This window comes from Momordica charantia, assembly GCF_013281855.1.
Source record: "Momordica charantia cultivar OHB3-1 chromosome 9 unlocalized genomic scaffold, Mcharantia_2.0 BLBB01000009.1, whole genome shotgun sequence".
Taxonomy (NCBI): Eukaryota; Viridiplantae; Streptophyta; class Magnoliopsida; order Cucurbitales; family Cucurbitaceae; genus Momordica; species Momordica charantia.
In genome coordinates this window covers 11,614,397-11,758,575 of record NW_028275167.1, presented here as the reverse complement: position 1 = coordinate 11,758,575, position 144,179 = coordinate 11,614,397, and the positions used below count along the sequence as shown (strand labels likewise).

Here is a 144,179-nt window from a genome sequence, read left to right as displayed (position 1 = left end):
TCTGCCGAGATTTCCGAAATAATACACCGATGCTGGGTTTTCAAGGCAAGAGTCATAAGTATGATCACCTTCACAGTAGGAACATGAGACTGCCATTACTTTGCTTGATCTTGAGTTAGTGGACGATGCTGCAGCAGCACTCATGTTCTTTACCATGTTGGTTAGGTTTGCTATTTGATCTTTCAGAGAAGCCATCTCTGTGTTTCTGGCAGCCACATAGTTTCCTCTGTCATTTATAGCTCTAGAATCTGACCAATGGTAGTTATTGGAAGATATTATCTCCAATATGTCCACTGCTTCAGTATATGATTTAGATAGCAATGCTCCATTCGCAGATGCATCAACCACCATTCTGGTCTTTTCATTCAACCCATTATATAATGTTTCTATTTGAATGCATTTCGGTAAGCCATGGTGCGGACATCTTCTAAGTAGCTCCTTAAACCTCTCCATGACTCACTCATAGATTCTCCTCCTCTTTGCTGGAAGTTGTTGATATCTCCCCTATACTTAGCATTCTTACTAGGAGGGAAGTACTTTATCAGGAATTTTTCAGCAAGGTCATTCCATGAGGTAATGGATTCTACTGGCATAGAATTCAACCAGTCTCTTGCCTTGTCCCTCAATGAATACGAAAACAATTTCAGCCTTAACGCTTCCTTTGATACTCCTTGTATCTTAAAGGAATCACTCACTTCAAGGAAGTATTTGAGATGGAGATGTGGGTCTTCAGATGGATTCCCATAGAAATGTCCCACTGTTTGCAGCATTTGAAACATCACAGGTTTCAATTCAAATCGCTCAGCTTCTATCTCTGGCCTTGCTATGACTAGATCAAAAGCGTGAAGTTCTGGTGCAGCATAAGCCCTAATAACTCTATCTCCATTGTCTGCCAACAGAATGGCATTTAAAGAGGGCACGACTGCTCGTTTAGCCATTTCTCTTTCATGTATTTCTTCCACAACTGGATTGGGGAGTCTTGGTGGTTGATCCATGGGGTTAGTTTCCACTTGCTGACGACGTTGTTCTCTTCTTCGTTGGTGGAATGTGCACTCAATTTCGTTGTCAAGCAAGTACTCTAACCCTTGCAAATCTTGCATTCACCTTCAAAGCCCACCAATACAGTAGTCAAAGATCTAGAATAAAATTCCTTTAAGCAAAATACATAGGCAATTTAGTCCCCGACAACGGCGCCAAAAACTGTTTTCCACTAATTGTGCTACCAATTCTTCTATGTGCAAGTATACACAATCGTCGCAGCAAGTAATAAAAGTTCGAATCCACAGAGACTAAATGTTTAAACACTCAATATTCGCTCAAGAAAGTACTACAACAAGCAACGAGATTCTCTTCCAAATAATAACTAAACAGTGCTGATAATAGAACCTTGAAAGAAATATCTTAATGCAAACACAAGGGGTAAGTTCGTTAGAAGTATCAAACATCCAAAATCACTCAGTAAGATCTTGTAAAAATAAAGGCGCAAGGGGGAGAGTAAGTCGACTCTTCTGGGCCACCATAACTATGTTGTAGCATTAATGGAGTACGTGCAGTGGTCAAATAGACATGATGCTCTTCCAAACAGCCCAGATTTTCTACTACTAACATTCATAGACAAACATCAATAGCATATACACACAGTTTTTATGACCAAGCTGGGTGATGTTTATCCCTAAGTCACCACACGTTAAACTTAAGTAAACTCTAGCTCAAGATGAAGGGGTTCGCTCCTTAACACATTTTTCCAAACATTGTCAAAGAGATATTTCAAAATGGTGATCAAGCACAATGAAACTAGAGTGATAAACAACTTTAACTCAAAGCACACTTCCATTAAAACAAACAGCACGGTTACAGCCCAGAAAATAAGTCTAGAACATCTCCCCCTTACACAAGTGGTTAGCTATGCAAAGCCATAAGGAGAGTCAAACAAAACGTAGGAATGAAAATAATACAAAGATGAGAAAATGAAGAAAATGAACTGAAGATCAGCTCCCAACTACCACTGAAGAGTCTGCTTTTTCTCTTTGCTTTCTCCAACGGTTTTTAGAGAGAGTTTCTTGGAGTGAGGGTGGATTCCTTCCAAGAATGAATAAAGAGAATGTTTCTTAATGTGTGTGTCCTTGGAGGCTTTTCCTCTTGTTTGTATTTATACCCCCCTTCAGATATTAGGGCAACATCACGGACCTTGGGGAACCCAGCTCACTTTTGGTTAAAACCTCCAATTACTGCGGTAAATCTCGTTGGGTAGTCCTTTCACTGCTAGCTTGTCGTTTTCTGCTGCTTTCTGAATTTGGATCTGATGCTGTAGCATCGTTAAAGCTGTAGCAAAATGCACCAAAATTAGCTCAATTGCAATTGACAATACTACAGTGTAGAAAACTAGTGTTTATGATATTTTTAGCACAAAAACAGTGACTAAGGGTGCAAGGGGTGCTATCTTCAACTAATTTATACCAACATCATACCCAAATAACTCTCTATTTGGAGAGTTATCACCCACTTAAGAAAATGTCTATTTGTTTATAATTTTGCAAAAATGGCTGAAATATATCTTTGGAATTTTACATTTTTTAGTTTTCTCTCCACAATGTCCTTCCTATGTTTTTTGGAATTTACAAGTATTTAACCACCCCAACAAACTTTCTTTTCAATTAAAATTTTGTTTCCTACCTTCAAGGATTTTAACTTAATTATTTTAATTATTTTATTATGAATTCAGTTAATTTAAACGTATAACCAGTGTTCCACGGTCCCCATCTCATCCTTCTGTCATTCTACTGTATCTTCTTCTTTTAAGCTCATTCTTCATTCTTTGCAACAATGATGAATGTAGTAATTACAATTCTATATGGTGGTACATGGAATGAAAAAAATGGGTACAACAATTTCAACATCTCTCAGATATTAGAAAAATTATCAAAATTATATGATCAGTAAATGTATATACCAGTTGATGAAAAACCAACATTAGAATACAATACATGTATAAATCACAATGCAACTCACTCATCAAAATTAAAACGTCTATATATGTATGTATTAATAATTCAACAATTGACAAAACATGAAAGTCAATAGATGTATGTATCAAGTCAAGAAACAATCAAATATGAAAGTGAATACATCTATGTGTTGCTGTTCAACTAAAATATGATGAATATAAAGCTAGTACATGTATATCCTAATAATTATAACGTCTATATATGTATGTACCAATAATTCAACAATTAAATTTCACGTGGTTTGACTTTCGCTCTTGGTTGTCTTTTTCGCTCTGAGAAATTGTGGAAATAAGGTGGCCGGAAGCGGTGCATTCTGGGTAGGAGATCTTTTTCTTTCTACTAGGTGGAGTCCTTGGTGGCTGCACTGATCTACTTTGTTCAAAGATGACGAATGACTTCCTCACCCGTCAAGTGGAAAAGATGAAGCTCACAGAGGAGGAGAGAGGGCAACTTGTGGAAATTGGGCATCAAGAAATTTCGAAATGTGAAGAGCAATTTAAACATGCTCTAGTTTGCAAATGTGGAAATCTTCAAATCAATGATCCCAATAATTTGGAGTATTGAAGAGGTTAAGATTAGAGGGGCAGGAAGGAATATTTATGTATGCCAATTCAAAAATCACATAGTTATAAGAAGAGTGTTGAATGACGGTCCGTGGTTTTTTTTATAAAGGAGTTCTTGCTTTTGAATAAATAAGGGTGAATATGAGTATTCGTGATATGGAATTCCGATACGTTTCGTTTTGGGTTCATTTTCATGATTTTCTTGTTGCGGGGTTCTCAAAGGATTCTGTTGGGATTTTTCTCTACCTTTAAAAAGATTAGAGACTCGTGCAAGCGCACACGGTCACAAGCAATACTCGGAAGTAATCCAAGGTCGAATCCTCAGGGACTTGTTGCTTTTCAAAATCAAGTAATACAGTGAAATAGTTCAAATATGCAATTGTGATTTAGGAAGAAAATAATGGTGAAATGTTGTTGTTTGGGGTTTTAACTAACAAGCAATTTAACAAAACTCAATCTCCTTGTCTCCTACCTTAGTTTTGATGCAAAACATGGAAAACACACTATGTTGGGAAAATGCACCAGGCGCAATTCCTGACTTTTCTTGGGATTTGAGTTCTACTCTTTCACTACCGCTTTTGGTTGCTGCAGAGGCTAGGGTAACCTACAATCATATTCCTATGTGTGATTACAATCCTAGAAAATATCTAACAACTCATTTGCATTATGGGTTAGAGTGCCTATTCCTAGGACCATATTTTATGCACTTATTCCTAAGTCACATCCCATATTGGTTTCCTATTATTTTACCTAACTCACCTTTCCCAAGGTTGGGCTTTAGTGTATAAATTAAGTTCCCACTGGCCAAATGGAAAAAAGACGTAAAGAGAAGTTTTTAGAAACCAACCCAAAAAAGTGCCAGGCCAAAATCCCGAGCGTGTTGAAAATCAAATCATTTGACTAAGGCATTCCACAAGAAGGCTGATAACTAATTTAGAACATAATTAAATGAAAGTAAATGCACGAAAACAATAAGAAAGTATTTTTCATTGAATTTAAATGAATAAATAAGCCGTACAAGAAGTTCTAGCTTGACCCTCTTCTCTCTCGAGCGCGAGGGGAGTTGAAACTCGCTAAAGAACTTTAAAATAACAGAATGAACAAAGAATGGAAGTAAGAAACTGAATTAAAAGCACTACGAAAGGTAAAAGCGTGAAAAACAAAGAAATGAACAACTAGAACATGAACATAAACCCTAAAAACGTGTTCTACAACTAGAGAGCATCTAAAAGAAGAGGAAATGAAGCTTGGAAGGGATGATTTGCTGAGGGATGGATGACTTCCTTTTATAGCACCATAGGTTAGTTGAAACTCCCCTCTATTTTAGGTGGAAATGGGTTGAGATTCACCTTACCACCTCACTTGGACTTGGATTCACGGTTTTAAACATGTGGGAAATGTCCTCCGTTCCCTTCATTAATCAAAACGTACGTTTTGGCAAATTGCCATCCAAAAATGCGCCAGGCGCAATTCTGCAAAAAAACATAATTCTGTTATTTTGTTCCAACTTTAACCGCATTTATCTCATATTTTTCCTAAAGTACCATAATTTGACTTTTATGTATAAATAATCTATGTATGTTCTACTTTAGGAATATGTGGTCCTTTTTAGCAAATAATAATGGGAAATGGGTAAAAAACGTGGTCAAACAGGGCTACCGACACATGTTTCTGTAGTAAAAAGTCAACCTTAACACACCCCCAAACTTAGCCATTTGCTTGTCCTCAAGCTAAAACAACAAGTCTAAAACAATCAACATGCTAGAAATATGAATGATCAACAATCCAAATGTTCTAAGTAAATGAATCATATAAGTCTCAGGAAAGGCTCCACAAGCTAAACGTCCTAACTTTACTCTCAAGCCAACAACCATAAACCATCCTTTGTTTTGAAAATAAAAACGATTCTAAATCTTCTTTTTTCTAAAACACAAAACTCTTTTACAAAACCATGGAATATGCACACTTCCGTTTTGATTCAAAAATTTTAACATCAAGTGGACCGGCTACTAGCCCCTTAGGTTTGCAACACACTAACATCGGTTTCAAACCACAGCCACTCATAGAAACTTGTTAGGTAGCAACCCGGCATAAAATGATGTCGACAATGATTTTCACGAAGTCACCTTAATATGTAGGCTACCACCCTCCAAGAAACTAACGCCACCCATTTAAAGAAAATGAATGTCTATAGTGGGACTCGTGAAAAAGTAATTGCGTTTTCTTTCCTCTCATGTTTCTTACCACTCTTTTCTTACTCTCACTTTTATTTTTCTTTCCCCCACTCTTATTTTCACTCACGACACTTTTTTGACTTGCTTTTCTTCTTTTGGACTCTTTTTCATACTGTTTCTTCCGAAAAAATTTTCTTGCATATGACTCTTTTATTGCTTGCATTTTCTTTCTTGACTCTTTTTTCAAAACATAAAATGCATTTTCTTTCTTAAAACAAAAAGACACACACCGTCCCCCCCCAAACTTAAGGGAAACAGTGTCCTCACTGGGGAAAGAAATTTTGAGAGATGCAAAATTTTGGCACAAAAAGGACAACGACTTCCAAATTAATGAAAAAGTTAAGGTTTCAAAACAAAAAGAAGCAGAACACAGTTTTATAACCAAAACAAAAAGAATGGAAAATGACTTATGGCTTGATCATAAAACTAGAAAATCTAACCTATTCATGCCCTTATAAATCCTCATCGACATGATACAAAAACAAAAAACAAAGGAAAGCATTTCATTAAAAAGATGAACATGTTGAGAGTTTAGAAAAGATGCATTGAAGAAGCTAAAGACAAGCTAGTAGCTAGAATAAGGAAACATGCAAGTTTGAACTTTAAACATATGCAAAAACACAACATATATACCTTCCTAATAGCACAACATCCCAACAACTAACCTAAAACTTAAACTAAGCTTAAACAACCTATCATGCAAACTAAAACAACAACAAAACAACAACCTACACCACCTAACATGCATACTAAACTAAACAATCTAACATACAAAATCAAGATCCATATATCAAAACAAAAAGAGGGAGATACTCCCCTATTCATCATCGGAAGACTCATCGTCGTTGGAATCGGTAGGAAGACGGGAAGAAGATGGTAAATCGGTCGCCAGCTCATCGGGGAAAGAAAGTGCTTCATCACCGTATATCTTCTTGAGGAAAGCACATGTGGCACGTTGAGTAACTAACAGAAGCTCATACTTGTGCCTAAGCTCATCATACTGCTCCCTAGTCACCACCCCTCGGGTCTCGGGATCCGCGGCGGTAATGGGAGAATCTTCCTCTTGAACAATGGAATACCCCCGAACTCTTCTTAGAGATGTGAACGGCTTCTTGGGCATCACAACATTGACATCATCGGCCGCCACTCCCGCCTGCAAGCATAACTCAGTTATTAGTCCAGGAAAAACAAGAGGACCTACCATTTTCTCGGAGCAACTCCGTATCTCGTTTCTTATAAGTTCCCCAAAGTTGAACTCAACGCCCTTCATGAGAATGTACACCATCATCGTTCTATTGCGCTTAATGGAGGAATCGTGAGAAGTGGGTATCAATCGGTTCTTCACCACATACATCCAAATCGTCGCTTGCTCATTGATGCAAGGGGCTTTAAAGAAAGCTTCCCCGTGGTTGAGACGGTCTATGTCTTGTGTGGTCTACAAATAAGTCTACGCGCCTCCTCCACTTGCTCGTCCGATGGATGCACCAAAATCTCATTACCTATGGCATTAAAACCATCCAACAAACGATAGTGAGTATCAATAATGGAAGGCGAGAATTTTACCACTTTACCCCGTACTCTCACTACATCCCCTCGGTTTGGGTTAATGGCAGTGTAAAACTCTTTCACCAAGGCCTCTGATACATATGTAGTTGGGGCAAACAACGCCTCCCAACCACAAGCCTTCTCCTAACATATTCCAACACCGGTTCTTGGGTCTCATCAAAACCTCTCTCAAGGAAGATATCACGTGTTGTGAAGGTGGGCCTTCTCACCTCCAATCTCACCCTTTTTACTCTTGATGGTGTTTGCTCGGTAGAATCGGGCTCCTCTTTATTGGCCTCCTCAAGTGGCTCTTCTGCCCCTCTTTGCACCCTAGCCCTCTTGGCTTTTTTAGATGGACCAACATCGGCTTCTTTTTGGGCAACCAAACGTGCTACAGCGGCTCGGGTCCTAAGCCTAGAAATTGCACCAGGCGCAATTTCTGCCACTTTTTTCTTCTTTTGTGTTTTCTTTACCACTTTGGTCAAACTCACCTCCTCATCTGAAGTCTCTGCATTAGCAACAAAGTTTGAGTCAGAAACATTCAAACTCGACAAAAAAGGGGTCTTACCTCGTGAAGAAGAGGAAGATGATTCCTTCATGGCCTCACTAAGGACATCCACAGGACCGGATGTTCCTTCTTGCTGTTTTGTAGGGGGCTCATCATCATCTTACTAAGATTCATGCACCGGAGTTCGTACTCTCACTTCATATTGAGAGATATCGTCATTTTCTTCTTCCTCTTCAAACTCATCTCCATGCACTTTTTGGGGTAATTCTCCAAGATCTTCATCCTCTCCATCAACATTCAATTGTCTTTGTGCTGCCCCACTGTTTCCATCATCCTCTAATGGATCTTCTCCCCTTGCTTCATTTAACGCCACCAAAATTTCGGCAATTCTCGGTGTTGTCCTTTTCTGTTCTGAATCATCAAGAGCTAGGGGCTTTTTAGTCAAGATAGGATCTGGAATAGATGGAGACAAAATACCTTGTAGAGTGGCCGGTGGAGTCTCATCCAAAATTGCGCTAGGTGCAATTTGGCTTTGAATTTCGACTGTGGCCGAATCTGAATGCTCCAAGGGCTCCGTGTCGTGTTCTGAGTCTCCACTAACATGTTCTTGACCTTCAACATGCACAGCAACAGTAGTGGAAAGAGGGGGAGAGATAGACAGTTCTAAAGACTCGGAAACGGGGTTATCTTGAGAAAGATTCATCCTACAACGTATACTCATGCTATTTAACTCAAGTTGAATCTCCTCACTCACTTTCTTTGAGTTTTCCATGAACTCTTGCCATTTTATGTTTAATTCCTCAATTTTTGCATAAACCCTCTAATTCTCTTTGTCCCTAATTTCGTTATTTTTACTGAACATCTCCGCTCTCTCTTGAAGTCTAGTTATTTCCTCATCTAAAGCAGCACCTTTTTCTTCTAACGATTGATTTTTTCGAAGATAAACTTTATTAACACCTCCTAATTTCTTTTCACTAGAACCTTCTTTATTAACCCTAGCATCATGAGATTCCATATTGATTTTTTCAGAATTTGTACCACCTATGGATAGATTTCTCCTAGGGTTCATTCTTATAGCTTCCTCATATTTTCTTCTTTGTTCCCTAGTATCAAAAACTAATTTTTCATGAAAAATCCTATGAGGTTCAAGAGGAATCATACCTGGTTTGGTTGGTGGAGGCAACAACACTATCTTCTTTTCCTTCTCTTTGTCATGTGGCTTGGAGGAAGATGAACCTTCCATGGTTCTTGAGTTTGCTTCATGATCGACAACGAAAATCCCTCCAATAAACCCTAAAAGTGCCGAAAAAAAAAGAGAGATGAAAGAGACTTTGAGCTTCTTTGAGATTTCTGGAGAGAAGATTTGAAAACAAGTGAGAAAATTGTGGGAAAAACGTGAATGGGGTGTTTTCAAATTCTAGCGCTTTTTGTTTTATGTTTTAAAACCTATTAAAGACATAATTGAGTTTAAAATCTGGCCTCTTTTTGACTTAAAAACAACCCAAAGCCCATTTAAACATAACCCACATAAAGCCCACGAAAGCCCTAATCCATAACTCAAAAATCGAATTTGTCTTTTAAATTGCGCCTGGCGCAATTTTGACGACGGTCGGATCTTGATCCTGCAAAATTCAAATACAAAAACAAAAATTAGATTTGGAATCTACACAAAAAAGTCTTAAAGAAAATGTAAAAATTTCGCAAAAAGAAGACAAAAAAATATTTTACACAAAAACGCCCTCAACACGACCAATGGACTGTTTTCACTTTTTTTTTTTTAATTTTTATGATTAGGCATGCTTAACAAATAGACAGTAGTTTTAGCAGCAGGACACAAGGCATGAAGTATGATAAGGTGCCTGGGGTGCATAGAATTTTAATGCTTATATGACCCTAACTTGTAAGACTAAACATGATATTTGTTATCCACAAAACATCTCAGCATGATATCCAGCTGATGCAAATACTTATACCTAGAAAATATCATGATTAAGCACACATGAACAAAACAAAATTCTGTCAACAACAAAACAAGGGTTAGAAAACTCCCTCAATTCAGCTAATGAGAAAATAACAGCCACTAAGTGGCGTTTTTTCTAGGCATTCCATATTTAAGTCTTGTTTTGTTCCTTCTTATGGAATAATGTTCACTGCTCTTTGCCTTATGCCTTGATTATTTTCTTGGGAACTCCAATCCTGTACTAAGAAAATGAAATTATTAAAACGTTAAGGACATAATAAAAAAACTGGAAAGTAAACAAACATGACACTAATGTACAAAACTTCCCTCATGTTGATTTTACTTTCAAGAATGTTGGAGGCTTTCAACTTTCACTAATTTCCTCAAGCTCATTTGATCTCTCTTCTGCTACTACCATGTCACAGTTTCGCTCCTTCAGAGCACAATATGCTTTAAGGTCTAGCTCGAGGGGTAGTTGACTTACTTGTATGCATTGATTTTTGAAAATTGGAATTTGGGATGAAACTTTAACGTAGAACCCTTCATCTGAACCTATCACATATTCTCCTAGTTCTTCATTTACTTGATCCTCGACAGGTTTGGTCAACTCTTCCTTCTTTATGTCTTGGGTTATCTCTAAAGAGCATCGAGGGAAAGGGAAAAGCGGTCCAATATTTAGAGGTGATGGTTTTTGGTCCATTGTAAGCTCATGCTCCATTACCTCTATCGGTTTCTCGGGTTCAACTTCCTTATTCTTCCATACCTCATTTATCACTTCAGGGATTGGTGGATCATCATTGTATATTGGGAGCTCAGGTTCGCCATATTCAAGCTTGCTCGATACATTGATTGCCTCACCTTGCTCTTCCATATTGGTAGGCAATGCTTCTGGTGGACTATTCCTCAACTCATCGGCCACTTGCTTAATTTGGCTCTGCAGCCTACGTAACGCTTCATAAGTTCTTGCCATAAAATTTATCATAGTTTGTTCAAGGCTAGAAATTTCCAATAATTGCATTTGTTCTGGCATCCATGGTTGATTGTATTCCTATTGAGGTTGTGATGGGAATTCTAGTGGGAGTGCATGCTCATACGAATGGAATATACTTTCAGGTTGAAGCTCTCCCCACGGGAAATTCGAATGATCCCTCCAATCTTGGTTGTATGGATTTGAATAATGGTTGAATTCTTGTTGGTTCCCTTGTTGACCTGGATAATAAAAAGATGAAGGATTAGATGGACAATATTCCAATGAATGACGAATATCACCACAATATAAACAACATAATTGATTCACAGGAGCTATGGGCATGTTACTTCCCATTGGAAAATTATACATAAATTGAGACTCCATTTCCAACACTCCTGTTTGTTGTTGGCTCAATACAAGTAAGATCTTCTTTTTTTCATTTCTCTCTTCCTTTTTTTTTTAGTTTTTCTTTTGTTTCTTTAACCTCTATTCTCGCTTTAACCTCCTTAGGGACTCCTGCAAAAAAAAAAACCTTTAAACAAAATAATTCCCTTTTAAGGTTAGATATAATAACTAATCTCAAGGAACAGAGGCATGCAACAATCACAATATGAAACAATTCACATAAAAAGAACATGATTTTGAAAAATAAGTCCCTGGCAATGCCGCCAAAAACTTGTTGGGATTTTTCTCTACCTTAAAAAAGATTAGAGACTCGTGCAAGCGCACACGGTCACAAGTAATACTCGGAAGTAATCCAAGGTCGAATCCTCAAGGACTTGTTGCTTTTCAAAATCAAGTAATACAGTGAAATAGTTCAAATATGCAATTGTGATTTAGGAATAAAATAATGGTGAAATATTGTTGTTCGGGGTTTTAACTAACAAGCAATTTAACGAAACTCAACCTCCTTGTCTCCTACCTTAGTTTTGATGCAAAACATGGAAAACACACTATGTTGGGAAAATGCACCAGGCTCAATTCCTGACTTTTCTTGGAATTTGAGTTCTACACTTTCACTATCGCTTTTGGTTGCTGTAGAGGCTAGGGTAACCTACAATCATATTCCTATGTGTAATTACAATCCTAGAGAATATCTACCAACTCATTTGCATTATGGGTCAAAGGGCCTATTCCTAGGACCATATTTTATGCGCTTATTCCTAAGTCACATCCCATATTGGTTTCCTATTATTTTACCTAACTCACCTTTCCCAAGGTTGGGCTTTAGTGTATAAATCAAGTTCCCACTGGCCAAATGGAAAAAAGACGTAAAGATAAGTTTTTAGAAACCAACCCAAAAAAGTGCCAGGCGTAGTCTGGCCAAAATCCCGAGCGTGTTGAAAATCAAATCATTGTACTAAGGCATTCCACAAGGAGGTTGATAACTAATTTAGAACATAATTAAATGAAAGTAAATGCACGAAAACAATAAGAAAGTATTTTTCATTGAATTTAAATGAATAAATAAAACATACAAGGAGTTCTAGCTTGACCCTCTTCTCTCTCGAGCGTGAGGGGAGTTGAAACTCGCTAAGGAACTTTAAAATAACAGAATGGACAAAGAACGGAAGTAAGAAACTGAATTAAAAGCACTACGAAAGGTAAAAGCGTGAAAAACAAAGAAATGAACAACTAGAACATGAACATAAACCCTAAAAATGTGTTCTACAACTAGAGAGCATCTAAAAGAAGATGAAATGAAGCTTGGAAGGGATGATTTGTTGAGGGATGGATTACATCCTTTTATAGCACCATAGGTTGGTTGAAACTCCCCTCTATTTTAGGTGGAAAAGGGTTGAGATTCACCTTACCACCTCACTTGGACTTGGACTCACGGTTTTAAAGATGTGGGAAATGTCCTCCTTGCCCTTCATTAATCAAAACGTGCGTTTTGGCAAATTGCCATCCAAAATGTGCCAGGCGCAATTCTGCAAAAAAACATAATTCTGTTATTTTCTTCCAACTTTGACCGCATTTATCTCATATTTTTCCTAAAGTACCAAAATTTGACTTTTATGTAGAAATAATCTATGTATGTTCTACTTTATGAATATGTGGTCCTTTTTAGCAAATAATAATGGGAAATGGGTCAAAAATGTGGTCAAACAGGACTATCGACACATGTTTCTGCAGTAAAAAGTCAACCCTAACAGATTCTGCAAAAGCTCTTGATAATTTAATTGGAAAATTCGAAAAGCTATATTGTGACGAAGACGGCTTTTGCTTGGGCCATACTCTTTGAGTTCGAGTTTATCTCGATGTGACCAAACCTCTCCGATGAGGTGCAATTGTCAAGGTTGGCTCCATGTCGGTGAGAGATGGATTCCCATCACATATGAAAAGTTTCCGGATTTCTGTTATGGCTATGGGAAGATAGACCATGTTATTAATGATTGTAAGGACTATTCGGAAAAGGAAGGGATAAATTTGCAATTTGGCCTTTGGCTCCGAGAACCTACATTTCTGAAGAAATCATGACAAGGACCAAGTTTTTCTGACGTCCATCGACGGGGCAAAGGTAAAGGCAGGGGGGATCAAGATTATTGGAGTGGGACAATAGACGGTGACGAGAATGATTCAGAGAAGTTGGAAGATGAGTGCTCAACTAGCGTCAGTGGGCAAATCGGAGGGACGCAACCGGAATTACCGAGAAACGTTTTCGGTGAATGCAATTATGGAATGACAGAATTTAAGGGAGCAGTAAATGAGGAGAGTGGAGACAAGATAAGGGGACAACGGTCTATTCATAATTATCATAATCAATCATAAATGGATGTCACGACTGTATCTAAGGAATTATGTTCGAGCAGTAAAGGTATGGTAGGTGGGGGAGATTATTCTCCTAAGTTGCCATCTAAGAAATCAGGACACGTGGAGATCTGTATGGAGGAGGAGGTGGACCGAAGCCCTTTCTGAACCAACATCTAAATTTAATGGTGTGTCCTCAAAACAAAACGAACCGGCTGGGAGCAATTTTTCGGATATAACGAAAGTACAAACAGAATCAGATGGGATTAAGATTTCGAGGCTAGTGGACAAGGACTCTCACAATCAGAATGTCAAAGAAGTGGTTGTGTTAAGTGGAAGAAAGCATGCTTTACAGACAAAAGATTCGAAGGTAAACAAAATAATGTTTGTAGTGTCGCAGGACCAAGTAATTTTTCAAACGGTGGAAGCTGCTGGACAGCCTTGCCGATAGTAATGAAAATCTAAAGCTGGAATGTTCAAGGTCTGGGAAATCCTCGAACATTGAGAGCGCTACGACACCTTATTCGTAGCCATAAACCTCATATGGTTTTCCTCGTGGAGACCAAGTGTAGAAATAACATCGGCCAGAAGATCATATTGGAGTTGAACTTTAATTGTTTCTTATGTGTACCAAGTAATGGGTTTAGCAGAGGGTTGATGTTACTTTGGAACAATGAGTGGGATGTCCAAATGAAGTCTTATTCTCAAGGGCATATAGATGCTGTTATTACTATGAATGGGTTGAAATGGCAGTTTTCTGGTATTTACGGTCAGTCAGTGCAGGACAAGAGACACGAAACTTGGGATCTTATTCGGAGACTTCATATCATTTCAGACCTTTATTGGGATTTTTTCTATCTTTAAAAGGATTAGAGACTCGTGCAAGGACACACAGTCACAAGTAATACTCGGAAGTAATCCAAGGTCGAATCCTTAGGGACTTGTTGCTTTTCAAAATCAAGTAATGCAATGAAATGGTTCAAATATGCAATTGTGATTTATGAAGGAAAATGTGATGAAATGTTGTCGTTTGGGGTTTTAACTAACAAGCAATTTAATGAAACTCAACCTCCTTGTCTCCTACCTTAGTTTTAATGCAAAACATAGAAAACACACTATGTTGGGAAAATGCACCAGGCGCAATTCTTGACTTTTCTTGGGATTTGAGTTCTACTCTTTCACTACCGCTTTTGGTTGCTACAGAGACTTGGGTAACCTACAATCATATTCCTATGTGTGATTACAATCCTAGAGAATATCTACCAACTCATTTGCATTATGGGTCAGAGGGCCTATGCCTAGGACCATGTTTTATGCACTTATTCCTAAGTCACATCCCATATTGGTTTCCTATTATTTTACCTAACTCACCTTTCCCAAGGTTGGGCTTTAGTGTATAAATCAAGTTCCCACTGGCCAAATGGAAAAAAGACGTAAAGAGAAGTTTTTAGAAACCAACCCAAAAAAGTACCAGACGCAATTTGGCCAAAATCCCGAGCGTGTTGAAAATCAAATCATTTGACTAAGGCATTCCACAATGATGTTGATAACTAATTTAGAACATAATTAAATGAAAGTAAATGCACGAAAACAATAAGAAAGTATTTTTCATTGAATTTAAATGAATAAATAAGTCGTACAAGGAGTTCTAGCTTGACCCTCTTCTCTCTCGAGCGTGAGAGGAGTTGAAACTCGCTAAAAAACTTTAAAATAACAGAATGAACAAAGAACGGAAGTAAGAACTCGAAGTAAAAGCAATACGAAATGTAAAAGCGTGAAAAACGAAGAAATGAACAACTAGAACATGAACATAAACCCTAAAAACGTGTTCTACAACTAGAGAACATCTAAAAGAAGATGAAATGAAGCTTGGAAGGGATGATTTGCTGAGGGATGGATGACTTCCTTTTATAGCACCATAGGTTGGTTGAAACTCCCCTCTATTTTAGGTGGAAAATGGTTGAGATTCACCTTACCACCTCACTTGGACTTGGACTCACAGTTTTAAACATGTGGGAAATGTCCTCCTTGCCCTTCATTAATCAAAACGTGCGTTTTGGCAAATTGCCATCCAAAATACGCCAGGCGCAATTCTGCAAAAAAACAGAATTCTGTTATTTTCTTCCAACTTTGACCGCATTTATCTCATATTTTTCCTAAAGTACCAAAATTTGACTTTTATGTAGAAATAATCTATGTATGTTCTACTTTATGAATATGTGGTCCTTTTTAGCAAATAATAATGGGAAATGGGTCAAAAATGTGGTCAAACAGGCTACCGACACATGTTTCTGTAGTAAAAAGTCAACCCTAACAACCTTTCTTAGATTCTGGGTGGAGACTTTAATGAGATTCTATCAGATTTTGAGAAGGTTTGGGGAGTTCTGAGACGTCAGAAATTGATCCAGGACTTTCAGGAGATTGTTGATTATTGTGTTCTGATTGATCCAGGTTATTCAGGGGACGACTTTACATGGTGTGATGGGCATTTCTCGAGCCAACCAGAGAGATTGGACAGGTTTCTTATCAATGTGGATATGTTCCAATATGAGGATTTGATGGAAGTTCACCATTTGGAGTTTTTGGCCTCGGATCATAGGCCTATCTTAGCAAGTTGGTTTCTGTGGGTGAGATAGGAAATCCTAATAAAAATACTGGGAGTTGACCGAGACAGTTTAAAGATTCGTGGCTATACATGGATGATGGTAAGGAGATTATTAAAAGAGTTTTGTCCGACCAAAATTATAACGTGGTGACCTCGGTTCAGAGGAAGCTTAATACCTACCTCATTGAGCTCGATAAGTGGAACAAGGCCAGGTTAGGTGGCTCACTACGTGGAACAATTAGGAGGAAAGAAGATGAGATCAGAGAGTTGTCCCTGTTGAAATCAGGAAATTGGAAAGATTGTAGCTGGAGGGTCGAAAGAGAGCTGGAAAAGCTTTTGGAAGAATAGGAGATATATTGGAAGCAAAGATCCAAGGAGGAGTAGCTAAACTGGGGTGACAAGAACACAAAATGGTTCCACATGCGGGCTAGCTAGAGAAAGAAAACCAACAGAATCAAAGGCTAGTTTGATGAGACAGAGTCTTGGTTCACATCGGATGATGATATTCATAAAATTGATGCCTCCTATTTTGTTTAGCTTTTTTCGTCAACTAACCCGAGTGAATAGGACATGAGGCCTGTGTTGGACTCTATCGTGCCATCAGTATCAGATGATCAAAACCGGAGTTTAGCAAAGGAGTTTACATTAGAAGAAATCAAGCAAGCTTTAAAAGATATGCCACCGTCTAAAGCTCTAGGACCAGACGGTTTCCAAGCATCTTTCTTTCAGAAATATTGGGATATTGTTGGTGACGACATAATAAACATCTACCTTAGGTGTCTTAACAGGAATTTGGATGTGGGGAAGCTTAATAAAACATTTATTGTCCTCATCCCTAAATTGAGGGAATCTGTGCGAATGAAAGACTTCAGACCAATTAGCCTGCGCAATGTGATTTATAAGATCATCATCAAAACATCGGCAAATCGACTTAAGTAGGTCTTGAAAGATATTATTTCCCCATCCCAATCGGCTTTTATTCTAGGGCGCCTCATAACGGACAATGCAATTCTAGGGTTCGAGTGCATCCATTCGCTTCAACACAAAATTGCTGGGAAGGTTGGGATAGTGGTCCTGAAGCTCGACATGTCAAAGGCGTACGATAGAGTGGAATGGAGTTATCTGAGGATGGTTATGATTGGAATGGGCTTCTATGCCCGTTGGGTTGAGATGACTATGAGATGTGTGGAGTCTGTAGGCTTATTGGTGCTCATTAATGGTGTGCATGGTCCTTATTTCAAGCCTTATCGAGGACTTCGACAGGGAGACCCTCTATCCCCTTATTTGTTTTTGTTGTGTTCCGAAGATTTTTTTATTCTTCTCTCTAGAGAAGAGAAGGAAAATAATTTTACTGGTTTTAGAATTAATAAGTACTTCCTTCAATATCACATTTATGTTTTGCAGATGACAGTTTAATTTTCTACCATGCTACTCGAAGGGACTGTCAAAATATCAAGAGGGTGCTTAGTTCTTATGAGAAGACGTTGGGCCAAACGGTTAATCTAGAGAAGTCCTAGTTTATGCCTAGTAGGAACACGAGCCAAGTCATGATTGATCATATCCGAGGGGAGCTAAATATTCCTTATTCCGAGCAGTTGGGTCAGTACCTTGGGCTTGCATCGCAGGTCACCAGGAACTGTTGCCATGTGTTCAGTTCTCTAAAAGATAGACTGTGGAAGACCCTTCAAGGGTGGAAGGGATAGTTTTTCTCGGGGGGGGAGGTCCTCATTAAGGCAGTTGCTCAAGATATTCCAAACTATACATTTAGCTGTTTTAAGCATCCAATCTCTTTGTACAATGAACTACAGGATATGTATGCTCGGTTTTGGCAGGGTTCAACCATCGAGAGTCAAAAAATTCATTGGCAAAGTTGGAAGCGGTTAAGTGTTAGGAAGGATCAGGGGGGTATGGACTTTCCAGACATTACCATTTTCAACCAGGTAATGCTAGCTAAACAATGCTGGAGAATCTTGAGATATCCCAACAGTCTTTTGGCAAAAGTGTTGCGGGGGAAATATTTTAAAACAGGGTCCTTTCTGAAAGCCAAGCTAGGCTCCAAGCCTTCTTATGCATGGAGAAGTATTCTGTGGGGTCGAGAACTCTTTGAGAAAGGTTATAGGTGGCGAGTTGGGATTGATCATAGTATCTCTATAGATTCGGTTCCTTGGATCTTAAGAGACGGATACCCTAAACCTGTTTTCACACCACCTCCTTTGCAGGGTTGCTCAGTTGCCTGGTTAATGGCAGGTGGGATGAGGAGAAGGTCCAAAACAATTTCACCGCTTCAGAGGCGGATCAAATTTTACATATTCCTTTGGCAAGGGATGGTTCAGATGATGAGATTATATGTGGAGCGGGTAAAAAAGGGATCCTTTCGGTAAAAAACGCGTACCATCTGGGAACAGAAACTCTAGACACTAAGGCGGCCTCTAATTTGAGTTTGAATTGCCAATCTAATTGGTGGAAGCGATTCTGTAACACGTCTGTGGCACAAAGGATGAAGATTGCTTGCTGGAAGATAGTGAAAAACATAATCCCTATAAAATATAACCTTAATCGGAAAGGAATCGTGACTAATAATTTGTGCTCTTTTTGCAGAAACCATGAGGAATCTGCGGTCCATCTATTTTGGGAATGTAAGGTAATAGTAGGATTGTGGGACTATTTTCCCAATCTTTACTTGGAGTTCTTTCCGTGTGACAGGAGATCATAGGGGATTAGCGACTATCAGGATTGGATTATTGACAACGCGAGTTCGGAGGATTTGATGATATTTATGATTTGCTCATGGGTGATTTGGATATCAAGGAACAATGTGGTTTTCAAGAAGTAGCAACCTAATTCTTGATGGATGCTTCCCCAAGTGAAGAAATTCATTGCAGAATATTCTGTTCAACAAGCAGAAAAGTCCCAAGACAACAGTTTACATAATCTCAGAAGATCAAGATGCCAATTAAAAGAAAATGCCAATTAAAAGAAATTTCAAGATGGGTTCCTCCTCTAATTCATACCTGGTCCTTAAACTCTGACGCCTCTTGGTCGGACACTCAGCAGACTGACAGATTAGGATGGGTTTCAAGAGATTGGAGGGGGGAAATCATCCTTGCCGGCAACAAATTGGTGGCTAACTTCGGTAGCATTAAGAAGATGGAGACGGAAGCAGTCCTCAACGACCTTCAATGCTTGCTTTCGTGCGAGCTGACTTACCCAATTCGAGTGGAAGTGGATGCAGTAGAGGTGGTGAATCTATTGAACGGGGAAGATGAAGACCTCACTAAAATTTAGTGGGATGTAGAAATTTTGAACTTGAAAGCCCGGTGTAGGGTCCATTCTTTTGTAAAAGTCAACAGGGCAGCCAACAAATGTGCTCATTCATTAGAAAGCCTGATTTGGTCGATTTGTATCCCGACTTAGACATATATGTACTACTTTTGTATCCCGAGTCAATACTGGTCTCCTTCAATCTTCCCGAGTCCTTCATGATTCAATTTGTATACATAAAGATAAATCAACTATGTGAGGATTTTTTAAAAAAACAAACAAGTCATATTACAAACTGTTGCATCCATACCTTTTCTTTACTGTCTAAGGTGATTGTGCACGTTTCTCTTCGAAGCCCTGTTATTCCAGCAGTCTTTAATCGTTCACTCGATCATCAAGATATTCCTCTTCTAAGTTCTACCATAAGTTTCTTGGAATTAAACAGATATAGTCCTCAAATTTGGTTATTAACAACACGCTCATGTGGTAGGTCCCACATTTATATATTTTTTAAAATACACCCAAAATACAGGAAAACAAAAATATCTTCTTAAACTAAGTTTTCTATGCAAAATCAAAACAATGATTTTACCTTCCTCGAACAATCGGAGTGGTGGGCAATGGTGACCAGTTCTGGTCTATGGCAGGAAGACAGAATTTGGTTCGGACGGTGCAGCACGGCGGCGGGACGCCTGAATCTTGGCCAGTACATATGGTGCAGCGGCGGGGAGGGTTGGATCTATGTCGGAAGGCAAGACGCGGCGACGAAATGGCCAGATCTAGGTTGGGATGGTATGGTGCGGCGGTAGGAGGACTGGATAGTGTGGCGGTAGGAGGACTGGACAGTGCGATGGTGGTCTAGACGGCGTGGCGACGGGTTGGGGCGTGTAAAAGAAAGGAATGATTGAGGCCAAACCCTAATTTGTTAAAAATCCAATAAAGGTAAGTTGATTCCTTAATTATATTTACTCCCCTATTTGGAAATCAATTTCAAAATCTACTTCAACCCAGTCTTATCAATTTTTTTTAAAATCTACTTTCAAATTCTAATTACTGATTTTAAATTAGATTTAAGATAATTATTTTAATTTTATTTATTTATTTATTAGATAAAGTTGATTTCCATAATTTTAAGGTCGATTGCTATTTGTAAAAATCTTAAATCCCTAAAATTATGTATATATACCTAATTAGTTACAAGGGTGTATTTGTCAAAATATTTTCTCAGTATTTTTTTTTAAGAAAAAGTCATTTAGTCATTATTGGAATATCTCATACATTTGATCATTTTTTAAAACGTGATATTAAATTTGGTCATTCCTGCAGTTGTTCCAAAATAATATTTGGCTCATGATCCAAATAGAACCCAAGTCCATGGGTTGGGTTTAAAATCACCCAAGCTCAAAGTCCGCAAACGCCCATAGATCTCATAAACAACTAAGAACCTCAGACTTATATGTCAACTACCGCTGAATTATGCTCGCTTTGGTGATTTTAATTTATTTTATTATTATATTGATAATAGTAAATATTTTTTATTATAACAATTTATTTAATATTAATAAATAATAAGTAATTAAAATAAAATTACATCAACTAAAATACTTTTTTATTAGAACCATCATCATTTAGTATAAAATATTATTAACTTTTATTATTATAATTTTTAATAATATTTAACTCTATTTTAATAATCTATTGATATTAATTAATAATAGCAAAGTAAAAATAAATTTATAATATTTTATAATAAAATCACATCAACTAATAAAAGTGATATAAAATAATTAATTAAAAAAGTTATGTGTCTTTCGTTAATAAATGAGACGAAAAGAGTAAAAGTAGAAAAGTAGTTGTAATGTGTGGGGTCATAGAATAAGGAATGAGTATGGAGTTCATGAGCGTGCTGGAGAGGAATGAGATTGTCCCTTCCAACGAATGAGAATGAAAAAATTGTGTGGGTCCCATCATTTGATTTCATTCCTACATCGTGGTTAAAATCATCAGGTGTTGGAGGTAAAATCAAACGTAGACACGTGGACACATCCACTCCGTTCGAGATTATCAAAGAAGGAAAACTAAGTCAATCACACTTATCGACCTGATAAACTTTTGAGCTAATTCAAGAAACATTTGTTGGATGTTTAATACGTGAAAGAAAGTGAAAAACCGTTGAGTATACAAATTTAATATCCGGAAATTAAATTTGTGTATTAAGAATCTGAAACTTATTTTGCATTTGTAACAAATTCATAATTTATTTCATAAGTTGTTTTTTGTTTCAATTTTGTGTTATGTAACTTTATTTTGTTAAAGTTACATATTGTTAAAGTTGAACTTATACTCCAAATGAGAAGTTTTTCTTCATGTTGTTAAAGTTGAACTTAATTCGTATGTGAGGAGTTTCATGTTTACATAACTATATATAGTTGTGATTTTCTTCATTTTGAGATATCCAAGCAACCTCAATTGAGTATTCTCCTCCTCTCACAAGAATTCTCTCTTCTTTTTGAGTTCTTGTTCTTGTTGGTGTTGAGAGCAAGTATCTAAAAGTTCTACCAGATCCGAGTAGTTCGAGGTTGCAGTTCTACCGGAGTTAGTCATTGTTTCCTGCTGAGATGATCGCTGTAGTCTGCTAGTAACTTGTGCAGAGCGAATAATTGTCTTTAGGTTAGTGCTATTGAAGTGTGCCTCGATTACTTTTATCAAGTTTTGATGTTCATCAAATTGTCAGAACTATATATTGTTTGTAGCCAGTTACATTGTAATCTGTTTACCAGCATTATTCAATTTACATATACATCATATATTTACCCAACAACATCACCCCACCGACTTGAGGAATCTGATCTCAGGCCCAGCAATTGTAACCGCCGGTTGGAGTAGCTCAAACGACCTTATGCCCTCGCCTGCCTATAAAAGGGACACTACACCCCACTTTCAGATACCTAATTCTGCTTTGAGAACAACTTAACTACAACTAGTGTTCATTCTAACTTGGGCGTAAGAGTGCTTGTTCCTTTTGCAGGTCCCTCTGACTTAGAAGTGACATCGCAACAACTATTCTCAATTAGCCCGTGACCGACTTGTGAAAACTTGGCAGAATTCTGCATCAACAAAAGGGAATGAAAAAAATCGATTCACATTTCTTCATTCTCATTCCCCTAAAATAAACATAGCCTTGAGGAAATGAGCATCAAAGAATGAGAATCAATTTTTTGTTCTTTTTAGGGTCTATTTGGTTGAAGGGTTTAAGACGTGGGAATGAGTTTTGGGCATATAAAATCCATGTTTGGTTAGAGGTTTGAAATAATTTGCGTGAGAAAACTCTTTTCTCAAGCCTCATTAACACGACAAATAGGAGGGTTCTTTATCGTGCCAAAAATGGTGGATTTTTTTTGTACCATTCTCTCTCTTCAAAAACCCTCTCTCCCTCCTCTAAAATTTATCTTCCTCTCTCTTTTTCTTTTATTTATTTTTTTATGCTCTTTTTTCCCTGGTCTGTGCATTCCTTTTTCTTTTATTTATTTATTTATGCTGTTTGTTTTTTATGGGTGCTTTGTAATTATTTTTTTCGTTAGTTTTTTTTTCTCCATTTGTTATTTGTTCTTTTAATTTTGGTTACTATCGAAAACTCAAATTTCTTTTCTATTCATAAATTAAGGTTGAACAACAAATTGACTCCACCTGTTCAAAAACTCAAAAGAAAATTGAATTGGAAATTTGAAGAGTTGAAGCAACTTTTCTTTAAAAAAAAATGTGTAGAATTATTTTTGAATAATTTAACTTAATAAAAATAAATTATTTTTTTTGCAAAGGTAAATATATTAAACAAAAAAACAGAGGATCTCACCGTCCGAGGTCAAAGCACAAACACCCTAAGGGTAAACAGAAGACAAGAGGACATATAGTAAATCAAGAAAACAAATCTCTGAGATGAACATAGGATCAGAACTCAAATAGCAACTTCCCGATCATGTAGTACAACGATAATAAACCTCAGCTTTCAAAGCACGCAAGAGGATAGAAGGCGACCGACCTATCCCATTCGCATGAACTCTAGCATTACGCTCCCTCTAAATAAAAGAAACAGTCAAAGTCTATGCCACACGACGACGAGCAGACATCCCAGCACTAATGTGATAAATCCAAGCAAGCTTGGTAGACCAATATGAGACCCGGTGAGAAGAACCAGCCCAAGCAATCATGCCAGATCAGACCTTTGAACTAAAGGGGCACTCAAAGAATAAATGATCCCGAGACTCCAAGCCAGCACAAAATACACAGGAAGCAGGAATAAAAGAATCCCAACGACATAATTGATCCCTTGTACCATGACGATCACGCACCGCCAACCAAGCAATGAAAGAATGCTTCAGAATGTTCCCACTTAACCAAAACAAAGAAAACCAAGGAACAGGAGGCCAGGTCGGCTGTAACACCCCCCACACACTCGACACCGAGAAAAGACCTGATGGCGCGGGAATCCAAATGGGCATATCAACACCCCCAACTAAAACCGGCACAGATGAACCTCAGAGACCAGTTGGAGAAGATCAGCCAACCCCTGAGGCCAGCGACACGAACCATCAGGAAATAGAAAATAGGCAACCTTCGCTCGGGATGAGCTTATAACATCATAGATAATCCGATCACCAAACATCGGATAAATCGGACCCTCAGGGAGCCAAGCATCATGCCACACAAAACACCGCTACCTATCTCCAATAGCAAACCGAACCAGAGGTCGAAAAACATCGCGAATAGAAAAAATATCCCACCAACACTAAGAGAAGTCATATTTTTAACTCTAAAGTGAGCATAGCTTAGCTATAATTAACATATACAATTTTTTGAAATATAGCCATAAATTTGTATTAGAGAGTTTATCAATTTATGTTAAAAATTTTAAAAATAAGAACCGAATTAGCCACTTTATAAAAGTACAAAATTTATAAAAATCAATAAAGATATTTTAAAAGTAAAACCACCGAAAGGGAGAGTAAATTTGTAATTTGGGTAAAAATTTAAAATAAGATTTGATAGAGTAGGCGTCGGAAGAAAAGAGATAGTGGAGGCTGAACTGAAACGTCCCCGCTCCATCACCAATCACCATGGGTGAACGTGACGTGAGTGCGCGTGGCTATCCCATTCCTATTTTAAACCCTTATTTATTTAAATATTTATTTTATTTTATTTATTTGTTCTCTCTCACCTGAGCAATAACTATTACTCTTTATAAAATTTAAAGTAGCCGTTACACTACTTCTTTCTTTCTTTCTTGATTTCTGCTTCAAAATCCCGAAGCCAAGCCAAACGAAGCGCCACTGATTCAATTCATAAATGCTTTGCTGATTGCTGATTCCTGATTCCTGATTCCTGATCGCTCATTCTCTCTTCCGCTCCGCCTTCTTCACCCTTTCAATTCAATTCCTCCGATTCTCTCTTCTCACTGTAACTTCCTTCTCCTTCTCTCTTTCTTTTTCTTTACGCTTTTCTCACCCATTACGTTACACACTCTGAATCATTCATTCATTCTAAATTCATCAATATCATTTCTCTTCATACTTGTGGTGTTTTCTTTTTTCTGCCCCATTTTGATTTTGATTTTGATTAGAGCTCAAGAATTTCCAAGATTCCGCTTTCCTGATGAGTGATGATGTTTACCCACTTCCTCGAATCCCAATCAATGCGGTGTGGTGTACTCATATCTCTAATAATCTGCAGGTGCAGGCTGCAATTACAACATTTTGAATGTTAGAACGTGTGTGAAGGGTCCAGGATTCTACTGCAGAACTACTACGACCAGGATATTAATCTCTGGTACACTGTTTTTCTGTTAAACATGATTGTTGACTACATTGCTTAATTTCTTCCTTTATTACTGCATATGCCCTTCCATGGTGTCCCGAATTAGTGTTTAGTCTTAAATGTACAATTATCAAATCGTGTTGTTAGCCATAGGGTTTGCGAGCAGCGAAGGAGAGTCTGTTTATTAAACATGATTGTGGACTACATTGCTTGACACTATAATCATCAGTTGCTTAGTTTCTTCCTTTGTTACTGCATATGCCCTTCCTTGGTGTCCCTAATTAGTGTTTAGTCTTAAATGTACAATTATCAAAACGTGTTGTAGCCAATAGGGTTTGAGAGCAGCGAAGGAGATGGTTAGGACGCCAGCCACTCCATTATCCAAAATTCAGAGGACCCCTGCAACGACGCCGGGTGGTCCGAGAATTCGTGAGGAGAAGATACTTGTCACTGTGCGTATGAGACCACTGAACCGGAAAGAACAAGCCATGTACGATCTCATTGCATGGGACTGCTTGGATGAGCACACCATTGTGTTCAAGAATCCCAATCATGAAAGGCCTGTTAATCCATACTGCTTTGGTATGCTCGTAAGAGTGTCTTTTTATATGCTATTCTTCCCTTATTGTTGATCAATGTTGACTTCAGCTTCTAAGTAATGAAATCAAAAGAGATTTTAAAGTATAATTGCCATGCATGCAATAAAATTTCTAGAAATTTTGATTTTTTCTCTCTCATTACGCAACAGATAAAGTTTTTGATCCTACATGCTCAACCCAGCGGGTGTACGAAGAAGGTGCAAGGGATGTTGCTTTATCTGCTCTTACAGGAATGAACGGTAACAAACCATTTACATCACGTTGTGGTTCCATCATTGAGAATTACCTTTTTTTCTGGATTTACCCACTATCTTCTGTTATTAAATTCATAGTTTCCTGCAGCCACAATTTTTGCATATGGACAGACCAGCAGTGGTAAGACATTTACCATGAGAGGAATCACGGAAAATGCTGTCAATGACATATTTGAACACATAAAAAATGTAATCTGTTTCTGAGGTTTATGTATTTTTTCGTCTTTATCCCACATTATTTATCAAATCGAATTGCATCTTGTTTCATTTCAACCATTTCATATTGCAGACACCAAAGAGAAATTTTCTCTTGAAATTTTCCGCTCTGGAAATATATAACGAGACTGTTGTGGACCTTTTGAATTGCAAATCTGGTTCTCTTCGTCTCTTGGATGACCCTGAGGTATTGATATCGATCATTACTGACGAGATGCCTTTATCCAGCCAAATTTAGTATGACTATAACATTTTCCTTTTTCATAAATATAGAAAGGAACCACTGTGGAAAAACTGGTTGAAGAAATTGTCAAGGACAGCGAACACCTTAGGCAACTAATTGGAATTTGTGAAGGTAATCTGCATCTTCATTATTATTTTCTTCGTACTGTATATCTATTGTCTTCAACATCATCACATTTAAATCGGTTACATGCATTTGAGGATTCTTTCTGGATCCCTCTTCCCATTTTGAAAAAGCTACCAGTTTTTTTGCTTAATGGCAGAGAATGGAGGGGAACAAATTAGTGCACCTTATAAGATTTACTGAGTTTATATTGTATTTAGTTACACGCTTCAAATAATTTAATTTGGACAATTTTGTCTCTGACTCTCTACAGCCCAAAGGCAAGTTGGAGAAACTGCTCTTAATGATAAAAGCTCAAGATCGCATCAGATTATCAGGCTGGTAAGCTCCAAGAGATGTTAATAGTGAGAAAAATGTGATCTATCAACTTAATGTGTAATCGTATTTCTCCTTAACAGGGCTTTGATTTTTTTTTTTTTAATTTCTATTTAAATACTGAGAAATCAACTTTCATCAAGAAGAATGAAAGAATAGAAGAAAACAAAAGAGTTCAAGACTATCTACCTATAAAAATGTTCTCTGATTCCTTTCAAACCAAATAAATGCTATAACGATGAAGAGAACCCCTTGCCAGAGATCATGACCTTTTTGTTCAGAGGTGGATCCTAAACAACTTCTTCCAACCTTTTGTGCAAGCTCAATTCATGCACAGTAGGTGACGCAAAACTTTGCCACAAACAACTCCACACTCTAGAAGTACAAGAGCTCAACAAAAATTATGATTTAGATCCTCTGCCTTGGTCCTACACAAAACACGCCAACTCGGGCGTAAAAGGTGACTTTCTGTTAGAATCCATATAAATGAATTAAATTTACCCAAACCATCAGCTTAAGCTTTTGGGTTGAGTGGTGGTTTATTCATCCTTAAGATGGTATCAGAGTGGGAGGTCCTATGTTCGAATCCCTGCATAGTCGTTTCCTCCCCATTTATTATGATTTCCACTTGTTGTTCTAGGATTTCAGCAATTAGCAACCAAATAAATAAACGCAGTAGAAGAGATAAAAATGAGAAGGCTTTCTTGAGAGCATCTATGGTATGAATCCTTTTTCTCTAAGGCAACAACTTAAGCAAACAATCAATCTTCTCCAAAAATTTTAATCTCCACAGAGTAACAAACAAAGAACAAGATGGGTAAGGGGTCGAATAAAAAGCTGGGAGAAGAATCAAGGACTAACAAGGAAAGGATACGGTTTGAGAGGCAATAAATATCAATCTCTATATCCAAGAGAAAAAGCATTAAATTGAGGTGGAGACAAGAGAGAAGTTAATTCAATCTCTCGATCATGGATAGCCCTAAGAATCTCAAAGTCAAAAGAGGTGATTTCTCCATATGAACAGAATACAAAGGAGATTGGGAGGTTTGTGGAAAGAGCAATCGTATAAATGAGTGGACAGGAAGGAAAAGAGGTAGGAGACAAGAGAGAAGTTAACGTCTTCAATTGCTCGATCATGGATAACCCTACAAAACTAAAGCCAAAAGAGGTGGCTTCTCTAAATGAATAGAAACAAAGGAGATTGGGAATATTTTCATGGGGAGCTCATTGAGGGCTAATTTTGAGTAGTCACTGTCAAGTGCTTGGACTCTTGAGGCTAGCTCAGGCTGCTCAAATTGTTTTTCCCTATAACTGCTAGGATCATTTTATCTAATGGTGAATTAAGACTCTGTTGTATTTGCAGTCTTGTAACAAAATATATCTCTACCCTTTGTTCTAATTTCCTAGGTGGTAGCAATTTGTGAGGTAACAACATTGCTTTCTTATTATTCACGGGAACTCATACGTGTTCTTAGAATTGTTATGGACATTTTAAAGGTCGAATTGCCATTGGGTGTTTGATAAGTATGTGACAAGCACATCAATCTTCATAAACACATATAACAGGGAAACATAAAACTTATCAGTTGAAAAGTTATGAAACATACCTTCTGCACACCATGATTTAAGATCCCTTCTTGGTCCAGGAGACCGTGTAGGGAAAAGGGTGTGGCACACAGGTTAGTTTAAGTTGCTTTACCAGTTTGCAGGAAACATTATCCTCATTATTGCCACTATCTATAGGTCACTTCAGAAACTTTTTGATTGACCGTACATTTTGTCCTAATAATAGCATACTTTTTGATTGGAGATAGTTCTTCTTTAGGAGTAAAACTTTCTTTACAATACAGTACAAATGTTCATTGTTCCCTTCATCTCCCTTTAGATAAACTGCTTCTTCACTGTTTCCCTCTCATTGGGGGAGCATTCTTCGTTTGAGTTTTTAATCTTACAGACTGTCTCGGTAGGGTTGACAAGCTTCCTTTATAAGCACTCATTTGACCTGGGTTCTAAATGATTACACATGTATCCCTTAATATTTGTGTGGTGTGGTTTTGATTGAGAATAACATCCTGTTTAGCCCCCTTGTCTTGTCTTCTCCTATGTGTTTTCTGTTGGATTTGTCTTTATTTTCGAGAAAAATCTCTTTAAGTTCTTGAATCCTGACTTTTCTTGACAACCAAATGTAGTAAAGTCAAGTAATTGTACTGTGAGATTAATCAAGGTATGTGAAAGCTGGCTTACTATTTGTGATTATTCACCATTGCATCTTTAGGAGTTATTCTTTACGACACTTCAATTAAATAGTGTATAGGATAGACTTATTTCTTTTATTTGATTGGGGCAAATCAAATTGTTTTTCGCATTTAGGTGGTAGAATTCATTTGTGTACTCTACCCTCTGATTGGTTACTTTGTCTTCAATGGTATTGATCATATAAAATATGCTCAATATACATAGTTAATAATCTTTCTTTTTGTAATTTAGATTTACACATTTTAGGCTAAGTTTTCACTAGAGATTTTCCCACTCTTCGCCAATTTATCCCGTGGTTGGTGACCCAATGCAGCAACTAGAGCAAACTTTAAGGCCATGAGTTTAACTTCTTTTATCTTTGGTAGACTCCACGTGACTCAAAATAATTTCAACAGCCTTTATCTAATCTAAACAATTTTCAGTATTAATCCTTTGGTCAAAGGTTGAGAAATCCTGTCATATATGTTTAGCAGCCCTTGGATCCATTATTCAAGGATTTGAGTTGACACCGAGGGGTAAAAGATATCTACTTATTTGGGTTATATTTGAAAATGGTGGAGAGTCAACCGAAAAACTAATAGAACTGGTCTTATGTTGATGAAAATGATTATCCTCCATTACTCACCACCCTTGTGTTTGATCTTGTGTTTTCCAGCAGCTAGTATTCACTGACACCTTGGTTTATGAAAATGGTCACACCATATTTTTATCTTTCTCATCATTATTCTTCCCAAGGTAAGGTACTATGTGTTGCTTACAGAACCGGCAGGTTTAGATTATTAACGCACAAGGCTGAAACTTCAACAATATCAAAGGCATCTGGTAGAGATTGGCTAAGTTGCAAGAATTCTCCCTCTTGATTCCTCTAACTCTTCAGTTAGACCTAGTAAAAATTATGTCCTTGATCTTTTTCCATGAGGCTTTTCTACACTATAAAGAGTCTTTTACAATTTCTGCTCCACATCTCAATATAAGACAATTTCTTGATATGGAGTATACAAAGAGCTGTTAAATTACCATTGAGTGTCCACACCGGCTTTCATGCATTTGACTAATCTCACGGGACAATTGCTGAACTCTACAGCAGGAAGCTCTAGGATTATTATTATTATTATTATTTTATAAGAAACCTAGCTTTCAACAAACAAGAGATAATATCATAAAAAATACCAACCACCAAAAGAAGCAGAAGCCTACAGCTATAATCCAAAAGAATAACACCTAATTTATGATTACAAAAGACCTGAGAAACTGATGTTGATAGAGGTAGTAAATCTAATAATGTCCCAAACCTCTCAGCCTCCTAAAAATTATTAACTCTCTCTACCAAAATACCTCACAAAATAGTGAAAAAACAAGACTGCCAAAGAACATTTCCCTCATCCCAGATGGGTGGAAGCTTGTAGGATTTTTTAAATTCTAGTCCTAGAGTTGGCCAACATGATTTGAATCCATCATTCCCTCTGTTTCTCAGCCCTATTAACCATTAGGCCAACCCATGGTGATTGGGTATTTAACGTTCTATAATAAGTGATACGTATGCCTCCTTGTTTTCTGATAAATCTTTAAACTCATCTTCTCTGAGATTGGAGTAAGTGAGAATCTCGTCATATAATCATATTATAAACCGTATAACTTTGCTAATTGCTACTAGTTCACCAGCAAGGAGAAACAAAGAAAAGATAAAACTCTCTATTTCAAGTGCTTGACAAGTGTGAGAGTACATGTATAGAAAAATTTATATATATATGTCTATCTTTCTTGATATATTCACTCACTATGGTCTTGTATCATAAGCATGTATATAAAAATTCATAAATATAATACTACCTATCTTTTATTTAGCTTCATATGATGATGCTCTCTTTGGTAACTCCCACTTTTTTTCCTTCCAGACTATTGAAAGTAGCCTCCGAGAAGTTACAAATTGTGTGAAATCTTTTGTAGCAAGCTTGGTAAGTTGGCCGATAATTCCCCCATTTTCTTAAGACATAGTGAACAATTCATGTTAGTTGGAAATAAAATTTTCAGAACCTAGTGGACCTTGCTGGAAGTGAACGCGTTTCTCAAACTAGTGCAGATGGTACAAGATTGAAGGAAGGAAGTCACATTAACCGTAGTTTGTTGACACTTACAACTGTCATTAGAAAGCTGAGGTAAGTCAATTTAACTAATTTAATTTCATCCTTGAAATAGCTGAAGCCTAAGGAAAAGTTTCAGCAATTTATTTCAATCTGATTCCACGTGAGAATTGAAAACAGTTTTCTTCAGTTTCTATCCTCAAATTTGTCGTCAATCTAGAAAGCATGAACACTCTTTTTTGTATTGTGTCAGTGTCAGACATGGACACACTCCAATACGTGCTCGACATGTGAAAAAAGAGTCTGATTATATAATTATTTTGAATTTTCCGATACATTGACATGTTAAGAACACAATTAGCACACACTGGGGACATGTTTTTGTGAGGAAAAAAGGACTCTTCTCTAGATCAAAAAAGCTCACTTCTTACTGCAAAACGAAGGAAATGATTATGGTACTTGAAAAAAGAAACCTGCACCAAATGCATTAAAAAGAAAAGAGAAAATACGGATATTCTCTGAGTCTATTTTCAGGATTCTTTTTTTTTTTTTTTTTTTGTAATCTTATTAGATTATGGATATTGTTGCCACCCACATTTTTAATGAGTTATATTATCTTTTAATATTTAAATTTAGATATTAAATCTGTTATTATAGAATTCAATATTTAAAATAAGTCAAAGTGGGGATTCAATATTTAAAATAGATCAAAGTAGACATGTATATATATTAAACAAAAAATGAACATATTCCTCACGTGTCGTCTCCTATTCTTTTTTAGAAATTGTTGTGTCTGTCCGTGTGTGTTGTGTTTGTGTTTCATGTCTATGTCCGTGATTCTTAGGTCGACATCCATCAGGGAAACGAAAAGTGTCTTTCTTTTTGGAGGGAGGGTAAACAAAAAGTTGTGAATGTTTTTTTTTTTTCTTTTGATATTTTGCGAGTGTCCAGGTGCTATATGTATCTTGACTAATCTCATGGGACAATTATTTGACTCTGCTACATTTGATACTAAAGAATTTCGTAGAATATTAAATTTTAAGTAGGGTGACCACCATGGTTCGAACCCATTCTCTTACGTGACTAATCTCATGGGACAATTGTTTGACTCTGCTACATTTGATAATAAATAATTTCGTAGAATATTAAATTTTAAGTAGGGTGACCACCATGGTTCAAACCCATTCTCTTTCAGCCGTTTAATTTTTTTTCACTAGTCCAAGTGACCACTAGACCAATCCATTATGGTTAAGTTCTTTGCTCTTATTAATAATCAGGAAAAAGTACTTCTATGGTTGGTTTGATCTTCTCCTTTTTGTAGCGGTGGGAAAAGAGGTGGCCACATACCATACAGGGACTCGAAACTTACACGAATATTGCAGTCTTCACTTGGGGGAAATGCTCGAACAGCAATTATCTGTACCATGAGCCCAGCTTTAAGTCATGTTGATCAAACAAGGAATACACTTTCATTTGCGACCAGTGCAAAGGAAGTTACCAATAATGCCCAAGTAAACATGGTACGTACAAATATTAAATTGTACTACAGCTACTGAAAGATCTTGTAGTTGCTTCTGATAACAATGTTATGGGCATTAATCAGTAGTATATTGTTTTTCTTATTAACTTGTTTGGGGAATTTTAAGGTCTTTCCTAGAAGTTTGGTAGCAACTTTTAGCCTCAATTTAAGATTGTAGAGACTAAGGTTGGAGAGAATCCAATGTGATGTATTCTCATTATTAAAGTCTATATAGTTGACCTAATCCTATAAGGAGAAGGTAAAGGACAAATTAATATTAATACAAGAATATAAAATATACTAATATCTATACTCTAACACTCCCCCTCAAGTTGGTACATATATATTAATCATGCCCAACTTGTTAGAGAAATAATCTATTCGTGCTCCATTCAACTTGTGTTTTGTGATTTTTGATATCATTGGGATCACCTCAGAAGTTACAATTGATTTCTTTTTAGCCATAACAAACAAACGAACTTATTTGAACAAAACGATAGAACCAAACAAAACAGATGAATCAAACTGCTGGAACCAAACCGGATCAGGTATTTTCTGAAACCAGAAACCCTAAGTGCTACCCCAAGACAACCAGAGGGGCGAAGGCGACAGGTGGCGACGGGCGGTGACGAAAGCACACAGCGACGGCGACGGCGATTGGCGGCGAGACGAAACCCACAAACAGCAATCGGAAAACAGCAGCGCTGGCAAATCAGCAAACGGCGGTGGTCGGCGGCGGCAGCGACAGTAGTAGTGAGTTGAGTTGGATAGCAATGAACAAAACCCTAAGGGACAAAACCCTAATGGGCACAAACCCCTAATGGGCACAAAACCCTAATGGGCATCAAAACCCTAATGAGCACAAAACCCTAATGGGTACAAAACCTAGAGCTTTGATACCATGTAGAGATTAAGGTTGGAGAGAATCCAATGTGATGTATTCTCATTATTAAAGTCTATATATATAGACAAATATACAAGGTTGACCTGATCCTACAAGGAGAAGGTAAAGGACAAATTAATATTAATACAAGAATATAAAATATACTAATATCTATACTCTAACAAAGATAAAGGTATAGAACTAGCATTCCCATGTCCCCGCAATAACATAGATTTTGTAATTGAATCAAGGGCTACTTCCACCCGACCTTCAACCCTTCTTTCTAAATGGGGTTCCCGGAGTGCCTCATCTTGTCATTTTGTTGTTGCTCATTCCCATTAGGCCTGAATGTTTGGCCTTTCCAACTAACACTTTCTTTAAAAAATTCTGCAGAAGCTTTGGCTCCCTAAAAACCAAAGAAATAGATCGAAAAAGGGGGGACTTCTGCAACAGGTAGGAAAGTAAGATGCCTCTCCTGTAGGTCGAAACATTTCCCGAAATCGCGGCAATGAACTCGAAACACAACGGGTCGAGGATTCCTTCTCCTTCCCCTTCTTCAAACTCCGATTTGTATTGTTCATAGAGAAACCTTTGACCAACTCTCAAACAAGATCCATTTTGCATCATATTGTGGTTACTGCATTGAAATAGTTTGCCATATGGACCACTTAAAATTCTCAACCTTAAAAGTTAGTTTTTTAACCTTTAGCTATTACATATATTTATAACTAACTAGAAGAAACTAGATTTCCATTAAGAAGAATAATATAACAAAAGCCAGGTTCATAAAATTTTAGTTACAATTGACGAAGAGATAATGGGTGTTTTTGCTTGTATCTTTTTTAGTTTCTTGCTCTTTAGTTTTATTCAATCCCTTTGGAGTTTGTATCTTTGAACCTTTACTGTTCGTTTTCATTTATCAATGACAAGTTTGTTTCTTGTTCAAAATTGGCGAAGAGATAATTCAACTATCTTTGAAAATGTTTCAAGATGCATTGAACACAGAAACTTTGAGTATAAATAATTAAGTGTATATGCTAAAAGAAGCAAAACTAATTCACCCACATTTGTATTTTGTTTTAGAACACATCTGAGCTTGTATTGCTTTTGTTATGTTATTTCTTTGTTATTTTTCTATTCTCTCTTCTTTTTCCACCCCTTTGAGGGTTTGTATCTTGAACATTTTTCTTTTTTATATATCAACGAAAAGTTGTTTCTTGTTCAAAAAAGTGTATATGCTAAAAGATCTAGAAATCTAGGACGTACTAATACTAATTTAAGACGAATCTATCTAATTCAATTATGCAACCTTATCTTTATATAAAATAAAAACTATGTTTGAAATTGTGCACGGTTCACACTTATTTGTCTTCCTAATTTTAAACAGTACTGTCGAAGGATACTACATCGAGTAATGTTGTTTTCCTTACCTTGATCTTTCCTCCATTTCCTTGTATGGAAGATACACATGGAAGATAATGTATCGATATGTGATATAGGTATATCCTTGAGTGGTTTGTTTTGTAGTAGGATTCACGTAATAAAGAATTAAAAAATGGATTGGCTTGTTAAATTTACTAATTGTTTCAATTTTCTTTTCTAGGTTGTTTCAGATAACAGGTTATTGAAACATTTACAAAGTGAAGTCGCCAGACTTGAGGCTGAACTCAAAAGTCCAGAGTTGTCCTCTTCGTGTTTACAGTCTTTACTGCTGGAAAAGGATAAGAAGATTCAGCAGGTACACCAGCATTCAATATGTGGTCACGTGCATCAAATGTTTTAGTTAGTGCATGCATTCTGGTGATCATTTCCAATGTGATCAGTGCAAACTGCACAGTACACCTCAAAAAGCTTATATTATGCTGTCAGACTGTCAGTGTGCTTGGATAGCTGTAATCATACAGCCGCAGAACAATTATAAGATTGAGTTTTTGATGCAATGTTTTTTGTCCCGTTGATAGAGAGCTTAGTTTTTTAGCATTTCCATTTAAAATCCTAATCTTGTCTGTTCTTTTTGTTGGGTCGAAAGACTTTACTCTTCCTTCATATGTCTGTATACTTACTATGTAAGAGAATCTTTTCTATAGATGGAGAGAGAAATAAAAGAGCTAAGGTGTCAACTTGAACAAGGAAGAAAAGTAAACGAGGAACAGAAGGTACTTTCATTATTTTGAAGTTTAAAATATGCACTTTGAGTATTTAAATATGAGAAAAATTCAATTTTAACCCAGATCATATTACACCTTGAACTTGGATAAGTATGACAATTTCTACCTTTACATAGGTGTCTCTTAGGAGAATCGTTAACAAAAGTATTATCAAATGCATTCAATGCATTATAAAACTTATGTATGATATGGAATTGATAGGATTGAGAGAAACGATATTAGAGCTAGTTTATTTATTGAAATTTGTAGGTTTTTACGGAGTGGTAGATTTTATGTATTGGTCAACTTATGCTTGATTGTCATTGAAATGAGTGAGTTTTGAGATTTTTGGGTAAATTAGGGAACATTGAATGTACGTAAAAATTGCAATACTTAATTAAGTTTAGGTCCAACTTGTGAAAATTGATACACCTTGCGATTGATGTTTTTCCTTCAAAATTTTTTATCTTTGACTTATTGACTTTTGCAGGGGTTAGATGAATGTGGACCTTCTCATGTAGTCAGGTGTCTTTCTTTTGGAGAAGATGAAGATCGAACTCCCACTATACTTACTCCAGCCAAACTAAGAAGCGTTCGTGAAAGGCAAGGAGCTTTGAGGCGATCGGTTACTTCTATAGATCCATCCATTATTGTGCACGAAATCAGAAAGTTAGAACACTGTCAGAGGCAGCTTGGCGAGGAAGCAAACCGAGCCCTTGAAGTGTTGCATAAGGAGGTTGCTTCCCATAAACTGGGGAGTCAAGAAGCTTCTGAAACCATTGCGAAGATGCTATCTGAAATAAAGGACATGCACGTTGTGGTAAGCTCTATTCCTCAAGAAATCATTGCTGGAGAGAAGACAAACCTGATGGAAGAGATCATTCGTTTTAAATCTGAAGGAGCTGCTATTGAATCTCTTGAAAAGAAACTTGAGAATGTTCAGAAATCTATCGACAGGTTGGTCTCATCCTATCCAAATCCAAATGATGATGATATGCCAGAGTTCAAGAACCAATGTAAAAGAAAGAAATTGCTTCCTTTTACACTGAGTAACACTCCAAACATGAATCAAATTATTCGATCCCCATGCTCACCTATGTCCTCTTCCGGTAGTGTGATGAAGTATGAAACAGAGAACAGGGTTCCTAATAGAGTAATGTTGGCGGTGGATGAACGTCCTAGGACGCATAAAGTTACTGCAAAGTTCGATGAAAACTCCAAAAACGTATCATCAAGGGAAGGCACTCCTTTGTCGCAGCAATCTAACTCAGTTAATGTGAAAAAAATGCAGAGAATGTTCAAGACTGCTGCTGAAGAGAATATACGGAGTATAAGAGCATATGTTACGGAGTTAAAAGAACGGGTGGCAAAGCTACAGTATCAGAAGCATCTGCTGGTTTGCCAGGTATATAAATCACTTAGAAATTTTGAATCATATGTTCGTGCCTTCCTTAAGAATACATTTAGCAGTTTAAGTCAGGAAACAGATCGGCCAGTAAGGCGGCTTTAAGTCCATGCTAGGATATTCACACTAAGGAAACAATACAGTGTATATAAGAAAAAATATAAGCATTCTATAACCCAAGGAGATAGTCACTAGTCTGTGCTACCGCTAATATAAACTACAGCAGGGGATATTCACACACTAGATACAGTGATAATAAGGAAAATATAATCAGTCAGTAATCAAGGGGATAGAGAAAATATCCACCATTTCCCTGCAAGCATTTTGATGTTTGCATTATCTACAACTACATTCCAAACATTTTGATGTTCTCATGCCGAAGGTGGTAATTTTATTCTCTCCTTTTTATAATAAATTTATTTATTTATTGATTATACGTTTAGGTATTGGATCTGGAGAAAAATGAGAATGAAACTGGTGCAATGGATGCAGTCGAACACACCCCAGTTTCATGGCATACTATGTTTGAAGATCAGAGAAAGCAAATCATCATGTTATGGCATTTGTGCCATGTTTCCCTTATACACCGGACACAGTTTTACTTGCTATTTAAAGGGGATCCATCTGACCAAATTTATATGGAAGTTGAATGGAGAAGATTGACATGGTTGGAGCAACACTTGGCGGAGCTGGGAAATGCAAGTCCAGCACTTTTAGGTGACGAACCTGCAAGCTCTGTTTATGCAAGGTATAAACTTTTAACCATCCTGTAACTTTGGACAAGATATATTTCAGAAGCATCTGTTTTTCATTTTAATAATAGGAGAATCGTGGTGGGTAACAATTTTTTTATGTATTTCAAAATATGTCACTTGTTTTTTAAAATTTCAAATATAGCATAAATTTTGACTTATATGAGTAGTATATCAAATGATACTCATATCAGTAGTATATCATACACTCATATCAGTAATATATCAGCTGTATATCACATACATATTACTCCAATACTAATATATGTAGTATATCACATACAAATTGCAAGTATATCAGACACTCAGTAGTATATATATATCAATAGTCAGGTATATTACAGATATATATCATTTGGGTAAAGTTGTCATTTTAAAATTGGACCTCCATTTTTTTTTTTAAAAAGTGTTATATTTGAAAAAACTAAATGTGGTTGTTATTTTGCTAATTTTACTAAATGTTTTTTCTATATTTGCAATTGTCCCTTAATAATATAATAACAACGGTGTTGGATGGTGCACAGTGTGAAGGCTCTAAAGCAAGAAAGGGAGTATCTTGCTAAGAGGGTGAGCTGTAAGCTAACAGCAGAGGAAAGAGAAATGTTGTATGTGAAATGGGAAGTTCCACAAGTGGGAAAACAGAGAAGGCTGCAACTAGTGAACAAGTTATGGACAGATCCTCATAACATGAGACACATACAGGAGAGTGCTGAAATTGTTGCAAAGCTGGTTGGCTTCTGTGAATCAGGGGAACATGTTAGCAAGGAGATGTTTGCATTGAACTTTGTTTGCCCTTCTGATAGGAAGACTTGGATGGGCTGGAATCTAATCTCAAATCTGTTAAACCTATAATGGATCGTCTTTGTTACACTTCACACTTGTATATGATAACACAAGATAGATGCTTTGATGAGCTGAGCTCTCTGCTATTAGATTATGTAAAAATGTTCTCCCAAGTTTTGCTATGGCAGGTTGAGGTTTTTGCTGAAGCTGATGTAGTTAATGAATGCAGTTGCGGTAGCTGGGGATGCAAAGTCTTATTTTAATCTCTCATTTTTATGATAAAGTAAAATTTTTACTTGGATGTTGTCTCAAAAAAGAAAAGAAAGATAAAAAGGACATTTCAGGAAGCAAAGTAAATAATCCTTTTCTTTTTTGGTTGGAAAAAATATTAAAATGTGTTGTTGGTTTCTCTATCTTCTAGTTAAAACTCAATAACTACGGTTAAAATTGGGTTTTTGGGCTAATTAATCATTTTCTTAAGCCCACTTTGATATATATCCCCATCTTCAAAACCTATGTTTTCTAACAATTTGCTAACATCATAAAAAAAAAATCAAATGACCATTGTCCCTCCACTAATTTAGACTTAAATTTTTACTTTTTTTTTTCATTTGAATCTTCTTAGGTAATTCACTTTCTTTCTCGTCTCCTCTTTTCTTTCCATTTTCATCTTCTTCTATGAAGGGTGAAAAACCCTAGAGGAGGAGAAGATGAAAAGACAACTAAAAAGTGGTTTTTGATATATTATTGTGGAATACAGCGGTTGAAAACCAACTTAAAATTGGGTAAATTGGTAATTTTACTTATAAAAGGAACACAGTCCAATACAATAGTGGATAGTGGATGTGTCGAACCACTCTAAAAAGGCTCTAGTGTGTACTCCACTGTCTATATACTCTTGTCTTCTTGTTGTTAAAAATAAACTAGAGACTGCAATCCCTAACAAAAGTGGTATCAAAGCTTGCAAGAAGATCTTTACTCTGTAAAAGAAACAACTATTTCTGTCGCAAGATTTGAAATGGAGAAGTTCGATGGAAATGGTGATTATGGTTTGTGGAAGGCCAAGATCAAAGCGGTTCTTGCTCAACAAAAGGTATCAAAGGCGATTCTTGACCCAACAACCTTGCCTCAGTCGATGACAGCTGAAGAAAATGAAACAATGGAGGAAACTGCATGCAACACGTTAATTCTGAATCTAAGTGATAACGTATTGAGACAGGTAATCGATCAGAAAAAGGCATATGATATTCGGCAGAAATTAGATTCTCTGTTTCTTACAAAAGATTTTATCAAAGAAAGTGTATTTGAGAGAGAGGTTCTTTACTTTTAAGATGGATAATTCCAAGACCTTTAAGTGAGAATCTTGATGATTTCAAGAAACTCGGTTGATTTTAATTGTCTTGGAGAAAAAATTGGGGCTGAAAATGAAGTAGTTATTTTACTCAATTCACTTCCAGATGTCTACAAAGAGGTAAAAATAGCTCTAAAATATGGAAGGGAATCAATCTCGACAGATGCAATCACTTCCACTGTAAGAACAAAGGAGCTTGAGTTGATCATTGAAAAGAAAGAAACAACCAACTCAGAAGGTTTGTTTGCACGCGGAAAACAGAAACACAAATGGAAAGGATAGAAAAATCAAGCCGAAGAAAAAGAAAAGACTGCTCTAAGATGTTTCCAATGTCACAAAATTGGACGTCTTCAGAAAGATTGTTACTTCAATAAAAGAAGAAACAAGAAGGAAAAACAATAAGGAAACTAAGCAAGTTGAAGCTTCAGTGAGTGAAAGTGGATTCACATATGCAGATGTTCTAGCAGCCACAGATCACAGTGGACAAGAAAATAATGTTCAAGGGAATCAAGACTGGGTTCTTGATTCGGGGGTGCTCGTATCATATGACTCCATCAAAGGCATGGTTCCGAACATACAAGGAATGGGATGGCGGCCTAGTGTATATGGGAAACAACAACGTGTAAAGTTGTTGGGATAGGCAAAGTCTCCTTGAAGTTAATGGATGGTTCAAATAAAATTCTACATAATGTGAGGCATGTTCCAAGTTTGAAAAGAAACTTAATTTCACATGGAATGTTAGATGCAATAGGGTGTGAATATAGTAGACATGGAGGCACCCTAGAAGTGAGAAAAGATTCAAAGGTAGTGTTGACCGCTGAAAGATCAAATGGTCTATTTGTAAGAAGGGGAACTGAAGCCACTGGATCAATCAATATTGTTGAAGATGGAAAGCTAACTAAAGCAGACTTGTGGCACAAAAGACTTGCACATATCAGTAGAAAGGGACCCAAGAACTAGCAAAACAGGGGATTCTACCAAATAATCTTTGTGAGGATTTGAATTTCTGTGAGTTTTGTGTGTATGGAAAGGCAAAAAGACAAAGTTTCCAAAGACCTGAGCATGTAACCAAAGGGATAGTAGACTATATACACTCAGATCTTTGGGGCCCAACCAAATTCCCTCATTCAGTGGCTCAAGGTATTTACATTTGTAGATGACTTCTCTAGAAAGACTTGGATTTATTTTTTAAAAACAAAAGATCAAGCCTTAGAGAATTTTAAAGAATGGAAGAGAATGGTTGAAAAGCAAACTTCAAGATCAGTGAGATTGAGAAGAGATAATGGGCTTGAGTTTTGTGGAGATGAATTTAATTCATTTTATAAACAAAATGGGATCACAAGGCACAAAACAGTGAGAAATACTCCACAGCAAAATGGAGGGACTGAAAGGCTAATCATGACTATTATGGGGAGAGTTAGGTGTCTACTCCTTGATGCAAGCCTAAAAGAAAATTACTGGGCTGAAGCGGCATCTTCTGCTGCGTTTACAATAAACAGGTGTCCCCACACAATAATAAATTTTATGACTCCAGAGGAAATGTGGACAAAACAACCGCCTAAACTTGGTGAGTTAAAGGTATTCAGATGCATTGGTTATGTACATATAAATCAAGGAAAGTTAAAACTTAGAGCAGTCAAATGCATGTTTTTGGGTTACACAGAAGGTGTCAAAGGATTTAAGCTTTGGAATCCTATAGAAATGAGGTGTATAAACAGCAGGGATGTAACATTTAGGGAGCATGAAATGTATATGAAAAAGGAAGTTCAAACTACTAACACTACTCAAGAAGATAGAACTAAACTTGAGGTAGACCTTCTTAAACCATATTTAAGTCAAAGAAAAAGTGAGGCAATTTTACCTATAGAAACAAACCTTGAAGAGGTAGTAGAAGAAACAGTTGAAGAAGTTGCTCAAGATCCTCCAAATTTATTAGATTACTCTTTAACCAAAGATAGGTAGAGAAGGAAACTTCGTCCCCTTTCACGATATGGTGATGCTGATTGTGTTGCAGTTGCTTTGAATGTTGCATATTAATTGAATGATTCGGAACCTGAAAATGTTGAAGAAGCGATAAATTGACTGAATGCAGGAAAATGGATTGATGCCTGTTAGGGTTGACTTTTTATTGTAGAAACATGTGTTGGTAGCTCTATTTGACCATGTTTTTTACCCCTTTCCTATCATTATTTGTCAAAAAAGACCACATATTCTTAAAGTAGAACATGTATAGATTATTTTTGCATAAAATTCAAACTATGGTACTTTAGGAAAAATATGAGAAACATGCGGTCAAAGTTGGAAGTAAATAACAGAAATTTGTGTTTTGCAGAATTGCGTCCGGCGCATTTTTGGAGGACAAAATGGCAAAACGCACGTTTTGATTAATGAAGGGCAAGGAGGACATTTTCCACATGTTCAAAACCGTGAGTCCAAGTCCAAGCGAGTGGTCAGGTCAACTTTGTATATTTGTCTTAACCCATTTCCTCCTAAAATGGTGGGGAGTTTCAACCAACCTATGGTGCTATAAAAGTGTTAGAGTATATATTAGTATATTTTACATTCTTGTAAATAATATGTATTCATTTGTCTTTTACCTTCCCCTTCTAGGATTATGTCAACTTTGTATATTTGTCTATATATATAGACTTCAGTAATGAGTATAAGATCTATCTGGTTCTCTCAAACCTTAGTTTCTACATGGTTACAGAGCTCTAGGTTTCTTACCCATTAGGGTTTTTTGCCCATTAGGGTTTTGTCCATTAGGGTTTTGTTCATTGCTATCCAACTCAACTCACTACCACCACCGCCGCCCACCGCCGTCGTTTGCTGATTCGCTAAGGCTGATGTTTTCCAATTGTTGTTTGTGGGTTTTGTCTTGCCATCCTTCGCACTTCCGTCACCGCCAATCGCCTTCGCCCCTCTAGTTGTCGTGGGGTAGCACTTAGGGTTTCTGGTTTCAGAAAACACCTGGTCTGGTTCAAGCAGTCCGGTTCAAGCGGTCCAGTTCAAGCGGTTTGGTTCATCCGGTACAGGTTCGGTTCGATCTGGTTCATCACATTCCGGTTCGGTTTGGTCTGATTTCTACCGGTTCTGGTCCGATTCGTTTGTTTCAATTCAATTGGTTTGGTTCACATGACTCTGTTCAATTGGTTTGGTTTGATTCCCTTTCCTCCTTCAGATTTGGTTTGGTCTATTTCAGTTTTTTTTTTGTGTCCATGTTGTTGAAGTTATGATCGAGAAGAAATTAATGGCAATGATTTCTGCGGAAGAGTTTGCTGAATTCCAACAGTATCAAGAGTCATTGATGGCATCATCCTCTAATCCCAATTACTGTCATTGCTGATTCAGGTAATACCAATAAATGTCTTATTTCCTCCGTGTCAAAATGGGTCATTGACTCTGGTGCTACGAATCATATGTCAGGTAACCCCAATTTATTTGCTACGTTTTCACCATCTACAATCTTTACCTGATGTTACAATAGCGGATGGCACCATTTCTCATGTTCTTGGCTCTGGCATAATTCATCTATCTAAAACTCTTTCATTGACCTCTGTTTTAAATTTGCCACAATTTTCTTTTAATTTGATCTCTGTCAGCAAACTTACTCATGATCTCAATCGTTATGTCTTATTCTTTCCTGGTTATTGCTTCTTTCAGGATCTTACAACGAAGAAGACTATTGGTAAAGGACATGAATCTGATGGCCTCTACACGTTTGATACACAAATACCTACAGCCACCATTTGCACTCGAGTGCCAACTCCTTTCGAAGAACATTGTCGTTTGGGTCATCCATCTCTCTTCGTGTTGAAGAGTCTCTGTCCTCAATTTCATAGTTTGCATTCTTTAGATTGTGAGTCATGTCAATTTTTTAAGTTTCATCGTCTCAATTCCTATCCTAGAGTCAATACACGAGCTAATTCTCTTTTTGAATTAGTCCATTCTGATATTTGGGGTCCTTGTCCTATTGAGTCCAAAAATGGATTTCGGTATTTTGTTACTTTTGTTGATGATTTCTCTCGTGTAACTTGGTTATATTTGATGATGTTGGGTGTATTGCCCTGAACTCGTAGTTTGTATTTTTTGTAAAAACAAATGTATATTCAATAAAGTTTTATTCAATAAATTTGTTGTTGAATTCATAGAATTGCATTGTCCAAAATCCAATAAACTAAACATCCAAGATTATTTTAATGTAATCGAGACAATATATATACTGGGTATATATTTGATATATTGGGTATATATTTGATATACCCCTGATATACAAGTGAATAATGTCCCGTGAATAACCTAAAGTGTCTACAGTATATGGATAAGTCTGGGTACCTTATCCTGGCAACATTATGGATACGGCCCACTTTGTAAATGTTACAGACGACTCGATTCAGGTCGTTCGTGTGGAGACATGCGAGTGGGGTATCCTATAAAATGAGTTTGTATAAGATCGGACTGCGAAATAGACAATCTTTAGATGTAACGTCGTTGACTAACAGATTGTTATTTCATAGGATGACCAAACAACTCATTCTCAATACTGAGTGAGTTATGGACTCCTGCCTGTGAGGGCTCGTCCTTTGATCTGTATGGGTGAGAGTGGCCTAAGTTGCCGACTCAATATTCCTACCATTTTGGGGACGAGACCGAGTGGGGAGCTGGAAACATAACTTCACAAGATGGAATTCACTCCTCCCCGACTTTAAGGGAGTAGATGAGTGTTCTCTTAAGTGCTGATTCCGGGACTTGAACAAGGGGCCCCACCCTCTCATTGGCCTGAGAGGGACTTCCGGTTATTGGTCGGACCATAACCAGGTGGTTCATTAGAGGAGCAGTGATATTTAAGGAGTAAGATGTAACTCAAGGGTAAAACGGTAATTTGACCCAAGTTGAGTTACGAGTACTCGTGAAGGATTGACTTGTCATTAATGGTCGTATATCCGTGGACACGAAAACATTCTGCAGTGAGAAGAGTGCAACTGCGGGTCTTTAGTGGAGTGACCCGTAGTTAACGAATGTTGATTAACTCGGTCAATGAGTTTGATCGATTAATCTCGTATCGTTGGAGCTTATGATCTGTAGGTCCCTTAGATCCCCTTGCTAGCTCATAACGGGTAAAACGAGGATCAAGTTTTGGAAGAATTTGAACTGTTCAAATTACTTAAGGGATTATATGTATATTGATACATTATAATATATAGTTAATTCTAAATTAAAACTATATATTATGAGAGAAATTATTTGAATGAGATTTAAATAAAATTAATATGAATAAGATTCATATTAAAACTATAAGTTAAAAATAATGTGCATAAGATGTACATTAGAACTATAGGTTATACGAGAGAAATGCTATAGAATATGATTCTATTTATGTGATAAATAATTAAGTGTTAATTATTTGATATATTTATATATATGTATATATATATATAAATTAATTATTAATTAGATTAATAATTAATTATTAATTATTATGATTAATTATTTATATATATATATTAATTATTAATCTTAATATTAATATTAATATTAATATTAGACTCCCCTGCAAAATTATAAGGGAGTGGGAAGTTAATATGACGTTAGGAGTTACCCCACGTCATATTCTTTTTTCTGTTTTGTGGCAGTAGGGTGCTATAACAAAAAAAAAAAACAAAGAATTTCGAGCATCTCTCTCATCTCATGCTTTCTCTCAACTCCCTCTTTTTTTCCAAACAAATTGCTCCCACAAGCCCGATCCCGGTACCCAGAGGATAGCACGGAAGACCGTTTGGTGTTGTTCGGGAGATTGAATCATTGAAGAAGATTTCTTCAAAGGTAAGGAAAAACTAGTTTTCCCCTGTATTTTCATTGATGAACGTTTTGATTTTGTTTCCCAAAAACCATGAACGATGGTCTGCTTCCGCTTCGGGATTCACATCCCTTTAGATGAAACATCGTTATGAGTTACTTTCTCATTTTCGTAACTTTCATGTTGAAATTCGAACTCAATTTGGTGGCTCTCTTAAAGTTATACGGAGTGATAATGCTAAGGAATATTTTTCTGGTGCTCTTGGCTCCTATTTAAGTGAACATGGTATTATTCATCAATCCTAGCAATACATCTCCCTCTGCGCCTGATCCTTCTCTCCCCACTATTACTCAAGTTTATTCTCGTCAGCAACCTCCTATGGACTCATGCCCTATACCAACAACTTCTTTGCCTATGGATCCAGGAACGAGTGATGACCTTCCTATTGCCCTTTGAAAAGGTAAGCATAAGTGTACTTATCCTGTTTCTTCTTTTGTTTCATATAACCATTTATCATCATCTACTTGTTCGTTTATTGCATTCCTTGAATCTGTATATATTCCTAAAACTGTTCATGAAGCTTTGTCTCATCCTGGTTGGCGGGCTGCTATGTTGAAGGAGATGACTGCCTTAGATGACAATGGTACTTGGGATTTAGTGTCTCTTCTTGCAGGGAAGAAACCTATCGGTTGTAAATGGATATTTGATGTTAAAGTTCATCCGGATGGATCAATTGCCCGTTTGAAAGCTCGTCTTGTTGCTAAAGGATATGCGCAGACTTACGGAATTGATTATTCTGATACTTTTTCTCCGGTTGCTAAATTGGCTTCTGTCAGGTTATTCATTTCCTTGACATCTCTTCACCGTTGGCCCTTACATCAGCTTGATATTAAAAATGCATGCCTCCATGGTAATCTTCAAGAAGAAGTGTATGTAGAGCAACCACCAGGTTTTGTTGCTCAAGGGGAGAATAGAAAGGTATGTTGCCTTTGTAAATCCTTATATGGGTTGAAACAAAGTCCGTGAGCATGGTTTGGAAAATTCAGTCAGGTGATTGAGAATTTTGGAATGAAGAAGAGTAAGTCAGATCATTCTGTTTTTTATAAAAGATCTGAGTCTGTTATCTTACTAGTTGTATATCTTGATGATATTGTGATTACTGGCAATGATTCATCAGACATCCTATCACTCAAGTCTTTTATTCATAGTCAATTTCATACTAAAGATTTAAGAATGTTGAAATACTTCTTAGGAATTGAGGTAATAAGGAGCAAGAAGGGGATCCTTTTGTCACAAAGAAAGTATGTACTTGACTTGTTAACTTAAACAGGAAAATTAGCTGCTAAGCCACGTAGTACTCCAATGATGCCTAATTTACAACTTACAAAAGAAGGGTAGTTGTTGAAAGATCCTGAGAAGTTTAGGAGGTTAGTAGGGAAGCTGAATTACCTTACAGTTACTAGGCCTGACATAGCTTATCCAGTCAGTATTATGAGTCAGATTGGGCCGCGTTGGAACATATTCTATGTTATTTGAAAGGTGCTCCTGAATGTGGTTTGTTATATAAAGATCATGGTCATCTTAATATTGAATGTTTTTCAGATGCTGATTGGGCTGGTTCTAAGGAAGATAGGAGATCAACTTCAGGATATTGTGTATTTGTTGGAGGTAATTTAGTTTCTTGGCAAAGTAAGAAACAAATGTGGTGTCACGTTCAAGTGCTGAATCAGAATATCGAGCCATGGCACAGTCGGTGTGTGAATTAGTATGGATATATCAGCTTCTGATTGAATTGGGATTTGGCATCACCACTCCAATGAAACTTTGGTGTGATAATCAAGCAGTTCTCCATATGTAACGCCCCACGTTCTCTGACTCGTTTATTTTAAGAGATAAATAGTGTCCTTGGATTTTTTCCCTAAGTTGATAACTTTAATTCTTGGATCTTCTAACTTTGAAATTCTAATTTTTGGCTAAATTGGAATTAAGTTTAATTTCATTGGATTAAGATAATTTAAGTTCTCGACCTGTGTAGGAGATTTTTAGTTAAATCTTAAATTCAAGGGTTTTAGGATTTTCCTTCATAAATTCTACTTTTCTTTGAATTATTATTCTTGGGTTTTAGAGTTTAAGTTAACTATTTTATTTCGGGTTGTTGTGGGTCTATTCGTTTTCCTAAAGTGTAGTTTTGGGGCTTCTTGTTTCGGGTCATTGTTTTTAGTTAGTTGGGCCCCTTTTAAATTTGAGAAATAAAACTTTTGGTTTTAAATCAAGGTTAGTAAATAAAGTAAAGAAAAGGGAAAAGGAAAACAACACCCTAACCTATCTCCTCCATCATCTTGTCCCCTTCCTCTTACCCTAGTCGCCCCTCCTTTCTGAATCTTCTCCTCCGGCCACATTCCGGCGACGGCGTTCGATTCTCCACGGCAGCGCGACTAATTCTGCACCGGCACGTCTCCTACGGTGAAGCAGCAACCATACGACGGCGCTGCTCTACCATCGTCGGCAGCACCCACGCGACCCCGACAGCCGCGACCCTGCTGCAGTGCATCTCCCTCGTCGTTTCACGACCTTCGCCGGCGAACACGCGAAGGTCAGATCTGCAGAAGCTCGACGACCAGCGGCAGCCCACGACCCAGCGGCGCAGCAACGGTGCGGTTGCAGTTCGAGATTCGGCTTCCTCCGACGAGTTTCCGTGGTATTCCGACGTCGCCCCTCCCTCCCGCACCGATCTGTGGCATCGTGGAGTAGCTCCAGCGTGGCCACGGACTTCCATTCGACAGCGGCTGCCGACAAGATCCGGAACGTCTCCAACACACCAGCAGCGTTTTCGTTAGATTTTGACGTCCTTCTAGCAAACGACGTGCAACTGTAGTCTTCTCTCCTACCCACGACCCCTCAACGACCCACGAACCCGCGACCAGCACGTGAATCAACGCTTCGGTGACCCGTTCTGTGATTCCAACGCGAGCAGCAGCATTCCGACGCATTTGGCTTTGACCCATACCAAATCGGAGCTCGATTCATGATACCCATCCTTGTTTGAAGCTAAAATTAAGTTACCCACCCCTTTCCGGCATTGATTCAACGTTACCCACTCCTATTTGAACCCAAATTGTAGTTATCCATCACTTCTCGGCATCGGACCAGCCAGCATAAGGCCTTTTGAACTCGGATTTTGGAGCTCGAACTTCCTCGACGTTAACCCACTCCTAACCCAAGTTGTTGTAGTGTGAGTTAGAAATCCTTCGGCAAGCTTAATAACGTGTGAGGGCACTTGTGTAAGTAGTTCTTACTTGGGGGATGTTTGTTGATTGAATATGTATGAATTGTGTGGTGCTTTCGGTGTGTTTATTATTTATTAATATGTAAGTTAATTGTGCCTTATGAATATTGGCTAATGGTTGTAAGTAGTTTCTTACTGGAGGGATTGGTTGTTGTGTGCTGATATGATATGGTTGTTTGCTCGTGTGCCCATGTGTGATATTTGCATGTTGCTTGTCGTTGTTATCATTTAGTAAACGTCATTGTTGATAAAACTGTTGATATATCTTGGGAAAATTATGTGGTTGTGTGAATAAATTGTAGCCAGGTAATCTTGGATGACTATGATTGAATTGTTATTATGTTCTAATTGGTTTTCATGATGAAATTTGTATACTGGTACTATAATCTGTTGTTTCGAAAGCATATTAAATATTTATGAGAAATCGGTTGTGTTTGATGTATGCTGGGTATTTATCAATTATATTTTGGTTAAGTGGTTGATTTTGCTTTTTCTGTGAACGATGCCTGTTGGAGCTGTTGGATCATGTTGGACTATTTTAGATTGATTGACTTTTATGATCATTTTGGTGTATCGCATATTGGACTGTTATGAGATTTTTAATGCATGAGGCATGACGTAGTAGCAAGTAGGACTCTTGTGAGAATTTTGGGACATAACAAAGTAAGTAGTACCAGGGGTGGGCGTGTACATTGTGATGTGTTATTGGAATGGTTTATTGCTGCATTCTAATATGAATCGTGTGTCATTTGTATTTATAGTTGTGGGTCATGATTGGAGAAATTCTGTTAGATACTGTTGGCTTTGCATCTTGCTGTGCTCCTATATATTATGTAAATATGTTGAGTCATGATTGTTGGATGTAGTTGGTAGTTTTTATTAAAAATGGTTGGAAGTGGTTATGTTGGGAGATTGAATACATGTTCTGGATCTGGATGTATGGGCTAGCTTTATGATTATTGGGACATGACAATTGTTGAGTTAGGAGACATGTACTTACTAGTTTGAGAACTGCGAATTTTATTTCTCTCTTTGTATGAATGAAAAACATATTGAAATTGGTGTTGCGATTAGAAGCATGCTGGATTGTATTTGTGAGTTGAAAGATGCAGGGGTAGTGGCTTAAGAAAGTATATAGTAAGACTTTGGTGAGAGTTGGATTCTTGGAGAAAGTGAATGGGTGAGTGTCAGGGCCTCGGGTATAAATGGTCGGGGGCTGATACGTCACTAATTGGGTATCGAGGCCTCGGGTAAAAACGGTCGAGGGTCGAAACACCAATATTGGATAAGGATGAGTGTTGAGGCCTCAGGTATAAATGGTCGAGGGTCAATGCGAGGAATCTTTTGAAAGGAACACTATTGGGGCCTTGGGTATAAATGGTCAAGGGCCAATAGATGATGAAGTCATCGGGACCTCGGGTATAAATGATCGAGGGCTGATGCAGTAGTGTCGGGGCTCTGGGTAAAATGGTCAGGGGTCGACTCTACTCGAAGGAGTTAACTGTGGAAAGCTAGGATAGCTGAGATAAGCGTAGAGGTACTTGAGATGTTAGGGAGACTAGAGGTTGGTAGTTAATGTGTTACTGGTTGTGGTTGTCACCGAAGTTTATAGAATGTGTCTATGTTTGAATGCATAATGTGATGAAAAGCAGGACTGTGAATGTTTCATGATTTGGTTGAGCATGATGTGTGTGTGTTGATTCTTTAATAAGCATGACACGTTCCTTGATAAGTATGCTGTTTGTGCGTGACCCTTCAAATAAGGGCTGCTTACTGAGTACTGTGGTTGTACTCATCCCTCCTTTTCCCCTCCAGTTTGCAGGTATCGAGCTAGCTCTTGGGATGGTGATGGCGAGGAGGAGGCTTGATCGGAAAGACCATTAGCTATGCTGCGTGCAATTAATTTCCTTTAGTTAGGATAGTGGTGGCTATTTAATCTTGTAGTTGAGTTGTTAGCGGTTGGTTTTGTTTAGTTTTATTGTCTAAAAAATGTTGTAAGGTTGCCGATTCACTATTTTTTTTAGAGCATTAATTTTGTTAGTTCTTGAACTACGGGATTGTAACCTACTTAGGATATTTATGGATACATTTGTTTAAGTTGATCGTACTTGAATTAGTTTGTGCTTCATTGTCATTCGAGATGTTAATATTCTTTTAGTGGATGGTTTATAGTTAGTAGAGGTTTCCTTGAAGGGTTTGGTTGCTGTGAAGTCGGTATTTAATGGTTTATCTGTATAGGATGTGAGTTTCTCCTAAATCTTTAGTGGTGTTGTTCTAATTGTTCAAGCCCTCGTGAGCGTTGAAAATCAGAGTAGCGCAGGAGAAGCGTGGTGGCTTTATTGCTTAGTATTGTTGTGGAGACAATTCTCTTGTTTATGTGAAAAATTTTAGGTAGTCTTAGTAATGGCCCCTGTTTGGAAATGGTGAAATGCATGCGGCGTTATACCATATTGCATCTAATCCAGTATTTCATGAACGAACAAAACACATTGAAGTTGATTGTTATTATGTACAGCAAGGATTGATGGCTACAGGATATGTGAAGACTGGAGAGTAGTTAGGAGATATCTTCACTTCAGCCTCATCATCAGGCTCAAAGCCCAAAGGTCGGCCCAAGCCCAGCCCAGGCCTGATCCAAGCCCGGCCCAAGGTCAACGTTTGACCAGGCGGCCCAGCCCAGCCCATTCATAAATTGGATTGGATATGGATCTTTGTTTTTCAAATTGGGCCGACCCGTTTGAGCCATATTTGGATCGGCCCATTGGGCCGGCCCAAAGATCTTATCCAATATTTATTGATATTTATATTATATAACATTAATTATTGTTTTATTATTGATTTATTTATTTATTATAAAAAATAAATAACACATAGGTATGGTAGGCTGACATGTAACAACTTTGTTTTCCACCCTATTAAATAGGAACATCTTAGGAAGAAACTCTCAAACTCTCCCGCTTCCCAATATCTTATTTAAATCGAGAAGTACAAAAGATTTGAAAGGTTCCAACTCCATCATATTTTAAAATTCAAAATTCAAAATTTAAAATTATTTTAAATATATCTAATATTTAGGTTGTAATTTTTTAAATTTTTTAATACAAAATTTTCTTATAAATATCGACCTTCTTTCCTGTTTTTACACTCAAATTCTAATTATAATTCTCAATCTCAATTTCTTTCTAACTCTTTCAAGTTCCAATTTAAAGTGTTTAAGTTTTCAAATTTTCTTGTATTTAAATTCTATTCATCTCAAATGTTTTCTGATAAAGTTAAAAAAAATAACAAAAAAATGTAAAAAAAAATTATATAAAAATACATATTCTAAAATAAAAAGAAAAACTTAGTTTGGAAATTATTTAAATTTTAAATTTTAATAATTAAAACTATATTAATATACGGGCCGATTGAAGCCCGATCCAAAAGATCGATCCAAGCCCGATCCAACTTTGGCTCATCAACTTAGGCCCATGGATTGGGCTATGAGCCTAGGTTTGAGTGGTTGGGCCCGCCCAAGCCCGGCCCAAACAATACTTGAGGCACGTAAGGCTTGGGCCCTTACTTCTCTGGGCTGGGCCGGTCCGACCAAGTCCAATGATGAGGCTGATCTTCACTATAGCATTGACTAGAGCACGTATATATTATCTCTCTAACAAGTTGAGCATGATTAACATATATGCACCAACTTGAGGGGGAGTGTTAGAGTATATATTAGTATATTTTACATTCTTGTGAATAATATGTATTCATTTGTCCTTTACCTTTCCCTCCTAGGATTATGTCAACTTTGTATATTTGTCTATATATATAGACTTTAGTAATGATAATAAGATCTATCTGGTTCTCTCAAAATATTAGTTTCTACAAAAAGGAAGTCATCCGTCTATCAGCAAATCATCCCTTCCAAGCTTCATTTCATCTTCTTTTAATTGCTCTCTAGTTGTAGAACAGGTTTTTAGGGTTTATGTTTATGTTCTAGTTGTTTATTTCTTTTTTTTTCACGTTTTTACCTTTTGTATTGCCTTTAATTCAAGTTCTTACTTCCGTTCTTTGTTCATTCTATTCTTTTAAAGTTCTTTAGCGAGTTTCAACTCTCTTCACGCTCGAAAGAGAAGAGGGTCAAGCTAGAACTCCTTGTACGGCTTATTTATTCATTTAAATTCAATGAAAAATACTTTCTTTATGTTTTCGTGCATTTAATTTCATTTAATTATGTTCTAAATGAGTTATCAACCTCCTTGTGGAATGTCTTAGTCAAATGATTTGATTTTCAACACGTTTGGGATTTTGGCTAAATTACGCCTGGTACTTTTTTGGGTTGGTTTCTAAAAACTTATCTTTACATCTTTTTTCCATTTGATTAGTGAGAACTTGATTTATACACCAAAGTCCAACCTTGGGAAATGTGAGTTAGGTAAAATAATAGGAAACCAATATGGGATGTGACTTAGGAATAAGCGCATAAAACATGGTCCTAGGCATAGGCCGTCTGACCCATAATGCAAATGAGTTGGTAGATATTCTCTATGATTGTAATCATACATAGGCATATGATTGTAGGTTACCCTAGCCCCTGTAGCAACCAAAAGCGGTAGTGAAAGAGTAGAACTCAACTTCCAAGAAAAGTTAGGAATTACGCCTTGTGCATTTTTCCAACATAGTGTGTTTTCCATGTTTTGCATCAAAACTAAGGTAGGAGACAAAGAGGTTTGAGTTTTATTAAATTGCTTGATAGTTAAAACCCCAAACAACAACATTTCATCACATTTTTCTTCCTAAATCACAATTGCATATTTGAACTGTTCACTTCTTTAAAACTGTTTTGGAAGTAACAAGTCTCTGAGGATTCGACCTTGGATTACTACCAAGTATTACTTGTGACCGTGTGCACTTACACGAGCCTCTAATCTTTTTGAAGGTAGAGAAAGTCCCAACAAGTTTTTGGCGCCGTTGCCGGGGACTTAAGTTTTCAAATCATATTTTTTTTAAGTGAATGGCTTCATGTGTGATTGTTGCATACCTCTATTCCTCAAGTTTAATTGTTATATCTAACCTGAAAGGGTCAAATTTTTTTTTTTTAGCTCAAAGACTTTATTGCAGAAATCTTTAAAGAGGTTAAGGCGATAATAGAGGTCAAGAAAACAAAAGAAAAAAAAACTGAAAAAGAGAAGGAAATGAAAAAATAAATAAGAGGTTACTTGTATTGAGCCAACAACCAGCAGGAGTGTTTGAAATGGAGTCCCAATTTATTTATAATCTTCCAATGGGAAGTAACATGCCCATAACTCCTGTGAATCAATTATGTTGTTTATATTGTGGTGATATTCGTCATTCATTGGAATATTGTCCATCTAATCCTTCGACTTTTTATTATCCAGGTCAACAAGGGAACCAACAAGAATTCAACCCTTATTCAAATCCATACAACCAAGATTGGAGGGATCATTCGAATTTCCCGTGGGGAGAGCTTCAACATGAAAGTATATTCCATCCATATGAGCATACATTCCCACCTGAATTCCCGTCACAACCTCAACAGGAGTACAATCAACCATGGATGCCATAACAAACGCAATCATTGGAAATTTTTAGCTCCCAATAGACAATGATGATCCACCAATCCCTGAAGTGATAAATGAGGTATGGGAGAATAAGGAAGTTGAACACGATAAACCGATAGAGGTACATGAGGTTACAATGGACCTAAACCCATCACCTCTAAATATTGGACCACTTTTCCCTTTCCCTCGATGCACTTTAGAGATAACCCAGGACATAAAGAAGGAAGAGTTGACAAAACCTGTGAAGGATCAAGTAAATGAAGAACTAGGAGAAGATGAGATAGGTTCAGATGAAGGGTTCTACGTTAAAGTTTCACCCCACATTCAAATTTTAAAAAATCAATGCATACAAGTAAGTCATCTACCCCTCGAGCTAGACCTTAAAGCATATTGTGCTCTAAAGGAGCGAAACTGTGACATGGTAGTAGTAGAAGAGAGATTGAACGAGCTTGAGGAAATGAGTGAAAGTTGAAAGCCTCCAACGTTCTTTAAAGTAAAATCAGTAGGAGAGAAGTTTGTACATTAGTGTCATGTTTACTTTTCAGTTTTTTTTATTATGTCCTTAACGTTTTAATAATTTCATTCTCTTAGTACAAGATTGGAGTTTCCAAGAAAATAAGCAAGGCATAAGGCAAAGAGCAGTGAGCATTATTCCGTAAGAAGGAACCAAACAAGACTTAAATATGAGCATTATTCCATAAGAAGGAACAAAACAAGACTTAATCGAGGGAGTTTTCTAACTCTTGTTTCGTTGTTGACAGAATTTTGTTTTGTTCATGTGTGCTTAGTCACGATATTTTCTAGGTATAAGTATTTCCATCAACTGGATATCATGCTGAGATGTTTTGTGGATAACATATATCATGTTTAGTCTTACAACTTAGGGTCATATAAGCATTGACATTCTATGAACCCTAGGCTACTTATCATACTTCATGCCTTGTTTGCTGCTACTAAAACTACTGTCTATTTGTTAAGCATGCCTAATCATAAAAAAACAGTGAAAATAGTCCATTGGTCGTGTTGAGGGCGTCTTTGTGTAAAATATTTTTTGTCTTCTTTTTGCGAAATTTTTACATTTTCTTTAAGGCTTTTTTTGTGTAGATTTCAAATCTAATTTTTGTTTTTGCATTTGAATTGTGCAGGATCAAAATCCGACCCTCGTCAAAATTGCGCCAGGCGCAATTTAAGAGAAAAAAATTGATTGTTGAGTTATGGTGTATAAAAGTTGTAATACACCTGTAATTAGGGCGGAAGAAAATTGTTACCTTTGCTCTGTAGTTCCTTAAGAAAGTGATCTACTGCCCAATACAATAGTGGATGTCGCTTCAGAACGCTCTAAATAAGAGTATGCACAGGCTTTCTTCCCGAACAGTCTTCAACCTTGGGCTGGACAAGAACTTCGTTGGCAAAATGTATCAGATTTGGCTTCTGCGATCATTGCAGCAGAAAGAATGGTAGATGACATGGAAAAACCTACTCATTCGCACAAACAAAGGGGAAACTTCTTCGAGGCAACAAGACGGGTGGAGTGGAGAGCAAAAGAAAGGGGAAGAACAAGCTACCAAAGAGCTGGGAAAAAGCCTGGTAAACCTAACAAAGGGTTGGGGTTGTTTCATTTTTGGAGGACCTCAAAGAGCCCGTGACTACCCAAATCGAGATAAATCGAGTGCATTAATAGAAGTCTAACTATAAAAGTACCCCAACATGCCGGTACCAAAAATCGATGCCTTACCACTTGGCTATATTCCATACGATCTTATTTTGGACGGTAGAAGGGGAGAGGGGGAAGGGAGAAGCAGGGCTTGAAGAACGAGCCGAGCCATGCAAGAACGCGGGGATATAGCAAGTAAGCAGCAAGTTCTCTCTTGTTGACCGACTACAACAAGCTCGCGACTTTAATAGAAACAAACGGTAAGCTCTCCTCTGTTCTATTTACTTGCAATGCTATACCTATCAAAGTTGGCAAACGCTTCTGTAACCTTAGACTCGTTACGCTGTTCAACTCAACTTGTTGGCTCCGCGTCCACCGAAAGTAGGTTACCTTCGTCACCGTCAGCATTTGGTACTCTTTCGATAGCTTCTTTCATTCACTTCAAGCCTTTGGTGTAATGACCTGTAAGCCCTTCAGAAATAAAAACATCAAAAAAAGAAATGGTTGCAGTAACCGATGGTGACGAAGGTAATCGGGCCGATGCGGCCGGTTACGGGGAACTGTAAGGTTGCAAGGGAACAGTTAGTTCCCCCTAGCTAAATAGTAGTCATGTCCACAACTGACAGCTTTCGTTGGCCTACAGGGAGTCGTTTCTTAACTTCAATCCGCTAGGGTAAGGAACTTTGGATGAACTAATGTGAATGGGTGTAAGCCTCGCTGCTCGGAAACACCCAATGCCTACCACACTGAGAGACACAAAAGCGCAGGTAACTCCAGTTGGCGAAGTGACATTAAGCATCCCTAGCGGTACGAAAAGAGAGGTCGTGATGATATCATCTACGTCCGTACCGCTCCTCGTGGAGTAGATCCCCCCGTGTGGGCGATACGTTTTTGTATTTCTATGAGAAGCTCTACGGCACCCACGATTCCCAGTAGTAAGTCGTCGGCATATCGCACCTAACAAATCTGCAACGACATTGGGATAGGACTGCGTTCCCCACTCTCTAAAGCCAAATTAGGAGCGAACAACCAAGACATTAGCTTTCTTCTTCAACTACATCCTTCCATAGACAAAGGATGGTTTGATCCGAGTTGAGACCGACCTAGTGAGGGATATCAGGGTTAGTAGTCAATCATGAGGACGTTTGTCCCCAACTTTAACCTTCCCCTTAAGACCAAGCAAGGGCTAACATTAGCGAATGCTCATAACATCCTTGCTTTCTCGATATCAGTACTTAAGGATCTCTCCTACTTCTACTGTAACTGAAGCAAGCACTTGGCTTTAGAGCCCTATCACGTAAGGGAGAAGAAAGACTAAATGTGTGAAGCATACTTAATTTCATCGAGCCTCTCTTAGGTAATGCGGGTCAAGCTGTCCAACTCTTGTTTGAAGACCGATTGGCTTATCTCGAAACCTGTTCCGGATGTGCCTCCGCGCTGAAATATTACATTCTCGGTTGACTAAACAAGTGAATAGGGGGTGGTGTTAAGTCACGAGTCTTAATTTCACATGTAACCCAGAACATGCATAGAAGTTTTAGCAAGCTGGGGAAGTGCAGCGAAAAACTAAAACAACATTTTAGGCCAAACCACTTTAAAAAGGCTCTAGTGTGTACTCCACTCTCTAGTGTGTACTCCACTCTCTATATACTCTATCTTCTTCTTGTTGTTAAAAAGAAACCAGAGACTGCAATCCCTAACAATTACAGACAAGAGAAAAATGACTGCATTAAATAACATGCCATGTTACAAATGAGACCTGAATGGCATCATTTTAACCAAAGGATACAACACAAGAAAAGATGATAACACAAAGGATATTAAATAAAAGTAAGATAATGACTCCTGGCTTAATTAGGCTTCTAAAGCTACTGTTTAACATCACCCGCAAGCGAATTGGGCTTTGGAAGAACGTGAGCTTGGTGTGAACATTGTGAAACCGAGATGTGGAAAGTGGTTTTGTGAGAGCATCCGCAATTTGGTCTTCGCTTGGAACATATTTGACGAGAAGTTGCTTATTGAGGATGCATTCTCGAACAAAATGTTGATCAATCTCGATATGCTTTGTTCATTGGTGCAAGATCGGATTCGTAGCAACGTAAGTTGCACTAATCTTGTCACAAAGCAAAAGCGGTGGAGAAGATGGAGGGTACCCTAACTCATTGAGCATTGCAGAAATCTAGATGATCTCGGCCGCAACATTAGCTAGTTCCCGATACTCAGATTCAGCACTAGAGCACGAAACTATTTTTTGTTTTGATTATGACCAAGATATTAAATTGTTTCCCAAGAAAGTACAGTACTCATTCGTGCTTCTAATCATCTGGACAACTCGCCCACTGCGCATAAGTGAAACTCATTATAATAATGGGTGAGGGAACAAAAACTAACCCAAGATGCATTGTGCCTTTGAGATAACGCAAAATTTGTTTAATAGCCAACCAACGAACGGAGGTAGGGGCATGAAGAAACCGACAGACCTTATTTACAGCGAAAGATACGTCGGGGCGCATGATTGTGCAATACTGTAAGGCATCTACAAGACTTCGATGCTTAGTTGGGTTAGGTAAGGGCTCTCCATCGATGAGAGATAATGATGCTCCAAAAGCCATTAGTGTAGAGATAGACTTACAATTAGACATATTTGCTCGATGTAATAAATAAGAGATGTAACAGAGTTGTAAATGAGGTTTGAGCACCAAGAAAGTAAGATAGACACCCAAGATCCTTTAACAAAAAAGTACTACTTAAACGTAAAATTAAAGAGGAAAGTAAATCAGAATGGTTGCCTGTGATAATGATATCGTCCACATAGACCAAGATGATTACAATATCAAAAAACTGACGAAAATAAAACATGGATGATCAGTTTTGGAAGAAACAAAACCCCAATCAAGTAAGCATGAGCTCAACTTTAGAAACCAAGCACAAGGACTTTGTTTGAGACCATATATAGATTTATGTAGCCGACATACAAAACTCGAGTGGGCAGGATCAATAAATCCTGGAGGTTGTTCCATAGATACCTCCTCGTTAAGATCACCATTGAGGAACACAATGTTTACATCGTGCTGCTGAACTTTCCAATTGAAACTTACTGCCAACGAGAGAACTATGCGCACCGTGGATGGTTTAACAACCGAACTGAAAGTGTCAAAGTAATCAAGACCAGACGTTTGGGTAAATCCCTTTCCAACACCAAGCGTGCCTTGTGCCTATCCATGACACCATTTTGCTTGAATTTGAGGCGAAAGACCCATTTACAACCAACAGGTCAACAACCAGGCGAAGGAGAGACGAGAGTGCATGTCCGATTTAGTTGTGGGATGTGGTTGGTTTCAGGTAAGAGACTGGTTTTGGGTGGTGAGGCGAGGGTTAGGTGAATAACAGACAAAGGTAAAGAAGAAGATGAACATTCAAGTGATGGGTCTATGGGTAGTGGGATGGGAGGACGGATTTTTCGGGCTGTGGCAAGGACGGGTCTGTAGGCGGTGGCATGCATGGGTTGTTGATTGTAGGGATATAAGAAGATTGTAATGGGAGGCATGAGTTTTCTAGAGAAAAAGGAGGGGAAAACATGTGATTGAGATTAATGGGCTGAAAGTTGGAATTTTGAAAATTCTAAAAATTAGAAGTTTAAAATTTTTGTGAGGCAAAGGGTTGTGACCGTTGGAAATGGGAGAGGGAGCTGTTGAATGATCAACAATATGAGATTTAAAAGGAGGTGATGGATTAAACAAAATTTTTAAAGGGAAAATTAGTTTCATTAAACACAACATGCCGAGAAATATATAAATGCCAAGATTTAGGATCAAAACATAAATATCCCTTGTAATTAGAGATGCAACCAATGAAAATACATTTTGCGGAGCGGAATTAAAGTTTCTGATGATTTAATGAGTGAAGAAAAGGGAAGAAAGAACAATAAAAAATACCTAATAAATTGAGAAAAAAAGGAGAATGGTTGGATAAAACAGATATGGGGCAAGTGAGTAATTAAATAAACGATAGTTTGAAAAGAGAACGACCAATATGTTAAAGGAAGAGAAAAATGAGCTAACAAGGAGAGGCCAAATTCAACAACATGTCGATTTTTGTGTTCAACGCAACCGTTTTGCTGCGGAGTTTGAGGCGAGATAATGAGAGATCGAAATTCCCTTCCCCAGTCAGATTGAAGAGATTTAATATCAAGATTAAATTGAGTTTTAACCATTGCCCGAAATTGAAGAAAGATAGGAAATACTTTATCCTTAGTTTTGAGGAGATAAAGCAAAGTATAACAGGTATGATCATCAATGACCAATAAGAAATAACATGCACCATTAATTGATTTTTGAAGAGAAGATCCCCATAAGTTAGAGTGAACAAGTTCAAAAGACTTAGAAGCTCTAGTATGATTTGTAGGAAAAGATAACTAACTTTTAGCTTATTGACAAAAAGAATAAACAGTAGACAAAATATTGGATTTATGGTCCAATTTACAGGATTCTAAAACTCGTTTTAGGTAAAGATGAGTGACCAAGACGAAAATGCCATAGATTGGTGTTGACGGAAGCAGAAATAGCAGCAGCAAACGGTGGTGAACGAACAGGTGTTGAACATTTTGACGAACCAACCTTGTATAGTCCACATTCAAGATGGTCTCGAAGAAGAATTTTCTTGGTAAAGAGATCCTTCACAAGAAAATAAGTGGGATAAAACTCAACCAAAGTTTTATTATCATGACATAACTTGGAAATACTAAGTAATTTGTGAGAAATGGATGAGGTACGAAGAACTTGAGACAAATAAATAGGGAGTTGGCTATGGAAAGTAAAGAGGTAGAGCCAATGTGAGTTATAGGAAGAGACATACCATTTCCAATGGTCACTTCCTCACCACCATCGTATGAGATGAGTTTGGAGAGAGAGTTTAAATCATGGGTGATGGGTGGCTTCAGAGTCCATGTACCAAGCATCGTCCGGAATGGTGGGAGAAGGAAAGGGGAAGGGGAGAAGATATTGGATGAGGATGAGGGCATGATGAGGGAGTTAGAAATGACAGTGGGAATAGTAGAAAGTAAGGCATGTGGTTGAGGAAAATAAGAGGGTTGATATTGGAGATTTGCTCAATGGTAACGCACCAAAGCGGTGTGACCAAAATTTTCCACATATTTGGCATCGAACTCGATTATGTGAAGGAAAGGTAGGGCGATTGGCACCTTTATGTTGAGAATGGAAGTTCGGTTTGCCAATAATTCCTAGTTGAGAGGGATTAACTTGGCGGTCACGAGTATTAGGCTGAAGAGGGAAACGTGGACCACGTCGTGCTGTAGGTGTGTGTTGGAGTTGCAAACTTGCAAGATTTGCTTGGACAACATTCAGTTGATCAATGGAATTTTGGCATTCGAGACGATACTCCTAGGTCATAAGAAGAGCTCGAACATCTTCAATTTAGGGAAGTTCGACATTGTGATGAATCGATGTGACAAAGGCATTGTAATCAGGTCCAAGTCCGTTCAAAATATAAGATATGTGATCCTTTAAAGACACTAGCTCACCAATGGACGAGAGTTTGTCTGCCACTGCCTTTATCTTGGCTAAATACTGCGGAATAGAGAGGCCATATTTTTTTATGCTTTGAATTTGGGACTTAGACTAAGAACACGAGTAGAAGAAGTAGATTCATAAGATTAGCGCAATGATTCCCCTATATCTCTAGTAGTTGAGAAAGAGATAATTTCTCACATTTTTTCTTTTGTAAGAGATGAATAAAGCCACATCATAACTGTTCGGTTACATTTTTGCCAAACAGAGAAATCTGGGTTGGGTTGGAAATGAACATAATCCAAATATTAAGGTGGATGAGGGATAGAGCCATTGATAAAGCCTTCAAGGCCAGGCCATATGCATAGATGAAGTTAAGTAGTTGATTCTTCCAAAGTAGATAGTTGGAGTCAGTAAGTTTGATAGAAAGGGAGTGAACAATGTTAGGAAACATTTGTGGCATGAGAGGGGTGGCCGACTGGGGAACAAGGGGTTAGTTGATAGAGCCCGAATTTTAGGCAGGGCGTGGAGAGGAGACGGTGGAGGAAAGTTCGTAGGCTGTTGTTGGAAGACATATGGTGGAGGTGTGAGAGGAGGTCGTGGGATGGGGTTTGAGAATGGAAGAATTTGAGAAGCCGCTCGTTGGAGGTGGTGGTTGGTTAATAATAGGGTTGACAATGGGGGAGTTAATAGTGGTAGTGATTTGTGGTCTCGGAGTTTCAAGACCATATGAAAGAGACAAATGGGGAATTTGCACCATTTTCAATGCCAAAAGGCTCTGATACAATAAAAAGGGTGAAAACCCTAGAGGAAGAAAAGATGAAAAGACAACTCAAAAGTGGTTTTTGCTATATCACAAACAAAGGAAAAGTGACTGCATTAAATAGCATGCCATGATACATGATACAAATGAGAATTGTATGACAACATTTTAACCGAATGATAACGAGAATAACACAAAGGATATTAAGTAAAAGTAAGATAAAGACCATTGACTTAATTAGGCTTCTAAACCTACTATTTAACATCTCTCTTCATGTTTCTTTTTCTCTCTTCACAATCTTTCTTCTCCTCTCTTTTCAGATTTTTCTTCTTTTTCTCGTAAAACATAACAAAATCAAAATTTTCAAATTTTTAAGTTTCCCCCTCTCTCTTCTTCCCTCTTTTCAAAATTTTCAAATTTTTTATGGATTTTAAACTTTCCCCTTTCTCTCTACAAAATTTCTAGAATTCTACGGATTTTAAACTTTCTTTCTCTCTCTTCAAACTTTCACAAAATTAAAATGTATAGATTTTATAGATTTTTTCCTACTTTTCCTCCCTCCCTCCTCTATTTCGCATTTTTTTCCCACATGAATCAACCAAATTTTTTTTAGATATTCTTTGACCAACGAAGTAGATGGGTTCTATACAAGAGGAACTTCACTTTTTTTTCCCTCTAGAAAATAAAGAACTAAAGCTTGATTGTGGGAGAAAATCAAAGCGAGATTGAAGAAGATAAGAGAGAGAGAAGGAGTGAGAAAAGAGAGAGAGAAGAGAGCGAGATCGAGATTGAGAAAAAAGAGCGAGAGAGTGAGAGAGAGCGAGAAGAGAGAGAGAAAAAGATTCCCGATTTACCAATTTCAATGGAGGCGAAAATTAAGGAATCTCGATTCCAAAATGTTAGGCTTTCGTTCTTCCTTTTTTAGTTTACAAATTACAAAATAAATAAATAAATTTTGAAACAATTTGATCAAATTTAAGTTCAAAATATTAGCAAAATCAATATCTATAGATTAAAGATTTTTCACTCCTTCAATGTCGTTAATTTTAATCATCAATGGTACTCAAATTTAAGATTTAATCAAAATTTATTTCTTTAATTGATTTTATCGTCTCTCTTTTATTCTCTCTCGTAATTTTTATTAGGATTGAAGTTCAAATTTAAAATTTAATCTCTCATTTAATCTCTTATCCAAAACATTTTTTTTCTCTCATCTATCATTCTCTCTAATTAATTTATTCTCTCTCTCTTTCGTAATTTAGTTTCGAACAAAATTTGCAATCAATGATTTTTTTTTAAACTAAATATCAATAGGGTTTCAAATCTATTAAAGATTGAATTAAAAAATTTGCTTCCATTTATAATTCGAGGACAGCTAAAAAATGGTATTTATTTTGTAATTTATAAACTAAAAAAGGAAAAACGAAATCCTAACATTTTGGAATCATGATTCCTTAATCTTCGCCCGATTGAAATCGGTAACAAAATTAAAAAAAATGGGATTCCCTTTCTCTCTCTCTTCTTACTCTCTCTCACTTGCTCTCTTATCCGTAACAAAATTAAAAAAAATGGGATTCCCTTTCTCTCTCTCTTCTTACTCTCTCTCACTTGCTCTCTTTTCTCAGTCTCGCTCTCTCTCTCTTCTCGCTCCTTTTCTTTCTCTTCTCTCTCTCTTTTTCCTCGCTCCTTTTCTCTCTCTCTTCGCTCTCTCTCTTCTCACTCCTTTTCTCTCTCTCTGTTTTCTCGCTCATTCTCTCTCTCTTCTCTCTCTTCTCTATTTTCTCTCTTTCTTCTCTCCTTCAATCTCGCTTTGATTTTCTCTCACAACCAAGCTTCAGTTCTCTCACAATTGGTATGAAGTTCCTCATGCACAGAACCCGAATAGCCTACTTCGTTGGTCAAAGAATATCCAAAATTTTTTCGTTGCATGCAAAAAAAAAAAAAAAAAAGCGAAACAAAGGAGAGAGGGAGGGAAAGTAGGAAAAAATCTAGAAAATCTATACATTTTAATTTTGAGAAAATTTGAAGAGAGGGTTTGAAATCCGTAAAATTCTGAAAAATTTGAAGAGAGAAAGGAGAAAATTTGAAATCCACAAAAAGAAATGAGGGAGAGAGTAGAAGATGAAAATGGGAAAAAAGAGATGGAGACGAGAAAGAAAGTGAATACCTGAGAAGATTCAAATGAAAAAAAGAGGCAAAGTAAAAATTTAAGTCAAATTAGTGGAGGGGCACAGATGATTATTATTGGATCGGTATGAAAATCTTAGAGGGATGAATATGGTTTAATTAACAAAAAGCAAATTTTTTAACAAACCAGCCCAATTTAAACAAAAACAATACACTTTTTGAGATATGCAATTTTAACAAAGATAAAATAAATTCTAAGGCAAATAAGAGAAATTTAAAGCAAATAATAAAATTCTAAAATTAATTGCAAAAATAAATAAGAGAGAGGGTTAGAGACACTTGACATTGGAAATTTTTATAGTGGTTCAGCACAATTGTCCTACCCCACTTCTGAAGCACCTCTTGAGTTATAAATTGAAATTTTGACTCTTTCTATGGTAGGAGTCAAACCCGTACACTGTCTTTCTCAAGTGCAAAGACAATCCTCTCCACGGTGAGGATCACACCGTTACAAAGAGTTGGAAATTTTGAAACACACACTTACAAACTCTCAAGTAGAGTGAATGTACAAGTTTGAGCTTACAAACAATTCAATTCTCACAACAATGCATTTCTCTCATAAATAGGATGAAAAGAAAAATTGAGAAGTTGGAGAGAATAACAATTAGAAATGTTGAGATTGTGGGGGATTGAAAATAAGAGAATTGTTTAATTTTGGACGAAGAAATTGGGTTTAAATAGAGTAGAGAAAATGGTAAAAAAATCATGAAGGGTGGGGATTATTTTGAAAAGAATGTGTGTGGGGATTATTTTGAAAAGAATGTTACAACAGTAACTTTGATTTTGATTTTGAATTATTTATTTTTATTTTTTAAATCATTTTTTATATTATTTTTAAAATAAAAGTAAGCTTGTCACTTGTCAGCCTATGAACTGTCCACGTCATCTTCTCTGATATTTATCCTTTCAATTTGTTTCGATCGTAACTTTTCTATTTGAGCTCTGATTTGGATGATCCAAGAGTTGTTGGAATCATTGTAACGAGCTCTACGTTGTAGACACTTTAAAATACTAAAAATGTCAATAAATAAAATTAAGTTTGTTATTATCAAAACATTAATTAATTAATTAAAATTTGTTAATTTGAGATTAAGGGCCAAAAAGTCAATGATCATTTGGTTTGTTTGATGATTTCAGCTAATGGTTGGAAAACATAGGTTTTGGGGATGGGTATATATATCAAAGTGGGCCTAGGAAAATGTTTAGTCAGCCCAAAAACCCATTAAAATTCTATTTCTAACAATTTTGAAGTTTGGCTAATATTTTTTCTTTTAGTTAAAACATACAAGTAAATTATTGTATTCTTTAAAAATAAGAGAAATTGCAGTAGGTAGCAAAAAGTCTTTTATGTATTTCAAAATATGCACTTTATACAAGATATTTTATATCAGTGTATACCACATACATATTGCAAGTATATCAGACACTCATATCATTAATATATAAGATATATTTCACATACATATAACAGTAGTCAGATATATTGCAGATATATTAGAGGTATATATTATTTGAAAAAGTTGTCATTTTAAAATTGGATCTCCTTTTTTAAAAAAAAATGCTATATTTGAAAAAAAAAACTAAATTTGGTTGCCATTTTGCTATATTTTACTAAATATTTTTGTCATATTTGTAACTACCCCTAAAAATAAAGCCTTAATCTAATAATTTTGACTTGAAAATGAAAACTAGATAGTATAATGAATAGTAAGACATCATATATTTGTACTAAAGTCAAGGTTATAAATGTTAATTTCGACGATAGAAATATTGAAAAAATGTTAATGTCGATGTCAATGTCAATTGGATACTTAATAATTTATGAATGAATTTTAGTCTTTTTGACATTCATTTGTGTAAAACATTGAAACCGTTGTACAAATTTTATGTGTAGCTTATTGAATATCTTAGAAGGATTCAAGTTTGATTGGTCATTAAACTTGTGGAATACTTCGATCTTGGAGTAAGGTAATCTTATGCAAATCTTAGACCTCTTGCTTCTAAGTAATCCCTAAAGACGATCCGTTTCTAAATCTTCCTTTGAGTTATATCACTTGGCCGTTTGTGTCTCTTAGTATAGTGAGATAGGTTAGGGCTTCTAAATCTTCCTTTGAGTGACATCACTTGGCCATTTGTGTCTCTTAGTGTAGTGAGATAGGTTAGGGCTTCAAAGTCCATTCATTAGGATTTCACGTGTAAACCTAGGGCCAAAAATGTATTTTGCTCTAAACTTTCATGTTTGACTATGTAGTTGTAGAACCATGAATTTTGGGTCAATCATAAACGGCCACTTCATTATCTATTTTATTTAGGGATTAATTATATATTAACCATAAATTAAAATTAAAGATAAATTGACATTAAAATATGAGGTCATATGAATATTGGGCTTGGAATCGATTTGGTTCACAAACTTGGCCCAAAACCCAATTTACCATGAAATAAAGTGGATTAATATTTAAATGAGATAATATCTTGGGAGGTCTATTTTTAAATCTTAATTTCATAAATGTCTTTAGTTTTCAAAATTTACACTTTTAGATATTTTCATGTAGAATTTTATGTTAATACCGTTTCTACCCTTATTTATTGCTTTTTATTTTATTATAATTTTAAAATTTAAAAGATTTGAATCCTTAATTTGTTATTATATTCATTTAATTATTGTGGGCCCCGTTTCTATTTTTCAACCTAAATTCCTCAAATCTCTCCTTCAAAAAAGATTTTATCCTCTCACCAATTAAGAACTTCCAAATTTATGAAATCATGTTTTGAATTAATCAGATCTGTTTGCTGCCGTCTGCTTCTGTCTCCAACCTTCTTTTTTTTCCCCGCCATCTTCCTTTTTTTCGTGCAGACTTTCATCAACGAGGACAGGAGACGTGCAGACCGTCTGTGTTCTTCTTCAGGGCTTCCATCAACGAGCGATTTTTTCCTTCTTCTTTGCGTCAAGATCTTCTTATTTCCGTCGCCGAATAGACTTTCCGTCGACCTCGTTGCACGTTTCCGACGCCGTGCAGCGTGCTTCCATCAATGAGGTATTTATTCCTTCAATTTCCGTCGCCGAATAAACTTTCCGTCGACGTCTTTGCACGTTTCCGACGCCGTTCATCGCGTTCCTCGTCTCCTGTCCCCTTCTGTTTTTACCATTGGTAATTATTAGTCTTCTGTTATGATTGGTATATATGGGGATATATTTTATGTATGTGTATAGAAAATTGAAGTTCTAAACGTCTCATAGTCTTAGTATTCCTGATTATATTCGTATATATTCGTATATATTGTATATGTGAATATATCTTATATGTGTTATATCTTATATATATAAGATATACACACATATATCTTATAGTTCTGTAGAAAGGGTCCTCCATACCATTGGTAATTATTAGTCTTTCGTTAAAATTGGTATATATGGGGATATATTTTGTGTATGTGTATAGAAAATTGAAGTTCTAAATGTCTCATAGTCTTAGTATTCCTGATTATATTCTTATAGATTGGTATATATTGTATATGTGTATATATCTTATATGTGTAGATATCTTATATATAGTATAAGATATATACACATATATCTTATAGTTCTGTAGATATAGTCCTCCAAAATTGAAGTTCTAAACGTCTCATAGTCTAGACGATTTTTATTTTTGGATTTTGGGGGATTTCTGAAGGTTTTTAAAATTTGGGGGATTTTGGGATATTGTTTCAAATCTTTGTGAATTTCTTTCGTACAAAAGCCTCTGTCAAATGGATGTTTCAATTTTTTTTTTGTTTCTTTCTTTCGGGAGATTTTTAGATGGGATTTGGGGATATTTTGGGAGGTTTTCAAATTTGGGGAATTTAGGGTTTTCTTTTTAATGTTTTGGTGTTTTAATTTGTTTTGGAAAGTATCATTAACCTAAAATTATGGGATCCAAATTATAACCTTCAAATTAATCAATTCTGCATCTTAAAATGAATTTAAAATTAATTTGTAGATACAAGAGGGTATTTAAGTAATTTATGTGATGGGTACCCTCTTAGATAAGGTTGATACATGACAAATGTGTAAATTCTATACATTCCATCCTTTTATGTAATTAGGATCTTTAAATAGCCCATCAATGTACTAATCCCTATTTAAATTTAAATAAATTCATTTAAGAATTGGGCTTGACCCAAAATTATCCAAGTCCAATGACCCAACAAAGCTTATGGAAACCTCTATAAATAGAGGGGACCTCATTCATTTTCAAGGTTTAGAATTTCAGACTTGAGAGAACTCACACAAAATTAAAGACTCTCTGAAGACTTGAAGATTCAAAGACCAACTCGAAGACTTTGAAAACTTGAAGACTTGAAGACTTTCGATGAACATATAACTTCGATCCAAATTCAAGAACAAGCATCTCAATCTTCACATCAAGTTCGAGAGAAAGAATCAGAGGATAAATATTAGAGATTGAATCCACAATACACACATACAAACAATATAAAAGTTCAACTCCACGAAATATAATTTCTCCGGAAATTTCGTGTGAACAAATATTTGTTCACATGAAATTTCATTGACTCCGATTTTCAGACTGATATGGACTCAAAGAGATCTACTTCGGGATCGGTGTTCACTTTTAATGGAGGAGCAGTAGTGTGGAGAAGTATAAAGTAGAGCTGCATTGCCAACTCCACAATGGAAGTAGAATATGTTGCTGCACGCGAAGCAGCCAAGGAAGTAGTATGGCTTAGGAAGTTCATAAATGATCTAGAAGTTGTTCCAGACATACATCTACCCATCACTTTGTATTGCGATAATAATGGGGCAGTGGCAAACTCCAAAGAACCGAGAAGCCATAAGCGCAGAAAGCATATTGAGCCCAAATACCATCTCATTAGAGAAATTGTGCAGAGAGGAGACGTTAATGTAAGACAAATAGCGTCTGAGCACAATTGCTAATCCGTTTACGAAGGCCCTCCAAGCTAGTATTTTTTAGAGTCACCTAAAGAGTTTTGGATTACGATTAGAATAAATAGGAAAGGTGGGAGAAATTAGGTATGAGATGCCCTAGTTTATTGTATTTACATTTCCCGCACTTAACTTAACCATGTTGCAAACCCACTAGGAGTTTTAGTCCAAGTGGGAGTTTATTGGGTATTTTGTCCTAAAACTCGTAGTTTGTAAATAGTGAACATTAATGTGAGGTTATTCAGACAAGTGTTATTAAATGAAAGTGAATTTGTTTTTTAATAACTCTAAATTCAATAAACTACGAACCCTTGGCTATTATAATGAGTACTTGGACTTTATATGGAGACATATAAACTCGATCAAGTTCAAATAAATAGCCTAAACAGTCCTGGAGACACTATTGAATATTGCTCGCTTTATGATTGTTACAAATGTTGTAAGGTGTCATAAACCAAGTGATCCTGATTCTTTCATGTAGAAACATTTGAGCGGGAGTGTTCTACACAATGAGATTGTGTAAGACTAACCCTGAAATAATCACTGTTACGTATTAACACCGTTTACAGATAACATTGATTAATTTCGTTTATCGATGACCTAGATAACTTGATCTAAATCCTAAGCCATTTATGAACTCCTATTTATTTATGATTCTCCCTTGATCTACATAGATGAGAGTAAGCTCATCAACGCTGCTCAATATGCCTCCTACTTCAGGGATAAGACTAGGTTGATAGCTGGGGACATAGAATTAGCAAGACGAAATTCACTCTTACTCGATTTAGGGATAGTAGAGAGGTTGTTCCCTTAAGAGTTGATCCCGGTCTTGAACAAGGGACCCCATCCTCTCACTGGCCCGAGAGGAATTGGATTTAGTGATTTGTTCATAAATCAATTGTTCATTAGAGGGATAATGGTACTTAAGGAGAAAAGATGTAACTCAGGGGTAAAACGGTTTTTTTTACCTAGCTGAGGTTACGAACGGCCTGTGAAGGATCAACTTACCGATGACGGTTATATCGAATTGACACAAATATATCTATAGTGAGGGGAGTGCATCTACATGCTATAGTGAACAATCCTGTTAGTTAACGAATGTTGATTAACTAAGTTAAAGAATTTGACCGGTTAGTCTCAAATCGTTGGAGCCCATTACCTGTAGGTCCGTCGGGTCTCCATGCTAGCTCATAAAGGATAAAATTGATGAACTAGGTGAAGCAAGAATTTGAAGTGTTCAAATTCGATTTTTTAGGGAATATTGTATTTTATATGAGATATAAAATATAATTTAATAATTAATTGAGAATTAATTATTATGGAGAGTATGATTTATTTAAATTAGTTTTAAATAAGTTTAAAGTATGAAAAAAAGTTGTAATTTGATTAATATGATTAATCAAGCTTAGGTGTCAAAGACCAATTAATATGAGATATTAATTTGGCTTAGTTTTTGTTTTAAAAGAAAATTGATATTTCAATTTTTGTTTTTATAGAAATGAGTTTTATAAAAGTTTAATTTAAAAAATCAAGTCAGTGGAACCACTGACTAGTGGTTGTTGAAGTGTTTCTTCAAGGCAATGACACCTATCTTTTACATGCTAGTGGGGTTTGAAGTGGAAGGCATGCAAGACTTGTCCTTGCATGCATTTGGTCTTTATATAGGTGATGAAGATCACTTGGGGAAGGCTAATGCTTCACTGCATAAGTGCAGAATTTTTCACTCAAATTTCTATTCTTTTCTCCTAACCATTAGTGCTTTCCCTTTGCTTTCACTCATAATTCGGTCCCACAACCGTGTTCATCAACCTGAGGATAGCACGGATTTGCCATTAGTGGTCTCATTGAGTTAGGAGAAGAAGTTATAGTGAAGGTGTTCAAAGGTATAAAGTTAATCACTTCCTCTTTACTTTTTTCATCATATTTTCCAGCATGCTTATTTTAGTTAAATTGTCTCATTAAGTGTATTTTGATCCTTAGCTTCCGCTGTGCATGTCTAAAGTTCCATCGGCTTGTTGCATGAGAATAATTTACCAAAAGAGTTTTGGGCTGAAGCAGCAAACACGTTAGTCTTTTTATTGAATAGAATACCTACAAGAGTCTTGGATAAGAAGACACTCTTATGAAGCTTGTTTGATACTAAACCAAAACTGACAAATTTGAAGGTGTCCCGTTGTTTTTTTTTCATGTTCTACAGGTGAAGATGAAGGGATGTGATTCCCGGAGCGGAAGTGGATCTTCGTTGCTGATTTTTGGGATACAAAATTAAATTTCAAAGAAGAAAAATACAGAGGAAACTTTACCTTTGAAGAACGTTTCTTCAACGAGTTTCCCTCGAACACCACCACTACGTCTTCCTCGCTATCATCTTGGGTCTCGGGATCGTGCTTGTGGTAGCACCTTGATCGAAGAGAGGGAGAGATTGAGAGAATTTGAGAGAAAATGATGGGAGTTTTTTTTCTTTTCTGTTCTGTAAAAAATTAAACTCTTCCCATTCTCCAACATTTGAAGAAGAAGAAGGGTGATGTGGGGTAACTCCCCACGTCACAAAACCTCCCACTCCCCTGCAATTTTGCAGGGAAGTTTAATAATATTATTATTATTATATTAATATAATTAATATTAATAATATATATATATATTTATAAATAATTAATATATATATATATAATAATTAAAATATAAAAATAATTTATTAATTAATCATATTAATTAATAAATAATTATTAATTATTAATCCAATTAATAATTAATTAACATATATATATTAATCAAATAAATAATTAACACTTAATTATTTATCATAAAAATAGAATCATATTCTATAACATTTCTCTCGTATAACCTATAGTTTTAATGTACATCTTATGCACATTATTTTTAACCTATAGTTTTAACATGAATCTTATTCATATTAATTTTATTTGAATCTCATTCAAATAATTTCTCTCATAATATATAGTTTTAATTTATAATTAACTATATATTATAATGTATCAATATACATATAATCTCTTAAGTAATTTGAACATTTCAAATTCTTTCAAAAACTTGATCCTCGTTTTACCCGTTATGAGCTAGCAAGGGGACCTAATAGACCTACAGATCAGAAGCTCCAACGATGCGAGATTAATCGGTCAAACTCATTGACCGAGTTAATCAAGATTCGTTAACTACGGGTCATTCCACTAAAGACCCGCAGTTGCACTCTTCTCACTGCAGAACGTTTTCGTGTCCACGGATATACGACCATTAATGACGAGTCAATCCTTCACAAGTGTTCGTAACTCAAGTTGGTCAAATTACCGTTTTACCCCTGAGTTACATCTTACTCCTTAAACACCACTGCTTCTCTAATGAACAACCCGGTTATGGTCCAATCAATAACCGGAAGTCCCTCTCAGCCAATGAGAGGGTAGGGCCCCTTGTTCAAGTCCCGGAGTCAGCATTTAAGGGAACACTCATCTACTCCCCTAAAATCGGGGAGGAGTGAATTCCATCTTGTGAAGTTATGTTCCCAGCTCCCCACTCGGTCTCGTCCCCAAAATGGTAGGAATGTTGAGTCGGCGACTCAGGCCACTCTCACCCATACAGATCAAAGGACGAGCCTTCACAGGCAGGAGTCCATAACTCACTTAGGATTGAAAATGAGTTGTCTAGTCATCTTAAGAAATAGCAACCTATTAGTTAACGATGTTACATCTAAAGATTGCCTATTTCGTGGTCCGGTCTTATACAAGCTTATTGTATAGGATACCCCCACTCGCATGTCTCCACACGAACGACTTGAATCGAGTCGTCTGTAACCTTTACAGAGTGGGCCGTATCCATAGTGTTGCCAGGATAAGGTACCCAGCCTTATCCATATACTATAGAACCTTTAGGTTATTCACGGGACATTATCCATTCATATATCAGGGGTATATCAAATATATACCCCGTATATCAACTATATACCCAGTATATATATTGTCCCGATTACATAAAAAATAACCTTGGATGTTTAGTTTTATTGGATTTTGGACAATGCAAAACTATGATTCAACAACAAATTTATTGAATAAAACTTTATTAAATAGATGTTTGTTTTTACAAAATACAAACTACGAGTTTAGGGCAACACACCCAACAGAAGAGAGATAAGTTGAGTGAGAAGGCGGAACTAGGAATCTTTATAGAATATAGCATGGTGCCCAAAGCCTACGAGATCTATCAACCTCACACAAAGAAGATGGTGATTAGTAGAGACGTTCAATTTTTGGAGGATAAGGAGTGGGATTGGACAGAAGAAGCAGAGGTGAAGCAACAAGAAGTCTCTCTAAATCCTGATGAACTAATTGATGGTGCACCAGTTAGAGGGACTAGACTATTGACTGAGGTGTATGAATGAAGCAGCGTAGCTATGTTGGAGCCTGCAGGGTATGAAGAGGCTAAAAGAGATCAAAAGTGGATGGAGGCAATGGAAGAGGAGCTGAGAATGATAGAGAAGAACAAGACATAGGAGCTAGTAGAGAAGCCTGCTGACAGAAAGGTGATTGGATTCAAATGAGTTTTCAAGACTAAATTAAATCCAGATGGCTCTGTGAACAAGTTTAAGGCACAAGTTTGGGGAGTTGATTTCTTTGAGACATTTACACCGATTGCAAGAATGGACACAATCAAGATACTACTGGTTGTGTCAGCTCAGATGGATGGAAGGTGTATAAGCTAGATGTGAAGTCAGAATTCCTAAATGGAATGTTAGAAGAAGAGATCTATGTTGAGCAACCAGATGAGTTCATCACGCCAGGACAAGAGCAGAAGGTTTATTTATTAAAGAAGGCTCTCTATCAGTTGAAGCAAGCTCCTAAGGTATGATGTAGCAAGATGGATGATCACTTGCTGAACTTGGGTTTTGTAAAGAGTCTGAGTGAATCCACACTCTATGTGAAGAAATCAGGTATTGCTATCGTGATCGTATCTCTCTATGTAGATGACTTGCTGGTAATAGGAATTGATAATGTTCAGATAGAGATGTTCAAGCAAGAAATGAAGAAAGTATTCGAGATGATCGATCTAGGGTCTGATGCATTACTTCCTTGGTATGGAGATTTAGCAAGGGCAGAATGAAGTGTCTCTCTGCCAGAAGAAGTGCATGAGAGAGATATTGAAGAGGTTCAATATGGAGGAATGTAAGAGTGTGAACACTCCAATGATTCAGAAGGAGAAGTTTCAAAAGGATGATGGAGAGGAACCGACAGATGAGAATGTGTACAGAAGTCTAGTTGGATGTCTCATGTATCTCACATTCATTAGGCCTAACATCATGTACACTGTAACGTTTTATATAGATTTCTTTATTGTGCAAGCAAGAATCATATGATGGCTGGAAAAAGGGTTATGAGATATTTGAAAGGCACACTGTCTTTTGGGATCAAATTCAGTAAAGTTGAAAATTTTGAGTTGCAGGGTTACTCAGATAGTGGTTGGGCTGGGTCGTTGGATGATATGAAAATCACATCTAGCTATTGTTTCACTATTGGCTCAGAGTGTTTCTCATCGTGTACAAAAAAGCAAGATATAGTGACTCAATAAACTGCAGAAGCTGAGTTTATTGCAGCAATGACTGCAGTCAACCAAGCTGTTTGGTTAAAGAAGCTGATGCATGACTTGCATCTGAAGCAAGAAAAGAGTGTGAAGGTGTTTGTGGATAATCAAGCCACTCTAGCTATTTCATTAAATCTATTTTTTCATGGCAAGACCAAGCATTTTAAGATCAAGTATTATGTTCTAAGAGAGACGTAGAAGGAATAAGAAGTTCAGCTGGTGCATTGCAGCTAAGAGAAACAAATTTCAGATATCTTCATTAAGCCTTTTAGTGTGGGTCGTTTTAAAACTCTTAGAAGCAAGCTGGGTGTTTGCAGTATTTGAGTTAGGAGGAAAATGTTAGTTAACTCAAGTTGCAAGTTTGCATGATTTGAATTTGTCTAGTCCAAGGCCTAGTTTTTAGGAAGTTGGTAGTGTTATTTTGTGTTATAGTCAAGTCAGGTTGCTATTCTTTTAGAGTTAGTGGAGTGAGTTGCTAATTTTATGGAGTTAGTTGAGTCTATTTTTAGACTTAAAGTGTGGATTTTTATGTAGCATTATTGAATGAAATGCACACTTCCCCACTTTCTCATCTCTCTCAATAATAAGAACGAAAGGGTCGGCTGTTGACCAAGGTAGATATTTTAGTCAGTCACGATGATGACCTACAAAGAGAACCTTACTAATGTTGTACTTGTCGATGTACACTTTGAAGCTTGTTCGAGCTGGTATCCAGCCGAACTTAGTTAGGTTGCAAATATAATTGGCCTGGATAATTAGACATCCAACCTGTAATCGCAATGAACCAATTGCAAGAGCAGAGCTCTACCAACTGAGTTATATCCACCTCGAGTCAAGTGGGACCTGCATGAAGGAGTCATATGCTTCTTCTATTTTTTTATTCTTTTCTTTGGCGTAGTTGGGTCATCCTGGACTTGAACCAGAGACCTCGCCCGTGAAGTAAATCATCGCACCTACGGTCCAACCAATTAGGAGAGAATCAATAGATTCCTTTTCTGGAGCGATTCATCCTTCCCGAACGCAACATACAACTCTCCGTTGTACTGCGCTCTCTAAGTGTGCTTATTCCCCCCCTTCTTCCTTACCATGACAAGTCTTTATGAAATAACTCCGATGAGAAGAAAAAAGAAGACGCTAAGAAATCCTCTTGGCCCAATCCTAGATGCTCTAAGATCTTTTTTCAAACCTGCTCCTGTTTCGAGTCAAGAGATAGATAAATAGACACATCCCATTGCACTGATCGGGGGTGTTCGTAGTGACTGAGGGGGTCGACGACCAAGAAGTGTAGTTGTTTTGCAGATTTTACGCTTGTGGCATTCGTATTTTAGGTTGGTGCTGATGACTCTCCTAAAGAGAGTTAATTGTGTCTAAAAGTGGCATATAATAGCTAAAGATAGACTCATCTAACCCCCAATATTCAATGAGTTGTGCCTAATTTAGAAGATAAATCGATGTTCTCATATGGCTAAAAGTTTAATGTTAGCGTTCGTATAAATGATTTGATTTTGAGCATTTTGCTGCAGCTTTAATGATGCTACAACATCGGTTCCAAAAAGAGACAAAAAGCAGCAAACAAGCAACGAAAAGACTTCTCAACGACATTTACCACAGTAACTGGAGGTTTCACTTGGAGTGAAAGCTGGGTCCCACAGGACTTGTTTTGTTGCCCTAAAATCGGAAGGAGGTATAAATGCCAACAAATAGAGAATCATTCACACACACCAAGACAATTCCATTCTTCATTCTTGAAGGAATCAACTCTCATTCCAAGAAAATCTCTCCAACCATTAGAGAAAGTCAAGAGGAGAAGAAGACACTCATCAGTAGCTGAGAAGATAAATCCACATAACTCTAGTACAATCATCAATATACACTACTAGAGACTCTAGTAATTGTAGATGATCCCCAGATATCACTATGTATAAGAAAAAAAGGTGTAGACATGCAGCAAGAATAGTAAATTAAGGGTGACCTAATCTATAATGATGTAGCTATATTTTATTAGTGGAAGCAAAACTTAATTTAGAATTTAAAGAGATAGATTGATCACTATTATTTGTGTCACCATCAATTGTTTCTCCTCAGTAATCTAATATATTTCTTTTTTTAGCAAGTCCAAGCAATTTCTCAAGTGTCCTAGTCATGAAACATACATTGGAAGTAAAAAAAGAAATGAATTTACAATTTAAATCTCCTTGGAGCTTTCTAACCTAAATCAAATTGAATGCCAACTTTAGAACAGGTAGGACACTCTAAAGAATCAAATTTGAATTAATTTTAGCATCTCCTTATCCTACTATAGTTATCATAGTGCTACCTACTTTTGAAACTTTCCTATTACTAGATATCAACGACTATAAGTAATAAAACTATTCCTAATTCTTGTCCTATGATCAATTGCTCCTGGATCTTCACGAAAGCTTTAAATGGAGCACGTGTGAATTATCTCTCTAATAAGTTGGAGAATGTATGTTAATACATGTTCAACTCGAGTAGTGTTGTAATGCTTATGGATTAAAATACTATATTGGTCCCTGTATTTTCAACATAGATTCATTTTAGTTCATGTACTTTGAAAATGTTCATTTTGGTCTCTATAATTTTAAAAACCGATCATTTTAGTACATATTTCAAAATTTTAACACAAATTTTACACATAATGAAAACCTTTTAGTATAAAGTAATATTTACATTTTAAGAAATATATTAATTTTAATGCCTGGTTAAAATTGTGATACAAAAATAAGACTAAAAATAAAATGAATGAACAAAAATAGCTACTTTTTAAAAGTACAAGGACAAAAATGAACATTTTGAAAGTATAAAAACTAAAATGAACAAAAGTTGCAAATATAGGGACAAGAAAGTACAGAAACCAAACTAATATTTTAACCCGTTTTGTATTATTATAACATAGTTATTTGTCCTTTATCGTCATTTTACATTATTGTATATTTATCTTTATATATTCTTTGGTGAATGAAATAGAGATTAACTCATTATTCTCAAACCTTCAGTCTATAACATGTAAGTTGTGAGTTGATTTAGATTTGAAAGATCGAAAATAAAAAGGAATCAACAAATAAGTTATAGACTTCTAATTGATCATTTGTTTTAAGCAATGTAATATAGAGATGAACAATATTCAGTATTCTTTGTATTAGATTGGCTTAGAAATAAGCTACAAGTAATGAAACGAACAAAAAGTAATTTATATGGTGGACACTGGAATATGGAGATGCAACAGGAATAGGATTGATCTCACATTCACATCAGATTCCAAATTTGAGAGGTTTATTTATAGGTTACATAACATTGCAAAAGCTTTCAGTCAATCAGAGCACGATGTTACAAAATTAAAGTCATAAAATAACATTGAATAAAAAGAATCGATGATCTGCAGTGTTCTAAATGTGCATGGGAAATATTTACATAATTTTACCTAGGAGTTGCCCATAACCTAGCATCGGAGGAAAATTTGTGCTCCAAAAGAATTATTGTTTATCATTATTTTTAGATTTCAACAATCACTATTTACTGTTTCGTAGTTGGGAATGAGATCGATGAGGTTTCAAGTGGAACGCGTTTCTTCCAAAGAAGCTCAGCTCCACCATTGTTTGTGTTGTCCCATTTTCGGGCGCCACGTGGCACCGGAGATTGCGAGAAAAACCTCAATGGCAGAGGGTCTCCCCATAAGCTACCCACTGCACAAAGCTCTCTGAATATTCCTCCACCAGGTTAAGTTTCTGTGCCTTCACTTGGGACTGGGAGACTTCCATTACATTCTGCTCTTTCACCTACATATTGAAACCAATAAATCTCTCTCTTTATTCTCAAAATAAATAAATATCCTCAATTTCAACCTATATAACCTATGTTTTAATTTCACATGGTTACATATTCAACATCCTTTTTTTGTTTTTTTTTTACAAAAGGATTTAATTGAAATAAATTGGTCAGCTCAGAATCTATGTAATTAGCCTAACTTGGATTATGGATACCTCAGTGCACAATTCGTAATAATGTGAATGGACAATTCGTAACATATAAAAAGAAGAAATACAAGATACTGCACCTTCATGCTTGATCCATATTCACTCATGGAGGGAGTTGATTCTCCAGTGACAACATTTTCAGATGATTCTCTAGCAATTGGAGAGTAGAGCGCCAAGGACCTAAAATCATAATGGATAAACAGAAGTGGGGTTTACTCATCATAATGAAGGAATGCAATGTCCTAGTCCTACCAACCAAAACCCTAGAGCAGAATTAGAAGGAAAAAAAATTATGCCGAAAAGAAAAGTATAGCTAGACAAATTGTAAAATCGCACTTTCGCCACAGAAAATTATTCTTATTTGTTATCTCCTATAGTTGAGATATTCTTGGATGATCCAGTTGCAAACCTATTCAAATTTTTGGTATGATTACCTCTCAAATGGCTCATCCTCAAAAGAATTCCCAGAGGATGAAAGCCAATCCAGGTCAACAAAGTTTGAGCAGTTCATAGTGTCCCCTTCTGAAAAGAAAACATGGTCACCTTCAAGACATCTTTCTCTTTGAATGGCTCCAAAAAGCCGCCTCTGAGGCATTGATGGAGTATACCTACATTTAGACATTCAACAAAGAACATTTGGTTAACATTATTAACAACACTGCCAGAAAGATAACATGTTAGTAGGTATAGGGAACAATTGAATTGGGCCGAAACTGTTGGGCATTGGGATGAAAATATAAAATTTCTTATATTTTATGACATTCCCATAACAAATCCCACAAAAGTTAACACTCATCTTTATTTTCAAGAATTCTAATCAAATTCCTATGGAAAAATCTATTAAAAAAAAACAATTATTCTTCATTCTCAAGCATCTAAATGTTTGGTAACTGAGTTCGCTTATCCTAAACTACCATTTGCTAGTCCCATGGTTTAGACAGTAAAATACAAAGAGCAAAACCCAACCTCACAGGCCTGACAATAATTTCTACAAATTCCAAACTCATATATAAAAAATATGCAGACAAACAAACATAATAAGAAATCCTTCTCAAATTTGTAAAATGCCCCCAAGCATATAAAACCCCAATACTACTAATCAACACCTAAAGTTGCATGACACATTCATGAAGAACAAACGCAAATGAGTAAACCATATGGTGTTCCTTCCTTTCTGGCTTAATGAAAAGCGGATCTAACCTGTTAAGAATGAACTGCTGCAAGAACCACAAGAGAAAGGAGCCTGGGAATTTCGTAAAGATAGATGGTGGAAACAAACCTGGACAACGCTATATCACTTCCAGAAGTGGATATTTCTGGAGATGATTCTGAAAGAACCTTGCTACCTCCTTGCGATTGTTTGGACAATTCAGAGTTTGAATGTTTTTCTTGCTTTCTGTCTGTAGATAACATTGGTGAGCAGTTTTCGTGAAGAATACTTCCATCTGACATGGATCTTTTGAATGCTGACCTATACATCAGATACTTATAACTCAGTCAAACAAGTACAAACGTAATATATATGAGGAACCAATCATGGATAATGCATATTGTGTCTATAGTGAACTAGTGTGATTTTTTACTTATGATTTATAAATTCTTTTTAAAAGTTTGTTATATGTTCCGAAGACTCTTAGATAAGAGTTCACAATGTAATGCCACGCTAAATAGCAGTACAATTTGCATCCATTTCCTCAAACTTACCTGTCATCTTAAGAAAGAAAGAGGGGGAAGGTGGGGGGAATGTCAAGATATTTTCGTGCATTATGTTCCATCTAAACCTTACAAAAGGACTCCAAAAAGATGGAGAATAGTATAAAAAATATCTAGACAGAGAAATCCACGTGGAGGATAGAAATAAACCAAATCGGGATATTCTTTACCCTTCAAAATTTATAGAATTAAGTGAACCAAAAAAAAAAAAAAAAGTCAGCTAAAAGAAAGTGAGGAATATATTAAACCACAAAGCCTTGAATTTTCTTCTTGAACCAAATAGCAGCCGTTAATTGGACTTCAAAATCCCGGATATTGAGAGGATACCAGCTGAAGCTAAAAATTAAGATATTCCACGATTTCTACCCAGAGGAATAAAATATGTTCTTGATTTTCACTAAAGTTATAGCAAATTGGAGGTAAATAGTACACCAACTAGCAGATAGGCCAGTGGTTGGGATTTTCTACAATCTACTAAAAGCATTAATTTTCCCTCAAGATAGGGACAAATTAAAGATCTTCACTTTCATTGGTACCTATCCAAAGGACCGTAACTTAGTAGGTTGAGAACCTAGCTTGGCTGTTCACTAAGATGATTGAACATGGATGTACACGTGAAAGTACATAATTTTTCAATCTTTTGCGCAATTAGAAACAAAATTTGTCCAGAAAATCCAGGAAAGCAGCACAAGAATCATTAAAGTATCTTCAGGAATACAGATACCCCATTCAAATGTTCCTCTTATGTCCCAGACTTACCATATATTTTTGAGGTGACTAGTAGCAATAGAGTAGAGGTGACCGCAACCTAACCTTTAGTGAGGTTAGGAATATATTGACAAGATTAAATTTAGGGATAATTACCTTCTTAGTGTGCGTTTGGCATACCTTTCGGAAAAAACGTTTCTTAGTAAAACACTTATTATATAAGCACTCTTGAGGTCCAAAAGTGATTTTCTGAAAACAATCTAGAGTGTGTCTGATAACAAATAAAATCACTTTTGTAATAATCGAATTGGTTTATAATTATTTGTAGGATCACTTTATAGTAATTTGATATTTGTAGGATCACTTTTAGATATAGTGCAACCAAACAAACTTGTGATTAAATCACTTCGGAAAATGTAACCAAACCACAAGTATTTTAATTATAACTATTTTATAGAAATTTTTTAAGATTTTTTTTATAAAGTGATTAAATTAGTGGGTATGACCACCCTTAGTCCAAGAGGTTTGAGATTTGTTTCTATTTAGTGCCTAGGTTTTAAAATCTTACCCTTTTGTTCATGATGTTTTGAAATGCTCCATTTTAGTCTTGGCATTAGTTTTCCACCGGCCTTTTGAATAAAAAGATGACATGAAATTTTAAAATTAAATTTAATGCTAATGTGGCAAAAGATTATAGTTCTATAATGGAAAGAAGTGATTTGGCCGTTTTTAATTCTTTTTTTAATAAAACAAATCTCTCTTCTCCACCCCCATCACCCACCGCCACCGGCCACCCTCCACCATCACTGCCCACTATCTCGGGTCCCCCACATGTGTTACATCCTCTCTCTTTTCACCTTCCCAACCAGATCTGAGTTTCTTTCCAAATTTGAAGAATCTTCATGAGAGAGAGGAAGGATAACAGTGAGGGATTTTAGCAAGCTAGGCAATGGTAGCAGGAGAAGGGAGAGAGGGGCGTACAGTGGAGGGGGTTGATGGGATGGGGGAAGAGGAAAAGAGAGAGGGGGTATGACAAGGTGGAGGAAGGAGAAAGAGAGGGAGGGAACGAGGATTGGGTTGCGTGGAGGGTGGTCGGCAATGGTGGTAGGGGGCGGGGAGTGGAGAGGAGAGAGAATTTTTTTTAAACAACCCCGGTATATCTTTCTATTGTAAAATTATTATTTTTTGTCACGTCAACATTAAATTCAATTTTAAAATGTCATGTCATCATCATGCTGAAGTGTTTGATAGAAAAATAATGCCTGAGACTAGTGTAAATTTAGAAATCTAGGGGCTCAATGAAAACAAATCTAAAATCTCAAACCTCAAGGTTGTTCCTCATTTTTATATGACAGTTCACAAGTTGGGTCCCATATTAGTATTTTAGCCCACAAGTGTTGAAAATATATGTAAAGGACTAAATTTATCTTTTCTTTTTATTTATTTATTTATTTTAACTAGGAGTTGGATCTTTGCTCCCCTATACTCAAGGGGCCCCGCGCCCGCCCTAAAGCTGGACCTGAGAGACAGTGAGAACTTATTAGGAAATAATAGGTATGCAGGCTGGTTGAATGAGTTATTGAGCCTAGCAATAGCGGCAAGCCGGCAACCCATCCACATCTAACGAAATCCAATTGTCTACTGCAGCAAAGTTCATTATTAGAAGGTTGTAGTTTCAAAGGATAAGTAAAAGTTTTGGGAATTAATCGAATCGACAATTCATTGTGGGGAATTGGTGGGAAGAAATAATAGAATTCTTTCTATTTCATGAAATTATATACAGCCATGTGAAGTAGTCTTTCAAAGATTTTTAAAAATTTATCGATCTCTGAAATTTACTAGTAAATTAACTCCAGGTCTCCATGCCCATATTGACTACCCTGTACCACAAAGCTTCATGCTCATTAGGGAATTTTTAGAACCAGTTCATTAGACGTGCAATTTTGTGGCCTAATAATTTCTACCTAGGCAACCAAGATCCAAAGGTCCACTGTCTTTGTATAAATAAAATGGTCGTCTCCTGCCATTTTCACAAGAGATTTAAATGCTTTTTGTTAATACAGAGGGTGAGAGTTAAAAATAATTTATAATAATAAAGGGGAGTGTTAGGAACCACCTGTCGAATTAAAGTTAGTTTTCTCCCTTGGATAGAATCATAGGAAGGCTTTTTCTCCATCTCTAAGATTCACCATCATACTATTCCAAATCTATTTGGGGACATTTGGCTGCCGGCATCCACATCTAAAGTTCGGCAATGAGAAGTGGGAATTAGAAGTCTGAGAATCAGATGATTGTGTGTTGGGTGAAGTAATGTTGGAATTTGTTAAATCACATTCACTAAAGTAAAAAAAGCTTAAATTTGATAGGTTATGATAAATTTAATCTTTATTAAATACTTTATTATTCTCTCTCATTTGTGGGCTTGAGAGCTAGTACAAGGCGGAAAACAAGTAGTTACCAATATTAATTGAACATTTGAAAAAGAAATAACATTACAGGGATTCAAATACAGAACCTCCTACTTTGATACAATAGCTTAAACTGAATAGCTTAAACTATGGAACCCAATAGCTTAAACTGATGGATTACCATCAATCTTTTTTTTGAACAAAATACGAACTTTTTATTGATAAATGAAAAGGAACACAATTGTTCAAGGATATCAACTCTCAAAGGAGTGAAAATAGCTAAAGAAAACCAAAATAATTTAATCTTCAATTAATACTTTAACAGAATGGTTGGAATTTTCAAAATTTATAAATATTTGTTTAGATATTAGTTCTCAATATTTAGTCTTTATGATCTTTAATTCTTTCCCTATCGTAATAGATATTCGTCCTATTTCCTTATTGTAGGAGGTCTTTCTCCTACATAAGAAGACCTAGTTGCACATATTATTATATAGCATCATATTTTTATTATCTCAAATTTAAGATAGTATCCTTGCTTCCTCTGCAAACTTTAACCCCTCCTAAAAACCCTAACCACTACTGCCAGAAACCCTAGCCGCAACCTTAGATCGGTGCACTCTACTTTCGGCGAGTATCTTCATTTTTGGCTGGCTGTGTTCGTGAAGCAGCCATTGCCCATGATTCTATGTGTGTATGCCGAAGTCGGGTTAGCAAGAACACATTCCTGTCTAGAGGACCTCCTACTTTGATACCATGTTAAATCACTACTAAACCCAATAACTTAAACTGATGGATTACGATAAATTTAATATTTAATTAATACTTTGACAGAATTCAAATGTCTATGTTTATAGTGCAGGACTGCGTTCGAAAAACTAGGGAATCTGAAATTAATGATTAGTTTGTAGGTTTAGGTTGTGAGGATTATTTTTTTTAAATAATTAAGAATATTAACTTTCAAATTGAATATTATTTCAAACCATAATTAATTGTATTTAATTAATTATTATTTTTAAACAATAAACAATTTTTCATTGATATATGAAATATATAAAAGTTCAAGATACAAAATCCTAAGGCTGTATTTAATTAATTATTAAATTTTCAATATGTTCAATAGTTTGTTTGTTCGTTTGGGTTTCGAGGATTGTTGTCGGAAAAGAATTAATTATATTAACTTGAAAATTGAATATTATTTCAAACCAAAACTAAATGTATTTAATCAAATATTAGAATTTCAATATGTTCAATAATTTGTGGATTCAGGAGACCTGTCACATCAATGGAATTGCAGTTTTTAAGATGACAGTTCAAAGATCATATAATATTCAATTTTATAGTGTAGGACTGGGTTTTTAAGATGACAGTTTTTAATTTGTGGCTAAACCATGGGGCAAAACATGAACTTCCATATCATATAAAAGCGTACATTCAATATTTATAATCCTAGAACAAATTAGGAAAGTTACCCAGAAATATAAACACGACGTTACAATATCAATAGCCTTTCGAGAGGGCTATCTCTCTCCAAGAACTTATATTAAGTTCTTCACCTTAAACTATTTTCCAAAAGATGTCTTCCCTCCCTCCCTACTACTTCTATTTATAACAAACTCACCCCTAACTAATTACCATAATGTCCCTAACTACAATACTAATTTTATTCCCAAACTATCCCTACTAGGACTATCACCGAGAACATTCACGTTCAAGGCTCTTTTGAAGGGTTCGTGGTTGGCAAAAATGCAATCACATTTCCCACCTCCAATACGCCGATGACATCACCATCTTTTGCAAAAACGATGATTCAATGTTGAAGATTCTCTTTGAAAAAAATCAAAGCCTTTGAATGGTTGTCGGGTCTAAAGGCTAATTGGGATTAATCTTGGTTTGTGGAATCAATATAGATCCCATCAAAATGCCCCAAGTTGCGGCCAACTTTCATTGTAAGTCTTAAGCATGACAAAATCACCAATCAACCTAAAAGTCTAAGCTAATGGATTAAGGCAGTTTTAATCATTTATAGGATATCTTGTTCCCAGTTCTTATGGTACAGATCGATCTGGTTGGAATGCGGTGATCAAGAAGAATGGTTCTGGTTGCAGTCCTTGGTACAACATTAAAGCAGTGGAAGCTGTTGGAAAGATTTTTTCTGATTAAAGTTGGTAATGGCAAAAGAACTCTTTTTTTTGGCGGATAAGGGCTTCCTTCTTAAAGGACAGATTTCTGCTACATTAAGTATTTCTTCTTTACCTTTTTTTTTTTTGATACTAAACAGAAATAGTATATTGATAAAAAATTACAGCCTATGAGGCCGAGGGATGAGAAGGCCCCCACCAAACAAAAGACTATAAAAGGACTGCTTTCCAATCTTGTATGAGCATTATAAGATTGTAATTACAAAAAAAAGACCTTGTGATTTAAACACCACCACGAAATTACAAAAAGAATCAAAAGAACAAGAGAAGTTGTTGAAGACCCGACCTTTAATTTCTGTTTATGATGCTTGGAATAGAAGTCCGCTTTCTTGGAGGTTGGAAACTAGGAGGTCACTGAAAGATGAAGAGATTGAAGGCTCTTTGGACCTGTTATCCAGTCTTTCCTCGTTTAATCCTAGTTTGGAAGAGGATGTTAGAAGTTGGAGTCTAGGTTCAGCGGGTGGTTTCTCAGTCTGTTCTTTACATAAGCATGGTGATCTGTCTTCAATTCTTTCTAAAGACTACTGCTCTTTTCTGTAGAATTCAGGCAGTCCCAAGAAGGTTAACTTATTGTCATGGATTATTCTTAATGGTAAGATAAATACAGTGAGGTGCTTCAGAACAAACTGCCTAATATGGCTTTGCAACCTTCGATTTGTGTGTTATGTGCTTCAAATGATGATTTTCAGGGCCAGTTGTTTTTTCTCTGTCCCTATGCTTCGGCTGGTTGGAGTTCATTTTTTCAGCTACTAAACCTATCATGGGCTTGGTATTTGAATGTTCCTAGAAAGTATTCTTCAGCTGCTGTTTGGCATAAGGTTTTCTTCTAAAGTTAACCTACTTTGGGTTAATGGTCTCAAGGCACTAATTTCAGAAATTGGTTCGAAAGAAACCAAATCGTGTTTGAAGGAAAATAGAGGTCACACCTAGACTGTTCCAACATTGCTAAGTTTAAGGCCTCACAATGGTGTGGTCTTTCTGATTTGTTCGCTAATTACTCTCCTAGCATAATCTGTTTGAATTGGGAGGTTTTTCTTTTATATTTTTTTGTTGAACAAACTACAAAATTGATGTATGAAAAGGAACAAAAATTGTTCAAAGATAACTCCCAAGGGAGTGAAAAGAAAAAGCTAAATAGATAAAAAGTAGAAATGAAAAGAGAATCAAAAACTAAAAAGAAGTTATAAAAGCCTCCCAATTCATACAAATCATATTAAGGGAATAATTAGTAAATAGATCGGAGAGAGCACACCATTGTGAAGCTTTGAACTTAGAAATGTTGAAAAAATCTAGGCATGATGGATACTTTCCTTCAAACACCTTTTGATTCCTCTCGAACCACAATTCTGAGATAATTGCTTTGATTCCGTTAACCCAAAGAAGACTAGGTTGAGGCTGTAACCTAATTCCACAAAGCAGCTGAAAGATATTCTTATGAGTGTCTCTGTCCCATGCCCATGACAGATTGACAAACTGAAGAAATAAACCCCAAACAGCACAAGCAAAGGGGCAAAAGAAGAATGAATGCCCCTGGTTTTCACCATGCACGGCACAGAAAAACAAAAGGAAGGTTGCAGAGCCATTTTAGGTAATTTCTCTATGGGAAGCTTTTATAACTAATTTTTAGCTCTAATTCTCTATGGTTTATGGTTTTATTTTTTGCTTTTCACTCCTTTAAGAGTTTGTATCTTTGAACAATTTTTGTTTCTTTTCATCCATCAATAAAAATATAGTATCTTGTTAGAAAAAAAAGATATCTCACGCTCCCCTTACTTGTGAGCTTGAAAAATTACACAAGACCCAACAAGTGCGAATCAATATTAAATGATGAGAAAATGACGACACAGGGGTTTGAACATAGGACTTCCTGCTTTAATACCATCTTAAATATGATTAAATTACCAATGAATCCAAAAGCTTAAGCTAATGGGTTAGGGTAGATTTAGTAATTCATAGGATATCTAACAGTAAGGAAGAGCCCTTCCCTATTTCTTACCTAGGATTACCTCCTAGGGGTAATCCAAAAACTACAGTTTTCTGGCAGCCTATTTTAGAAAAGATTACTAAGAAATTATAAAGATGGAGTTGGTTTCAAGTCTCAAGAGGAGGTCAATTGACTCTTTGTTCAGTGGTTTTGGCCAACTTACCAACCTATTAAATGTCCGTGTTCCAAGTTCCCTTGATTGTGCATAAGAAAATTGAGAAATCTATGAGAAATTTCTTCTGGGAAAGAAAATTCTCATCTCATGGTAATTTGCATCTCTGGTTGGTTGGAAAAGAGTGGCAGCACATTTGGATGCAGGTGGTTTGAGTTTGGGAGGTTATTATTCAAAGAATAAAACACTTCTCGCAAAATGGGGGTGGAGATTTAGTTAAGAACCAGCTTCCCTTTGGTGCTCGGTGATAGAAAGCATCAATGATTCGGATCCCTTCAATTGGCATTCTCTCTTTAGTCCTAATGGTTGTTCCCGCTGTCCTTGGATAAATATAACAAAGCATTGGGGCAGAACGCTCTAAAGCACTCTTCCTTTTTTAGTTGGCAATGGAAAGTGGATATCTCTTTGGCAAGACAAATGAAGAGGTGAGCTCCCTTATAAAGAAAGATTTCCTCTACTTCTCTCTGTTGCAAATATCCTTCTTGTTCGGTTTCGGATTGCTGGGATACTACCACTTTGTCGTGGAAGTTTGATTTGAGCAGGAACTTAAAGGACGGTGAGATAGAAGAGTTTGCTTTTCTTCTTGAGGTGCTAAATTCTTCAACCTTATCGATGGAGGATGACTGTATTAAATGGGATCGAGAAGCTTCAGGTACGTATGTTCTCAGTAAAATCCCACCCAAAATCTTTGGAAGCTGGCCAAAAATGACCAAAGGAGCTGCAGTCAACTCTTTGGAAATCTGGGTGCCCTAAAAAAGTTGCAGTGTTCTCTTGGATAGTTCTATTTGGAAACCTAAACACAACAGATGTTCTCCAAAAGAAAACTCCCTTTTTGGTTCCTTCAACCTTATATTTTTCTTCTTTGTTCAGCAAGCTAGGACTGCCAAGATCATTTGCTTTTCCTTTGCCCTTACGCAGCAAAGCGCTGGGGAATAGACATCTAGAGGAAATTTGCAGCAGCTTCTTTTGTGTCCTATTTCTTCTCCTAGAGCTCGGTTTATTTGGTGCAATGTGGTCAAAGCCATTGTTTCAAAAATCTGGTTTGAAAGAAAATCAAAGACTTTTTGAGGACAAGCGGAAGGTTCAGTGAGAATGCTTTGATTTAGCTAACTAAAAAGCTTTCCAGTGGTGTTCGCTTTCTCACTTATTTTGCAGATTATTTTCCTAATATTATTTGTTCTTCTTGGGAAGCTTTTATTTTTCCATAGTTATTTTGTGTACCTTTTTATTTGTTTTTTTCTCTCACCCTCCTCCCTCCACTGCCTAGCTTCCCCCTCTCCTGTGCCCCTTTCTGGTGAGATTTTCAGGCCATAGCCTTCTGCTTTCCTTGTTTTCCCCCTTCCCATTGCCTTCCAGAAGTAGTTAACAGCAAGTGGTTTTGAGATTTACACAGTTTATTCAGAATGGAAATTAGCAGTTGTAGTATTGATCATTCATTTTTTTGCATTTGGATTGAAAATGACATTTTTATGATAGAAGATGTGAAAAGAAATGCTTTGATGACATTGCATTCAACGCAATTCTTATGGTTCGAAAAGCATATGAAGGAAGTTACTCAGCAACCGATCTTTGCTTCGTTATTTTTCCAACTTGGTGATGATTATGGACAATGTCGTATTCAGAAATTTAGAACTAATGGGAATTGGTTCTTGGAGTGGGTGTTATGGCCCTCCACAGGTGGTCGAAAGAATGTTATCGTCCCTGCTGGTTCGGAGAAGAATGCCTGGAAAGTTTTCTGGAAGATGCCGAAGACTTTCTCGGTCAGACTAACAGAGGCTCAAACGTTAGTGAAGGCCGGTTGCTCTATCCTTGACAAGAACGCTGTTTTAGATGGAAATACTATAGTTCCAACGAATACTAATGAAAAGGATTTGGTAGTACAGAAGAAGCATCCAAGAACCGAAAGGTCCTATGCCGAGGTTGTAGCCGAAAAAGGAGAAATTGCATCTGACAAGCCCCTTGACAGCTTTCGAAGCATTGCAGAAGAACCTAGGAAGTTTAAGACAGTCAATACCCAAGGCTATTGGGTTCAAAAAGAAGCTGAGGTATTAGAATTGGATTGGAATCGCCTAATGGTTGTCTCTAAGACCTGTGCACATGATGACTGGAAGGCGATCACCAGAGCTTTAAAAGAGAAATACTCACTTGACTGTGTGATAAATCCCATCATGGTTGATAGGGGTCTTTTGAAGTTCACAGGTGATAGATTTCTCAAGCCTTGTGAGCTTTCTGGAAAATGGAGGAAGATTTCTGAAGCCTTGTGAGCTTTCTGGAAAATGGAGGAGGATAAGGAATTTTCATTTCAAATTAGAAAAGTGGAGCCCTTATTTGCATAACATAAGCGATTACACTCAAGGATACGGGGGCTGGTTAACCATTAAGGACCTACCGTTGTACTACTGGACCAGTTCAACCTTTGAAGCCATTGGAAGAAAATGCGGTGGGTTGTTGGAAATTTCTTCAAAGACTCTTAATATGTTGAACGCCTCAGATGCTCTTATCAAAGTTAAACCTAATTCTTGTGGTTTTATCTCGGCCACCATGACTATTGCTGATGAGAAATATGGATCCTTTGAAATTAGGATTTTCGGTAGTCGCCTTCCAACACCAATGCTTTCGGCTGATGCAAGCCTAGATTATGAATCATTAACAAACCCTTTGGACGTTGAACGATTTCGAAGAATTTTGGATGATGAACAGACATATTCTCCAAGTTTTGAAGTGGAAGATGAAGGGTCACAAGAGGAAGAAGCAAACCTAATTATGTAAACAAAAGTTGGAATGGCGGCGACTATTTGAAATTCCGAGGTAAGGGATTTGATTTGTGCAGGCGAAAATTCGGCGATATTTAAGGAGATTGATAATATTATTATGGAGGCAGTGTTGGATTTTCCGAATCAGAAGGTAGAGAATTCGAAATGGCCTGAAGAGAATCCTGACAGTCAGTTGGAAAATATTGAGAATTTGGAAAGACCTTCAATTACGAAGAATGATATCCTCGAGGATGCAGCCTTTATTGAAGAGAGAGAAATGAACTTTAATGAAGAAAGAGAAAAGACTGATATGTTGGCCAATGAAATTACGATTTCCCGCAGGTAGCACCCTGTGACAAATCATCACATAATCGTATCCCACCATTGCCCTTTTCCTATTCAAGGAAAAAAAATCAAAATCTAGATTGCCCAAGGATCTCGGTCTTATTCATTCAAATTAGGAGACTATCTCGATGTTAAATAAGGGGACCAATGAAGAAGAGGAACTTTCAGAATTACCGCCAACTAATTCAGACCCTAAAGATGATCCAAACCTTTGTATTATACAACAGAGTTTACGGAATTCTTTTAATATGGGAAGTGAGCAGGATATGGACAAGAAAGAGAAAATTAGTAATTTTCCATACCTAAAATTTGGCCGCATTTATTCAACCAAAGAGCAGCCAACTGAATTAAATATGACTGAATCTTTATTCTCGAATGATGAGGAAGGTATAAACATTAGCATTGGTAGTCAGGATTCTCCACCTTTTTTGGATATTCACGCGGAATGTGCTGAATTTTCCTTGAACGGTGAGTTGACTAATCTTTTCGATCCTCCCCTATTTTCTCCAGCTGCACAAGACAAGTCAGTTTTTTGTGGGAACCCTCCGAATATTGAGGGTGAAATTCAGATTCCTTCCTTCTTTGACTCGGTTGGAATTGCTCTCTCACCTGTTAGGAAAGATTGATGAAGATACTTTCTTGGAATGTCCGAGGCCTTCGAGATTATAAAAAAAGGCTGAAAGTTAAGAAGATGATATTGAAACTCAATCCACATGTTGTAATGCTCCAGGAGACAAAGTTACAGTTTCAGCAGATTGATAAAGAGACAATTAAATCGTTATGGAGCTCTAAAGATGTAGCATGGGCCAGCATGGAAGCAGAAGGTTCAGAAGGTCGATCGGGGGGATTCTTACCCTCTGGGATGAGACTAAAATTCAGATTCGGGAAGTATTAGAGGGCAACCATTCAGTGTCAATCTCCATCTCATTCTTTAATTTAAAAGAAATTGTTATAACTAACATCTATGGTCCAACTGGTTACAAAAGTTGGAAGCATCTGTGGTCACAATTACGAAATATATTGGTGCATGGGAGGAGATTTTAACATCACAAGGTGGGTATCAGACAGGTCTTCAGGAGGTAGAATAACAAGAGGAATGAAGAGATTTAATAGTATAATTGAAGAATTAGAATTGATGGAAATTCCACTTTCTAATGGCAAGTACACTTGGTCGAAAATGGGCAACGCTAGTACTCATTCATTACTGGACAGGTTCTTTGTTTCGCAAGATTGGGACACTCTCTTCAGCAATTCTAGTGTAACGAAAACGTCTGACCATTTTCCTATTGTTCTTGATGTTTTGGGGATTTTCATTGGGGCCCCACTGCCTTCAGGTTCTTTAATTTCTGGCTAGAAGATAAGAATTGTGTTCGAATAATCGAATCTAAGCTCTCAGAAGATGTATCTTATGGCTGGGCAGGGTTTGTAATATCTTCAAAGCTTCGTAAAATCTTCACTTAAAATTTGGCATGCTCAAAATGAAAAGCAGCGAAAGGAAGCAGAGGATAAAATAGTAGCTGAAATATCCTTATTGGATATTAAAGATGAGAATTTTGGTCTCTCCTCGGATGAAATCGCATGAAGAGGTTCTTTGAAAACAGACTTACTTAATTTGTATGTAAGGGAGGAGCAAAACTTGATACAAAAAAGTAAGGTACATTGGCTTAAGGCACGGGATGAAAATAGCAATTTTTTTCATAGATTCTCAGCTGCCCGCAAAAGGAAAGCCTAGATTTCTGAGCTCAAGGATGGAAATGGTGTATCTCTTGTTAACCAAAGAGAAATTGAGAAGGAAATCTCCAGCTTTTTTGATGCCTTGTACTGTAGTGAAGGAATTTCACGTTTTACTTCAAGAGACATCTCTTGAAGGCCTATCTCTTGTAAAGACAGTAGCTGGTTACAAAGGAATTTTGAGGAAGAAATAAGGCGTCAGGGCCAGACGGATTTACCATTGAATTCTTCATCAAATTTTGGCAGCATTGGAAAGGGGATTTTATGCGACTTTTTGCTGAGTTCTTTCGAAATGGCCAATTGAATGCTTGCGTTAAAGATAATTTCATTTGAGTTATTCCTAAGAAAGATTCAGTGGAAAAGGTAAAGGACTTTAGACCAATAAGTCTTTCAACCTCCACTTATAAAATTATAGCCAAAGTCCTCACCGAGCGCCTCAAAAAGGTGATTCCTAGCACAATTTCTATGAATCAGAGTGCTTTTATTGAAGGAACACAGATCCTTGATCCGGTGTTAATTGCAAATGAACTTATAAATTTCTATAAAGTCAAGAAGAAGAGTGGTTGGATGTTAAAACTTGACTTAGAAAAAGCCTTTGATAGAGTGGATTGGGATTTTCTTGATGTTTTTTTTTTTTTGAACAGGAAACGAACTTTTCATTGATAAATGAAAAGGAACATAAAATGTTCAAGGATACAAACTCCAAAGGAGTTTTCTTGATGTTGTCCTTCGAAAGAAAGGGTTTAGAGAGAAATGTATTATCTAGATTAATGGTTGCATTAGAGGGACAAAATTTACAGTATTCATCAATGGTAGACCGAGAGGAAGAATCTCAGCTTCTAGAGGTTTAAGGCAAGGGGACCCTCTCTCTCCTTTCCTTTTTCTCTTAATCAGTGATGTGCTTAGTAGTTTGTTGGATCGCCTACATGAAAAGGGTATTTTTGAAGGTTTTATTGTCAGTAGAAATCATGTTCATGTTTCTCATCTACAGTGATACTATGTTATTTTGTAAGGATGATGATGATATGTTAGAGATTCTTTTCGATACTATTAAGGCATTTGAATGGTTGTCTGGCCTAAAAGTAAATTGGGATAAATCATCGTAATGTGGAATTAATATTGATACCCAAAAAGTAGCGTTGTTTGCTGCAAAGTGGAATTGTAAAATTGAACATCTGCCCATCATGTACTTGGGGCTTCCTTTAGGTGGAAATCCAAAGCTTGAAGCCTTTTGGTTCCCTATTAAGGACAAGATCCTAAAGAAGCTCGATAGATAGACTGACTTTGTGCCAAGCGGTGTTGGATAGCATCCCTTTGTATTACTTATCGTTTTTCCAAATGCCGGGACATATCAGCAAGCAATTTGAAAAGTATATCAGAAAATTTTTTTGGAGAGATGGTTCAAATGGGTCTTTAAAGCATTTGGCTCGATGGGATTTAGCTTCTCGCCTTTGTGCAAATGGTGGCTTGGGCATTGGTATGTTAATAAGAACCATGCTCTTCTTGCGAAATGGGGTTGGAGGTTTAGTGTGGAAACTTCTGCGTTATGGCGCCGGGTTGTGGCTAGCATTTATGAAACAGATTGTTTTGATTGGAACACTCTGGGAAATAAGAATTTGGGGTGTCGTAGCCCTTGGAACAACATTCAAAAACAGTGGAAAAAGGTACAGAAATTCTCTTCATTATCAGTAAAAAATTTTGGCATCACTTGTGGTTGGGCGAGTCTTGTTTAAAGGACAAGTTTCCACTTACGTTTCGGGTTTCCTCGAACCCCTACCTTTCGGTTCATGAAGCTTGGGATTCAACCACCTCCTCTTGGAGGATTGAAGTTAGAAGGTCGTTAAAAGATGGAGAAATTGCTGAGTATATTGAATTATTGGAAAATCTGAATTTGGTTTTGTTAAATGATGATGAAGACAAACTTTCTTGGAATCTGAATAAAAATGGGACTTTTTCTGTCAGCTCCTTATGTAACTCTAAGGCTCCCTCTGCTGCATTACCATGAGATTTTTGCTCAAAGCTCTGGAATTCTGGTAGCCCCAAGAAGGTTAATGTCCTTACATGGATTCTTATGTTTGGCAAGGTCAATACAGCTGAAATTAAGCAGAAAACGATACCATATATATTTCTCCAGCCATCTGCTTGTGTTTTCTGTGTAAACTCAAGTGAAAATAAGCTGCACACTTTCTTTTTCTGCCCATTTGCAGCAACCTGTTGGTCTGCCTTTTTTGGTATCTTCAACCTACCTTGGGCTATGGACAAGTCAGTCTCGAACTTGGTTTTTCAGTTGCTGTTTGGTCTACACTTGAATCCTAGAGCTACATTACTTTGGGTCAACGGTCTTAAAGCCCTTATTTATGAATTATGGTTCGAGCGCAATCAAAGGACCTTCGAAGGGCCAAAAAGGCATCCGTTGGAATGTTTTCACATTGCCAAATTCAAAGCTTCTCAATGGTGTGCTCTTTCCAATCTTTTAGCCAATTACTCACCTAGCATGATTGATTCTAATTGGGATGCTTTCAGCTCTCCTTTGTAATTTTATTTATTTTGTTTCAACTTTATGTGCTTTGTATTCATTTTTTTGTTTTTTTATTATTTTTTATCTTTCTCACTCATTTGGAGTTTGTATCCTTGAACATTTTATGTTCTTTTTCATTTATCAATGAAAAGTGCGTTTCCTGTTAAAAAAAACAACATTTCTCAAAAAAGAAAAAAGAATGAAGAAAGGGAAGGAAAAATACACCCCTAAAAGAGAGAACATTTCTCATTTCTACCACATTAAATATCCAATGGATATAAGGATACCCACACTATCTCATAGAACCAAAGAAAATTGAGAATAAAATATACTTCAGGCAATTTTTGGATAAAAGATTTACCTTCCATCTTCCGCATGGATCCGCCAATTTCTCCCCAAGTTACAATGCTGATCTGAATCTAGTTCCCAGAGTGCAGGCTTGTCCTTTTGAGGCTGAAAATGTCCGAGAAATCTGAGACAGTTATTTCCTAACTGTTAGTAATTGAATAATATACATGATTTAAAGAGTATCTATCAGTTTGTTGTTACTCGTTAATATAATTGTCTAACTGTTAAGTTTGAGATAAAATGTCCTCCATAGTGACAAGCTCAACTTTATATGCCTTGTATTTTATTGTCCAAGCCAGTGTTTTAAAAAGCTCAAGATGCAGTAAAGCGCAATAAACCTCTGGAGCTTAAGCTCGAGGCGCAAAAAAAGCGCGGACTTTTTTTCGCGAAGATAAATAAAAATATAATATACACGTATATAACATATAAAAGCCAAATAATTTTCAAAGTTCAAACATTATAAAGAGAAAAAGAGAGAGAGAAGAGGTTGAGAAATGATAGAGATGGAAAGCTTTTGTGTGGAGGTTTTGTTATAGAAAAAATATTTCCTTCCATGTGAAGGAAGAGAGAGAAATCATAGAATATTAAAGGGATTCACGTAAATGGAGGGAGAGAAAATTGAAAAGATTATGAAAAGATTGAGATCTTTTCCAAAAATAAAGTAAAAGATTGGAATTTAAAAGATTATGGGCTTTGGGCCCATTTTGAGATTTAAAAAGAAACCCTAAACGCAAGCATTAGGGTTTTTTTTTTTATAGTTTTACAGAAGCCCCTGAAGTGCAGTGCGCGCTTAAGGCGTGCCTCCTTCATTTCTCCTCACCTTTTCAAGGCGAGGCACAGGCATTGCGCTTAGCGACTAGGCGCGCTTTTTAAAAAACTGGTCCAAGCAGCATCTTCTCTTTGTTTCTTTAGTTAAAGATGCATTTAAAGCTTAATTTCTGATAATACATACTATTCTAAGCAACAAACATAACTACCCGACCTTTTCTTAGTACAGAAATAGAAGAATGCTCAAACAACAAAATTGTTCCATAAGCAAGACAACATAGCCATCAAGATTTCAGCAAAAAGGGCTGCGCTACCATCTTAAGAATCTAATGTGAACAGCTAGGAACCAAAAATTCAGCATGCGGAGATAAGAACCTTTTGTATTGGATAGGAGATCAACAAGACGTTCTAGTGTCCCAACCTTTAATCAATAGACAACCTAAAAAGAGAGTTCAAAGAATATACTACCGCTTCTCGAGATAGAACCTGATGCATTAACAAATGTTCTCATCTACTGCTGAAACCCAAAGAAAAATATTTTCCTTTGTTTTGCTTTAGCACAGAAAACGTCTCTAACTCTTCATTCCTTTTAAAAAGAACATGAGAGTTCAAATTGACACATAAGATTCCATAAAAAGTCGATTGAGAAGCTTCTAAAGTTAACGAGCCCCTATAGATTCCCTGTTAGAAATCAGAATAGAAGGATGAAATACTTAATCCTCAAAGTAAGAAATCAAATTTCTCCCATTGATAACTTCAATACCAAACCTGGAAATGTCTCATTGAAAGCATTTTTAATATTTACAATATTGTTAGGGGATTAAGAGACATTTAAAACTAGGGACACAATACAATGAAACCATTTTTACTTTTCAAAACACTCCTCGGCAAGGAAGACCGACACTCTAATTTGGAGCAAGTGTTGGTGTCGGACACGAGTCGGCTCCGACACGCTTCCGACATGTGTCCAAAAATGGCCAACTTTTTTTTTTTTTAATTTCCAACATGTGGCGACATGTTTTTCAGCCCAGCCTTTTTTTTTTTATCGTTTGGGCTTTTAGCCCACAGCCCACAGTCATTTTGGCTTTTAAACCTACTCTTTTTTAAACAACTACAACCTTAGCCCATTTTGTTATTCAATCTTTTTATTTTTTATTTTTACTCATCAGCAAAAGAATTAGGTTTTATTATTCCTAATATCTCTATCCAGACGTTTCCTTATCCCCGTGACATTTCTTCTCCACTCCTCCACACTTCGTATTTATGTTATGGTACTTATATTGATGTTTAAAGGTAAAAAATTAGTTTAGAAGTACTAAATATTGATAATAGGTTAAAATATGCAAACATATATATATTAAAAAAAAATTACCGTGTCCCCAGCATGTCATGTCCTACTTTTTTGGAAATTGACGTGTCGCATGTCCATGTCTGTGTTTTTAAGCTCCTCGGTACTGGAGAATTAGTCCCACCACCAGCCAGAATCATCATGCAAGGGAAGACTGAAACTTCTTCATTAACTTGTATATTTATGACACCATTATCTACTTTCTCACCAACCATATTAAAATTGGCCAATACCTCACCAACCAACTTAAATGCACCAATATGTGCATTAAATGCATACACACCAGCCTTGGAACATTCCGTACTAGTGGAATCATTACTGTTATACAACCTATCCAACGGTTCAACATTTATGGTTGCAACCTTCAACTTCTCACAGTCCTTGGAATTCAAAATTGCACTGATGGCTGCAACTTCCAACCCTCAACAACAAACGACAAGGCATTAGTATCTCATTAAAAACCTGGTCATTCAAGAAAACAGCAGTAACTTCTTCTACCAACTTTTCATTTGACTTAACCACTCAAACTTCGAGCATAGCAAACATAACACCACAACCACCTACAATCTATTTTAACTTCACCAAAGAATTTGAAAGATTTCAATTAATATCAACTCCCACCAATTTTCCACCTGATCCAAGATTTAAAGAGGGATCAAACTCCTCAACAAACGATTCATCTTCCTTTACCAATTTGGCATGCTTGAAGTCCAACAGATTGCACAACCAATCATGCTCCAAAATACCCAAGATTTCTGATCTAGAAGATGGATCAGAAAAAGGAGAAATTCGGAAAACCACTTAGCATACCATTTTTCAATTTTAAATACAATCGTCCCAACTTCTTCAACTAGCCACCAAAATATTTCTATTCCGTAATTTTAGCAAAGCTTTATCAGCAGGAGGGGGTTGATCAAACAACACCCAGAAATTTATTTCTTTAACTGCAGACGTTCTCCAAATGAAGCTCTCGGTTTCATGTTTATCGCCATCAATCTGTATGTTCAGTCAAGCAAGCGGGGGAAATTCTATTCACTTGTTCTTTCACTGTCCATATGCACTGAAGTATTGGTTCTTACTGTTCAAAGAGTTCAATTTGTCTTGGGCTTTTGATGGGGTAGCTGCAGATAATACCCTTCAATTGCTTCTCGGGTTGAACTTGTCTCCTCAAGGTCGTCTACTGTGGCTTAATGCTAGTAAGGCCCTGCTCTATGAGTTATGGTTTGAAAGAAATCTCAGAATTTTCGAGGACCAACGTAAATCTTCGTTTGATCGGTTTAGCATAGCTTAATTTAAAGTCTCACTGTGGTGTTCTATGTCAACTCGTTTTGGGAATTATTCCCATTCTCTTATTTGTTCTAATTGGGGTGCTTTTTTATCCTAAAATTAGTTTTTGTTTCTTGCAATGTTTTCTTTCAATCTTTCGAGAGTTTTTATCGTTGAACATTTATGTTCCTTTTCATTATTTCAATGAGAAGTTCATTTCTTGTTAAAAAAAAAATCTTGGAAAATAGAATGTAACCTAGTGATAACAAAAATCTCCTCAAAATTCACAGTGACAACCTCCTTATTATCATTTTTACCCAGAAATCCTTACAAGAATCCTTGACCAGAAACCTGACAATAACCCACCACCGAAATGGTCTTCTTAATAAAAGCGTTCTTGCTACCCAAACCAGAGCAAACTTTGTTCATTCTATTATAAATCTTAAACACCTCACAAGGATCATCCACACCCTTAAATTTATGAATGAATTCATCCAACAATTCCAAAAAGACCAACCAACCTCTTTTTTCAAACCAAGCTGTGACCAAAATAAAATTCTTTGGCACCTTCATAAGATACGAAATTTCAGCATACCACCCAAATTGATTATACTTTGTTATAACCCTAGAAAAACCTTGTTCACCTCTCATCTACTTACAAAATTTGATATTCAAAGGACACCTCCAAAGTTGAGGAAAAACTTGTTTTGCCCACGTCAAAAGACTCCATTGAAGCTTGATAAAGAAATAACAATCCTTTTTTTTTTCTTCTAAAAGATAATTGCCATGAATAAAGTGAACAAAGAGAGATTTATTTGCAATGCAACAACTACTAACCAATCTATCCATAGACTAACAAGAGTCAATGACCACCTGAAAACGAATTAAAGAAACTTGCTGGAAAGAGAGAGAGGGCAAATCTAGAAAGCATTTTCCTAAAATTTGACCAGCCACATCTTATATCGAAGTACCTCCACTTTTCATGAGTTCGCTCAGAATCTTCTCCATAATTGAGGCCCCAAATTCTAAGTTAATAGGATTGCCACCAATTGGCAAAAAAGGGCAAAGAATCCTATTAATCATACAGTATATTTCATTCACTAAACGAAATAAGATCGATTTTCTTCCTATAGTACCCCTTCAATTATCATCTGCCTTCGTTTCCTGTTTCTAGGAACTTGTCATCATTCCTTGCCATTGCAAAGTCATTGACTAGGCCACACTTTTATTACTCTTTCAACTATCATACAAAGCATATCTACGTTTAAAAAAAAAAAACCACGAAAATATATTGTTAAGAAAAAAAAAACAACAAAAAAAAGAAAAAGATTCCCGATTCAATCACATAAAACCGCATAAGTTGGTAATTTAATCTACAAGGACAAAATCTGATTTCTCCCCTTGACAAAGGCACCTAGACTACTGGGTAAATTTCATTGCTGAACTGAAGTACCAATATTAGCAATTTTTTTGTAGCAGGTTCACAACAAAATGACTATAGGTAAACTTACAAATTGATAGCATCTTGTTTCTCTGAATCCATGTAGGCATTGCTGTAGTATCTTTGAAGAGTTCTGAAGAACTCCTGAGACTGCGTTGCTGCTTTCCACTGTCCCCTTCTCTCTGAGAATATCTATTTGGCACCCAAGATGCAAAGAACTTAGACATATAGAAACCAATATCTTCACATTTTTTTATAAGAAGAATTGTAGAAAATCAAGCCGTAAATTAAGTTTTTTCCTTATTAGAATTTACATTATGTCTCTGTATATTCTGTAATTTTATTGTTTTCCTTATAGGTTTAGATTAATTCCTTATTTGTTGAAAGGTCTTCTTGTATATTAACACCTAAATGGGTTGTAATGAGAATAAGAAAAATATAACCCTTCCCACAAAATTACATGTTATCAGAGCTAGAAAAACCCTAGAATCTGAAAAATCCTAGCCGCCAGAATCTGAAAAAAAACCCTAGCCGTCGCTTCCGCTGCAAATCCCAGCCGCAGCTCTCGTCTCAGGCGCCGTCACCCCATCACAGATCTCGTCGACGTCGCATGTCGCAGCTCCGGTCGTTGCACGTCGCAGCTCCGGTCGTCGCACGTCGCAGCTCCGGTCGTCGCTCGTCGCAGCTTCGGTCTTTCGCAGAAGCCCGCCTCTCTGCTGTTGTGTCCGCCACTGCCGCCGAGCATTCCGCCGCCGCCGTCGAGCTCTCCGCCGCAACGCCGCCGCCGAGCTCGCTGCCGCCGCTACTACCCGTACTTTATTCCGAATCACAGCTCTTACACCTTTTTTTTGTAATGGCAGGTTCAGAATCACAAATTAACGTCTCATCCTTTTCCTAAAGCAACAATAATCCGATAACATGTCACAAACTCAATGGCCACAATTACCTTCAGTGGTCCCAATCAGTGATGATGTTCACGTATGGTCGTGGACGGGAAGACTATATCATCGGTAAAGTGGAATCACCCAAACCCGATGATTCAACATTTCGCAAATGGAGGGCTGAAAATAATCAAGTCATGAGCTGGTTAATAAATTCCATGACCACTGAAATTGGTGAGAATTTTCTCCTATTTTCTACTGCCAAAGAAATTTGGGATGCTGCTGAGGATACATTTTCTAATAAAGAAAACACGGCTGAGCTATTCCAGATAGAGACTACTCTCCAAGACATTAAACAAGGTGATTCAACGGTTACGGCGTACTACTCCAATTAATCTCGTTACTGGCAACAACTAGATTTATTTGAAACTCATGAATGGAAATATTCTGATGATCGTATCCTCTTTCGAAAATTTGTGGAGACAAAACGGATCTTCAAATTTTTGATGGGTCTGAATAAATCACTTGATGAAGTTCATGGTCACATTCTTGGTACTAAGCCATTACCGAGTCTTCGAGAAGTCTTCTTCGAATTCCGTAGGGAGGAAAGTCGAAAGCAAGTCATGTTGGGACAAACCGAACATCCTCCTACTCAAAATGGATCTGCGCTCATTTCCCAACGAGATCATCCTAATGATCCAATCGCTCTTGCTGCTCGGGGGAATCTATATGGTGTAACCGCCAGCACAAAGGGCGACCATGGTGTGATCATTGTCATAAAGTGTGACATCTCAAAGAAACCTGTTGGAAATTACATGGAAAACCAGCGAACTGGAAGCCGAACACTACCAAATCAGAGCGAGAAACTCGAGGCAATGCTGTTGTCTCTGAAACTTCTAACCAACAACCACATACCAAAGAGTTGTTGGACATGCTACAACAACTATTGAACAAAACAACTCCACCAACAACAGTAAGTGGTTCTGGGAATGTACAACAAGGTAACCAAAATTCTCGTGCTCTCCACACTCAAACTCTTCCATCTGAATGGATAGTGGATTCAGGAGCATCGGATCATATGACAGGTGATAGATCCTTATTCTCATCATTTTCAATTTATACGGGTAACCTGTCTGTTCGAATTGCTAATGGTACACCTGTTCAAGTCACTGGAATTGGGAGTATTCAGATATCAAGCTCCATAACTCTTGCATCAGTATTGTTTGTGCCCACATGAGTGTATAATCTATTGTCTGCGAGTAAGTTGAATCAAGACTTGAACTGCGAAACTAAATTCCTTGCAAATTCTTGTATTTTTCAGGACTTGGGATCGGGGAAGATGATTGACAATGCTAAATTATGTGCGGGATTGTATCTTCTTAAAGCAACAAGTCCTCCACCAACAAAGAAATGCAATGAACTTGTAGTTCAGTCTAATCGTGAGTCTGCTTATGTTTCTGAGTCCTTAAATCATAAAGATAATCTTGTCATGATGTTGCACTATCGTTTTGGTCATCCCAACTTTGTTTATCTTGAACGATTGTTTCCTTCTTTATTTCTCAATAAAAAGAGTCAGTTTTTCAAGTGTGAGATTTGTCAACTCTCCAAACATACTCGTGCTTGTTATTCACCTCACATTTATCTTCCATCTTAGTCTTTTTCCCTTATCCATGGAGATATTTGGGGACCTTCAAGGGTAAAAAATATCAATGGGGCACGTTGGTTTCTTCTCTTTGTTGATGATCACACACGTTTGAGTTGGACATTCCTTATGAAAGAAAAATCTGAAACAAGCCACTTATTCACCGTTTTCCATAAAATGATCCAAACTCGGTTTCAAGTCAATATAAAAATACTTAAAACTGATAATGCTCGTGATTTCTTCAACTCTACCCTTGGTCCATATCTTCAATCTCATGGTATTGTTCACCAAAGCTCTTGTGTTGACACACCTCAACAAAATGGTGTTGTTGAACGCAAAAATCATCATCTTCTCGATGTAGCCCGTTCTCTCATGCTCACATCCCATGTTCCAAAATCTTTCTGGGGTGAAGCTGTCCTAACTGCTACCTATCTTATAACCCGTTTGCCATCCCGCATTCTCAAATTCAACAGACCCTTACAAAGTTTACTCTCAATTTATCCTACATCCCATCTTGTGTCTCCATTACCATTAAAAATATTTGGGTGCACTGCGTTTGTTCATATATATCCTCAGCATCGTAGTAAGCTTGATGCACGATCCATAAAATGTATCTTTCTTGGATACTCGCCAAATAAGAAAGGATACAAGTGTTATCATCCTCCCACTCAACAATTCTTTCATACCATGGATGTCACCTTCTTTGAAAATCAACCATATTATCCCAATTCTGTCCTTCAGGGGGAGAATTCTGTTCTTGAATCACAAAATTGGGATTGAACTTCTCTTTAAACCCATCCTTTGAGAGTTCTCTTGTACCCTCTTCTGATTCTGAGCCAATTTCATTCTCTGAGAGTTCACCTGTACCTCATTCTGAGCCAACTCACGTATCTCCCTATGAGGCTGAACTGCAAGTTTATTCGCGACGAACAAGACAACCTGAGAGAAACGAAATACAACCTACACAAGTTCAGCAAAGCCAAGATCTAAACCAAAATCTCAATGTCCCTGAAATAGCACACGAGACATCAGGAGATGATAGACCCATTGCTGTCAGGAAAGGTATTCGCTCATGTACCCAACATCCCATACGGTATCACTTGTCTTACACTAATCTGTCCCCGTATTTTAGAGCTTTCGTGACTTCACTAGATCAGGTTCAAACTCCCAACACAGTTCAAGAAGCCTTGCAGAAACTTGAATGGAAGGCTGCTACTCTAGAAGAATTGCAGGCTTTGGAAAAAAATGGGACATGGATCCTTACAGACTTACCTCCAGGTAAGCGCACAGTAAATGGATTTTCTCAACCAAACACAAACCAGATGGCAGTATAGAACGATTCAAAGCTCGCCTGGTGGCTAAAGGCTTCACCCAAGCTTATGGGATTGACTATCAGGAAACTTTTGCTCCAGTTGCCAAACTAAACACTATTCAGGTACTTCTCTCCATTGCAACAAATCTAGATTGGCCATTGTTTCAACTTGATGTGAAGAATGCATTCCTAAATGGTGATTTAGTAGAGGAAGTGTACATGGACATACCTCCTGGATTTGAGGACAGATATACTAAGGGAAAAGGTATGTAAACTCAGGAAGTCTCTGTATGGACTAAAACAGTCACCTCGGGCCTAGTTTGAAAAATTTACAAATGTGTTGAAACAAGACGGCTATACTCAGTGTCAATCCGATCATACCCTCCTTATCAAGCACTTCTCACCAAGTAAGATCACTGTATTAATAGTATATGTTGATGATATAATACTTACAGGAAATGCCTCTGAAGAAATGGTTCGTCTAAAGCAACTCCTCTCGAAGAAATTTGAGATCAAAGACTTGGGACACCTAAGGTATTTCTTAGGTATGGAAGTAGCAAGATCTAGTAAAGAGATTTCTGTCACTCAACGAAAGTACACGTTAGATCTCCTAATAGAGACCGGGATGAGTGGTTGTAAACCAACAGACACTCCTATGGATGCAAATTCAAAACTTGGAGGTAATCTTGAAGATGAACCAGTTGATCGAGGCAGATATCAACGCCTAGTTGGAAAGCTAATATACTTAACTCATACGCGACCAGACATTAGTTTTCCTGTTAGTGTGGTAAGTCAATTTCTGAACAAACCTTCAAAGGAGCATATGGAAGCTGTGTATAGAATATTGAGATATCTCAAACACGATCCTAGAAAAGGACTGATGTTCAGAAAAACCACAAACCGAGCTCTTGAAGCCTACACGGATGCAGATTGGGCTGGATCTCCTATTGACCGTAAGTCAACATCAGGATACTGTTCCTATGTATGGGGGACTCTAGTAACCTGGCATAGTAAGAAACAGCAAGTTGTAGCTCGAAGTAATGCTGAAGCTGAGTTTCGATCATTAGCCCATGGGATCTGTGAAGGAGTTTGGTTGAAACGTCTTCTCACTGAACTCAAGGTGAAGACAGAAGGTACTATAGAGGTATTGTGTGACAATCAATCTGCCATAGCCATTGCAAGAAATCCAATACATCATGATCGGATGAAACATGTCGAAATAGATCGTCACTTCATCAGCGAGAAGATTGAGACAAATACTATCAATCTGAGATATGTATCTTCCCAACAACAAGCTGCTGACATTTTAACTAAGGCATTGCATCGACCCAGCCTTGGTAGATTAATCTCAAAGCTTGGAATGACAAGCATATACCATCCAGCTTGAGGGGGAGTGTAGAAAATCAAGCCGTAAATTAAGTTTTTTCCTTATTAGAATTTACATTATGTCTTTGTATATTCTGTAATTTTATTGTTTTCCTTATAGGTTTAGATTAATTCCTTATTTGTTGAAAGGTCTTCTTGTATATTTACCCCTAAATGGGTTGTAATGAGAATAAGAAAAATATAACCCTTCTCACAAAACTACAAGAATTGTTTCTCAAGTTTGAAGAAAAAGAAAAAAAATAATGATATAGCAGAACAATGGTGAATAATGAATCCAAAAAAGGATTGATACAACTGCTTAAATATAGTTTCATTCTTGGTACTTGGTAGATTCTTTTAACAGGAAAATTCCTAACAATTTTCTTGAAATATAAATAAAATGCCTCATCTTATTGCACTATAGCAACCAGATTTGCTTAAACATTCTTGAAAGTGAAAGCTTCAAGACGAGAGTCTAAAGATACAAGCAGAGTTTATCAATCAATCAACTTGCTTTAATTGGTGTTGTTCATTATTAGTTCAGGATTCTAGCAGATTTAAATTTATTGAATCGTTCGTTTTGGGTGTGTTTAAACCTCAGGTGGGACACTCAAACTAAAGGTTTTTACTAAGAAGCAACAATTTTGATAATAAACATAGAGCACAATAGACATTTAGAGGATTATACTCCAAACCAAAAACAGAATGTGAGAAAGATGAGAAGAGATCTATTGAAGAGGATATCCAGAATCTGTTTACAGAGCATAAGGAGCCCGAGGAGTCAACTGGAATTCCATCCTTTTTCGAAAAAGCAGGTATAGAATTAATTCCAATTCCCGGAAAACAAAGAAGGTCCTGTCATGTAATGTTCGAGGCCTCTGTAATGATAAGAAGAGATTGAAGATCAAAAAGTTCGTTCAAAATCTACGCCCTGATGTAGTATGCTTACAGGAAATAAAGCTCCAGCAAGCCAATTCGATCGTGATCAAATCACTTTGGAGTTCAACAGATATAGGATGGTCGGTCATTGATTCCTTAGACGAATCAGGTGGTCTTCTGGTTATGTGGGATGAATGTAGGATCCGAGTCAAAGACATCATTAAAGCGGGTACTCCTGGTCCATTCTAATATCCTTTTCCAATAGTGATGATATCTGGGTTCCTAATGTATATGGCCCAACAAACAACGGGGAAAGGAGGTTTCTCTTTCAGGAGCTCTAGGACGTATCTTCCCTTAGTGATAAATGATGGTGTACTGGTGGCGATTTCAACATTATTCGTTGGCCTTTCGAAAAATCATCTTGTGTTTGACTGACAAAATCCATGAAAAAGTTCAATAATCTCATCACACAACTTGATCTAGCGGAAATTCCTCATCCAATGGAGGCTATACTTGATCCAAGCTAGGACATGAATCAATTCATTTCTTGTTGGATAGATTCCTTGTTTCCAAAGGATGGGATGAAGTCTTGTCCAACTCCAGAGTTTCTCGAGCACTAGAATCTCCTCAGATCACTTTCCAGTAATATTGGAGGGAGGAGACTTTCTGATGCAATCTGCCTTTCATTACTAAAGGAGAGCCTATTTATAGAGGCTTCCAGTTTTAGGAATACAAGATAAACTCAAGTTACTGTGCAGTAACTACTAAACTTTAAACCCTTTCGAAACAAAATAAAACCCTTTCGAAACTACTAAACTTTAAACAAGCTGAAGATATAACTAGCTAATCCTCTAAAAGAATAAACCACAACTAAGCCGACTACATCAATTTCCCCGACCCAAAAGATAAAACTCGTCCTCGAGTTTAAAAGCAGTGAAGTTAGATGGCTGTGAACAATCCTCAAAATAGAAACTAGTTTCTTTCTGTGCTTCAAAAATAATCAACCGAAAATGCCTTTTTTAACTCATCAAAACAACGATAAAGTGACCAAACTGAATTAAATCCGAATAAATTTTGATGCAATAGTTTGTTGACACAAAAGTCTTCCAAATTATCAATATTCTTTTTCACGAGATCCTTCTCAAAACTACCCACTTTCTTCTGCATTCCAATACTTCTCAAAATTTTCTTGGAATAACTAGGAATTGAATTGCCCGAATGAGTTTGAATTTTTCCCAAAAGGATATACCAAACACCCATCTCCAAAATATCACAAATGATTTGATCCTTATAGCTACTCCCAATTGAGAAAGGGATTGTACAAATGTATGATATTTGAGCTTCACCTCCTTTCTTGATCCAACTAACCGTGTAAGGTGTAGGATGAGGGATGAGTTGGAAGTTGAGGGCGATTACCAGTTTGCTAGACACGATGTTTTCGGTGCTTCCACTATCGATAATCATGTTACATATTTTTCCATTAATGGTGCACCTTGTCTTGAATAAAAAATGTCTCTGTGGAGAAGATTCTGTTTTTGGTGTAAGGAGAAGCCTTTCAAGAACTAAGAAACTCTCTTGCCCACATCCGGTTCTGAATGTGTGATCTCATTTTCAGAATGTTGATTGTCTTGATCAATTTCTTCAGTTTCGTCTAGGATAGCTACTGCTCCTCTTTGAGGGCACTCATTTGACAAATGCCCAATCTGTCCACATATGAAACACTTGATTTTGATGGAATAAAAATATTTGTATTCCAATATATCTAAAAATAAGAGATACAAAGCCTTCTTGTATAGGAGAAAGGCTATTCATAAAAGGAAAATAAGAGTAAAATAATCAAATCATTAATATTTACAGCAAATATTCACAAATAAACCAACACTCCTCCTCAAGCTGGTTTAAAGATATCTTCCATTGCCAGCTTGTCAATCATCCTATCAAATTGTACTTTTGGTAGTCCTTTTGTCAATACATCAGCAGTCTGCTCTATTGTTGGGAGATAAGGGATACATATCACGCCCGTGTCAATTTTTTCCTTTATAAAGTGTTTGTCAATTTCAATGTGCTTAGTCCTATCATGTTGAACTGGATTGTGGGCTATGGAGATAGCAGCCTTGTTATCGCAATAAACTCGAATGGGTGCCTTTTGAAAGACTCTCAGTTCTTCAAGTAGCCTTTTTATCCAAATCCCTTCACAAATACCATGGGCTAGAGCCCTAAATTCTGCTTCAGCACTGCTTCTAGCCACTACATTTTGTTTCTTACTTCGCCAAGTAACTAAGTTACCTCCAACAAACGAACAATAACCAGAAGTAGATCTTCTATCTACTATACTTCCTGCCCAATCAGCATCGGTATAAACTTCAACCCGTAAATGGTTGTGTTTTTTGAACAATATACCTTTTCCTGGAGTTCCCTTCAAATATCTTAAAATTCTATAGGTAGCTTCAAAGTGAACTAATCCTGGTGAGTGCATAAATTGGCTTACCATGCTCACCGCAAAAGTAATATCTGGACGTGTGTGAGATAAGTAAATGAGTTTTCCCACAAGGCTTTGATATCGTTCTTTATCCTTTACCTCTTCTTCTTTTGCAGCTTCCAATTTAAAATTTGGTTCAATAGGAGTTTCAGCTACTTTGCATCCGAGTAAACCTGTTTCTCCAAGTAAATCAAGAATATATTTTCTTTGATTAACAAAGATACCGTTCTTAGATCTCGCAAACTTCATTCCTAGGAAGTACTTCAACGTTCCTAGGTCCTTGATTTGAAATTCACATGCTAGTCTTTTTAAAAACTAAGGATAGAGACACCAGAGAGACATACACGAGAAAAGAGAGAAGAAATAAATTCTCAAATTGATTGATCAAAGATGAGGAATAGAGGCACTATTTATAGGTTACAAGAGGAAACAAAATCTAGGAATAACCTCCTAACTTCCCTAACAAAAAAAGGAGATTTATTTGCTAAATTTAAACACAAAATCTAAACAACTTCTAACTAAGTCCACATAATCTTAACTTCTAACTAATTCAACACTTTTCTTTAAAGTGGCCAATTCTACCTCATCATCACCTGTGAGCACGATGTTATCTACATAAACAATCAAAATTGCAGTTTTATTATTTTCACAACGTTTATAAAAGATGGTATGATCAGCTTGACTCTGAAGAAATCCATAGCTCATGACCACTTTTCCAAACCGTTCAAACCATGCTCTTAGAGACTGCTTCAGTCCATATAAAGATTTCTTTAACCGGCATACTTTGTCCTTCCCAAGGTTAGCTTCAAAACCTGGTGATAAACTCATAAATACTTCTTCTTCGAGATCTCCATTCAAAAAGGCATTTTTTACATCGAGTTGATGAAGAGGCCAGTCTAAATTTGCAGCAAGAGATAAAAGTACTCTAATAGAGCTGATTTTAGCAACAGAAGCAAAAGTTTCCTGATAATCAATCCCATAGGTTTGAGTAAATCCCTTTGCCACTAATCTAGCTTTATACCTTTCAACACTACCATCAGCATTACACTTGATCGTAAAAACCCATTTGCACCCCACAGTTTTCTTATCTCTTGGCAAATCTACTATCTCCCATGTACAATTCTATCTTAGAGCATTCATCTCATCCATAACAGCTAGTTTCCAATTTGGATCATTAAGAGCTTTTTGTATGTTCCTTGGAATGAACAAGTTAGTTATCCTAGACGTAAAAACTTTATGACTACTTGACAGGTTTTGATAAGAGATATAGTTTGCTAGAGGATATTTTGTGCAAGTTCGAGTTCCTTTTCTTAAGGCTATAGGGACGTCAAGATCAGAAATAACAGATGAGATATTTTCAATAGTTGGAGTAACAAGAATAGAAGATAGATTACCTGGAGTGTCAGAATCATCCCTCGAAGTTTCAGATTGGATCTGTGATGAGTCAGCTATCTGGTCTCCATTCGTTTGATTGAGTCTTCTTCTAGTATAAAACTTAAACTCAGGATTTAGATCAATTTGATCATTTTGTAGTAATTCTCCCCCTGAGTTAGAATTTTCTACACTTGGCATTGAAGGACTAGTAAAGTTGGGACTTATAACATTAGGGAGGGGAACAAGTATATCAACAGGTATATCCCAAAAATTATCATCCTTATCCTCTAAATTTAGTTTCTCCTCCTGAAGATAATTTTGGGTAAAAAAAGGTTGACTTTCCAATAAGGATACATCCATACTCACATAAAGTGTTTTGGTTTGAAGATCAAAACATTTATACCCTTTTTTTCTAAAATCATAAACCAAAAAAATGCATTTAATTGCCCTCTGATCTAATTTTGACCGAAAATGACTAGGAATATGCACATAAACAGTACACCCAAAAACTTTGATAGGTAAATCAGAGTTCAAACGAGTTGTTGGAAAATTTTCTTTCAAAACATCAAGAGGAGTTTTAAACTTCAAAACTTTAGTAGGATACAGACTCCTGAACATGTCACTTCTTCTCCCGTACCCAATACAATCGCATAGCCCTTGGTCTCACTGATTGGAAGGCATTGACCTCGAACGAACTCGACATCAATGAAATTGTGGGAAGCACCACTGTCAATTCGGACTACGACCTCTTTCCCCACCACCATTCCCTTCACATTCAGCATTTTCGTCCTTGGAGAATCCAGTCCCACGAAGGAATTTCGTGATAGCATCGCAAATTCCATTCCTTCCTTGTCGGTTGTTTCGCAAATTGTATCGACGGCATCTTGGAATTCGTCGCATGCTGCCTCCACCTCCTCTTGGACCACCAAGACCTGTAGCTCCTTCTTCTTGCATCGGTGCCCTGGGGAATACTTCTTGTCACATCTGTAGCAAAGCCCTTTTCCCTTTTCCCTTTTAATTCTGCATCAGAGAGTCAGCGAAATTGGCCCCCCGTTGAAGACGTGTCACCCCCTTTAGGTCTATTCTCACCGTTTCGAGGAGAATTGGAACGGGTCGAAGTAAAGGCCACGGTCCGACTCGACCCAGACCCGGCTGTTACAGACTTGGACAATATCGCCCCTACCGTAGTGCCCATTTTCTCCTCTTGGGCCGTGAGAGTTGGGCCGACTCCATCTCTATCTTCAATGAATTGGGCCATCTACATAATTTCCTTCAGCCCTTTTGGTTTCATAACACGTACTTCTTTTCTCAACCCTTCCTTCAACCCGTTGACAAACAGACTCTCGAGAAGAAACGTCGGCACGCTATCAACAGTTCCACCAACCTCCTCGAATCTTCGGCAGAAATCCCTCACTGTCGTCTCTTGTCGGACAGCTACGAGGCGATCGCTCAGCGTCCCGTCCATGGTGTGTCAAAATCGCTGCAACAGAGCCTCCCCATCTAAATAGAGAACTGTAGCCTCCAACTTCTCCGCGTCCGTCAACCTGTTAATCACAAAATACCTTGCAACCCGATGCAACCATCCATCCGGGTTTTCGCCTTCAAAAATGGGGCACTTCCAACTTACATAATCGAAGATCAAACACTGGTGCAATCGCATTCGAGAGTAAGTTATACCCCTCGCCTGATGTCGCAACACTGGTCGGAGTTCTCTCCGCCTTCGACACACACTACCAGTCCTTTTCCTTTGTCATCCTTCAGTTTCCCATCGGTGTCCGTTTTCAGGGTCATCGCCGACATCCACGACCTCATCTCTTCCCGGAGCATAGCCATCTCCTTCTTCCACGACTCTCGACTATCCTCGATCGTTGTTACCACTCCCGAAAGCTGCTGTTCCACAGCTTCCACTCTACATTCCATTCTCGTCACCATTCCCAGAACCACCGCTCTGATACCAAAATGATAGGAACTGCCTCTTATTTATGGTATAGAGGGGGAATTACAATGTTTAGGGAGATTTGAGAGCTCCTCCTATCCTTCTCAAGGAAATAATTACTAGCAAAAAGATACCCTCCCCTCCTACAGCTGTATATATAACCAACTCATCACCCAAAACCCATAACTAACTTGGGCCCACAATACAAATATTCCTTTCCCTATTTTCCCTTCTTACCCTTTCTCCTAACATATTTATGAACAATTGGAGGCCTATCAGCTGCATACTAGAAGATTCGGTCCTCAATTTTCTCCCAAAGGGATCAGTTGGCATCCCATCTCCTCCTCAGATCACTCATGGTTGGAAAGGAGGTTTGAGGAATCAGAAGACATAACTATGGTCTGCTTTGAACAATTTAGGCAAAAATAAAGTCCTGGGCCCTGATGGCTTTACTTCTGAATTTCTCATCGAATTTTGGCAACCTGTGAATGCTGATTTCTTGTGTCTTATCGGAATGGGCATATTAACAATTGCCTCAAAGAAAATTTTATTTGGCTCATACCCAAGAAATCTGGAGCCTCGAAAATTCGTGACTTTCGACCTATAAGCCTATCTTCGTCTATTTACAAGGTATTGGCCAAGGTTCTTCTGATTGACTTAAAAAGGTTTTGCCTACAACTATCTCCACGAGTGCGTTTATTGAAGGAAGACAAATTCTTGACCCCATCTTGATTGCTAATGAAGTAGTAGAGGATTATAAAACTCGAAGAAAGAGTGGATGGTTACTCAAGCTCGACCTTGAGAAAGCATTTGACAAGGTAGATTGGGCCTTTTTAGAGGAGTTAATGACTCAAAAACAGTTCGGTAGGCGATGGCAAAACTGGATAAATGGTTGTGTGAAAGGGACAAAATACTCTATTTTTATTAATGGGAGATTGAGAGGTCGTATTATTGCTTCTAGGGGCTTGAGGCAAGGTGACCCTCTCTCACATTTCCTCTTTCTTTCGGTTGGAGATGTACTCAGTAGCATTCTGGACAGTATCCACTTGAGAGGATTATTCGAAGGATTTTTGGTTGGGAGAAATAGGGTCCATGTTTCACACCTTCAATTCGCAGACAATATCCCTATATTCTGCAAGAATGACGACACCATGTTAACAAATTAATTTGACACCATTAAGGCTTTCGAATGGCTCTCGGGTTTTCCAGTTAATTGCCAAAAATCAGCTATCTGTGGAATCCATATTCAGCCCTGATAAGTCCAACAGTTCGCTTCTTCTATGAATTGTCGGGTTGCTTCTCTCCCATTTTTGTATCTTGGCTTACCATCAACTTAAGGATTTAGGTCACATTGATGGTTTATTTATCCTTAACAAGGTATGAGAGTAGGAGGTCCTTTTTTCGAACCCCTGCATTGTTATTTCCTTCCCATTTATAACGATTTCCACGTATTGAATTTTGTTGCAATTTTTCAAGCCCACAAGTGAGGGGTAGTGTTAGAGATATCCATATATGAATTACATTTACCCAACCCATCAGCTTAATTTTTTGGGTTAAGAGGTGGTTTATTCATTCTTAACAAGTCTCTTGTCTTTAATTGTAATTTTATACAATATTAATTTAGGGCTTCCATGTATACTCTAGTATATGAAATGATATTGTTGAAAAACTCAAATGAATTAAATTTACCCAACCCATCAGCTTAAACTTTTGGGTTGAGTGGTGGTTTATTCATCCTTAACAGATATCAAGTATTCTGCCATAATTATCTCACATTGTGTAACATGCATTAAAGTCTTACTTTTGGAAGGTATAATAAAAAATTTTATAAAAAGAATCAAAGAATGTCTTAGGACTTACTTAGAAGGGACACAAAAATTTGGGAGATTCTTCAATACAAGCTTCTCTGCCTAACTCTTTCCACTAAAGCTTTTTTGTAACCATAATTATTTTATGATTTATACAAATTGGAGGGATTTTTTGTAATCATCTTGGCCAGTTATTTAGGTTGATACCTTATAGCAAAACCTTTTAGGGTATTTGACAGAGTAATGGACGTATTTGGTGCACACTAGGACTAATATTCAATTTACTTCTTTCTCTTGGGGTTCTAAACTTTAGATATATTCCTATTTTTTCGAAAATATAGGTCTAAAGGCCTGTATAAATATTTTATAGTTCTTTTTGGCTCGGCATATATTATTCTTGTTTGGCCTTGTAGGATTTTATTTAACTGCCATTGTAACTTCTCTTCATGACTAAATTACCTAGTAGAAATCAAACCTAAAAATTATAATAAATACAAGATATAATATCATTTCCCACGTTGGTAAGCAGCAATTCAACATTACCTTATTGTGAGCAGCTGAGCCACCGTACTGGTGTGCAAGTGTGTCACCCATTCTCTCATAAAATCCCATTAATTCATCGGCCAAAGGGGCATCAAGATCAATTTTGGGGGAATCTATGATTTCCAAGGCATGAAGCTGGTGTCCAAAAGCAGCAAGCCCATATGCATATTGTGCAACATTTGTACGGTCAAGGCAGTCTATGCAATTGGTCCGCAGCACCCCACTCTGGAATATTGGCAGTTTTATAACGCAATTTCCACTAGAAACAAGATTGTCAACACTTATTTGCTTTTCCATGCTAGCCGCATCTTCATTATCATTGTCTGACTGTAACTGAGAAGATAAGCTACAATTTCCTTCACTCCTGTAAGAAGGTTTTCATATAAAGTTCATTATCAGGAAGAGTCGATAAACATACAACTCCAAAGAAGTGACGCCATCACTATCCACACTATATTTGATGTAGTGAGTTATTTTTTTATATATATATTTTGTTTAATTGTATTGACACGTCATTATAATCAATTTTCAATTGTGAATAAAGATTTTCCTTGTGGATTCTTTGAGAGCTTTAAGCTACATCAATTGGTATTAGAGTAAGTGCTTGGCCAACGAAGGTTGTTGCTGATAGAGGCCAGAAAACTCTTGTTGATGCAGATTGTAAGAGGGAGAACAGACACGGAAAAAATTCCCAAGTGTCAGTGTCTAACACCGACATGCTCGGACACGCAACCAACACGTGTCGGACATAAGTGATTGATGGATGGGAGGAAGAAGAAAAGTTGAAAGGCTTCACCACAACCAGCTGAATAATAAAAAGAAACGAGTGTGAAAGTCTAACACCAAGCCAATAAATGATTTCTTGAAGAAAAAGCCAGCTTTGATGTCAAAACTCGCAGCTGTTCTTAAGGAACCTTTTGAATCCTAAAACAAAACCTTTCACATTCTCAAGGACTTAAGTAACTCCAAAGAAGCCAAATCAGAAAACATTTCAAAAAATAACCAGCCAATCAGAACCTGAAGAGCCATTAAACCACACGACTTTCCAATGGGATAAAATTAATCCCAGCTGCCTTTTCTTTTCAAACTTGTAACGACAATAAATACATGCTACCCGTGACCTTTCAACTTCAAAAGACACCATCTAATACTGGAACCAATGGGAATTCGAAGCACCAATGATTTTTCAACTCGAAAAGACACCTTGTAATGCTGAATCCAATAGGAATTCCAAAAGTCACCTGCTGCTTTTTAATGAAAATGTCAAAAACAATGACCTTTCAAATTTTAAAAAATCCCTGCAGCCTTTTTGTTGGAATATATATACGTTAAAATAATCTCTCGTCCCTGTATTTTCAGGTTGAGTTCATTTTGGTCCCTTTACTTTTATAATGTTTATTTTGGTCCTTATACTTTAAAAAATGCTCATTTTAGTCATTGTCATCAAACTACCGTTAATAGAGTAACAAATCGATGATGTGACATTTTCCTTAAAATCAATATGAAATTGTGTTAAATTTAATGGCCTAGATTAAATCCCAAAAATTTTCTTTCCCGGATTTTTTCCCTTTCTTCATGGGGTCCGGCATTTGGGTTTCTTCGAGGTTCAGAGGTTCCCAATTTTTTTGGCATAAGAGAATGGATTGGGAGAAAAACAATCACTAACCTGAGAACCTCTGAAAAATCGAGAACCTCAAAAAACCCTTTGCAGGCCACCATTGAAGCTCCCCTCCTCGAAGCTTCAGAAACCCCTCTGTTACATATGCTGCTGAATGTCCGCATGGGTTTCATTTCGTATTGGGTCAGCCACACACATTCAATCACAAACACTCTCACCTACAGTTTCAATTTCCCAACAATCAACAAAAAGGAAAAACACATTCAATAATCCATAATTTCTTCTTTACCAACCCCTGACGCTGAGTATTCTAAATTGAATATTGTATCAATTCTAAATTGAATATTTGTATCATTGATTTTAGGCAATCCCAATCGTCCACGAGCAGCAAACCAGATCTTGCATCACCAAGAACATTGGAATCTTTCTCTAGTCCAAATAGGAGGAATCCAATCAATCTGAAAACCCTCACCAAATTCTGAAGAACAACCCGCCACGAAGAAGACGCCAAAGACATGAGAAGAAAGAAAAAAACGAGAAAGTATAATTTTTTGGGATTTAAACTGCTTGGTATTACCACGTAATCTCCTACTCATCTTAAGGAAGATGGCACATTATCAATCTGTTACTCTATTAATGGTATGGACCAAAATGAACATTTTTTTAAAGTACAAGGGCCAAAATGAACATCTTCAAAATTGGACCAAAATGGACCAAAATTAACATATTTGCCGGGGTGCAACCTAATTCCGGCAAGCATCCCATCGTGAACCCTAAACCTTAATCCTGTTTTCAGCTGCCGCCGCTAAATTAGTTTAAGGGAATTGATTGTTCCTCTTTTGATTGCGAGAGTTGCATTCTAGCAAAAGATCACCCTTCCACATTGATATGATCATAATTGGCCAAAAACTCCAAGAATCAACAGACATCAACAAGGAGAAGTCAAAGAGGAAAGACCAGCTAAAAGAGGAAACTACATTGGTCCCATCATCAAATTTTGACGATCTTGAAGGACCAAAAGCAACCATCAACAATCAAGAGGAGAAGGGAGATTGAGGAAGAACAAAGGCTAGGCACAAATTTCACAAGGACACGCCCAATGCACGTACATGCCCACATGCACATCAACGCCATTGCATGGCCCTGCGCGCACCTCCAAATGCCAGACGCCTGCCACTAACCTCACAAGCAAGCGCCCGCGCGCCCCTGCCACATGTGCCTCCTACCGCACACCCCTATGCACACGGCATGCGGCACGCCCCTGCCAACCTCCCAATCACGCGTCCCCCACTGCACAGCCTACATACGCCTCATACCACACGCCAACTGCCTGCAGCCTCTCCCAATGGCTGCCGCACGCCCATCCGCACACTTATCCGCATGCACAGCTGCAATCACCGCATCGTCCCTACCGCGAACCCTAGCACACCAGCCGCGCACTCCTACATGGCATGCTACCTATGCTCGCATGCATCCCTGCTATCCAACCACGCACGCTTGCACATAGACACCCCCTCAGCAGCCCCATCAACGCCCCGTTCCCTTGCCCGCTCATTCCCACACCCTTTGGCGTCAAAACACCTTGCCGCCCACTCCATTCCATTTAATGAATATATTTCCTTTGATTTTCCTTAGTTTCTTTTAGTTTTATCCAATTAGATTTAAGGAATAGATTAGTTTGCTTGATTAGCAAGTTGGCATTTTTAGGAGAGAATATTTTGCATTTATTTTGTTATTTTATTTACCTTAGATTTTTAGGTTTATTTTATTTTACAAAATTCTTGTAAAAGGCCTTGGGACTGGCCTATAAATGAGCGTTCTCAAGATATTTTATTTTCCCATCGAAGCATGCTTGTTGGATTGGTTACCAAACTCATCGAGTGTTTCCAACCTTGAATATAGTGAGAAATCTGTCTATTCTTGGTAGTGACTGTAAAGGTAATCCATCTAACCTTTCCTTTTGAGTTAAACCAACTATACGATTGGATTCAAGTGGCTAGATAGTAGAGAAGTCCATACGCTCAAGTTGTCACGTATCACACATATTCTCCAAAACCTTATAAAACTTCAAAACTGTTTTATTTAATTCGTAGTGATGTTTGGGTTCCCTCTAAATTAGTACTCATAGTAGAAAAAGATGGTTTGTTACCTTTATTTACGACCATACTCATCTATCTTGGGTTTTTTTATTGACTAAAAAATTTGAGGTGAAAGACATTTTTAAACACTTTTACAATGTGATTGAAACTCAAATTTAAACCAAAATTTGCATTTTACACTCTGATAATGGCACTTAGTATTTCAATGAAAATTTTGGCGATTTTTTTAAAGAAAAAGGTATTCCATCAATATACTTGTCCGGATACTCCTCGATAGAATGGGATTGCTGAATGAAAAAATAGGCATTTACTTGAGGTGACACGTGCTATAATGTTTACCATGCACATTCTGAAATATTTATGGGGGAATCCATTTTCCCAACTGCCTATCCAATAAATAGTATGCCTAGTAAGGTTTCAAATTTCAAAATTCCCATTGAGTGCTTTAGATATGTTTTTCCAACGTCCCGTATATATTCTGACTTACTTCTCAAAGTTGTTTAGTGTACCACGTATGTTCACATAACTAGTCAATCTTAATCAAAACTTCATTTTAGAGCTGTTAAATGTACATTCTAGGATCATTCTTCAACTCAAAAGAGTTATAGATGTTTTGATCCTCAGACCAAAAAACTTTTTGTAAGTATGGTTGTGTCTTTTTCAGAAAAACCATCATATTTTACTTAAAAATTTCTTCATGGGAAGAATCAAATTTGGAAGATAATTTTTAGTGTTGAGAATCCATATAAATGAATTAAATTTACCCAACCCATCAGCTTAAGCTTTTGGGTTAAGTGGCGATTTATTCATCCTTAATATGGTATCAGAGCAGGAGGTCCTGTATTCAAATCCCTGCATTATTGTTTCCTCATTTATTATGATTTCCACTTGTTCGGTCTTATTTATTTTCCAAGCCCACAAGTGAAGGGAGTGTTGAGAATCCATATAAATAAATTACATTTACTCAACCCATCAGCTTAAGCTTTTGGGTTGGGTGGTAGTTTATTCATCCTTAATATTTATGATATTTGATTCCTCTTCCTAGTCTTATTTCTCCTGATTCTACCAATCCTTTGATACCTAGTGTAGAAACTTCTCATTAAAGGGGGGAAATAAGGATGATTCTACTAATCATGTTTTTTAGTTTAAGTTTTATACTAGAAGAAAATTCAATTGAATAAAAGAAGACCAAATAGTTGATCCTTCACATAGCCAATCTGAGACTCCGAGAAATGAAACAGAAAATATTGCTAATCCTTTTTGACCAAATAGTAGCTTCACAGATCCAACCTAAGACTTCGAGAAATGAAACTGAAAATACTGGTAACTCATCTTCTATTCCTACTTCAACTATTTCACATGTTGTCTCTGATCTTGATGTTCCAGTAGCAATTAGAAAAAGTGTTTGAAGTTGTACCAAATATCCTATTGCAAACTAAATCTCATACCAAGAGTTGTCAAATAGTCATAGAGCTTTCACATCTAGGATAACTGATTTGTTTGTTCCAAGGAATATACATGAAGCTTTAGAAGATCCAAATTGAACACTATTAGTTATGGAAGAGATAAGTGCTCTAAAGCAGAATAATACTTGGGAGATAGTAGAGTTGCCAAAAGATAAGAAACTAGTAGGATCTAAATGGGTGTTTACCGTAAAATATAATGTAGATGGTAGTATTGAGAGATACAAAGCAATATTGGTAGCTAAAGGTTTCACTCAAACGTATGAGATTGGTTATCAAGAAACATTTGCTCCCATTGCCAAAATTAACTCTATTAGAGTTCTTTTGTCTCTTGCAGTTAATTCAGATTGACCTCTCCATCAGCTTGATGTGAAAAACACCTTTCTTAATGGCGATCTTAAAGAATATGTTTTTATGAACTTATCGCTAGGTTTTGAGAACGAACTCAGGTATAATAAATTCTGCAAATTAAAAAATCTCTTTATAGGCTCAACCCGCTAGCCCCTATTTATAGCTTTGTATAAATTATTTAAAGTAAGAATTATTAGAACTTTTTTCCTTATCAATTAACAGGATTCTTAGACATGCCTTTTCAACAGCCAGATGTTGTTGGCCGCTAGGCCTTGTTTTCTCTACACATGTGTCGATATTTTCTTTAAAAAGATTCTGGAATCTCCTTTTCCATATTATCAATGAAAAGTTTATTTTTGTTAAAAAAATAGGTTCATGAAGTTTAAAAATGTCTAATAGATCCTTGAAATTTCAATTTTGTGTCTATTAGACCTCTAACCGATTAGACATTTTTTAAAAGTCAGGGATCTATTAGACAATAATGAAAGTTGAGGACCTAATAGACACAATATTCAAAGTTTATAAACCTATTAGACACAATCCTTAAAGTCCAGGGACCAAACTGTCAAAGTTTAATAAAGAAATTTGAAGTATTTCTATAGGTTTCCACAATATCCATGATTTTTCTAGAATATTTGTTGATATATCTATAAATATGAGCTATCCATGTCGACATTGACATCTACATTTTCATCCAAGGTCAATGTCGACATTGACATTACATTTTTAGAGCAAGGCTTGGACATTTTTCATATCTTTGTTGGTTCTCAGTTCATGTTTAGAGGGCTTGCATTCCTAATGTAATGTTAGTTACTAAGAATATAGTCGTTGGTTGTTAGTAGTAAAAACCTTTTATTCTTGGTAGTTATTATAGCCGTTGGTTTTATTAGTTAGTTGGTAGTTCATTGGCTAGGCAACCTATAAAAGGCCAAGTCGGGTCTGCTGAAGGAATAAGAATTGTTTTTCAAGTTTCTATTCTCATTGGTTTACACCAAATTTGGTATCAGAGCCCTATAATCGAAACTTAGGACATGATAATGGGGAAGAACACAGAGGCTTCCGGGAAGGGACTCGCGGGAGATCCTTCAGCAGAACGAGTCCTATCACCCAAAACAACCACTAATCGCTTGTTGTTAATGGAAGATTCATTGAGTGAAGTACGAGAGAACGTGCGGAACATCCACAACCTTCTGGAAAATGTTGGTAGGCAATTGGAATTGATCACTGTTGAGCAAGAACAACTGGGACTGGATTTAGGGAACCACAGCAACACAAATCGGGGAAGACAACCTCAAGAAAGACCAAGAAACCAATCACCAACCCCTGTTCGTGCAAGAGATATGGAAGGGAATGGTAGTAGGGATCAAGAATTACAGCTGAGGGTCCAAGAATCCGATTCTTCAGGTGAGGAAGAGGAATTTTTCGTGCAAATCCCCGTTTTAATCGAGAGGAAAACTACAACAGGGGCAGCATTCGAACCAACATTCGCATGAAAATTGATTTACCTACATTTAATGGAAAGATGAATGTAGAAGCATTCTTGGATTGGGTCAAGAATGTCGAAAAAAATTTTGACTACACCAGCACGCCGGAAGACAAGAAAGTCAAGCTCGTCGCTTTCGGTTGCAATCTGGTGCATCGGCTTGGTGGGATCAATTAGAGATCAACCGTCGCCGCCTTGTCAAACGCCCAATTTGGAGTTGGCCCCGAATGTTGCGCCTTATGCGCGAGCGTTTTCTCCCACCCAACTTTAAGCAGCTACTCTATCAACAATATCAACGATGTCGCCAAGGCAGTAAGTCGATTGATGACTATACTGAGGAATTCCATCGCTTGGGTGCTCGAACCAATTTAGTCGAAACAGAAGACTATAAGATCGCCCGCTATGTTGATGGTTTGCGTGAAGATATCCAAGATCAAATGGATACTCAACTAATCGGATTACTCACTGAGGCTATCTCTATGGCCACAAAGATTGAAGCTAAGATCGAAAAGAAGCATGCAAAGACATCATTTCGTCGCACTACTTGGGATAAACAACCTCTATCTAAAGATCGAAACAGAAGACTATAAGATCGCCCGCTTTGTTGATGGTTTGCGTGAGGATATCCAAGATCAAATGGATACTCAACTAATCGGAGATTGAAGCTAAGATCGAAAAGAAGCATGCAAAGACATCATTTCGTCGCACTACTTGGGATAAACAACCTCTATCGAAATTTTCCGATGGGGAAACCGGAAAAACGTTACCTCTCAGTGGTGCCTCAACCTCCACTGCTACCAAGAATGATGAAGCTACTAAAGCTTTGCCGCCTCCCAAACCTACTGACACCACGGCAGAACGAGGTAATAATCAATATACTAGACCTACTCTTGGAAAATTCTTCCGTTATGGGCAGATTGGTCATTTATCAAATGAATGTCCACAACGACGGGCCTTGGCATTGGTTGATGACGAAGATCAAGATGATCAAGAAACTGAGCTTCTTGATGACGATGATACTGCCTAGATTGAACTGGATGATGGAGAACCAAGATTGAACTGGATGATGGAGAACCAATTAACTGTGTCCTTCAAAAAGTTCTCCTTGCTCCAAAGGTGGAGACTCCTAATCAACGACATTCCCTTTTTCGAACTCGTTGCACTAGCAACGATAAAATTTGCAACGTTATAATTGACAGCAGCAGTTGTGAAAATATGGTCTCCCAAAGATTGGTGACCACGTTAAATCTCAAGGTTGATCCCCACCCTACTCCCTATAAGGTTTCTTGGATACGCAAAGGGGGTGAGGTTCAAATACACTCTACATGCACTATACCTCTATCCATTGGCACTCAGTACGAGGATCAAGTTATTTGTGATGTTTTAGATATGGACGCGTGCCACATTTTGTTAGGACGCCCTTGGCAGTTCGACCTTCAAGCATTACATAGAGGGCGGGACAATACTTATGAATTTACTTGGATGAGCAAGAAAATCGTTCTTCTCCCATCCAACGTGGATGTTAAGTCTAAAAAGGATACATCCACTACTCCTCAGCAACTATTCTCCATCATCAATGGCAAGTCCTATTTAGAAAGAGGGGATCCTATGGTATGGGCCTTGGTAGTTAAAGGGGATTCTCCTCTATCTCTACCCGTCGCTCACCATCCCAAGATTGAACATCTCCTGTAAGAATTTGTTGATATAATAAAGACCCTGCGGGGTTACCAGATATTCAGCATTGCATCGACTTTCATCCTGTTTCTTCCTTACCCCACGTACCTCATTATAGAATTTTTTGAATAAGAATACCTCATTATAGAATGATCCCCAAGGAATACCAAATTCTGCATGATCAAGTGAATGATCTTTTACTAAAGGGACATATTAGGCCTAGTCTTAGTCCTTGCATCGTGTGTCGTGCCTGTTTTGTTAGCACCGAAAAAGGACGGATCCTGGTGGATGTGCGTGGACAGTCGCGCCATCAATAAGATTACAATCAAATACCGATTTCCTATTCCCTGTTTATTTGATATATTGGACCAACTTAGCGATGCTCACTTATTTTCTAAGGTGGACCTCAAAAGTGGATATCACCAAATCCGCATACGACCCGGAGATGAATGGAAAACAACCTTCAAGACAAATGATGGTCTTTTTGAATGGCTTGTTATGCCATTCGGTTTGTTTAACGCACCCAGCACGTTTATGCGCTTGATGAACCAGGTACTTCGCCCTTTATCTTAACAATTTTATGGTAGTTTACTTTGACGACATATTAGTATATAGTAAATCTGAGGTCGAACATCTAGAACATCTTAGGACACTCTTTTTCACATTACAGGAGCACAAACTGCATGTTAATCTAGCTAAATGCTCATTCATGACTATTGAAATAGCCTTCCTTGGATTCTATATTACACAATTTGGCATTTCTGTTGACCCCTCTAAAGTTTTAGCTATCCAACAGTGGCCCATACCAACTTCGGTATGGGATATTCAATGTTTCCTAGGATTAGCTTCTTTCAATAGAAAATTCATTAAGCACTTTAGTTCTATTGCTGCACCTCTAACAGATTGTCTAAAAAAGGGAAAATTTTTTTGGGATGAAGAACAGACTACTAGTTTCAATACACTGAAAGACAAACTAAACTCTACACCTGTCCTAGCCCTTCCAGATTTCTCATACCCTTTTGAAGTCACCGTTCCGGCATAGGTGTAGGTGCTGTCTTATCCCAAAAAAGCCATCCCATTGAGTATTTTAGTGAAAAACTCACTCCCCCTAGGCAAAAATGGTGCACTTACAAACAAGAGCTCTACGCATTAATAAGAGCCTTAAACAATGGGAGCATTATCCATTGGAAAGGAGTTCATACTTTTCACGGATCACTTCTCCCTCAAATATTTACAAACACAAAAAACGATAAATAGAATGCATGCCTGCTGGATTCCCTTTATGCAGAAGTTTGATTTTGTAATAAAACACAAGGCTGGGATAACTAATAAGGTGGCAGATGCGCTTAGTAGGAAAGCAAGCCTCTTAACACTTCTATCGGGACAAGTTATTGTCTTTGATCACTTACCTTCTACTTATGAACATGATAGTGACTTCAATCATATTTGGAACCAGTGTATCACTCATGTTAATTCCAATGATTTTCACATCATTGATGGCTCTCTTTAAAGGAGATCGATTATGTATACCACACACATCCCTACGAGAAACCTTGATTAAAGACTTACATAGTGGAGGCTTCCCATTCCTCAATCAATATGGGAGGACTTGTCCATGGACTTTATCCTCGGACTCCCTAAGACACAACATGGACATGACTCGGTTCTTGTAGTTGTGGATCGGTTTAGCGAGATGTCTCATTTCTTGCCATGTAAAAAGACATTTACATTGCTAATCTCTTCTTTCGTGAGATAGTAAGACTACATGGTATCCCAAAAACAATTGTTTCATATCGAGATGTAAAATTCTTGAGCCACTCCTGGAAAACGCTTTGAAAAAAATTTGATACAGTATTGAAATTTAGCACCACCAACCACCCTCAAACGGATGGCCAAACGGAGGTCACAAACAGAACTTTGGGCAACCTTATACGATGTCTAGGAGGGACTAAGCCAAAGCAATGGGATCTTACATTGGCGCAAGCTGAAGTTGCTTACAATCATATGCAGAATCGATACATAGGAAGTCCCCCTTTGACATTGTTTATACAAAACTCCCTAGGGTTACTGTAGACCTTGCTAATTTACCATCTTCTATTGATCTTAACCAGGAAGCAGAACTTATGGCCGAAAGAATAGTGGAGCTACACAAGAAAGTCACGGATAATCTTACAAAAGCAGCAGCCTCTTACAAAACTGCAGCAGATACACATAGAAGGAAGAAAACATTTGAAATCGGGGACTTGGTCATGGTGTATCTGAAGAAATCGCACTATCCCAAAGGGACTTAAAACAAATTAAGCAACAAGAAGATCGGACCATTTGAGATACTTCAAAAGTATGGTGATAATGCATACAAAGTTAATCTACTCGACGATCTTCGAATAACTCCAATATTCAATGTTGCTGATATCTACGACTACCAAGCCGCGGATGCATTTACTCTAGCCAACTAAACTCGAGGACAAGTTTTCTTTTTGGACGGAGGGAATCTGATGTAATGTTAGTTACTAAGAATATAGCCGTTGGTTGTTAGTAGTTAAAACCTTTTATTATTGGTAGTTATTATAGCCGTTGGTTTTATTAGTTAGTTGGTAGTCATTCGCTAGGCAACCTATAAAAGGCCAAGCCGGGTCTGCTGAAGGAATAAGAATTGTTTTTCAAGTTTCCATTCTGATTGGTTTACACCAATTCCTTTATATGCTTTTCCTCGAGGCCACGGGTTTGAATGCTTTGCAAATCTCTAAGTTTTTTTCTCGAGGCCACGAGTCTGTTTGGGATCTTATTAGATTTAATGTCTCTTTATGGGGCTTTATCTCTAAGTTTTATTTTTGTAATTATCAGCTAGGTTCTATTCTTTTGGATTGGAAGCCCTTTCTTTAGATAGGTTCTATTCTTTTGGATTGAAAGCCCTTTCTCTTTAGATTGGACTCCTCTGTCAGGGCTTTTGTTTTTTGTATGCCTGTGTATATGTTTTATGTTTTCATTATTCTCAATGAAATTTTTGGTTTCTTATCAAAATATTAGAATAAAAATGCTTTGCAAATCTTTCCGAAGCTTTGTACTTTTTTATTTTTGTTTTTTTACTCCTTTTAGGAGTTTGTTTCCTTCGAGCATTTTTTGTTTCTTTTCATTATATCAATGAGAAGCCTGTATTTGTTCAAAAATCCTTGATCAACGATAACCTTACCTTTACTCCAGATAAAGGCAAATAAGTTAGACCAAGTGAGCATGCATGAAGCATAGTAGCGGACAGAAGCAAAAGTTAAAAATAGTGTATGAGAATCCATGTAATCAGCCAAGATTACTGAGGATCAGATTATTTGACCATTAGCAAGTTGGAAGCTGCAAGCAAAAGAACAAACCATCTTTTATTACATGCCTCTTTATAATGCTGTACGCAAAAAAACTATGGTATTTCACCAACTTTCATGATAGATTTTATTCCCTTAAGTAATGAATTGATTCATGTCATTACACAATAACCAAACAATGAAATCATATCAAGGCTTCTAATCTGAAGTACTATGCTGCATTCCTTGACACAAGGATGAGATATTTTATGTAATCAAATTTCACGTTCACACATATACTTGCATGTTGCATCACACAAATGGCCAAGAAAGTCACTAGAACTAAAATGTACAAAGCATACAAAAATAATGGGAAAATTGAATACCTATCAGATCTTAAAGCTGGAGTAACTTGACAATAAAAGAATCCTGTAAGTGTCAATGCAAAAGCAGCCACCTTTCCCAGAAGCAGTAGAACATTTGTAGCTTTACTGGATGTTGGGAGGAGAAATATTAAAACTAAAGTTAGTTTTCCTCTGGATAAAATTTTTAATTGAAGGACAACAGACAGAATATGTCACACGTAGAAATCACTTGAACAATAAATTTTAAACAACTTCACAAAACTCGTCTTACAAGACACAGACCTCCGAACATGCTTGTGCAGATCCCAATGAAGAAACCTAAGACGGTTCTCCTCAGAAAAATCATTATTAATGAAGTCAATCGCATTGGCAAACTCAGCACGAAGAATAGACTCCCGTGGCTTTCTCTCACGTGTCTGTTAACACAAAAAGCCAAATATCACTTGGGACAGATGTTAATTGAATTAAAGCTAGAATCAGGAAACAACTACAGGGTTTCCTACTATTTTCCCTCACTCTCTCCTCTTGAGGCTGTAACACAACGTGATGCATCTTCCATTGCATCCATATTTAACTATCATAACGGATATTAGCAAGCATAAAATATATCAATTTAAACCAAGTACCTTTATGAGGTTCAATATAATTATGGGGTTTCCATATCTTTTGGCAAGATTTTCAAAATGAAGTCTGGTTGCTTCATAATTTTGGTCCTTCTTTGACACTGGAAAAGACAAATTTGGGTTAAGAGGATAATACATGAGCAGATTAAAAACAAGTACAACTGAATTAAAGTCATACGTATGATGTCAGGTCTTAAGTTTAAGCGAGAAGTTTCCTGTGACCAGAAAAGAGGGATTGAGCCACGATTCTGAACAACAGAACTCAATTGCATGGGAACCCCTTCAGGAACATCCTCAAAAACAATTTGTTCAGTCTCGACGTCATTTGCCACTCTACCTTTTTCATTCACACCTCGTTTCAAATACCTACAAGAGATGGAAAAAAATTTTAAATGGCTGATAATTATGTGCATAGACTCCATTCAGTGAACCAAAATAAACCGAAGAAATTTATTATAATCAGTGTTGATCCCTGTATAAAATCAAGCTGTAAATTAAGAATTAAATTAGGAATTATTTGATTGTTCTCTTGTATATTTTGTAATTTTCCTTTCCATATAGGTTTATATTGATTGCTTACTTCTAAGCACATATGATTAAGAATCTTCCTTGTATATATTTGAGTCTATCTCACCCCTCAAGGATAAGAAAAACCTTTCTCATACATAGCTTCATGGTATTACAGCCTAATTTCGCTAGAATTGGCCTTCTTCTCAAGATAAATTACGGCAAAACCCCTTGCACGTTGTCACACATCCTTCCTAGAAGACACTAGCTGTCACGCATCCTTCACCCGGAAAAAACCCCAATAACGTCGTCAATGTCGCAGCTGCTACCTTCAGACGTAGTCGCTGCCTTCTTAGGCAATCTTTGCTTCCTCCTTCGCACGCCACATAGTGAGGAGACGTCGCCTCCTTCACCGACAGTCGTTGTACAGCAAGACTTTGCACCCTGTTGCCTCTTTTTTTTTTAAATTTGGTTCATCTCTTGCAGCTTTCCATTGCGATACACCACTGTCGTCGTTACCGTCGCCTCTCGTTCTCCAGACAGTGGCCTAATGTTGTTTCTTTGTTTCGTCCTATTTTTATATTGCCAGTGTTGGAATCACAAATTTTGAGGCAGTCATTTGAATGTTTGTCGGGTCTAGAAGGGGGCTGATTGCCCTTTACCTCGACTGATTGGTTGTTATTACTAGGGTGATAGCTTTTTGTAGTTTGCATTTATTATCGTAAGCAGTTTTGTTAGCATTGGTCAAGAGGCATTTATAGTAAGAGACTACCTTAGAAGTGCAATCTATAAGAAGTTGGGAGATTTAAGCTATTCGGGCTAGAGAATTATATGAATTTCCAGCAAAATTTTTTCAGGATCTCAAAGTTCTATTTCATCAATCAATCTTTTTTGGTCTCTCTCCAGCAAATAGTCTCTCTATTTTTGCAAGCTTTGTGAAAGAAAGTTTTTCAATTCTCTGCTCATCCAATCATTAGATTTTTCAGTTTGCTTTTGGAACTTGATGAATGTAGTCTTGGTTTTTTGGTTCTATTATCTTGTATTTTTTACATTCTTGTTCCTAGCTGGTTGTTTTACATCCTTTTTGCTTCTTTTGAGAGGTTGTATTTTGAATATTTTTCTTCCTTTTCATATCATCAACGAAAATTTGTTTCTTGTTAGGAAAAAAAAAATAAATGTGAATCCATCAGGCCAAGAGCCTTGTTACTGCCGAGACTTTTTAAGGCTGAAACAATTTCCAATTCCTCAAAATTTCGTTCTATGTGTTCTCTATTGATGGTAGAAATAGGCCGCCATTCTAGACCAACAGGTATCAAGCGAGGAATGGTAGTGCAATCATACAAACCTTGAAAAGAAAAACAAGAACATGATTCTGCTCATCAACTAATTCGGTAATGAGTGCTTTTCTCTTCCTTGCAGCCAAAATTCGATGGAAAAAACCTGTGTTCTTGTCCCTTCCTTCAGCCAATGCAGTTTACATTTCTGGATTAACTTCCTCTCCTCCTCCATATAAAGATTCAAGAGATCTATCTTCAAAGTACGTCTTTTAGCAACTTCTGTCTCGGAAATGCCACTAGGTTCACCCTTACTCTCAATTTCTGCAGTTTCTTCTAGGATAAAATTTTCTTTGGCCTTCAGCTGCTTCTCGTTCATAATGTTCCACTGGCCTTCAGCTCCAGCATCAGCTAAGTAAATGGAACAACCTTTTCATCTCCAAAGGAGGCAGATTCACTATCTTACAATCTGTCCTCACAAATCTCCCTATCTATAACCTCTCCCTTTTCAGGCTACCTGGAAAGGTTGCAGATCGTCTTAGTAAAATCTTCAGAGATTTCCTTTGGGAGGGACCGAACTCAAATGGCAAGCCCCATCTTATCAACTAGACCCGCACCCAACTACCGCTACACGAAGGAGGCCTTGGCGTTGGTAACTCAACCAAAGGAACCGAGCTTTATTATCTAAATGGATTTGGAGATTCATTTCAGAGCCAAACCACCTATGGAGGAGACTCATTGCGGCCAAATACAATGGCTCACTCTCAGATACCTGGCCATCAAATCGTAGAAATTGTTTTAAGGGGCCATGGAATGGAATTTCTAAGCAAATCAGCATTTTCAGGACATATTCTATTTGCAAAGTGGGTGAAAGAAGTGTCCTCAGTTTCTGGCACGATAAATGGCTCTCTCAAGGCACTCTGAACAGCCTCTATCCCAATCCCTATGCTATTTCGACCAACAAAGAACTAAGAAGCCACTATTTCTGAACTTTGGTCTCACTCTACAGCCTCCTAAGATTACAACTTTCGCAGACCACTTAAAGATGATGAGCTCTCTGATTGGCTGGCCCTCTACCATATACTAGATACATCCACCCCCACCTCTCTTGATGACCAATGGACATGGCCTTTGGAAACCACCAGATCTTTTTCTACAAAATCTGCCTATCGCATTCTCACCACTAACAAAGATCTCACTGCCTCCACCCTCTTCCCTCGAATTTGGCAAGGGAGATGCCCTAGGAAAGTCAAGTTCTTCTACTGGGAACTTAATCATGGGGCGATCAACACCCATGATAGACTACAGAAAAAACTCACCCACATCACCCTATCCCCAAACTGCTGCCTTCTCTATTTTAAAGCTACAGAAACACAGGGTCATTTATTCACTCAATGTGATTTCGCATATTGATTTTGGAGCCATCTACTCGCAGCTTTTGGATGGGAAACTCCCCTACACACAAATCCAACTATCTTTCTTGACCAGATATTGGCGGGACACCCTTTTAAGAGAAGGAAACTAACTCTATGGATACAGTTTGCTCGGGCCTTCTTTTGGAGTCTTTGGTTGGAAAGAAACAACAAGGTTTTTAATGACAAGGCTCTCCCTTTTGATTTATTTTTTGATAGGATTATTACCTTAGCTCTCGGATGGTGTAAATGTTTCTACCCCTTTTAGCAGCTATTCTCTAAATGATCTTATTACAAGTTGAAAAGCTTTCTTGTAATTGCCCGTGTGGCATTTTGTATATTTTATACCATCAATGAAATATTTGTTTCATATCAAAAAAAAAAAAAATGTTCCACCGTTTGATAACTCCCTTCAGATTCCTCAACTTCAAAGATAAAGCATAACCTGCCTAGCCAAAAGATCTATTAGTTGCTAGTGTTGCTTCAATTAACTCAACGTAGTCGTTGTTATTCATCCATGCATTGTAAGAACGAAAGGGAAATTCGAACACTCAAGTAGATTCAGGGATTTCAAGGAGACCTCCTCCAAGCCACCTAGGAAAGTGCCTAATACTTCAAAGGATCGCTTGGTCCAGTGTTTCAACAATAGGCCTTGAAGATTGATTCATCCAACATATCCTTTGACTACCCCCTCCCTACTATGCTTCACGAAGGCCCATCTTTCTATTTTCACATGGAAATTACCCAATCTCTTCCATCTCCCATCTGTTATCTAGTTTCCCAACAATCTATTATCCTCAAACTTCAGCGGTGCTCTATCCTCCATGAAAGTATTAATCAAACAACTTTGAGAGAACTCTTTCTTTACAGTAATCGGAATTAGTTTCCAATCGTCTTGAGGATTACGCTTTTTAAATAACTATTAAGTTATTACAATCCATCTCCACCACCTCATGATCCTTTTTAATCCAAAAGGAATTTTGATTTTCCAGTGGTTTGTCAATCGGCTTTCCAAAAACAGGAGGGATCAGAGCATTACCTTTTCCCTGGTGGTGCTAATTTTCTTTGTTGCACAAAGTTCTCCCCTTGTTGCTTACCAAAACTTCAGCATAGGAGGGCAGTGAGTTGATGCATTCTTCTCTCTAGGGAGGTTGTTTCTTTTGATTTTTGTCTCGCTCCTTCGGGAGTTTGTATGTTTGAACAATTCTTTTTCATTTTCATACCTTCAATGAAAAGTTTGTATCTTGTTCAAAAAAAAAAAAAAAATGGTTCGAGATGAACTTGAGGATTTTCGAAGGAAAGAACAGATTCGTGCTTGAATACCTCAATTCAGCTAATTTCAAGGCTTCTCATCCGTGTTCTCTTACTTGTTCCTTTTCTAATTATTCCCCTAATCTTATCTTCAATAATTGGGGTGCTTTTATTAATCCTTTGTAGTTCTTTGTATTCAACACTTTCATTTTTTGTAATTTTTGTTTTCTGCCTTCCTTTTCACTCTTTCGAGTTTGTATCTTTGAACTATTTCTTGTTCCTTTTCATACCATCAATGAAAAGTTAGTATATTGTTTTTGAAAATAAAAAATCAAAAAATCAAAATGTTCTCAATAGATATCTTGCATGAATACTCGCAATAGATATCTTCACGGCCAAAATACGGAATATTCACCATGAGAACCAAGAGAATAGAATATAAAAGGTTCAAGAAATATATTTAATATCACGGAATAGTAACAAACAAAAGAAAGCCAATCCAACTTTCTTCTTATCAACTTACAATCGAATGACAAGTATAGTTATCCAAAGAGAAAAAGCCTAACTGCCCATACCTTGTTCCAGCATAATGACGAGAACGTCTAGCAATGAGGGTCAACTTAAAATCTCGCCCATCTAGAGATAGTGTAGCCTATGAGCAAGAAAGAACAAGTCCCCTTTGTAAAATAAAATGAGACAGCTAACAATGAAATTAAACTGCTATCTCCAAATAAATAGCACAGGAAAATACTCAAGTGATGGCACCATTTATCAAACAATAAATAACAATATTATTTATCCTAGCAGTCAGCCACAGTGAACAACCAGCATCAACTTCAATCATATGTTAACAATATCAATCCAATAAACAACAAATTTCCGTCTCCTCATTAGCTTTTAATTAAAGTACAATATTTCATAACATAATAACAAAGTTGGGAAGCAGAGCATCAATCTTAGAAGTTTGATGTAAGAAGAGTTTTAGAAGAAGTTGGGATTAATGGATTGTCTTTCCTTTTAAGTTTTATATATGCTGCAATTAGTTTATTTGAGTAATTCTGTGTGAGAGTCCTATTAGGGTTAGTTTTCCAATAGTATTAGTATTGTAGGTAGGGGCATTATAGTAATTAGTTAGGGGTGAGTTTGTTATAAATAGAAGTAGTAGGGACAGAAGGAGAGTATTTTGGAGAATATTTGAAGGTGATGAATTTGAGAAAGTTCTTGGGAGAGAGATAGCCCTCTCAAAAGGCTATTTATATTGTAATTTCTCTTTGATATTGCAATATATTTATATTGTTTTTTTTTATTAAAAAAGAGGAAACAAGACACGAGAAATGAGAACATGACCAAATGGGTCCTTAGTAAACTAATCTTATGATATTAGTGTAGGCTATCCAAGAAGCACCAATTACTCACCTGCTTGAAAAAGCCATAGACCAAAGCAACTGTCCAAATGGTGTTATGCAAGTGGTTTCGGATTCCACGAGTCAAAAATTCATTCCAGACAAACATGGTTTCATAAAGGACGTCACCTGTCTCATTGTCACATATATTCTTTTGAAGACTGCGCATAACTTGGTATGAGTAGCTGAAAAAGAAGTCCTTTGTGAGATCCACTGTGCATAGGAGCTTCTTGTATCTAGCATCAAGAAACAAGTGAAAAAGAAATAGTAGATTAGTTGAGTCATTAATAGTTACAGGAAACCTCCAATTCAGTTTCCTTCACTAAAAGGATTTCTTTGTTTAACCAAAAAATCACTAACATGATCCAATCAACAGAAATGCAAAATCGAATAACTTTGGTTACAAACGTAACTATGAGAAGATTGATTTTTGAAACAATTATAATCATCTACAGCATTTGACATAATGAAAATATTACTTTAGCTTGTGGGATTATTTAGGGACTGTTTTAATAACTAATTTTTGTTTCTAAAAATTAAAAAACTGTTTTTGAACGCATAAACCTTGACAAGAAACAACTTTCATTGATATATGAAAATGAAAAAGGGTTCAAGGATACAAACTCCTGGAGGAGAGAGACAAAAAGAGAAAAGAAATAAAAAAGAGGCCTAACTAGGAGCAATACAAATCATGAAGAGACAATAAAAGCCAAAAAGACCCTGCGAACTATTAGCAAAACGATCCAACAAGATGCAAGGACACAAAAAAAACATTAAGAATCTTTAACTTCAGGCACGCTAGCAACTTCATCAATATCTTTAACATCTGGAAAAAGGACATTGAGATATTGAGAAAATGTGGTTCGAATTTCAACTATTTCTCTTTCCCGATCAACTTGAATCGCCAACACTTTTCTATAGTGCTCTTCTAGCATCACCTCCCCTTCTTTGCGAAGCTTGACAAGCTCAAAATCAAGAAAAACTAAGTATGCATCCAATTCCGAAGGAGAAAGACTAGAGATGTATTTGAGGGTAGCAACTATGAATTCTTTAGAAATATCCAGGGGAGTATCTTTATCCATACTGCCAAGGAAAGCTACTCAAATCTCTTAGTAACAAAGAGAGTGTAACAACCCGTATTTTCCAATACGGTCATTCTGACAAAATGCGGAAACATAACCAACTAAACATTAAATTAACGGAAAGACTTCTTTATTTAATACGATACTATGACAAAAGATAAGGACAAGTCCAACTTTGACACCAAAAAAAAACTTTTAAAACTATAATAAAGCCAAGGAATAACTACCAGAACTAACTACGTTCTCATAAGCTAAAAACAATGGAAAATACTAAAGATTTCAACTCCTCATGCCAAAACGCTATTCCTCAATCACTATCTGAGCAGTCACTTGAACCTTCATCTGAAAACATTTAGAAAAACAAAGAAAAAATGAGTACAAAAATACTCAATAAGCAATTTCCATATCGAATTTCAAAATTCATTTTCCTTTCATTACATTCGTAAACAAAAATACGAACAAATCAAAACTTTTAAAGTCCTTTAAAAATATTTAGTACAATTTTCAAAACTTTCAAAAATAAACTAGATTTTCGCAAACAAAGACTTCAAATAAGATAAAATTTCCAGTCATTCAAAACAAACTTTCATTCTTTCAAAACAAACTTCCATTCATTCAAAACAAACTTTCATTCGATCAAATTTCAAATCCTTCAAAACAAACTTTCTTTCGATCAAAACTTTCAAAGTTCATTCTAAAACACTTGATACAACTTTCAAACTTTTAAATAACTAAATCATTCAAACATTCAAAACAATCTTACATTCATTCATACTTTCAAAATCAGAGTGGAAGGTTGCATTATTTGGGTAGCCTACAGAACATATGTGGTTATCCATCGGTAACACCAATCAATCAGAAGCTTCTATCAGAGTTGTCAAATTAATATCGACCAGAACAGAGTTGTCGAAATAATATCGACCAGAACAGAGTTACTTAAGTGTGAGGCCATGTAAGTGAATAACACACACATGAATCTTCATTCCCAAGGAATTCCAAATCACAAAAGTGTCTTCCCACAAATAAGGCAGAACAGAAATCCATCAATTCCAAATTAGGCTACTGCCCAAATAAGCGAAACATTCCTCAAAACAAAATCATGCAAAACAAATACTTACTTTCAATATTAAATTAATTCAAAACATTGAACTAATTTAAAACAAACTTTATCAATCATCTAAAACATGATTTCAAATATTTCACAAATAAACAAAATATCAATTTCAAACCTTTAAATAAATCTAAACAAAACTTTATCAAATCATTTAACAATACTTCAAATACTTTGCAAATAAACATAATTTCAATTGCCAAATTAGTTTTCAAATCCATAATAAAACTTGAATTTCATATGCAAGATATCAATTTCAAATCGTCGTATCAAATCCAAAATACATTTTAGTTTTGGAAAAGATATGGCAAATCACTGACAACATTTTTCAAAGGGATACGGTAAATCACTTACAATACTTTTCGAAGGGATATGACAAATTACTTACAATACTTTTCGAAAGGATACGGTCAATCACTTACAATACTTTTTCGAAGGGATATGACAAATTACTTACCTCTTTCAGAAATCCTACGAATCTAATTAACTTCTTCGTAGTTGTCGACTTAGAGGCCTAGAAACAACAAATATCAAATCTTAAATCATATCCAAGGATTTAAAATTCAACCAATTACTAACCCAAATCTTATCTACCCAATTTTCCCATTCAAAACACTTTTTTATGCAAAATAATTAGGAAAGTATGGATTTGGGACTACAAAACCAGATCTGAAAATTATGTTAAAAAGCCTCTAAAATCCACCATAACAACCATTAAAATTACAAGAATCGATATAAATCAATACGAACTAAATTTACAAAAAGTTTCTTAATAAAACCAGCTTAAAAACCTTCTAAACAATTGAAAATTTGGGGATTTTAAATCTGAAAATTTTTCTGTTTTATAAAATCAAACTTCCAAGAATTTTCCATAAAACAATTAACAATTTATTAATTTTTATAGAAAAATCAGATCTGAAAACTTTATAGAAAACCTTTAAAATTTGGTAAAAACATATAATTTTTCATGTAAAAATCATAACAACAAACTATAATTTATAGGATACAAATAGGTAAACTTTTTATGTAAAAAGAGCCTCAAAATAGACCAAAAACAGTCTTATAAACAAAAAAATTCAAACCAGAAATTCTAGAAAATTTTGAGGGTAAAAAATCCTTAGAATAAAACAAAGACCTCAAAACTTTTCCCAATAAACTGAATTAAAGAACTACAAATCAAGAAAAATAAACTAAAACAATGAGGAAGAAAATCTTACCGATCTTTGAGAGAAAATACCAAAACTCTTCTTCTTTTCTTTTCTTTTTCTCTTTGAGAGAAAACTATGTCAAACAGTTTTAAGAAAATAAAACCTAGGGTTTAAGAGCTTTTATAACAAACCCTAGTGAATCCTTATTTAAAAAGGATAATAAAAAGATAAAGATTTAATAAAACTCTTTCTTTTTATTTTTTTTTTCGAATTCTAAGAACAAATTATCTTTTAAAAATAATTTTTAAAACAAAAATTTATATATATATATTTTTTTGAGAAAATAAAGAAAACAACTAAATAAAAATAATAATTTAAATATATATATTTATATATATATTTTTTTTTTTCGGTTGTTACAGAGAGCTTCAGTAAACCCTTGCTATAAATAAGAGAAGCAAATACAATAAGAGCCTTCTCAACTTCTGAAACCAAAGAAGAGAGAGAAGGAAATATTGTCCCCTCGTGAATCTGAACCACCCACCATTGGATGCTCCACGAATTAATTAAAAGTTTACAAAGAGACTTTTCGAATTCCGCGACAAGGTTTGAATAAAAATCCACCCGGACAACTTTATTAACCAAGCATAAATGAAGAACATCCAATCAATATGCAATAAAACACGCGCCACACAAAAAGCCTTGAAAGCCGAGAAGGTATTGAAGAAGCAATTAAATCCATGAAGAGACGCTTCAAATTCTACACCAAAAGTACTGTTTGGATCCCACAACTACCGAAATACTTTAGAAAAACACTAAAAGATCTGCTGCGGCCAAAAGGAAAAACAGGCCAACCTCCTTAACTCTAAACCAAGGCTTTTTAACTACCCACAATCAAAATGGCTGCAAGAACCAATATTCATTTCTGAAATTAATCAAAACCAGATCTGACTGTTGACAAAAGAAGGTGAAAGGTTTCCAAAAGAACTCTTTGAAATCCGCATTTTCTTTTTCAAAAACAAAGAAAATATTTTTCTTTTTTTATGCATTTTCTTTGATGTTTTCTAAATTAGTTAGCGTTTTAAAGTAAAACTTAATTTATGAGAATACAATGGAAAGAAGATATTTTCGAACAACTTTAATTCAAAACAAACAGGTTCTTCAAGGTTTTCTCCAGATCAAGTTGGTCTTTCTCTTAGATTAGTCCTGTTTTCGAGTTTGCCTCATCGTAGGTCTCAAGTTAAGTTCATCGTTAAGATTTGTTTTCGATTTGGTTTTAAGGTTTTAGAAAGGATGGATTCGAAAAGTTTCTGTATTGGGAACAAGTTTTATTGGGTTTGGAGTGAAAATGATCATTGTTCTGTTAAAGATTCAAAGAACGTTCATCTTCCTCTTCATGAGTCCCAACTCCATTGGTTCAAGAGCGCACTGGTAGATTGTTTGCACCTTCCCCTTCATGCTAGGTTCTTCAAGCAAGTCAGAGATGAACATGGGACTTGTCGTATTTAGAAAAAACGCTCCATGCTTTGTTGGCTTCTGGAATTAGTTGCTTGGCTCTCTTCAGGCGGACGAAAGTTATTTATGTGCTTGTTGGTTTCAATAAATTTGCTTGGTCAATTTTTTGGGAAATGATCAGTGACTTCTTGTTTGCAAGGCTTACTCAATGATTCATTCAATGGATGAACCTGTAGAAGACAGTTCAAAGGTCTTTAATCCACAGTTGGGGTAGTTGGGACCCTCGAGGGAGACAGTAGAACTTGCTAATGCAGCTCCAAAGAATTTTTGGGTTAGGAAAGAAGATGAAGTTGAAACTATAGAAGTTTTTTAATGGTTCATAGGATTTTTTTTTATATATGAAACAAATATTTCATTGATGGTATGCAATATACAAAAGGCCTCGTAGGCAATTACAAGAAAGCTCTCCAACTTGTAATAAGATCATTTAGAGAGTAATTGTTGAAAGGGGGTAGAAACATTTACACCAACCCGAGGCTAGAACAATAACTCTATCAAAAAAAATTTAGAAAACCTGATGGTTCCTTTCTAACCATAAAGACCACAAGAAAGCCCGAACAATTTGAACCCACAGGATAGCTTTGCCTTTTTTGAAAGGATGACTCGCCAAAATACAATCAAAAAAGGTGGCTGGCTGAGAGTGGAAAGTTGTTTTCCATCCAAAATCCGAGAGCAGACTGTTCCAAAAGCGCATGGCGAAAGGACAATTAATAAAGAGATGACCTTTTCAGACGCTCCATAACAGAGGTGACAGCAGTGTGGGGAGAGACATATGAGGGTGCTTCTTCTGTATCCTGTCATGCGTGTTTAAAGCCCCATGACTTAGCTCCCAACAAAAGAATTTGATTTTCTTGGGACATTTTCCATGCCATAGGCTCATGTAAAGGGTGGGGCCTAGTTGATCAAGTTGGGAGTTGAGGAGATTCAAGGCAGATTTGGTAGTGTAAGTTCCCGAAGGCTCTGGGGGCCAACTCCATTGATCCTCGAGAGGGGGGGCCAATCGGGCTGAGCAAATGGGAGAAATGGGTTAATCGCATCCAGTCATCAATCTCCTCCTCCATAGTTCCATGAAGAGGTGGTTCTTGACCATTGTTCACCAATAGTGGCGCTCCTATTTTTGGCTAGAGCAAATAGATTCGGGAAGAGAGAGGCTAATGTTCTCTGAGCTAACCATCCATCAGACCAAAAATTGATTTGGCTCTTGTCCCCCACCCGACAGATGGCTATGTCCTTAATAAAGTTGGCTTGTAGAGTGATTGCAGACAATGGTCCTTTATGATTTGGATGGTAATTGGTGGGCCAAAGGTTTGTGAGTGATTCATAGTATTTTATTGAGATGAGTCTCCTCCAAAGATGGTTTGGTTCGATTAAGTAATGCCACACCCATTTAGAGAGAAGAGCACAATTTCGATGTCTTATGTTTCCGATGCTGAGGCCTCCCTCATTGATTGGTAGTTGTGTTCTTCTCCAATTAATGAGGTGGGGCTTGCCATTGTTCCCAGGGCCCATAATAAATCTCTAAAGATTTTGTCCATCTTCTCTGCAGCTTTGCCTGATAGTTTGAAGAGTGATAGGTAGTAGATGGGTAGATTGGTGAGGATGGATTGTAGGATGGTATGTCTCCCCCCCTTAGAGATGTAGTAACTGCTCCACTTACAGAGTCGACTTTGAAGTTTCTCGATGATAGGCAGCCAGAAGGTTTCCTTTTTTGGGTTTCCATTGAGAGATAATCTCAAATAAATGCTAGGCCAGGATCCCGATGAACAGCCCCAAGCTTTGGCAATGGTGTTGGTAGTATGTGTACCGATAGAACGTGAGCAAATTGGTGATCAATGATGGTGGATGGTAGAACGTGCTTAATTCTATCAGCAAAACTTCAATAAATATGTCATAATTTTGTTCATCGAACTAATAAGGCAGAACTCTCTCATCATGTTATGTTTGACTTCTAGACAAGCATTAAAAACTCCTTCCTAAAAAAATTCTTGGAACACTTGGATAAAATCTGGCTTGAGAATGTTTCTAACACTTTTTAAAGATTCCATCACAAAACTGTCAGACTGGCAGGTGCTTTGTTACTTCACGAGTTTTTTATTGTGTTCCAAATCTCAAAGGTACCAAAAGGACCAATAAGCTATCTGCTGTCCATTTTACTCATCAGGCCCAATGGAAGACTTCAAAGATTAATTGACCATGGTCCACGGTCCATTCAAGTATAAAGAGTTGGTAAAAGTTCACCGCCTATCTCTTAATCTAGCTATTAGTAAGCAAGCTCACACCTTGATTGTTGACCACCTTCGAAATGAAAGCTTTTGTCCACCAGGCATTAGTAATTTTGTGAAAGAAATTGGAGCATTCATCACTTCCTACGGAACAATAAATATTACACGTCAGAGACCACAGCCTATTTTCTAAAGAAATGATTTCCACCAGCTCAAGCTTCCATTATACATAGAAATAAAGTCAGGATTGCTTCTGGAAGTTAACTCTTCTTTGGTGTCAAAATTTCCAATAACCTTATTAAGTTGACACTTTTTAATGGTAAGATCTCCAAATGTCTCTGTACTCCATCTCTCCAAATCTTGCTTCAAAATTTTTTTGTTTTCCAACCAACTTGAACCTTAGCCACCCCTCTACACAAATAGTATTCCATCTCTCTTCTATAAATTGTCTCAAAATTAAATGGCATAGGTACCAAGAGAAGGTTATCGACCCAGGAGAAACACGAAATGATCTAATTTGTTCCAGTCCCTTATGGAAGCCTAGTACGAGAGAAGGAACTAAGCAAGAAGAGAGAAAATCAGCCACTCCCTCATATCGGACCAAGGCCATGCACCCTTAGAAAGCCTAGTATCAAGAATATGAAAATTGAGAAATGTTATCAATTTGACCTCAATAAAAAAATGAAATAACAGATTTCTAAAACTTCATAATCCCAATTTTTAAAAATATGAAGATCCTAAGAAGTCACTATGAGTAAAAGTCTCTGCTTCTTTCTACTGTACCACTTAGAAATAAACATCGAAGAACAAAATTGACTAAGAACCTGTTCTCATTCTTTGAAACGGCTATAGTGGACCAAACAGCAGGATTTGGAAGTGGAATCATCTCACTTCTGGAAACAGCATATACAGTATGACCACAGATGGTACCGATTTGACGTCTTTTTGTAATAAGCAGCATGTAATAGGGTCCTAGAAATTTAATGAACCCTAGAACCAAAGGAAAGAGTGTAATGATAACGCAATAAAAATACCAGGTACTTTTAAGCAAAATTAAAACTTAAGATAAGATTTGCTTACCAACAATACCATAACAAGTGGTCACGAACTTCAGTCCGCCAGTAGATTTATTTCCCTCATGTATGCGTCTCAGCAAATCAGAACATTCCCTTTCTGTATATACAGCAGAGTCTTCGCGTATATTCAGCTCGGAAAAATCCATCCTGTCAATTTTTAGCACTCTCCAATGTGTTCTACTCTTGTCCCTTCCTATCATGTAAAATTTCTAGAATAGAAATTTTACCAAGAAAAGAATCATAAATAGGAACACCACCACAAATATATAAATACAATTAGACAACCGCATTAAGAAGCGACATACATCACATCACCAACTTAATGTTTCTTCAACCTTCACTAAACCAAGATTATATAGTCTACAGAGGAAAAAATCTTCAGAGGGAAGCAAGAAAAATGTGAGGTACAGGAATGTACTTATAAATACCACCGCAACTTGTCTCAGTACCATAATATGACAAAAATAACACAATCCTGGGAAATTGATACGCAAAAACACAGTTTACTACAGTAGAGAAATCTCTCAAAGCTTTAAGTCTGATCACTAGTACATTTAGCCACTGGGTCGATGTCTGGATAGCTGGAAGTTACACAACATCAAACAGGTGCACAAGTATGTATGTTTTTGTAGAAGAAAGAAATGTAACTAAAACGATGAATATGGGCATATGGGTATGTAAAGAATGAATTGAAAAGAGATGTGTAGTTACCGATCGAGTCTCGTAGAGCCTGAATTTGTGCATACAAGCAGGAGAAGCAGAACGGAGGTCGTCAGAAGATGCGGCGGAGTAGGAGTAGGTATCATTTTCCGGTGATGGGAGAGGATAGGTGGAGAATGAGTTATTCTCAGAGGATGCCATGGGATGAGAAGCGAAAGGGTCAGCCTCTAAGGAAGCCATTTGTGGAAAAGTTGAAGAGATCCCCCGAGCCTCGCACCTCAGGCTCAGGCTCAGGGAAACTAGGAGAAGAGCATGCAAATCAGAGCAGAGCAGAAATCAAAAATTGAACTGAATTGAAGAAGAAGAAGAAGAAGAAGAGAGAAGGAAAAAACAAATCATATGATATAATCAAATCATATCACATCACATCATAGGCTAGAACGGGGAAGGAAACGGAATCAGAAGCGCCGACACCTTAAATACAGAAACAGCAACACCGAAGAACGATGATGTTGGGCTGCTTCAAATACAACATCCTGAAATAAACATTCAAGAACTAGAATGGTTTGGCTGAGACGCAGACAACGGCTGTGTTCTTGATCGTATCATTCATTTCCCGAAACCAAATGATTAACAAGCGAACAAAACAATATTCCACTCCATATGGTACAACATTACGTCCTCAATGCATACATACATACATATGCATATGAGAAGCTTTTATAGAGGTGAGATCACGGAAGAAGTTTGTTAATTTTTGTTCAAGAAAGATGGAAAAGGAGGAGAGGGGAAGGGGAGGGGAATTGTCCGGTCAGATCCGGGGCAGGGGAGGTAATCAAATGAAGACCACAATTTGGGTGACCGTGCCGTCCTTTTATTTTTAATAATTTACTAAAAAAAATATATATATATATGTTAGGGGGTGGGGGTGGGGGTGTGTTCGTGATCTGGAGTCATTATTTAATAAGTTGATGAATGCGTAATCATGCATTTGTATTTGATTAATTAATGTATCTGTCGCTGAATCAGTTTCTACTTTCTTTTCTCATTAAATAATCTTTTTATTTTTGGACTTTATTACACCTCCACATCTTGGATTATAAATTAACTTTTAACTTCTAAGCCTGCGTGAATGAATAACATAAGATTCTATTTATAGGTCATTACTTCGGTTGACAATGTTTCA

General features: G+C 36.9%; 2 protein-coding genes, 2 long non-coding RNA genes and 1 pseudogene across 6 annotated transcripts; 2 read left to right on the top strand and 3 right to left on the bottom strand.

Moving 5' to 3' along the window:
* The window catches only part of LOC148208956 (uncharacterized), a 1,238-nt pseudogene extending 138 nt beyond the window's left edge, over positions 1-1,100 (bottom strand).
* Positions 1,101-24,658: 23,558 nt separating this feature from the next.
* On the top strand, positions 24,659-38,996 carry TES (ATP binding microtubule motor family protein). 2 transcript variants are annotated; one of them, XM_022292790.2, is made up of 16 exons: positions 24,659-24,856; positions 25,130-25,225; positions 25,546-25,795; positions 25,962-26,051; positions 26,155-26,255; positions 26,356-26,469; positions 26,556-26,637; positions 26,903-26,970; positions 31,116-31,175; positions 31,252-31,376; positions 32,623-32,821; positions 35,307-35,441; positions 35,791-35,859; positions 36,341-37,255; positions 37,699-38,003; positions 38,532-38,996. In XM_022292790.2, exons 3-16 carry the CDS (start codon positions 25,567-25,569, stop codon positions 38,857-38,859), a joined length of 2,820 nt encoding a protein of 939 aa, XP_022148482.1. In that variant the 5' UTR covers positions 24,659-24,856; positions 25,130-25,225; positions 25,546-25,566; the 3' UTR covers positions 38,860-38,996. The 2 variants fall into 2 exon arrangements, with proteins under 2 accessions (XP_022148482.1, XP_022148479.1); XM_022292787.2 differs by having other exon boundaries at positions 25,539-25,795.
* Positions 38,997-39,667: 671 nt separating this feature from the next.
* Positions 39,668-44,173, top strand: LOC148208955 (uncharacterized). Its single transcript, XR_015787074.1, has 3 exons — positions 39,668-41,708; positions 42,474-43,492; positions 43,805-44,173. It is a non-coding gene; the product is annotated as an uncharacterized LOC148208955 (long non-coding RNA).
* Positions 44,174-58,176: 14,003 nt separating this feature from the next.
* LOC111017002 (uncharacterized) lies at positions 58,177-62,588 on the bottom strand. Its single transcript, XR_002602247.2, has 3 exons — positions 61,294-62,588; positions 58,920-61,112; positions 58,177-58,778 (listed from the first exon to the last, which is right to left on the bottom strand). It is a non-coding gene; the product is annotated as an uncharacterized LOC111017002 (long non-coding RNA).
* Positions 62,589-78,684: 16,096 nt separating this feature from the next.
* On the bottom strand, positions 78,685-143,853 carry LOC111017054 (phosphoinositide phosphatase SAC3). Of its 2 annotated transcripts, XM_022292702.2 has the most exons (16): positions 143,045-143,849; positions 142,338-142,542; positions 142,082-142,247; positions 134,193-134,415; positions 133,352-133,428; positions 128,511-128,698; positions 128,336-128,433; positions 127,992-128,125; positions 127,731-127,835; positions 115,364-115,727; positions 101,215-101,336; positions 96,335-96,445; positions 80,720-80,911; positions 79,875-80,048; positions 79,521-79,620; positions 78,685-79,242 (listed from the first exon to the last, which is right to left on the bottom strand). In XM_022292702.2, the coding sequence occupies exons 1-16, from the start codon at positions 143,231-143,233 to the stop codon at positions 79,117-79,119; spliced, it is 2,574 nt and encodes an 857-aa protein (XP_022148394.1). In that variant the 5' UTR covers positions 143,234-143,849; the 3' UTR covers positions 78,685-79,116. The 2 variants fall into 2 exon arrangements, with proteins under 2 accessions (XP_022148394.1, XP_022148395.1); XM_022292703.2 differs by lacking the exons at positions 78,685-79,242; positions 79,521-79,620; positions 79,875-80,048; positions 80,720-80,911 and adding an exon at positions 87,119-87,889 and having other exon boundaries at positions 143,045-143,853.
* Positions 143,854-144,179: the final 326 nt, after the last annotated feature.

Coding starts and splice junctions, on each gene's coding strand:
- LOC111017054 (XM_022292702.2), bottom strand. CDS start 143,233: ATGGCTTCCTTAGAGGCTGACCCTTTCGCTTCTCATCCCATGGCATCC. Junction 115,728..127,730: donor CCAGCTTTAAGATCTGATAG/GTATTCAATTTT, acceptor ACCTTCTTACAG/GAGTGAAGGAAATTGTAGCT. Junction 96,446..101,214: donor AAACAAGATGCTATCAATTT/GTAAGTTTACCT, acceptor TAACTGTCTCAG/ATTTCTCGGACATTTTCAGC.
- TES (XM_022292790.2), top strand. CDS start 25,567: ATGGTTAGGACGCCAGCCACTCCATTATCCAAAATTCAGAGGACCCCT. Junction 32,822..35,306: donor ATAATGCCCAAGTAAACATG/GTACGTACAAAT, acceptor TTTCTTTTCTAG/GTTGTTTCAGATAACAGGTT. Junction 35,442..35,790: donor AGGATAAGAAGATTCAGCAG/GTACACCAGCAT, acceptor TCTTTTCTATAG/ATGGAGAGAGAAATAAAAGA.